At 34.7% G+C, this 144179-nt stretch overlaps 8 protein-coding genes, 1 long non-coding RNA gene, 1 other non-coding gene and 2 pseudogenes across 10 annotated transcripts in view; 4 read left to right on the top strand and 8 right to left on the bottom strand.

Moving 5' to 3' along the window:
* Window positions 1–1555: 1555 nt before the first annotated feature.
* Window positions 1556–4853, bottom strand: LOC142629146 (uncharacterized). The gene is made up of 5 exons (XM_075803128.1): window positions 4599–4853; window positions 3594–4442; window positions 2896–3356; window positions 2004–2350; window positions 1556–1893 (listed from the first exon to the last, which is right to left on the bottom strand). The coding sequence occupies exons 1-5, from the start codon at window positions 4851–4853 to the stop codon at window positions 1556–1558; spliced, it is 2250 nt and encodes a 749-aa protein (XP_075659243.1).
* Window positions 4854–27890: 23037 nt separating this feature from the next.
* LOC142629752 (putative serine/threonine-protein kinase PBL3) lies at window positions 27891–34850 on the bottom strand (annotated as a pseudogene).
* A 31357-nt stretch (window positions 34851–66207) lies between these two features.
* LOC142629148 (TMV resistance protein N-like) lies at window positions 66208–71267 on the top strand (annotated as a pseudogene).
* A 4843-nt stretch (window positions 71268–76110) lies between these two features.
* Window positions 76111–76850, top strand: LOC142629149 (uncharacterized). Its single transcript, XM_075803129.1, has 2 exons — window positions 76111–76115; window positions 76226–76850. The coding sequence occupies exons 1-2, from the start codon at window positions 76111–76113 to the stop codon at window positions 76848–76850; spliced, it is 630 nt and encodes a 209-aa protein (XP_075659244.1).
* Window positions 76851–79177: 2327 nt separating this feature from the next.
* On the top strand, window positions 79178–84295 carry LOC142627763 (UDP-galactose/UDP-glucose transporter 3). Its single transcript, XM_075801638.1, has 7 exons — window positions 79178–79468; window positions 80268–80365; window positions 80464–80594; window positions 81377–81407; window positions 82119–82222; window positions 82388–82509; window positions 83616–84295. The coding sequence occupies exons 1-7, from the start codon at window positions 79365–79367 to the stop codon at window positions 84022–84024; spliced, it is 999 nt and encodes a 332-aa protein (XP_075657753.1). The 5' UTR covers window positions 79178–79364; the 3' UTR covers window positions 84025–84295.
* Window positions 84296–85273: 978 nt separating this feature from the next.
* Window positions 85274–89155, bottom strand: LOC142627764 (uncharacterized). Its single transcript, XR_012842936.1, has 2 exons — window positions 88910–89155; window positions 85274–86460 (listed from the first exon to the last, which is right to left on the bottom strand). It is a non-coding gene; the product is annotated as an uncharacterized LOC142627764 (long non-coding RNA).
* LOC142630119 (U6 spliceosomal RNA) lies at window positions 88951–89053 on the bottom strand. Its single transcript, XR_012843231.1, has one exon. It is a non-coding gene; the product is annotated as a U6 spliceosomal RNA (small nuclear RNA).
* Window positions 89156–99960: 10805 nt separating the features above from the next.
* On the bottom strand, window positions 99961–100785 carry LOC142629150 (uncharacterized). Its single transcript, XM_075803131.1, has 2 exons — window positions 100440–100785; window positions 99961–100364 (listed from the first exon to the last, which is right to left on the bottom strand). The coding sequence occupies exons 1-2, from the start codon at window positions 100783–100785 to the stop codon at window positions 99961–99963; spliced, it is 750 nt and encodes a 249-aa protein (XP_075659246.1).
* Window positions 100786–101323: 538 nt separating this feature from the next.
* LOC142629151 (uncharacterized) lies at window positions 101324–102016 on the bottom strand. Its single transcript, XM_075803132.1, has one exon. The coding sequence runs from the start codon at window positions 102014–102016 to the stop codon at window positions 101324–101326; it is 693 nt and encodes a 230-aa protein (XP_075659247.1).
* Window positions 102017–102212: 196 nt separating this feature from the next.
* On the top strand, window positions 102213–112363 carry LOC142629152 (UDP-galactose/UDP-glucose transporter 3-like). Its single transcript, XM_075803133.1, has 9 exons — window positions 102213–102300; window positions 102909–103175; window positions 106139–106205; window positions 108643–108740; window positions 108839–108969; window positions 109517–109547; window positions 110246–110349; window positions 110723–110862; window positions 111955–112363. Exons 1-9 carry the CDS (start codon window positions 102213–102215, stop codon window positions 112361–112363), a joined length of 1335 nt encoding a protein of 444 aa, XP_075659248.1.
* Window positions 112364–134424: 22061 nt separating this feature from the next.
* Window positions 134425–139268, bottom strand: LOC142629153 (7-deoxyloganetin glucosyltransferase-like). Its single transcript, XM_075803134.1, has 3 exons — window positions 139173–139268; window positions 138766–138875; window positions 134425–135148 (listed from the first exon to the last, which is right to left on the bottom strand). The coding sequence occupies exons 1-3, from the start codon at window positions 139266–139268 to the stop codon at window positions 134425–134427; spliced, it is 930 nt and encodes a 309-aa protein (XP_075659249.1).
* A 3797-nt stretch (window positions 139269–143065) lies between these two features.
* The window catches only part of LOC142627531 (G-type lectin S-receptor-like serine/threonine-protein kinase At4g03230), a 5171-nt gene continuing 4057 nt past the window's right edge, over window positions 143066–144179 (bottom strand). The window contains exons 6-8 of the mRNA XM_075801411.1: window positions 144024–144179; window positions 143734–143884; window positions 143066–143605 (exon numbers count right to left, since the gene is read on the bottom strand). The exon at window positions 144024–144179 is cut by the window's right edge and continues 82 nt beyond it. Of these exons, the coding sequence (XP_075657526.1) occupies window positions 143309–143605; window positions 143734–143884; window positions 144024–144179 (604 nt within the window). The 3' untranslated portion in view covers window positions 143066–143308. The remainder of the gene's footprint in view (window positions 143606–143733; window positions 143885–144023) is intronic.

The raw sequence follows: 144179 nt of genomic DNA on the forward strand, positions 1-144179 counted from the left end.
CATGGCCAAGGTGGTGGCAGGTCTGTTATGGGAAACTGTTGGCGGTTTGGTGCGTTTGAAACAGAGGTTGGTTGTTGAGAGAATAATAAATTTATTTATTTTTAGGTGGCTTGTTTCTTGCCTTTAGATATTTTATTTGACACATGTCTTGCATCCGGATAAAAAATGAAGAGAATGAGAGAATTTTGAATGGGAGGAAAGCTGAACCCTTTTTCATAAATTGAGTTCTACATCTCCAAATTTCTTATCCATATTTTTTATCAGAAAATCAAAGAATTAAAATTGAATATTCTCATTAATTAACCAGTATGACTACAGAACTATATATATACAATTGTATACAAGTGTGAACACAAAATAACTACCTAACAGAACTAATAGCCTACCACACGTGTTTAGCTACAAGACTAACAGAAACTCTCACGTGTTGTCACTTAAGTAAACACCTAACTACACTAAGCTACATGCAGTATAGAAACTACTTCACACTGTCGTTTTGTCTATGCTCTGCTATTGATATGTCTTCCCTGTGATCACTGCTATGACTTCTGATCTTGCTATGTTCTCCTCTGCTCTTGCTACTAATCCGGTTAACTTCATTTAAGCTCTGATACTCCCCCTCAAGAGCAGCTGGTGTATGAATATTAAGCATTTCCAGTTTGCAAGTAAGATTTGAGAATTGATTATAACTTAAACCTTTGGTAAGCAAGTCAGCCAATTGACAATTAGTTCTAACATGATTCAACTTAATTACCTTCTCTAAGACCTTGTCCCTCACCACATGGCAGTCTATCTCTATGTGTTTTGTTCTCTCATGGAAAATTGGATTGGATCCAATGTGAAGTGCAACTTGACTGTCACAAAATAGCAAAGCCTCTTTGTCATGATTCACTCCTATGTCCTTAAGGAAATACAAGATCCACACTATTTCACATGTTGCTACAGCCATGGATCTATACTCAGCCTCTGCTAAAGACCTTGAAACTGTAGATTGCTTCTTGGACTTCCAAGACACCAAAGAATCACCAATAAAGATGTTGTAGCCAATCACAGATCTCCTAGTATCAGGGCATGCAACCCAATCTACATCTGCAAATCCTTTCAAATGTAAATTTGTACTAAAAAAAAACATAAGACCTTTGCCTGGTTCTCCTTTTAGATATTGCAACACCCTGTGTGCTGCATCCAGATGAGGTCTTCTAGGCTTGGCCATGAAGTGACTGAGTCTGTGGACAGCAAAAGTTACATCAGGTCTTGTAATTGTTAAGTACAAAAGTCTGCCCACAAGTCTTTTGTAATGACTATGATCCTTGAGCTCTTCCCCCTTAAACTTGCTTAACTTCAGATTATGCTCCATAGGCGTTTTAGCACACTTACAGCCAAGCAGTCCAACATCATTCAGTAATTCAAGGGTGTACTTCCTTTGACAAAGGGCAATTCCTTTGTCTGACCTGGCAACCTCTAAGCCAAGAAAATATTTCAAGTCAGCTAAGTCCTTAAGCTTAAATTTCTCATCTAACATGACCTTCTACTTCAGCGTTGTCATTGCAAGCTATTAACACATCATCCACATAGACCAAAAGAACCATGAAAAGGTCACCATGTCTTCTAGTAAACAATGAGTAATCAGCCTTGGACTGACAGACACCATTTTAGCTATTGGAGAAAAAGTTTCAAAGTAATCAACACCCTTCATTTGAGTGAAGCCCTTAGCTACCAATTTGGCCTTGTATCTCTTTACTAAACCATCATCTTTATATTTGATTGTGTAGACCCATTCGCAGCCAATTGGCTTCTTGCCAGCAGGCAAAGGGGTCAAAGTCCAGGTATTATTAGCTTCAAGAGCTACTATTTCAGCAGCCATGACAGCTTGCCATTGGGGATCAGACACAACTTGGTAGTAAAATTGAGGTTCAACAAGAGAGGAAATAGCACAACAAAGGTCTTATATGAAGGGGAGAGGTGTTGATAAGAAACATGGGAAGAAAGGGGATGAGAAGTACCTGAATGAGATGAGTGCATAGGCTGATCAGTAGCAACTTGATTGCAATGGAACTCCTGCAGATAAGATGGTCTTTTAACAGACCTAGAAGATCTTCTAAAAGGAAAGGGGTCAGCAATAGGTTCAAGAGGTGCTTCTGGTAGGTCATCAAGAAAGTCATCATCAAGAATGTGATGAACTTGAATGATGGAATCAAAAGAAAGAATAGGGGTAGAATGACTGGGCATAATAGGATCATCATGCAAAGGAGGAATAGAAGGAACACAAGGCAAGGGCAAAGGAATGGCAGGTAGGGAACTATTGGATGAAGAAGCATAAGGAAAGACAAACTCATGAAACACTACATCGCTGGAGATAAAAACAGAATGAGTGTCAAGATCAAAAAGTTTATAACCCTTGACATTACAAGGATAACGAAGAAAAACACATCTTCTTGCCCTTGGTGAGAATTTGGTTCTAGATTGTGCAATAGTAGAAGCAAAACATAGGCAGCCAAAGACTTTGAGATGATCTAATTTGGTGTCTTATGAAACAAGAGTTCAAAAGGTGTTTTATCATTCAACAAGGGAGAGAGAAGTCTATTTATAAGATATGCAGCAGTCAAAACACAATCACCCCAAAACTGAAGGAGTACTTATGATTGAATCTGCAATGCCCTTGCAATGGAAAGAAGGTGTTGGTGTTTTCTCTCCACAACATAATTTTATTGTGGAGTATAAACACTACTGTGCTGATGTATAATACCATGAGAATTAAAGAAATCAGGCATGGCAAACTCTTTGGCATTATCAGTTCTAATGGATTTTATGTTTTGACCAAATTGAGTAACAACCATAATGTAAAAGGACTGAAACAAAAATCTGACATCAAATTTAGATTTCATTAAGAATAACCAAGTTGCTCGGGTTGCATCATCAACAATTGTTAGGAAATATTTGAAACCATCTAAAGTAGGAACAGAATAAGGACCCCACACATCCATATGAACCAAATCAAAAGCACAAGCACTGATGTTATTATTAAAAGGAAAAGGTAATCTCTTACGTTTGGCCATAGGACAAACTTGACAAGTCTTATTACAAGGAGACTGTAAAGAAGGTATATGATGACCTAAAAGTCTAAGCTTGAGATCAGAAGGATGACCTAATCTTGCATGCCAAAGATGAGAAGAAGAAGGACTTGTAGTTGCAGAATTGGCTGCAGAGAAAGGATGAAAAATAGCAGCATGAAATTTGTGATTGATCAAGTAATCAGCAAGTGAAGAAAAAGAGATGTGCTGGAGAGTATCACACTGCAACAAGTACAACCCATCAACAGCCTTGCCCACCCCAATCGTTTTCCAAGATAAAAGGTCCTAGATAAAACAATAAGTGGAGAGGAAAACAAGACAATAAGGTTGAGAAAGTGTAAGAGTATTAATAGATAGCAAGTTAAAGCTAAAGGATGGAACACAAAGAACATTATGGAGAGTAAGTGAAGAAGAAAGAACAACAGTCCCAATGTGAGTAACTTGGGCTAATTCCCCATTAGGTAAGTGAACCAAGGACTACATGGTAGCAGTAATTGAAGTCAACATATCAACTAAACAAACAAAATGGTCAGTAGCTCCAGTATCCAACACCCAAGTCCTTTTGTCATAAGCCCTTCTATTTACTACTTGGGCAAAGAAAACACTATGAGATAAGTCAATACCTGACATACGAACACTAGCAGAGGCAGAAGATGATGCTACATTGGCCATTGGAGTCTCTTTGGGTGAAGTTGAAGCTACTGCAAGAGATGAAGTGGAAGCCCCAAACAAAGCAAGAAGTTGTTGGCATTGCTCAGGAGTAAAAGCAGAATTCTGGTGATGCAATGGTGAAGTAGTGGGCAAAACATCTGAAGAGACTTGATGAGCCATAGGAGGTCTATTCTTGAACTTAAACCCAGGTGGAAAGCCATGCTTCTTATAGCACTTATCCACTGTATGACCAGTTTTGCCACAGAAAGTACAAGTTGGTCTCTCTTTCCCTTTGCCGCCAGAATTACCAAGATTTGGACCAAGATGTTCATTGGACAATTTAACAACTAGAGCAGTGGAATCAACCTTAGCAACAGAGGCATTAGGCACTGATCTTTGTGTCTCTTCTTGAATTAACAAGGAGTACACCATACTAAGAGATGGAATAGGATCCATAAGCAAGACTTGAGATCTAACTTGGGAGAAAGAATCTTTCAATCCCATTAAAAATTTTACCACAGACTCTCTCACTTGCAGATCAGTAAGCCTCTTATTAATATTGCAAATACATTTGCCATAAGTACATGAAGGAAATGGACTAAGGTTTTGTAATTGGTCCCAAAACACCTTCAACTGAGTAAAGAAATTAGTGACAGACATCTCACCTTGGTGAAGCTCTGTAATGTCCTTTTGAAGATTGAAAATTCTAGGTCCATTAGTCTAAGCAAAACGATTCTTCAAGTCATTCCAAATTTCCAAAGCAGTGTCTTCATAAATGATGCTTGCCTGTAGCTTTGGTGAAACTGAATTGGTCAGCCATGTGCCAACCATGTTGTCACACCTTATCTAAGCTTGCACATTCGAAGGAGTAGATACCAATGATGATGAGAGAGTCAAAGTCCCATCAATGAACCCTAATTTGTTCTTGGTGAGCAAAGCTTTTCTCACTGCACGAGCCCAAGCTGCGTAATTTTCTCCACCTATTAAAGGTTGTGTGACAAGAACTAGACTTGGATTTTCTGCATGATGCAAGAACAAAGGGTCGTCCATTAGAGAATCTTGTGTGGAAGGAGATTGAGTCACAGACGTTGAAGCATTTGTAGAACCATTTGCATTTGCAGTGGAAGCCATAATTGGTAAACAAAGAAGAAATTTCTCACAAACACAAAGACATTTCTCAAGAAACACAATTTTCTCAAGAAACAGAGAGAGATTTTCTTGGGAAAATTGGAAAGTAAAACTGAAACTAAAAGGAAAGCAAAACCCTACAGGAATTTGGGAATTTGCTTTGATACCATATCAGAAAATCAGAGAATTAAAACTGAATATTCTCATTAATTAACCAGTATGACTACAGAACTATATATATATATAGAGAGTTCTCACGCTCCGGACGAGGAGTAAGGAACGACTCTTGTATGGCCAACGCGTTCAGCATGTTGTTTGTGCGGTACCAGGTTTGATCCTTACGTCGGTAGCTAGCTCTAAAGGCATTGCTGACGGCGGCCCAAGCGGGGTTTTTTGTAATGATTGTAATGCCGGCGCCTTGAAATACAAGTATGCTCCCCCGTCTAAGTCTTGTTGAGCCTTTTGGTATCAAAGCAGACTTCTTGCTTAAGTTTTTCTTCAAACTTTCTGATCTCTTCTTGGAGGGTTGTACAAGCTAGTTGGTCGTCAACTTTCTTGTATCTAATTTCCTCTTGAAGGTACTTAAGATGTATGGATTTGGCACTAATCAGGTTTAAGGTTTTGGAGACGGTATCAGCTTGGATGGTGCTAATGTTTCTAGACACTAGTCCACTAAGAAACTTAAACTTGATGGTTTGGCCAAAGGGTTGGGTAGTAAGTCCTTTACTATCCACTGTGAAAGGGTAAAGGATGCAAAGGAAAGGATTTCCTAAGATGACCTTGTCTGTCATATTTTTGACAAGAACAAATGTGGTTTTGAAACACATGTTGTCTTGGCAAACATGGGCTTTAGGAAGTTTGAATTCAATCTGCATTTTTCCACCACTTGCAGATGTCAATCGTTCCCTAGACTTTTTAAAGTATTTGGAGGGAATGATTCCTTCTTGGATGTAGTTGAGATCAGCACCTGAATCAATTAAGGCAATGACCTCGAATTCAAAATCTTTGCTAATGACAATCCTGACTTTGGAATGCCATTTATGAAAGTTAATCCTAGTGATAGCATCTAAGAACAATTATTTGCTAGGTTCATAGATGAGATCTACTTTAGGGTCAACTGTGTGATCAACTTCATTATCTGAGGGATCTTCCTCATTGCTTTGATAAGAAGTGTTTTCCAAGGGTTGAGTTTTCTGGAGGGCTGTTAGACTTTGCTTTAAGGTTCTAATTTCACTCCTGGTTTTCTTGGTTTCTCTTTGAAGGTCGTTAATCTTAACTTCCCTCTTGGATTGGGCAATCCTATTGTGTATTTGTACAGGATTATCCTTGGGTTGTTGTTTTCTAGGCTCAGGTTTGCTAGTTTCCTGTACCCAAGGTTGGTGGGTTTGGCTAGGCTCCTGAGGCTCGACAATGGGGTCACCTATTTTTATGTGAGAGGATTTGGTGCTACAATCTTTCTTGAGATGGTCACGCTTGCCGCAACCATAACATTTTCCAGGCTTAAGTGGGACATGTTTTTCAAGCTGCTTGGTTCTTTTGTAAGCTTTGGAAATAGGCCGACGGGCTCTGCTAGCACGTCTTTCAGGTCTTTTCATTCTCAGGCGTTTCCATTTGGCTTCTAAGGGCTCATCATCTGTGTCAGAGGAGGAACTGCTAGAGGTTGTACGAATTTTCAACACCTTAAGCTGACTTGTAGATTTTGGAGAAGGAATGGCTAGTTTCTTCTTTGCTAGTTCATTTAGCTTCTGGGCTACGATTTCTAAGGTTGTTTTGTCTCTAGGGTAACTGTGTGGCTTGGTTGAAAGCTTTTCAAGGGGTGGATGGCTAGACCTAACAACATCCTCGATTGCATTGGGTCCTTCTATGGTCCAAGCCTTGGTGAGAACACAAAACTGCTTGTGCTGGCCAAAATACCTTTCGAAGTATATGAAAAAGGGGACATTACGGGATATTTCCCTCATGAATGCCGTCCATACTTCAAATACTTTTTCTTTTTGATCTCTGGTATAATTGGCTTTGTAGGCTTCTCTTTTAGTCCTGTTTTCCTCAGAACTAAACTCCTTTCCTAATTCTTCTAAGTCAAGGACGAATTCTCTGTTTAGGACCAAGATGTTCAAAGATTCTTCTTGCTGATCTGGAGGCTGTTCCATATCAGTTCCAGATGGGGATGGGGGGGATTGCTCACGATCATCATCCTCGTTGACAATCGAATCCTGTTTGGCTGTGTAGCAAGGTGTGGTAAGTTGGGAATTGGTTCTAACTCCCTGAAGTTGAACACCTAAGTCTCTTCTAGACCTTGGGAATGGTGATCCTAGAGGTCTGGTTGAGCTACACTGAGATACAGGTCTATCTCTAAGGTAGATAGGTGATTGCCTATAGGGCTGATGTAGATCGGTTGGAGATCTAAACCGGGATATGTCCAGAGGTTGTCTACACTCATAGTCTAGAGGAGTGCTAAGCCTAGATCTGTCGAAACTTAACCTAACCATGCCGTCGGCTAGTTGTTGGACATATTCTAGATCTGGATTCTGGGCTGGGTTTTGGATCTGTAGAGTATGGTTCTCATTCTCTAAAGTCCAATTGGTTGGAAAAGTGACTTCTGACCATTTAAGGGTTCTAGGAACCTCAATTTCGGCACTAGGGTCAGTGGTTTGGATGAGGGTTGTCTCACCTTTCTTTCTCCTATCAAGTGCTCTAACATTCATGTTCGTTCTCATGCACTTGTAGTATACTCTGTATATCAAGGCGATCTGACTAGTTCCCTGTGTCATGAGGGTTCCATGTGTCTTGATATTGAGGGTGAGGGCTTTGATAACTGTGCTATCATGGATATGGATAGTAAAATCTGGGAAACAGTTAAAATGGATGGGTCCGTCGCTAAGACTGGTTTCTATGGTTCCTAGGAGGCTGTCGTCGAATCTGATGTGACGAGCATCTCTAAGGGCCATGAGGATTGAGCGGTTCAAACCTCTTCTGGTGAGTGGTTTCACTCCAATTTGGAATAATCCTATGTGTAGGAAGTTATGTCCTTTGTCTTTATGCTTCTGGATAGCTGAAGGGGATAACAAGTAGCACATTTCGTACTCCTTGTTTATTCCATAAACTTGTTCTATGGTCTTAACATGGTAGTCTGTTTTGAACGCTCTGCTCAAAGACCATGAAGACTTATAGAATTGGTTGGTGGCTACTTTTGGGATATTCTAATCTCCTATGTCTAGATCTAGATCGGACAGCTCATACGACTCCGAATTAAGTACTCCTATGTCTGCTGGGATATCTGGAATGGATGTAGGTTGGGAACATCTACTGCTGGTAGAAGATGAACTTCTAAACAATCTATTCATGATTCTGGGGTTACAAGTTTAAATCAACGATTACAATATATATATATATATACACACACAATTGTATACAAGTGTGAACACAAAATAACTACCTAACAGAACTAACAGCTTACCACACGTGTTTAGCTACAAGACTAACAGAAACTCTCACGTGTTGTCACTTAAGTAAACACCTAACTACACTAAGCTACATGTCGTATAGAAACTACTTCACACTGTCGTTTTGTCTATGCTCTGTTATTGATATGTCTTCTCTGTGATCACTGCTATGACTTCTAATGTTGCTATGTTCTCCTCTGCTCTTGCTACTAATCCTGTTAACTTCATTTAAGCTCTGATATTTTTCCTCTCCTCTCATTCTCACCTTTCCTTATCCATTTTGTCCTCTCATTCTCACTTGTAAATAGATTCACCATTGTAATTTTAGTTCAGTTTTATGATTTCCTTTTTCTTGAGCTTTTTGTTTTCCATCAACAAACACTAGCATCCATGCGTGCCATGGATCAATGAATGTCTTGGTGGAAACTTAATGCCTTATTTAATTAGGATCACGCTATTTTTTTTTTTTACCACGTACAAGTACGTTAAAAAAAATAAATATATATTATTTTATCTTAAAGTTTACATGTTAGGCGCTTTTAGTCCCTAGTATCTCAAATGAGTGTTTTAAGTCCCAAAATATTTTAAAATATAATCCCTTCACGTGGTTCTGTTAATTTTCTTATATATGTTGCTAATGATGCAAAGAGGTAGCATATAATGAGTGGCAACTCATTTTTTATTTTTCTTTAAAAAAATTACACACTGGCAATCCCAATCCATACTCATACGATATTGGTACTTGTTAGGTTCTAAGTACTTAGGAACTAATGTATTAGAACTCTAATATGTATTGTTGGCAAACCGTGATCAACATAGGTGTCTAGTTGTGTTTTAGACTTGCTCAAAGTATGTGATTTATGTAAAGTTGGAATTGAGTTAACTGCAGAAGTTACTGTGCATTTCTGCCTGACTCGATCGATCAAGAATTAGACTCGACCGATTGAAAGTCGTACAGATTGTTTCTGTAGATTTTCCAACTCAGGCCTAAGCTCATATGACGTGTAGGGTTTCATGTTTTGCCCTAGGTATAAAAGGCAAACCCTAGTCACATTTTTGAGGTTGCTCATATTGCTGTTTGTGTGAATCTCTTGTGAGATCAGAGAGGTGCTTGCCTTCACACAAGCTTAGGATTATCAAGAAGAAGATTACTTCAAGAACTTGATGATCATTCAGTTGATGATCATTCAGTTTCTGCCATAAGAGCTTAAAGATACACAAGCGGGGGTGCTTGTACTTGCTGGAGAATCCAAGAAAGAAGGAGTTTGTGGTCTCGAAGCTTACACGTGGTTGTGTCAATAAGTTCTACTGGTGGGTAGCAATAGGATGTTAGTGGTCTAAGTTGCTATTGTACAACTTCGATTCTTTCATAGTGGATTCAGGTTTACCTTGAGGATAGCTAGGTTAAATCCTCCCCAAGTTTTTTACCGGTTTGGTTTTCCTGGGTCATCATATCTTTGTGTTTTTATGTTCCGCACTTTACATTGATATGATTATATGATTGTGTTAACCTAGATCTGAAATTTGGACTAAGTAATAACTTGGTTTGTTAATTAGGTTAATCCATTGTGGTTTAAGGGGTCTAAATAAACTCAACAGTACTTTTCTCAATTGAAACCCAAACTCGACTGGTTAAGAGTAAGAGGAATATCTCTAATCAATTGAAATATGGCATACTTTCAAGATTTCTCTTTCTCTTTGCCATCCTCACAAGTACAAGAAGAATAGCCTTTTCAACTATCAAATAATCAAACAATAAATAATTGTATGAGAGAGATAGAATTAGAAACACACAATCTAAAAAATGTAATATGAAATATATGGCTTTTTAAAATAAAAAAAGGGTTAAACACACAATCTTTTTAAATATTGAATTCTATATTTCAAATTCAAATTTATGTATAAAAAATGACATTAATTTATACAGATTAAACATTTCAAATTGAGTAAAAAGAATTGACCCACTTTAACACAAATCCATTTACCCTAAAAATTATCTCACCAAAAAAAAAAAAAAACAAGGAAGCTAAAATAAGAAGTGCACCCTCTAAATTTTACTGAAATTCATTTTAATTCTCTAACTTTATTTTTGTTCAATTGAATCCTTTAAGTTTCAAATTTATTTAATTTAGGTTTTTAGACCAATTCCGTTAAAAATTTGCTTTAATCTATGTAATTAACTAATGAAAAATATTTTTTGAAAAAGCCATTCTTACATAAGTTAATCTATCAAGTATTTTTTTTTTAATTTTATAGAAAATTATTTTTTTTAATGGCAATTTTTTTACAAAATTGGACAGAAGACTTGAATTAAATAAATTTAAAATTTAAAGAATTCAATTAAATGAAAGTAGAGTTAAATGATTAAAATAAATTTCACTCCAACTTATAGAGTGCCATTTGTATTTTAGCTAAAAAAAAATCAAATTGTAATTAAATTGTGCACACAGGTCCTGTCAAACCCCAGTAAATGGTTAGTCATTAATTATATATTTTACCATTTATGATCCAATTCAAAACTCATCCAGCCCATTAACTTGCCACCCATTGGTCAACCATGCATGATTTAACCCCATGACTCTTGGATCTGCCTTAAAGAGCTGGGTCATGGGCCTCATTGGCCCTTTTTCTTGTGAATATATAATAAACGCCATACACTGCTGGCAGCAAAATGGGCCTCATTGGATAGATTTTTCTTTTTTTTTTCTTTAATGTTTTGATTATCGAAGGTGGTAATTAAATTGTAGTCTAAATTATGATTTTTTTTTTTTTGGAAAAATGTTATAGATGTTTGGGTCTCTAAGATTTGGGTCCTTGAATTTGAAATTTTTTATTTTAGTCCTAAAAAAGTTGTACTAACGAGTCTTGTTATCTCTCTTTTTTGTTTTCTTTCTTTTTTTTGCTTGCCTTTCACTTCCTAGGCTAAACTAGGGTTTTCGGAGTCAATAAGAGGATTTTAGGGCTACCTAAGGGTCTAGAGGCTGGCCCCATCAAAGATTGACATGTTGGGGCCCAAAACTGAAATTCTAGGCTGCTGCAAATGAGGGTGCATACACATGGTCATGGGCTGCATATGCAGGTTGGAGCATGCATACACAGGTTCACTTAAAACCCAACTTTCCTTACAGCTTTGATGCCCCAACTTCAAACGGCCATAACTTTAAATCCAAACTACACACACCTTATGTTCAAATTAGAGCCCAAGATGTCTATTATCCAATGGAAAAAAACCTCCTTAAAAATTCTATGTGGTTAAAAAGTTATGATCAAAACAGTGAACAAAAGTCATTTTTAGCATTGTTTTCAAAGCAATTTAGAGCATTTGAGTTTTGATTACTTTCAAACTATCAAGATAACTTTAATAGATTTTGCTAATGTGTACCCTAAGGGCACACAATAATTAATCTTTTTTGGAAAAATGAAATTGAAAAAGTATTGACAACTTCCTTAAAGCACACATTAACCGAACCCAACTTTAATTACCCTTTGTTGACATATCAAGCTTATCATTGGAGTCGGGGACTAAAAGTTATTAATCAGTACAAAATGATGTGTCTATAAGTACCTCAATCAATCTTTTCAACCATTTCTTTTACTGGATGAAACCAAGACAATGACTAATGTATCACAGGAGCTCAAAAAATACAGGCCTAAGAGCGCAAATACATGACACAAACAAACCAACCTGTGGACATCAACCACTCAAGATTCAAGAAAAACCCCTAATCTAGCAAAGAAAACCGAAACAGAAGGAGAATTTCACCTAGCAATAGAAAAATATCCATTAAAGAAGTGAGGAAGGAATCTTACCAAAGAAATGCACTGAAGCTCAAGCTTGAAGAAACACAGATAAGAAATGAAGAGAAAGAGAGAGAAACGACAAGTTTTTTAAGGGAAGAAGCAAAATTCAAGGCGTAGAAAAACCATGAAAGCATGATTGCACGTCCCAACAACTGAAAAATGACACTTGTTCACGAGGAAAATTATTATATACTTGTAGACGACTAATTTTCTTAGTTCGAAATAAATCAAACAAGTAAAATAGTTTCACAAATACGAATTTGTATTGATAAATGTGTGGTACAATTCTCTATAATTACAAAAGAGTGATCATCTGATTCGATCTCCTTGAAAGATTTATTGATTGGAATTGTGGTAATGTGATTTTGATTTGAACATAAGATATTCTTCAATTTGGCTGAGGAATGGATCGAAGATCTTTGAAACGGAATTACAATGAATCTTTAGCTATGAGCTTGTTAGAAATTCTTTGTTCTTCGTGTTCTTCGTGTGTTCTTCATATTCTTCGTGTGTTCTTCGTGTTTGAAGGTTTGTGGTGGAAGTTCTTCGGTGCTTTAGAGGCTTGATTCCGTAGAGCTTCGTTGATTTATGGTTTGTTGAGGTTTTTGGAGGCTTTTGAGCTTGATTCCAGTGAACTTTAAGATTTGGACGAGTAGTTTGGATGATTTTGCTTCGAATGTTGTCTGTATTCGAGGTTGGAGTTCTTGAAATTCTTGAAGGCTTTGGGGTTTAATTCCGGCAGAGCTTCTGAATTTCTGAACTCAAGATATCTTCTTCCTTCTCTGTTTGTGTGTCCTCCTAAATGTCTTAAGAAGGCTTCTATTTATAGGAGTTTAGGGGTAAGTGAGTGACACGTGGCGGAGTCTGATTGGTGACACTTGTCACAACTTGATTGGTCCGCTTATGTCATCGCTTACACGTGCAAGGCTGCTTGTGTCATCGCTTACACGTGCAGGGCTGCTTGTGTCATCGCTTACACATGCTGATGCAGTTTCATGCCTTTATTTCAATGACACTTGGCAAATTTCTATTGGAATCCGAATAGTGATGGCAAAACCTAGCAGCAATACGTGGCGCCTTATAATTGGCTGTATTTTGTGGACTTGGTAGTATAATGTGTCAGCTTGTGATAGATCGGGAATTTTCCCTCTCTACAAATGCCCCCTCGAGACTCGTTCATGCACACAGTTTTAGAGTGTGGTGAATGAATGAGTCTTGAAAGAAAATGGATCTTTTTATACTTGACTCTTCTAGTGAAATAGTTGAAGGTGGTGGAGCTTTTAACAGGATGAAGTAATTGCAGAAGAGTAGACCCACCCATATGAAAGGTTTTGATGAGACTGAGAAGAGGTCTGCCAGTATTTGAATGTGCTCGTGTAACCGAGCTTTCTGAGCAAAGGTTAAGTCAAAGTAATTTCAGAAGAGTATTTTGGATCGTTGGTGGCGATCACAGGGTGTTGAAGATGGAGAAGAGGTAAGGATGTTGGCTGGGTACAACATGTAGAGCTCTGGAGCTAGCCTCTTATTTTTAAGGACTTCTGGTGAAGTTATATCTGAAGGGTATACTTCGGATCACAGAGAGAACATGTGGGAGTGTGGTTGAATGTGCTTGCGTTATCGCATTACTCTGGTTAAGTTGAGGTAATTTCAGAAGGGATTTTGGGCATGTTGTTGTTGATGGTGAAAGAAGATGGTAATGAAGCAAAGTGAATAGGTGAGACATACGACACCATGGCCCTGACCCTGCATGTCGGGGACTCTCTGGCGTAGATGTCTCTGGGAAGTACACCTTCAGATGTGGGACTGGCTGCATGCTGAATGAAGTCCGACGACAAGTCATTGAATGTGCATGTGTGACTGGACCATACTGACGGACATTAAGTTGAAGTAATTTCAGAAGTATATTTTCTAAAATTCTTCAAGCTGATCTTAAGTTGGAGTAATTCCAGAAAGTGTGTTTTGTGGTACCGGCAATGATGACCTTTGGACCCCATGATGGCGAAAACACGGGATGAGGCTTTGGTAACCCTTCACCGACACCAAAGGCTAATTTCTGATGAGCTAGTACCTTGGAGGTCATCACAAGTGTTGGATGGGAGACAATTTGTAGGATACCCCAACACTTCTTACCATCTTCACTTGATGCAACTTAATTGGGAAAGCATAACAAATGAAAGATGGAGCTAACTTGTGATCCTGGTTTTAGAAACCAGCCAAGCTGCTGTTTGTTCCGAACCACCGCTTCCATTGGGAGACCAAACAATTGAAGAGAGACTACGAAAGTCCTGTTTTTAGGAACAGGTGTCTCTTCTGGACTTGGATTTCTTGGCCAACCAATTCCACGAAGGCATGGGAGGTCGATGCAGACCTTGTTATGAATAACTCTATGAACAAATGAGGTCGTTAAGTAGGGAAACAAAATTTGTTTGAATCCTAAAACAGCGATAATGTTGTGAGAAGGGTTTCTACTGAACCATGAGAGGGTTGATTTCAAGCTGATTATGAAGCGATTTTGGTTGCTAGGTGTTGAGAATGATGAGGCCACAGTGAGAAATGGCCGTGAGAAGGAGGATTTGAAAATTTGAAAGAAGCAAATCTTCATTTCATGACTCAGTGTATGTGTTTTTTTTTTTTTCTTGATAGATTTAGCGGATCCGACCCTTCTATTTATAGTGAAGAGATGAAGAATGGTAGCTGGGTGGTTTAAGAATGGCGGATGAGACTTTTTGGTGAGAACGGTGGATGGGAATGGTAGGCGCCGAATGGGAATGTTAGGTTGGAGACTGGTAGGCACCGACGGAAATAATTGGCTGAAGTAGTAACCCAATGTAATTTCAATTTTGAGACATACTTGTGAGAGTTCGTCTATTTTTGAAAGGGGAGCTTTGATCAAGTCTGGAGGATAATTTTGAGGGAATCCAGACCAAATGGATGGATTTCAAATTATGATCTTGAGAGCTTAAATTTTGGACACCGCTAGTACTTTGGAGAAGCGGATGTAGTCTCTAAGTCCAAAACAAATACCTAAATTTCAAAACAAAATCTTTGCGACAACCTGATAGGACAAGTTTTGCTTGAACATCTTAATCTTCGGTCAAAGTTTACATCAAAGCCCATAGTTGTAGAATCACACTATTTTGAGCAATTTTGGATTCTCAAATGAATAAATAGACTCAAAAATTGGAAAGTACACGAAAGATTGAACAAGACAGGTCAATCTTAAAAATTTTGACTTTTGGTCAAAATTTGTGCAAAAGTCAATTTTTTTAGAAATTGGACTGTTGTGCAATTTTTGAGTCTCGGTTGAAGAAACAGACCCCAAAATTGGAAAGTATGTGAAAAATTGAGTGGGACAGGTCCGTTTTGAAAATTTTGACTTTTTGGTCAAAGTTCAAGTTAAATACTTAATTTGCCAAGTTTTTTTTTTTTTTTTTTTTTTTTCAAGCGGTCCGGATCCAGGTCGATTTTCCCGGTTGAACCGGGTCGGGCATGATTACGTCATCCGTGACGTCAGTGACGTGGGGCGCGTGTCACGCGTGGCGCATGCACTCGCGTGAGAAATTCCAGCGCGAGGGAGCGCGTGGAACAGAAGCTGGGATTGCCGGACCTTCTGGCGGCGTGTGGAGGTGCGTGGCTCATCGTTTGGGCTTGAAATTTTCACACTTTCTAGCTATAAGGCCGTAGAAGACTGCTATATGGTCGGTTTTGTGAAATTGTGCACAGATTTGCACAGTTTTGATGGACTACACCGGTGGTCATCGCGAGCTTGTGGCGGCGCGTGGCTCATCATTTGGGCCTAAAAATTTCAAGTTTTGTAGATCGAAGGCTGATAGCTCTAATGGTGGTATTAGTTTTGTAAAATTGTTCTCAAATTTGCACAGATTTGAATGAGAAACCCGCGGGTCACTGAGAATTTGTGGCCATGTGTGGCGGCGCGTGGCCGGGTATCTGGGCCTGAAATTTTCAGGTTTGGTGGATCGAAGGTTGTAGAAGACTCCTGTGAGGTCAGTTTTGTGAAATAAGGTCTGGATTTTCACAAATTGGGCTGAGAAAGTCATGGGTCTTTGTTGAATCTTATGGCATTTTGGTCCAATTTTGTGGTGGCCGCCCTGACAGGATGTAAAAATTCAGACTTGCATTATCTTCTGTCTCTATGGATGAAGATGCTCTTTCATTTCAAAATTCAGCGCAGACTTCTCTGATTTTAAGTGCATTTGAGTTTGCAAAATCTAACTTTGAATTCCAATTGTTTTCACATTTCTGAAATGTGAATATAAGTTTTTTTCATTGGTCGGTTGGTAGAACCATTTTTGCTGACTTTCTTCATTTTTTTTGTCTGCTAGTTTAGCAGAAATTCTCTATATAAGATGTGAGATTGGCTTCGTTCATTTGGGCATTCTTAGCCTTCAGTCTTCTTCTCCAGCTTTTAAGAATTTTTTTTTTCTTTTTCTTTTTCTTTTGTCCTTTGTTTAGACATGCAATGAGATTTTCTTCTGACATTTTTTTTTTGTTGTTGCTTGTTTTTGTTTTGCAGCTCAGTTTCCTTGATTTTTTGGGTTTTGACATCAAACTTCACGCTGACGTTCTCATAGAAGTGTTTGCCTTCATTTGGTGACTTTGTATTTCATTGATAGCAACGTTGCAAGAACGTATGCCTTCATGTTGTTACGTTCTTTTCTTGCATCAACAATCTTTTAGTGATATTCGTCTTTGCAACGACGTTTCCATAAGGATATTCAGCTAGGCAATAATGTTATCGCCCATGAAGCTATGTCAACACTTCATTTGCACAAAAGTCATGCCAACATTCATCTTTGCCATGAAGCTACGTCAACACTTCATTTGCATCGAAGCTGGGCCAACATTTATCTTTGCCATGAAGCTACGTCAACACTTCATTCACATCGAAGCTGGGCCAACATTTATCTTTGCCATGAAGCTACGTCAACACTTCATTTGCACAGAAGCCATGCCAACATTCATCTTTGCCATGAGGTCGTGTCAACACTCCATTTGCACAGAAGCCATGCCAACATTCATCTTTGCCATGAAGCTACGTCAACACTTCATTTGCACAGAAGCCATGCCAACATTCATCTTTGCCCTGAAGCTACATCAACACTTCATTTGCATCGAAGCTGGGCCAACATTTATCTTTGCCATGAAGTCGTGTCAACACTCCATTTGCACAGAAGCCATGCCAACATTCATCTTTGCCCTGAAGCTACGTCAACACTTCATTTGCATCGAAGCCGGGCCAACATTTATCTTTGCCATGAAGTCGTGTCAACACTCCATTTGCACAGAAGCCATGCCAACGTTCATCTTTGCCATGAAGCTACGTCAACATTTCAGTTGTACAGAAGCTGTGCCGACATTCATTTTTGCCATGAAGCTACGTCAACACTTCATTTGCACAGAAGCCATGCCAACATTCATCTTTGCCATGAAGCTACGTCAACACTTCATTTGCACAGAAGTTGCACTAATATTGGCTTTTATAATGAAGCTTGAAGTTTCAAGAAGCTCCCATCAAGACTTTAAGGATGCAAAGAGGTGCCAGTAAAACCTTGAAGATGTGAGAAGAATGCTGCCATGATTTTGACATTGCACGAACACGCCCTTAAAGGAGAGATGATGCAACATCAACTTCAGATGTTGGAGGAAGGTGACGTTGTCCAGATTTTAGAGACATGATGTGAAACAACACCACTCAAAAGGGAGATGATGTGGTTCAAATTTCAGAGTTGTGAAGTGGCACAACCTAGAAGAGAGACAATATATCCTAGACTTGAAAGGTACAAAAAAGATGCCCCTAGGAGATAAGTGATGCAAAGTATACTTCAAAGACGTGGGAATATGTCCACCAAAGATGAGCAATGCCATGCAGACTCCATTCCTTGCAACAGAGGTTGAAGATTTTATTTTACTCCATAACTGAGAATCAACTTATCATTATTTCAAGGAAAGCTAAGTAACACCAATTCTTTGCAGCTATCACTTTCTACCACAATGATCTTTGAACATCATATAGTGAGCAATTGATTGATCTTAAGCGACGCCTTGCCAATCAAAGGGTTCTTGAAAGCATGTTGACGACCTTTGGACAAACTCTTCAAGCTAGACTGGCAGTCCTTCTTCTTTTTATGTGACTGAACTTAGTGAAAAGTACTAAGCTGCCTACGTACCCTGGAGAGGGATCAAGTCATTTACGTAGTTCAACCAAATTTTTTTTTGATGATTTTTTTTTCATGGTTTTGGTGAGCTTTTTTTTTTTTTTTTTTTGTTGATTTTTTTGATTTTTGTTGTTGTTTCTTTTTACAAAAAGAGAGGGCTCATGTGTGTAATTCTCGCCCCACACCCCACGGCATTTCATGGGTACCAATTGTGCAATAGTGGGTATCACCTCTAATCGAACCCGAGACCTTGGCCTCAAGGGTGACATGGGCATCCAACCACTACGCCACACTCACAAATGGTGATATAGAGTGGGATTAATTTCCCCTTATTTGTGCACTTTCAAAGGTAATGGAAAAACATCATGTACCCTTGTAGTGCTGCAGTGGGTAGTTTAAGCTCTTACCGAGGAGCAATTCTTGATTTTCAAGCATAGAAGCGTTTGAGGAACTTCCCATTGATGGGGCCGATCCTTACACCCTCCTGGTCAATCAACTTGTAAGCTCCATTAGTGTAGACTTCTTGTACAACATAAGGTCCATCCCATTTCGAGGTGAACTTACCGCCTGTACGATGAGTCATGATGATAGGTCTTCGAACAGCGAGGACTAAGTCACCAACTTGGAATGATCGTGGTTTAACTCTTTTATTGAATGCGCTTGACAAACGAACTTGATAGCACTCAAGGCGTTGTTGGGCCTCGAGCCTTTTCTCATCCAGTGCCTCCAACTCTTGTAACCTAAGCTTGACATTTTCCTCTTTAGTTAACCCTTCTTGAATGGTGATCCGTAATGATGGGATCTGGCGTTCCAAGGGAAGGATAGCTTCTACTCCATAAACGAGAGAATATGGGGTCGCTTGAGTAGGCGTTCGAAATGTTGTTCAATATGCCCATAATGCTTCTCCAATTCTTTCATGCCAGTCTCGCTTAGTTTTGGCTACCACTTTTTTAACAAACTGCCAAGAGTTTTGTTAAAGGCTTCGGCTAATCCATTCGCTGGGGCATTGTACATAGAAGAATTGTACTGTTTGAATGCAAATTTCTCGCACTACTCTGTCATCAACCTATTCTGAAACGGTTTGCCATTATCGGTTATGATATATCGAGGGACACCATACCAATAGATCAAGTGAGTTCGGATAAAATTGACCACCGTCTCTTTCTTTACTTCCCTAAGAGGCACAGCTTCTGCCCATTTCGAGAAGTAATCAGTTGCAGCCAAGATGTACAAATGGCCGCCAGATGTACAAATGGCCGCCAGATGATTTTGGTAATGGTCCTATTGTGTCAAGCCCCCATGCATTAAAAGGCCAAGAAGCTACAATTGGGTGTAGAGGTTCTGGTGGCTGATGGATGAAGTTTGCATGATATTGACAAGCTTCGCACTTCTTAGCATACTCCATGGAATCTTGCACCATCGTAGGCCAATAGTAACCCATTCGCTTGATCCTGTAGTGTAACTTAGGACCTGATTGGTGTGCACCGCATATTCCAGAATGAGCTTCTTCTAAGGCTTGTTTAGCCTCTTCCTCTCCTAAGCAACGGAGAAACAAACCATCAAATGAACGGCGGAAGAGAGTTTCTTTATAGTAAATGAACCGAGCAGCTCTTCGCCGAACTTCGGTCTTGTGGCGTATATCATCTGGGAGTCTTCCATGTTGAAGGTACTCAATGATTGTTTGTCGCCAATCTTCCTTTTCGACAAGGCATACAGAGATGACGTTGGCTTGCTTTTCTTCTTTTTCTTCTTCAATCACGGAAGGCACCACCCACCTTTGGGAAACAGCAACTTTGGCGGTCTCTTCTTGGAATAATGCTAAGGTGGTAGCCAAATTAGCTAAAGCATCAGCCTGTCTATTCTCCTTTCTCGGTATATGCTCCAATGTAATTGCCTCAAAATTTGTGAGCAACTTCTTCGCATATTTGCAATAAGGGACAAGGTCCTCTTTCTTGACATCATACTGCTCCAAGATTTGGTTGATAATTAATTTGGAATCCTCAAAGATCTCGAGTTGTGATATGCCGATTTCAATGGCCATTTGTAGACCAATGATCAATGCTTGATATTCGGCTACATTGTTAGAGCAAAGTTTGCTTAATGAGAACGAATATAGAAGTATTTGTCGTTGTGGAGAAACAAACACTACACCTGCCCCCGCTCCTTCTTGACGTGCAGCCCCATCGAAAAACATCATCCATAGTGGCATTACTTCAATGTAAAACACATCCTCGTCTGGGAAATCATCAGAGAACTACCAATCAGATGGAACTGGGTGATCAGCTAATAAATCTGCCAATACTTGTCCTTTGATAGCTTTTTGCAGAACATATGCAAGGTCGTATTGTTGCAGCAAGACTGCCCATCGAGCTATGCGACCCGAAACCATTGGCCTGGAGAGGACATATTTAATCGGGTCCACCTTTGCTATCAAACGGACCGTATGTGCTTGCATGTAGTGCTCTAGTTTGTCTACGGCAAAGAAAAGAGCGAGGCACATCTTTTCAATAGGAGAATAATTTAATTCAGCTCCATTGAGAGTCCGACTTAAATAATAAAGGGCTCTTTCTTTCCCTTCTTTATTTTCTTGTGCCATAAGAGCACCTAGAGACCTTTTTTGTGCCGCGATGTACAACACTAAAGGCTTTCCCGGGATAGGAGCACCTAAAACTAGAGGATTAAGCAAGTATCTTTTGATGCGTGCAAAAGCATTGCTACAAGCCTCATCCCATTGAAAGTGTGCATCCTTCTTCATTAATCTATTGAAAGGTTGACATCGACCTGCCAGGTTTGAAATAAATCGTCGTATGTAAGCTAGTTTTCCTTGCAAGCCTCTAAGTTCTCGCAGGTTCTTGGGCTCTGGCATTTTCTGGATAGCTTCAATTTTGGACTGGTCAATTTCAATACCGCGGTGCCTCACAATGAAACCAAGAAATTTCCCAGATGTTACACCGAAAGCACATTTGCGAGGGTTCATTTTAAGCTGATACTTTCTTAAGCGGTTGAACACGGATCGCAAATCTACCAGATGGTCTTCCCTCATTTTTGATTTAACCACCAGATCATCGACATAACACTCCACGTACTTATGAAGTACATTATCAAAGATCTTTTGCATGGCTCGTTGATAAGTAGCACCAGCGTTCTTTAATCCAAAATGCATCACTTTGTAACAGTAAATACCTTTAGGGGTACGAAAAGCTGTGAACTCTTCATCCTTAGGATTCATTCAAATTTGGTTGTAACCAGAAGAGCCATCCATGAAAGATAAGGCTTCATGACCAGTAGTGGCATCAACCATGATCTCAGTGATAGGCAACGGAAAATCATCCTTGGGACATGCATTGTTCAGATCACGGAAGTCAACGCACACCTGGATTTGTCCATTCTTCTTTTTGACAGGGACGATATTAGCGATCCACTCCGGATACTGTACTTCACGGATGAAGCCTGCCTCAATTAGCTTATTGACCTCAGTTTCTATTTAAGGGATAAGCTCCGGCCGAAAGCGTCTTTGAGCTTGTTTTACTGGGTGCACGCCCTTCTTTACTGCCAAATGGTGTAAAGCAATACTTGGATTGAGCCAAGGCATTTCTTTGTAAGTCCAAGCAAACACATCTTTATATTCTACCAGGAGCTGGATGTATCCTTCTTCTTCTGCAGGGGTGAGAAGGGCACTGATGAAAGTTGGTCGAGGTTCTTCAGTAGTTCCTAAATTGATCTCTTTAAGTTCATCAACTGTAGCCTGTACTCCATCTTCCAAGGCTAGGGGAGCTTCATCGACCTCATTCTTTGCGGCTTCATCATCTGACAGTGTATCTTCTTCTACTGTAATGTGAAACGAGGATGATACTTCTTCATTTTGCTCGTTGTGGACGAGTGACTGACTTGTGTGTACAATCGTTCGCCTTTTGACTTTGAGAGCTCCTTCAGTGCTGATATCCAAGACAAAGTTATGCTTCATGCGTGAAAGAATACTACTATGTATCTCATCATTAGTTTTCTCCTCCTTTTGGTCCTCAGGGTTTATTAAACTTTCAGAGCAAGTATCAATGGGCCTTTTTGTTGCCCCCAATCGATTAAAGACTGATCCACACGCAAAAGTGTCCCGACTTTGCGTTAAACAAGCCGTATTCAACCTGTCGAACACTGTAATTCGTGACGATGAAGCCTTAATGTGATCGAATACTGAGATGCGTGATGAAGAGTGATCTTTTCTTTGATTCGGACTTTCATCAACCTCTACTGTTATGTATTGGGAACTTGAAGCATTGCTTCTTTTATTGATCCATATTTGAGCTGGTGGTTCTGGAGTATAACCTATTCCGGTCTTTGGGATAGGAATTTCATGCCCTTCAAGTTGCATTTTCCCTTGCGTTTTACTAAGACCATGCATCTTTTCTCCGGTGGCTTCTGGAATTAGTTTCCCTAGGCTGCTTTGTTTTGAGAAATCATAGTCTGCTTTGGCTAATAGCCTATATGCCTTTGGGTCAAACCATTCTTTCATTCGTTTACTTGGTAGAATACCATGCTCTGTCAGACTTTGTGAAGACTTCACGAACCCATTTAGTGGCTTTGAGGGCAAAGGATTTGTGGATGAAGTTAAAGGCATCATATGATTTTCTTTCAACATGGCTACATCCTTCATTGTAAGCTTTGTAGGAGGTCTTTGCATGTCCATTGTAGATTGAAGGCATTCTGTGAATGGTGATTGTCCATTTTTGTGGCGTGACAATGGTACATAATGGAGGAATGGAGGGTTATTGGAAGGTGTAGAACTTTCATCCGCTCTCTCTGAATTGCTAGTAGACTCACTAGATTATTTATTCCCATATCGTGGATCTTCCTTTGGGGAAGGAATATCCTTTCTAGTGATGAATTTAACATGCTTCTTTTCACCCTGCTTGCTTTTCATGGACGGGACTTCAACTAGGAGAACTTCATTAGGGATATCATCTTCTACATAAAACTTCACGTCAGCAAAGTGAGCTTCAATTTCAGAAAAAGGCTTCAAGTCGGCATCTACTTTCTTTATTCCACCTTGAAGATACTTGAAACATTGGTGCAAAGTTGACGGCACTATTCCGTTCCCATGGATCCATGGACGTCCTAACAACATGTTGTAGGTTGTCTTGGCATCAATGACATGGAACAAAACATTGCTTGTTAATTCTCCAATAATTAACTCCAAGTGTATCATGCCGATGGCGCGTTGTCCTCCTTGGTTAAAACCTTGTATGACCAAGCGACTGTGTGATAATTCCTCCATAGCAAGACCAAGTCGTCTCATTGTCATTTTCGGTAGTATATTAATAGCTGAACCTCCATTAATGAGAATGCGATCAATCTTTTGTTCACGAGCATAACCAGAGACATAAAGTGGACGATTGTGAGGCTTAGGGCCTAACAATAGATCCTCGTCAGTGAAAGTCAAGTCTGGAGAGCACGCGAAACATTCCTGTGTTTGTTGAAGTGTATTGGTACAAGGAGTGTAAATCTTTGGCTCTTCAAGAGCTTGGATGATCCCTTCTTTCGGTGAGGTGGAGGATTGCGAGGGTTCCACTTTATCAACCTGAGATTTGAGTTGTTCTAAAGACGACAAAGTCTCATTCGAACTACCATGGTCGACACCTTTTTGTTTTTCATCAACTTCACAATGAGAGACCGTGTGAACAGCCTCCGCTGACTTGCTTTGAAAGAATTTCATGGGGAAAAATTCTTCCAATGTGACAAGACTTCGAAATTTTTGGGTTTGTGCCGAATCATCACACATTTCCTTTCTTAGTCTTTCTTTCCTTTTATCATTCTTTCTTCTTGACTGCGGCTGAATTTGGTTTTGTGCTCTTCTGGATTCTTGAGTGATCAAATGAAGAGGGAATACTCGTCTCTTCTTCCATCTCTTACGAGTAACCAACGTCCAACCCTCTTCCTCATCCATTGTTGACTTTTTATCATCATTTGAGTTATAATCAGATGCTTTTTGTGAGAGTTGAACTTGAATAGGTTCCAAAGAACCAAATTGGATGAACGTGGTGTTCACCCTCTGCTTAGTAGTTGGAGACATGCAACTAGGCGACCCGCAAGCAAATGTTACAAGGTTTGACTGAGTAACATCACCAACATCTAAGTCAATTTTCCTTTCCTTGGCTAGCTTCATGATGAGCTCTTTAAGAACAAAACATTTTTGGATCGGATGACTTATGATGCGATGATACTTACAATAGTTCGGGTCATCAACCTTTCCTACTTCTTCCGGTCGTTTGCATTCTGGCAATTCAATTAATTTCAAATTGAGCAGTTGTTCTAGCATTTCGGGTATATCAGCGTCAAGGAAGGGATACACCTTCTGTTCCCATTCCTTGAGTGATGAGCGACGCGTCTCGCGTCGTTGGCCTCCCTCAGGCCTCTTCTCGTTAGCCTTTACATTTCCCGTTGAAATTTTGATTGGGGCAGGGTTGACATTCATGGAGTGTTTGACATTACTTTTTGTATTCCTGTCATTTCTCCTTATTTCTCGCCTTTCTTTTTTTTCTTCAGGTACTGGAGGTTTCATATTTTCATGGAAAGAGATACTCAATTTCATGTCATGCGCACGAGTTGCCAATTCTTCGAATGTTCGGGGCTTTACCCCTTGTAGGATGTACAGAAGTCCCCAATGCATGCCTTGGATGCACATTTCTACTGCAGATATTTCAGACAGTCTATCCTTACAATCTAAACTCAAAGAACGCCACCGACTGATGTAGTCAACAACGGGTTCGTCTTTCCACTGCTTAGTATTGGTAAGCTCTATCATGCTTAATGTACGGCGCATGCTGTAAAACCGGTTAAGGAACTCCCTTTCCAACTGATCCCAACTATCAATTGACTCAGGTTCCAAATCTGTATACCAATCAAAGGCATTCCCTTTCAGAGAACGAACAAACTGCTTTACAAATAGGCCTCCTTGAGTCCCTGCGTTCTCACAGGTTTCTACAAAGTGCGCAACGTGTTGCTTAGGGTTTCCCTTGCCATCGAATTGCAAGAACTTGGGGGGTTGATACCCATTTGGCATTCTCATATTGTCAATGCGCTTCGTATAAGGTTTTGAATATATGAGAGAATGTGTAGAAGAACCTCCATATTGTGCTCGTATGGTGTTCGTTATCATGTCCTGCAGTTGTTGGACAGATATCGAGGCCATTGAGGTGGAATGTCCTTGTTGAGAAGTGCCTTCACCTCCTTTTCCCTTATCACCCCTAGCGTTTTCTCCCTTCAAGGTAAAGCCAGGAGGGTGCTCAAGGTCTGGATTTGATTCACCCGAATCTTGGACTTCCAGTTTGTTCATCAGGGTTGCAATTTGGACGTCCTTATCTTCAAGTGCTTTTGTGAGAAGGGTGACCCTTTGTTCCATTTCAGCCATCTTTTCTTCCACAGTAGAGGTGTTGGTCATCATTACTGGCATGACCTCTAGATATGATGGAGAAAACGATGAGACAGGATGAGTCAAAGGCATTTTGTTCCTTAGGCTTCTCATCACGGGTGAAGAGTTGATAGAAAAGGTCTTTGTTGAGGATGATTCATCATTGATCTCAAGATCCTTCGAGACAGATGAATCCTTAACGGTGGCTTTCCTTTTTGCAAGAAAGTCTAGAGAGATGATATTATGAAGCTTGCTTTCTTTGGTTGATTGGGGTTGCGGTTGATCAAGAGCTTTGGATCGACTACGAGTGATTGGGCCGACATAATCATCCGCAACAGAAGCATCCATCACCGATTTTTGAGCATTCTTGTTAGAAGCCATCGAAGCTAGTAGCAGATCGAATTTCTTTTCTTTTGAAAGAGAAAGAGATGAGAGGCAGAGATGTCCCACTGGGCGTGCCAGAATTTGTAGACGACTAATTTTCTTAGTTCGAAATAAATCAAACAAGTAAAATAGTTTCACAAATACGAATTTGTATTGATAAATGTGTGGTACAATTCTCTGTAATTACAAAAGAGTGATCCTCTGATTCGATCTCCTTGAAAGATTTATTGATTGGAATTGTGATAATGTGATTTTGATTTGAACATAAGATATTCTTCAATTTGGCTGAGGAATGGATCGAAGATCTTTGAAACGGAATTACAATGAATCTCTGGCTATGAGCTTGTTAGAAATTCTTTGTTCTTCGTGTTCTTCGTGTGTTCTTCGTGTTTGAAGGTTTATAGTGGAAGTTCTTCGGTGCTTTAGAGGCTTGATTTCGTAGAGCTTCGTTGATTTATGGTTTGTTGAGGTTTCTGGAGGCTTTTGAGCTTGATTCTAGTGAACTTTGAGATTTGGACGAGTAGTTTGGATGATTTTGCTTCGAATGTTGTCTGTATTCGAGGTTGGAGTTCTTGAAATTCTTGAAGGCTTTGGGGTTTGATTCCGGCAGAGCTTCTGGATTTCTGAACTCAAGATATCTTCTTCCTTCTCTGTCTGTGTGTCCTCCTAAATGTCTTAGGAAGACTTCTATTTATAGGAGTTTAGGGGTAGGTGAGCGACATGTGGTGGAGTCTGATTAGTGACACTTGTCACAGCTTGATTGGTCCGCTTATGTCATCGCTTACACGTGCAAGGCTGCTTGTGTCATCGCTTACACGTGCAGGGCTGCTTGTGTCATCGCTTACACATGCTGATGCAGTTTCATGCCTTTATTTCAATGACACTTGGCAAATTTCTATTGGAATCCGAATAGTGATGGCAAAACCTAGCAGCAATACGTGGCGCCTTGTAATTGGCTGTATTTTGTGGACTTGGTAGTATGATGTGTCAGCTTGTGATAGGTCGGGAATTTTCCCTTTCTACAATACTCCCGGAGAATCATAAATGTATACTCCTTCTTTTCACATAAATGATAGGTCCTACTAATTAAATTCATAATAGGATCCATAATTTTTGTGAGAAGAGAAAGTACGCTATTATAATACTCTAAGAATACCTAATAATTTTTTTTTTTACGATCTAACGATCCAAGTCCCATCAAATTAAATGCTGCAAGCAAAGAATCTCAAAAAGCATTGGTGACCCAAAAATGGGACCTTCCATATTCCTTCATTCATTTAAAAAAAAAAAAAAAAAAAAAAAAAACAACAACAACAACAACAACAACAACAACAACAAAAGAATAAAGGTGGCAACTGAATAGGTGAGGTGTAAAGCGTCATCTATTCAATTGGATGATTAAAGCCATATTTAAGAGCAATGATGACTCTTTAGTAACCAATAGACTACAACGGATAAACAACCATTGCAGGATCATAAATGGTCATTAATGTACCCTGAACGCGACTTAGCCATAAAGGCAGAATCATAAAAGGCCTTTAACGGCTAATACAATAAAGACTATATATATAATAGTCTCCCATGACCAAAAGAGGTACACACAACTTTCTACTGTATACATTTTATTACATATTGTTGCGCCTAACTTAAGCATCGAAGTGTCTTTGGCAGACACCATCCCAGTCTTGTTACTCTAGATTTCTCTGTTCATTACAAGGATTCTTCTAGTCTTCCATCCAATCTTGACAAAAAAATTCTATTGAAGATCCTCAGCATCAACAATGTTACAATAACCGATAAAATCCATTTAAATATTGAATTCTCTATTTCAAATTCAAATAACAAAGTGAGTCATTTTGGGGTTTACAAGCTGTTCTAGGGTTGCTAATACCTCTGCCATTTTAGGTCTGAATTTAGCTTCAGTGCTTAGGCACTTCAAGGCAAGGGTAGCAACCGTATAGGCTCCTTTTTGGGGGTACTGGCCCTTCAAGTTTGTGTCCATAATTCGGAACAATTGTTTTTTGTCACCCAAAAATGGCTTTGCCCAGTTTACCAGAATCTGCTCAGTACAAATTTTTTTCCTATCAATAGCACGTAGTCCAGATAATAGTTCTAGCAATACAACTCCAAAACTGTAGACATCATTTTTTGCTGTCAGCCGACCTGTTTAATAAAGAAAACCTCAAAAGCTTTTACCATAATATTTAATAGGAAATTGTTAACGGATGTGCACCTGTTAATTAGACCCTATTTAATATGCAGAATGAATTCATACTTCCATCCAATAGTGTTAAGCATTAACAACATTTCACTTGAACTGAACACTTTTGTTTGAGAACTCGGGCATTATTTTTCGCTCTTTTATCCACAGAGACTATTCTTCTACTTCAACAAAAGGCTGGGGAAAAAAAAAAGTGACAAAAAACTAATAGTTTCCACTTCATATTCTTTATGCTAAGTAATTAGAACTATTAGATTTGGACATTACATTTCTACAATGCAACTTCAAGTGTTGAATTTTGTCTTTTTCCTTTTTGAATTATAAAAAAAAAAAAAACAGAATATTTTTTGTAAGATCAAATTTCTTCTAAAAATAATATATCCAATTCAATGATCATTCTACGTCCACAACATTTTCACAACAAATTATAGGTGGTTAGTTGTTATTGATTTAAATTTGAACATAACACTAAGATTATTTTTTTGCCCCAACAATAATAACCAGTAAGAACCTACCACTTAAAATTTGTTATAAAAAATTGTGAACAAATTATTTTTCTTTTTAAATAGTAACAATAATGCTTAACATGGATATGTTAAGGACCTGTAGCAACAAATTCAGGTGCTATAGATCCATAAAATATATTCTTTGAGCTTAGTAATCAAAAGTATAAGATTTGGACATTGCATTTTTAAAAAGCAACTTCAAGTGTTGAATTTTCTCTCTCTTTTTCCTCCAAAATAAAATGCGGGAAAATTAAAAAAAACAAAAAAACAAAAAAAAAAGATATATATATATATATTTTGTTTTAGGAGAAAATTGATCTTGTATAAATCTTTTTTTAATAGTACCAATAGTGCATAACAATTAACATGGATATTTTACGGACCTGTAGCAACATATTTACGTGCAGCAGCAGCCTTTGAGGGCCCATAATCAGAAATCTTAGCATTGAACTCCTGCATCCACAATGCCCAATTAATTTAAATATATATAATGTTGACACAAATTACATCCAAACAAAGCAAATATTGAGTTTAACGCTTCTGTACACTAGATTCATTGGAATGCGCGCAGAAAATATTCAATACGTCAACATCTTAACGAATTTAGTGCACGACCCAATTTGGTTCCCAAATATATACCATTGTCTTTCTCTTAATTTAGCATACCGCATCTAATAGGATATTAGAAGCCTTGAAGTCAAGATATATGGCGTGTGGTTTGGCCTCATGAAGAAAACAGAGCCCTCTAGCAGCACCGATGGCCACTTTGATCCTTATTTCCCAGGAAAGTGATTGTGGGCCTTGTGGCCCCCCTGTGGTACACAACATAGCATGAAGGATGACAAACAATTTTCATATCCATGAAGTCCTAACCTTACATTTGAGAGCCAAGCTGAGAGTTATATTATACTGCCAGAGAATGCGAAGACGAGTTAGGAAAGAAAAAATATTTAAAACTGCAAGAAATTTGAATTTATAATTTCGCAACAAACAAAAATGAAATAACAGTTTTGATATTTCAAGTTTGCCTGGTAGCGATAAGAATATTGAGCTTAGCGAATAATGACTTAACAGGGTAATCTATTCCAAAATAGAAGATGACAGCATTCTGTGTTGGTCGACAGACATTGACACATGCTAACCCTCTGTATTGATGACATGAAAACTTGGAAGAAATTTGAGATTTTGCTTCTCTACTACTTCGTTAGGAGGAACAAACATCTGAATTAGGCAACATTAAGCAGACTTTTTTTTTTTTTTTTTAATAATCTTTTTTCTCTAAGGAACCAAAGTAGCAAACAGATGAAAGACCTCATGTCTCATTATTATGAATGAGCATAAAAATCCAGTCAGCACATAGTACAAGCACGCTTCCCAATAAAATTACTGGAATGCATAACTTACTTTTAAATAGATGATTCTCTAAGCTCCCTTTAGGCATGAACTCATAGACCAAAAACTGGTTCTCACCCTCCAGACAGTACCCAATTAGCTTAATCAGATTTGGATGAAGTTGGCCAATAGAATTAACTTCAGTCTGGAATATATGAGATAATATCAGTGATTACACCATGTCCAATAAGTAGGGGTGTTAAATGTATGGGTTTGGGTTGGGTATAAATGGGTTGGTACATAAAACTCATTTATCCGTTATAACCCATTTAACAATTTAATTATAACCCAAATCCAACTCAACCCAATTATTATACGTAAAACTCATATACACACACACATATATATATAACAAAAATACCACTAAAATTTCTAAAATGGCCAAAATATCTTTAATTCTAAAAAATTACCAAAATGTCTATAAATTTTCAAAATGACCAAAATTGCCCGAAATACCCTTAGAACCTACAAATGACCAAAATACTCTTAGAACCTAAAAATGACTGAAATAGCCCTAAAAACTTTAAAAAAAATACCCGAAATACCCTTAGAACCTAAAAAATGTCCGAAATGACCCTAAAGCCTAAAAATTGACCAAAATACCGCCAAGACCTCCAAAATAACTAGAATATCCCTAAACCTATAAAATGACTGAAATGACCCTATGTCAGGGACGTTTTGCAACAAGGGCCAAAAATGCAAGATTAACCCAAATCCCCCCTTAGATTCTTTAGAAAAGTTTATTTGTGGAAAATCAAGCCCAAAATTCCAAATGTATAATGAACAAAAGATTAATGGTGCTTAAACAAGAGAGAAATCAAAATGTCATAACTGTAATACAAGAAAATACAGAAAAAGCACACAAGTCTGAAACTTCAACCCACAGTCAGCAAGAAGAAGAAATTGAGAGAAGTTGTGAGGAAGAAATGGAAGATTCCCCTGTACTCATATTTCCACCCCTAAGTTTTAAAATTGTGAGGGTGTTAACTGGCTAAATGGGTTTTTGTTCTAAAGTTTCAGCTCTGTGAGAGAGAATGTGGTTCTTGGTTTTTAGCTGAAGAAAGGCTCTTATATTGAGCTTGGGGTGTTGCTCTTAGAGTCAAATGTGATTGTCTTGTTTTGAATTTGATTGGGACCTTTTTTATTGAGTTTGGGGTGCTCTAAGTGACTGATTTTGGTCAATAGAAGAGGCTTTGAACCCTAAGGTCTCAATCAAAGAGGTTATGGTCAGATTTGCTTTAATTGGGTAAGAGGATTGGCTTTCTTTTTGCATAATTTGGGAAATGGAGTGGCCTAAATTCATGAGCTAATGTTTTCAAGACATGGCAGTACCTTGGAGTCTGCATTTAGTTGTTGCAGCAGACAAGGCCAGCCACTTAGGGTTAGCTATGTGTTTTAGGAAAAAAATGGTAGAGCAGAAAAGATGGTCACAGTCAGCCAGAGCATAAAGGATCTTTTAAGGTGGAAATTTCAGGTACAAGACCTCTTCAATGAGCGAGAGGTACTATTAGTGTCCCTTGCCCACTTGGTAGCACTCATGGGATGGACTCATGCAAAAGGTCCGAAAGGAACCGACCCATACTCTCCAAACCACACTCCCTCAATTTCCCCAATAAGTCGCATGAGCTTGGGCCATTCTTAAAAAAATAAAATATAATACAATACATGAATCAAGTGTTAGGATATGTGTATTTTAATTTCTATTGTATGATACTATGTATGACATTATGTATAATATTATGTTATAATTAATAAAGTTGTTTTGTTATTATTTAAAATAATGGTAACATGAATATTTAGACATTATCATATAGTCCATGAGGTGCATAGTATGTGATTTAGTCACTGAATATAAATTACAAGTTCTTTGTAAACTCAAAATTTTAATTTGTAATCAGTGATGAAATTAGATATTTTATCTAAAAATGACAACCGATCAAATTCGGACCGGGTTTCTTTATACTCAAAATGTTTCTCACAGCACCCAAAATGTTCTCTCTTATGGCCACATTGTTCAAAAGTCATAATAGACAAGAAAGACTTGTCACTGGGTTTAGGTGGATGACAGCGTTGTCGCCATCATTGTCAACAAGATCTTTGGTAGATCCTTGGATAGACAAGTTGGTCCTTATTGGGTTGAACTATTGAAGTCTAAGGAGAGAGTTCAAGAGTGGTCTCGGGGCCACAACGGGGGGGAAAACAAAACCCATACTATCACATTCCGCACAAAATTTCAATCAAAGGCACTATCTTTATTTTTATGGCTGACAAATCAAATTGACCAAAAATGAAAAGTGATTGGCACAAAGATTAGTGAGGGACAACAATGACAATCATAACCATAATGATAAGCTCATAATTAACTTTCCTTCAAGTTCACTTTGCTATTTTTCTAATTAAATAATCTCAAAACTCAAGCAAAATAGCCGATTGATCAAAAAGCTCTAGAGCTATGTAGTGTGGCACAGGTATGGGCGATGTGGTCTTGGGTTGTCGGATCTTTTGCTGGTGTGTTGAGGAACGCCGGAGTTTGAGAGTGATAATGGAGGTGATGGTTATTATGGCTGTGAATTTTTTATTTTATTATTTTTTAAAATGATTAACCTAACAACAAAGCTGCCACAACATTAAAAAATGGACACAAAATAATGCTCTCTTTTAACATTTTCGAACTAAAAACTCTCATTTGAAGTTTAGGCTGCGTTTGGTTGGGTGTAAAATATTTTTTGGATGTAAAACAATTTCAGCTGAAAATATTTTCGGGAAAAGAAAATATTTTTAGGTGTTTGGTAACATTTTAAAAAATACTTTGAAAAATATTTTCAGGTGTTTGGTTGTGATCTTGAAAATATTATAGAAAATGCATTTTCTATTTGTTGCTCACATTTTCTCAACTTCCAAACAAATATCATTTCCTGATCTAGAACAACAAAACCCAAAAAAAAAAAAAAACTCATCAAATTTTCTCAATGAAGCACAACAAAACCCAAAAATAAAAAAAGCTCATCATCAATTTTTCTCAATACAAATCATCAAAAACCAAATCCGGTCAGAGAGAACGAAGACAGAGAGAGAGAGAGAGAGGCGACTGGCGATGGCGAAGGGGGGATTGCGCCGGCGCGGCACGGCGAAGGCGAAGGCGAGATCGCACGGCGCGGCGATGGCGATGGCGATGGCGAAGGCGAGATCGCACCAACGCGACAATGGCGATGGCAAAGGCGCGATCTCGCCGGCGCGGACTGGGTGCTCTCTCTCTCTCTCTCTCTCTTCGTGCTTTGTGTCTTTGTTTCTTCGTGCTCTCTCTCTCTTCATGCTCTGTGTAATAATTTTCTGGAAAATTTCAATTTGAAGGTAAAATAGACATGGAAAACGTTTTACGGGTGGGGAGGGTTTATTTTCCGGTCAATGGGTTTGATTTTCCGTTTGACCAAAATTTCCGGTGTTGCCAAACACCCGCAAATGCTGAAAACATTTTCCGGAATTGCTTTACTGTCGAAACAAACGCACCCTTAAAGAGTAACAGTATTTAATAGGTAAACTTTAGAAACCAAAAAAAAAAAAAAAAAAACCAAAAAAACAAAAAAAGATGAAAACAAGAAGAAGAGACCTACCAACCACTCCTTGTGGCCGTGGAAACTCGTAGATTTAAGCTTCTTGACAGCAACAGCCATTCCTGATCCCGGCTTTGCAGCCAAAAAAGTGTATTCATCAATCCATCCTTTGAAAACATAACCAAATCCTCCCTCACCAAGAAGCCTATCAGGAGAGAAATTTCTGGTGGCGCTCTTTAGCTCATTGAAAGCGATGACTTTCAAATTTGGAGATGATAATATTTCACCTTCAGACCTTGGAGTAGGAAGACTTGAAGCATTGCTTTTCTCACTGAAAGATTGAATGGCCACACTGGAAGGAGCTGATTAACGGTCAGTTTTGATCAAAAATGTTGGGACTCCTGATCCTGTTAAGGGAAAAAAGGGTTCTTTATAGCACAAACAACATACGCAGGCAGTTTCTACTACAACTCAAGAGCCAATCAATCTCAACATTGTACCTATTTTGGACTATTCCTCAAGTAGGGATATTTTAGTTCAAAGTTCAAACTCACTATGCTAGAAACATCTTTTGATAAAATACATTAAAGCGTACAGCTGGTTAGATTTTTTTATTTTCCTTTTTTGAGAAACAGCTAAATTAGATTCTTCAAACAGCTAATTTATGAAAAAACTCGCATGGTCAAGCAATAATGAAATATTTGATAGATCTCATGCCAACCAGTTCCTACCCACAAAAATAAGACTTGCATAAAGATTCGTAAACACCAAGCAAAAAGAGATCAAATTTACTTATAAAAAAACCTCAAATATTCAACCCTGGCCGCCGCCGCCCCCCCCCCCCCCCAAAAAAAAAAAAAAAAAACCCAAAATCAGTAAAACAAACCCAAAAAATCACAATTTTTAAGCTATAAAGATTCCCATAAAGTCAATTATCCTCCAACTTCAAAACCTACCTCGCCAAAAAAACTTGCTCATAAGAAAAAAAAACAATCTTTAATAGAAAATTCAGGCCAAAGCATTAACTACTACCAAAATAGAATTGACTAGTATAAGTTACCAAAAGTGTCATGAGAGCTTTGAGCTGTATCTACTTTAGCTGAAGAATCTAGGCAGTTGCCCATAGGATATTTTCTGTCTCTTACAAGACACAATCTTTGCTTGCTATTCTTAGCAACACATCATGGATTAATCTGAATGCTCGGCAGAAAAGATAAAGTGAAGCAAAAAAATGAATGACCCGCGTCAACCAACCTCCATGTGAAGCTAGTTTTGTTTGTCACAAACTTAGTGGAGATTAATGAAAAATTAAGTGAGAAAAAATGGGTTTTGATTAAGAAAGACAATAAGGAAGAGAAGAGGGAAGAAGAGTGGAGGAAGGAAACTGAAGAGAAAACGCAGAGAAAGAAAATTAAGCTCCGTTGGGATTGCGTTCCATGTTCACGCGTCTGGCATTTTTGGCTTTTTTTTTTTTTTTTTTTTTGACTAGCACCTCTTGTACTATTTATAGGACATTAACAATGCAAGACAAATGAACAATATTGAACAGCAGTGAACAATAACTCATAAATTATTATTTTTTTATTGTTTTTAATTTTCAGCAAAATAAGCGGTATCCAAACACATTCTTATTATATTTGTAATACCAAAAAAAAAAAAAGATTTAAAAGGAGAGGTATTTAAGTAAAAATCTTTGTGGGGCCAATTTTATAATTTATAATTATAAGAAAATTTTAGAAAATAAGGTTGAAATCCTAACTATATATAAGCTTATTAAATCAACGTATATAGGGAGATATTTTGAAAGAGGAGACTACTCAAAAGACTGAAATAGAGAAGGATTGACTATACCTTTGAGGTAAGTACTTAAAAAATCTTATTTTTTTGTCAAATTTAAACTTTATGTGGTGTTAGAATATTTTCTTATGTGAGTATTTTGCCCAACAGTAAGACTTTCTTTAGCCATGGCCGTATGAATCTGCTCTAAGTAATTTTTCTTGAAGGAATTGTATCGGAACACCAACTTCTTTCTAATATATTATTACTTGTTTATTGACTTGGTAGAGGAAAAATAGTGTTTCAATAAAAGCTTGTGGCAGAGCTTAGTTTGTGTGATTTGTCCTCTTGCCAAAAGAAAACTAGAAGATGGTCTAGGGGTGAATGGAGTTAAAAAAAAAAAAAAAAAAAAAAAATTTATATGAGCACACGTATAGAAGATTAGGTGGTACTTTTGACCAAATATGGCTATACCTATGGTGTATCTATAGGCTTTATTCCTAGTACTATTAGTGACAAAAAGTGGAGGAAATATATATATATATATATATATATATATATATATATATGATGAATATGAGAATTTTTAACTATGAGATAATAGTGGGTAATTATTGGATATTTTTAACGGTTTCTTTTTTGGCCGAGTATTCATATAAGTTTTATTTTAAAAATATTGGATTATTGAGTAAATGATACTTGAAAAATTGTTTAGGTGATATCTAAGGATTTTAGAGGAAGTGTTAGAGAGAAGTTCCTTTTGATATGGTTTTTAGAGGTAAGTAACCTTATCCTAATTGGTTTTATTTTGCATATTTTAACTACGAAAATTGTTTACAGTTGTTACAATTTTATTTCTATTGTATTACTGATTTCAAGTAAAGAATTGTCACAAATATATATGAGCATTAAATATAAGATTTATTTTATTTAATTGTTTTTGGGCTATTTTAATTTAAAGTAAAGAATATAAAAATATCCCAAATATATTTAAATACTGAATATATGATTATATATATGTATTTGAATGAGATATATTTTTGGTTTGAATTATGATTTGATATATATGATTATGGACAATCTGATTGTGAATTGATTATCTGATACCCAGCCAATAGGGGTCATTTATTGGTATTCTGATATACAAACCAATGGTGTTTTTCATTGGTACTCTGATACCCAGCCAATGAGGGTTATTCATTGGTACTCTGATACCCAAACCAATGGAGGTTATACATTAGTACGCGGATACCCAGCCAATGGGGGTTATTCATTGGTATTCTAATACCCAAACCAATAGGGGTTATTCATTGGTATTCTGATACCCAGCTAATGAGGGTTATTCATTGGTACTTTGATGCCCAGTCACGGGGATATAGCGTGACCATAGTCATAAGATTGTTAAGTATATGAATTACGTTTGAATATTGAACAGTTTTGAGTCCTTAAAACTACATATGTGATTTTGGAAATGTTGAGTATTTAAACTATTTTGAGTCACTAAAATTGCTTATGTGTTTTTGGAACCTATTGTAAGTTATAGCTTTTGATATATGAAAAACTGACTATTTTCTAAACCATCTATGATATAGGATTAAAGTATGTGATCTATGTACAACTTATTATTTTAAGACTATGAAACTTCTTCAGTTATTTTGAAAATACATAGTATATTATAACTTTTGAAAACACATAGTATATTATAAATTTTGAAAACACATATTACATCTTATACTTTACAGATCTATTGCTTGATGGAACTTATTAGGATTTTGGTTACTTATTGAGTTGTCAACTCACCCCCTTTTTCCCCTCCAGTTTCAGATTGTGAAGAATAACAAATTTTGGGAGTTTTGATGTTGTGTTGTGAGCAGGGAAAGAAGCTTAGTGATTTTGGAATTAGATAGCCTTGTAATAGTCTTATATCTTTTGGCCAATTTGCATTATGAACATGAGGTTTGGATTTTCTTCCTATTAAATTATTGGAGAACTATTCATAGAGAAATTGTTGAGGTATTTTGGATTTATTTGATTTTAGTTCAGGATAAATTTTAGTTGCTAAGAAGGCCTTGACACTTGTAGGGTGTGTACTTTATAAGTGTGTGGCAGTTGTCACGTGCCTATCTTATAATTGGGTTCGGGGCGTGACAGTATTATTTAACAAACTTTTGCAATATTTTCCCCTATTCTACTATAAACTACAAAAAGATGATGAAGGGGACCCAAGAGAGACAACTTTTTGGGTCCAGTTGGGTTTGTGTCTAGTGGCTAATTTCACTGGATGTGTTGAGAAGCAAACACATCCAGTTTTGGACACGTGTCTAGTGGAACTAAGCTTTGGACAGAAGCCTCTCCCTCTATATATACTATAAAACTCAAGTCTCTGGCTTGTATTTGACTCTTTTTTTACTTTCTCAAAACTTGTCACGTAGGATTTGAAATTTTCACAAATTTCTATGTCAGCAATATTAAAAAATAATAAAAAGAACTCTCTTTCTCTCCTAAAAACAAATCCCAATAAAATTCTGAAGTCCTTCTCCCCCAAAAACAAAACCCGATAAAATATCAGCCTAAAATTTCTGATTAAACTCTCTCTCACGTAGTTCAATCTCCTTCTCTTTCTTCTTCTTCAACTCTTTTTCTACATTCATTCCAAGTTTTCTTCCTTCATTCAAACCAATATCCTTTGTAAAGACATGCCAACCACATCAGAATTTTTTTGGCATTTAACATGATTTTGGGAAAATTTTCATTAATTAACAAGTTTTCAAAACTATTTTTTAAACTAGCATCTCGAGCCTCTCAAACTCGAGTTTAGTGAAGAAACTCACGTCTTTGAGAATCGAGTTCCATGTGCTATCAACAGCTAATGTGGAAATTGAATCCATGTGGAAACAAATTAATCTAGCTAGAACTCGAGACTTTTAGACTCAAGATTATCAAAGCAAACTCGAGTTTAATAGGCTTGAGTTTTTAAAAGGGTACGGGATAACACACCAAGCCTTAGACTTCAACCCAACACAAATACTAAACACAAACTTTGAAACTCTCTCCTCTACTCTCTCTTCAAACACAAAAACCTAAACTCTCTTGCATCTCTCTCTGTGTAAGTCTCGTCGATGGCTCCTTTCATCAGAGTCGGCACAAACACTAAAATTCTCTCTTTTCCTCTCTCTGCAAACACAAACACTAAAACTTTCTCTCCTCTCTCTTTGTGAGTCTCGTCAATGGCTCCTATATTAATCTCAGTCTCTCGCACTCCCCAACGCTCGCTCTCGCTCTCTCTCTCTCTCTCTCTCTCTCTCTCTCTCTCTCTCTCTCTCTCTCTCTCTCCACTTTAGAGTATTTGATTTAATTTTAGGGTTTGAGTTGTATGTGTATGTATTTGGTGATTGGGTAGTCTTATGTATTTCTCAATTTCTACCAGACCAAATGATCATTAATCCATTAATCTTCCATTTAGTTTCGTGGCCAATATTTATAATATGCACATTCAAAATATTCTTTTGAACCATGTCCTTAACAATTGTAGAGTTATTGTGTAACTAACCACTTTTAAAGAAAAATAGGTATCTTGGTCAACCTATGTTAGTTCTAAGTTCATGAAACTGTGGTTGGGTGTTTCTAGAATAAAATTTGAAGAAGTTCTACTGCAACAATATTAGAATCTATCATTCTAGCATCTTCTAGTGACCCAAGGGGTATACAAATGTGAGGACCCACATAAATAGTGACCACCCAAAGTCTTTGAAGTTTAGGCTTCATGAATGCCTAGACATACCATTTGCATGACTCATCCACACATTTCACATACAGTTTCACCTTGGTGGACCTAGTGATTATATAATTTTTTTTTTCTTAGCGGCCTAAATTGCTAATGCATGCTTCATTGCCTCTTTATTGGGAAAAATAGACTCTTTACTAAAATTCATCCCCACTTGCCAAGTAGAAGCAAAGGATCAACCATACTTTCTTAAGTATTTGCATAGAATGATGGGGCAGGAGGTGTGTAGGTAGGGGTTGTGTTTGTAACATGTTGGACACCAATATCATCATCCGCATCATTTTCATCACAATCAAATATATCATCAGCATGAAGATTGGCTGCAATTTCATGGTGATCAACATCTTCATCAAAGTCGCCTTGCTCAATCGTCTCCTCATACTCATCGCTATTGTCAAGATCTTCACCATTATTGTCATTATGATCAACATAGTGTAGACACCCTATTTCGTTCCTCAATTATAATGCATATCTTTGCGCATGCGTCTCCCCAATGATGAACTGATTAAATAGTATGTATAACTCCTTAATCTCTCTCTTATTTGGCACATCTTTATTTTATTTTTATTTATTTATTTTTTTTTAAAACTTTTTTTTACTTTTTTTAACTCCTATATTTATTTATTCTTAGTTTTAACTTTCAATTCTTTATTTTAAGTGCATTTGAACCAAGCTTTTTTATTTTATTTTAATTCATGCATGTCTCTCTCTTTTTCCTTTTTTTCACAAAATCCATAATTTTTGAAAGTTATATAAAAAAAATCAAGTTTTGTGTCTCAATCTCCCCCTCTGTTGATTTAACGTTAAAACAATTACATTTTATTTCAAAATATATTGGTATAAACCTAGCTTTAGGGGGAAAAAGAAAAGGACAAAAAACACAACAAAATGGTGGGAGGGTACACAGGACAGACACCTCCCACATAGGTCCGGATACCCTCCTCTGGAATTTTTTTTGTCCTGGCTGTCATACCACTGTTCCAGTGAGAGCAGGTGGTGGATTTTGAAATTTTGAAAAAAAAAAAGAGAGGAGCAGAGGATATAAGGCCGGAAAAAAAAGAAAAGAAGAAAAAAAGGGAGGGGAGGCATCAGAGAGTAAAAAAATAGAGAGGAAAACAAGGAGACTTCGGTTTTCCACCGGATTCTAAAAAAAGGATAGACCCATTTTTTTCCTCATTTTCAAAAACTCATTTTCATCACACCTCTTTGATTCTAATCTTCAAAAAAAGAAGCTTTCAAAAAACAAAAACAAAAAATTGAGAGATTGAGATTCCTTGAGGGAAAATCCGGTCCTGAGGGGGGACAAATCCCACTGTACACGATTTTTTTTCAGCACCTCTCCGTCAACCGTCGCCGGTGAAGCGTCGCGTGGTGGAGGGACCTTCCGTTAGAGAACGCCGCTGCCGTCGCCTTTCGTTTCAGTGGAGTCACCATCAAACTTATTTGAGGGTGTTGGGTATGTCTTCAACCTTCCCACTCTTTATTCTTGCATTTCAGTTGTTTGAAGCTTGTTTGCTTTGCTTTGCTTTGCTGGGTATTTTCTTTTCTGTCTGAATGTCAAAGTTTGAAGCTTGGTTGTAATAAAAGAAAGCTAAAGTGAAAGGGTGGGCTTAAAGTTTGTTTGCTTTGCTAGTTTTTTTTCCTCTTCAGTCTGAAAGTTAAAATTTGAATCTTGGCTGCCTTGAACAAATAGTAGGGATGGGATGTAATAAAAGAAAGCTAAAGTGAAAGGGTGGGCTTAAAGCATGTGATTTCTTAGAAAGGACCATGCATTGATGGCTTGACATAGGTTCTTTTCTTTTTCTTTTTCCTCTCACCGTAGCTCCCCTAGTTGCCTAGACCCATGCTCTTCCCAACAACTCTCACTATTTTCTTTTTCTTTTTTTTCTCTCACCGTAGCTCCCTTTTGCCTAGACCCATGCTCTTCCCAACAAACCCCACTATTTCGGTTTCTACAAACAAAATATAAAAAATATACTTTTGTTTTACTTCAAGTCAAAAAAAACAAATGTTTGACTCCGGATCCCACAAACAAAAAACAAAAAAAATGCATTTTTTTATCAAGTCCATGGTTTCGGTTTTCACAAGAAAAAAAATAAGAATAAAACTTTTTTTTTTTACTTCAAATCAATGCCAAGTCACATGCCAATCTAATTAAGCCCTCACTTTTTTTTCTTTAAAAAGATTACAGTCCTTCTTGTCTCTCAAAATGAAATGTTCTCATATTACTCACATCATATTTTGGAAGAGTTTAAGCTTACACATGCTTCTTTTTTTTTTTAGTAGTTGTTATGTCAATTTCTTAACATGCTTGTTAATTTCTTGGTCGTCATTTTGTTTTGTTATTAATTTGCTGCTCTTTATTTTATCTATCGTTATCTTGTGTTATGATCTAGTTCTAGGCCACCATGCCATAAAATCAACTACTTGCTTGATTTGGTGTAATGAATTTGGTTAATAATATTGTGCCCATTGAACAATTAATTGAATATCAAATAGTCCTTAATTAGTAGAGGCCGGTAGACATATCGGGCATGCGTGGGTGCCTCATACCTTCCCACGGCGTAATTTGACCCCCGAACTTGTCCTTGGTGGATGTAGACCACTTTCCTTATCCATTGAGTCAATCAAATAAAAAAAAAAGGGTTTTTATTTCTTGTTTTGTTTTCCCTTGCAAAAAAATAATAATAAAATAAGTGGCGACTCCTCAATTTTTTTTTAGACTCATGATTTTCTTAGTAGTAAAAAATACAAAAAATCAAACCTTTCTTTTTCTTAAAAAACCTTTCCCGAGAAGCGTCACGTGGCCGTGTCCACACATAGTCTTCATCTTCCTCCTCTAGATGAGTAAAAGATTCATCTCGAGGTGTACAAAATTCATCTCGATATCTATGGCATTCGTTCTCAATCAAGGTTGGTGTCTTTTGACATAGGAGTGTATAGCTTCCCAATGTGGTGCATCGATCATTTGGGAGTATAAACTGTAAATTTGTAGTTGTTTATTGCACTTCCTTGTTGCCAACTTCTGCACACGGCCCCACACTTATGTACAACTCAATAACATTTACGTGGACCATTTTCTCCATCCTGTCAAACATGATATTCACATATTTGTCTTTTTCTGTAGCCATATACCTATAATTAATGCATTGATGGAGGACTTCATGTGGAAAAAAAAAAAAAGTAATTTTGATGTCATACAAAACAGGGCCCACACTTAGGTCTTCCATAATTCTCATTTTCAAATTATTCAAGCTATTCAACCTACTATGTATCTGAATATAGTAGCACTTGATACCCCACCCTTTAAATGGCAATCTCTCATTCTCATCGTCATTGCAAAGATTTCCACTGTAGTATAGATTTATATCAATTACAGTAATTGCTGATAGGCCAAAAATGTATTAATCCCTTGTGATGAATTAACCAATTAATTAGCTAAGTGAATTGATTAAGTTCAATTACATGCAATGAGCGTGGCAGCACAAACAAATCACCAAATAACTAAATATGCAGCAGAAATTAAATGACACGGTGATTTGTTTACGAATGAGGAAAACTTACACGGAAAAAACCCCAACGGGTGATTTTAAGATTACCACTCATGAGAATCTACCATTATCAAAACAAGCAGTTACAAGTAAAGGAATCTCAGTATCTTATACCAACCTACAGTTGAACCCTTACCCCAATACCCAATTAGACTTGTTCTTTAGTGACAATCTCTCCTTGTATTGCACGGCTCCCAGTACATGACTAACCAAAAGATGCGCGGATCCCAGTACGCGACTTGATCACCAACTTGAGAAGGATGTTGGCTGCAAAGTTCTCCTATTCTTCAACCAATGAAGATCATGAAGTTGCTTGGTCACAAAACCCTACAGTGTACAAACACAGCAACTTCTTCAAAAATTAAGGGGCAAATTAGGTTTCCGGTTACATTTGTGGAATTATGCTCTTGTGTAATTGTGCTCTTGGTTGTGCAACCTGATACGGCCCTTAAAATAATCCTTATATATGTTTAGGGTTATGAGAAAAGAAAGCCCAAACACATACTCATGGATTGGATGAAAAACAGTTCTAAAAAACTGAGTTTCATAAACCTCGATAGATAGCCATCTATCGAGCTAGTTGTCGAGCCACGAGCTTTAGCAGTTTTTAAATCTCGATAGATACTAGCTGTCGAGCTTTAATGAACAGCACTTCTTCGCTTGTTTCTTGGACAGACTTGCATCTGAAAAGCTAAGTTTCATAAACCTCGATAGATAGCCATCTATCGAGCTAGTTGTCGAGCCATAAGCTTTAATGAACAACAGTTCTTCACTTATTTCTTGGATAGACTTGCATGGCTTTAACACTATTCCTTGAAGCATTAAACACATCCTAGATCTATCCAAATACAAGTAAAATGCGTTTTGTCAAAGGATTAGCCAATATATAAAATGTTGACATATGTTTCTAACATCCAATCACATATGTCCTAGCAATTGCAAACCTATTAAAGTCAAGTGTAATATGTTAGTAACAAATATAACACTTTCATTCAAAATCAATTACGAAACATTTTATCTAGTCAAAGTACAAATATTACAGTTACAACATATGGTATGGTTATGACATTATGTCTCAACACATCAAGCAAATTTGCATATACTCATCGCATATAAAAACATTCATTATCCATTTCTTGCCCATTACAAATTCCAAATCCTTCTAAGGTCATGACTTTCAAAATCCATTCAAATCTTAAACAAAAATATCTTCAATTAATTATGGTTAAAAACCTAGAAATACTAAATAAATCATTATCCATTTCATCCCCATTCCAAATTCTTCTAAGGTCATGATAAAAACTCATTCATGATAAAAAAATCTAACAATAACAAATAATATTCATAATATTTAGAATAATATCATAAATAAGTTATGATAAAAACCTAGCAAATAAATAATCACAATCTTTACGGCAAGGCGAAAATCACATTTTCGTTCCTATATCTTCACGTGTTTTCCACTTTTAGTCCCTATCTTGGAAAACGCGTCTCGTTTTTGTCCCTATCGTTACATCAGAGACGAAAATTGCACAAGTGGCAAACGGAGTACACTGTTGGCACACTAAAAGCTGACATGACCATTAAAATAATAATAATAAATGTTTTTTGACTTTAAAAAATGCCAGCTCAGTATCTAAATAAAAAAAAAATTAACTAAATAAAAAAATCATAATAGAATTAAAAATCAAAATTCACATGAATTTAAATCTAAAAGTATTTTCAACAAGATCATCAACCTAGATTTAAGAACTCAAAACGAAAAACCATTATCTACAGTATCAACATCTAGTTCTACCACCACTTTAGACACAGCTCCGGGTTTTCTTTTCTTTTTAGATGGTCTAGAGGGTGCAGACATGGTGGAACTTGGACTTTCATATTTCCTTTTCTTTTTAGATGATCCACTACAAATCTCATTGTGCCTTGGGCTAGCAGGAGCAAGGTGCCCATACGCTTCACCTTTCAACCCAAGCCGTGTCATCTCTTCAATTTTAGACGGGTATGGACAACTACTGACTCGATCAGAAGAACTTGCAACATTCTGCAATCGCAAGTTAGCATCTTCAGTCCTTTTGTATTCAGAACCAAAATCTTCATCATCAATATTTTCGCCTCCATCCCCAAGCTTTGAATTCGTAAGCAAAGTTCCTCCTTGCTGGCAACAAAACGCTTCTCAACAACAAAATCCAAAAACTCTTCAACGGATCTGGGTTTTTGAGTTTGATATAATTTTATATTGTTGTGGATCTGTGGGATTGTTTTTGAGCTATTTTTGGATTATGGGTTTTGTTCGGATCTGGGTTCCTCTTCTTTTTTTTTTTTTCTTTTTTTTTTTTTTGGTAATGAATTTATGGGTTTCTCATTGAATGGGGTTTAATGGATTTCTGGAATTTGATTTTGATGAGGGTTGAATTCGTGTAAAGAATTTGAGTGGGATGGAGAAATTGTGCAATATGTGGAGTTTGGTAGAAGTTTTGGTGGGTGTTTGGCAGAGATTTTGTGGCAGTGACAGTGGTTTTTGTGCAATCTGTGGTTTTTGGTTTTCAATTTTGACATCTTTAAGTTTGGGTTGGTGTTCTTGTTTAAGATAGTTTTAGATCTTAATTCATGTGAATTTTGATTTTTTTTTTATTTCGTTAAAATTAATAAATTAATTTTTTTAATTTAGATGCTGACGTGTTATTTTTTAATATCAAATAACATTTATTATTATTATTTTGATGGTCACGTCAACTTTTAGTGTGCCAACAGTGCACTCTGTTTGCCACTTGTGCAATTTCGGTCTTTGATGTAACGACAGGAATAAAAACGAGACGTGTTTTCCAGGATAGAGACTAAAAGCGGTGAAAAAAAAAGTTAGAGACCAAAATGAGAATCACGTAAAAATGTAGGGAGGGAAATGTGGTTTTCGCCTTACATCAACTATTGCAATACGAAATTAAAAACAAAATGTAATTACATCAAATAATTTCCGAGAAAAATTTATCAAATAATATAAGTTTTGGACAAGTTTATGGGACCAAAAATGAATGCCCTTCCAAAATTAACAAAGTTAATTATAAAAACAAATAGTTCAAACAAAAATATAAGGATGATATATATGTACACACACACACACACACATATATATATCTGTTATCTGTTGTGCTTCCGCGTTCTACGCTGTCGTCCTTCCCCCTTTATGATATCTGTTATCTATTGTGCTTCCGCCTTCTGCGCTGTCGTCCTTCCCCCTTTATGGTATCGGAGCCATTCTTTCCTTGGCCGATAGTGTTGTTGTGTCTTTCATATACTGTCCGTGTCTGTCTGACCTTGTGATACTTTGTTGTTGTGTCGATCTTGCCGTCGCTGGCGCCACCGCCATTGTAAAAAGTCCCAGATCCGAACAGTAAGGCCCGTGAAGCCAGGAGAGCGTGAGGGCGTGAGAGGAATAGGGTTGATGAACGGTATGTGTTGCAAAATGCAACGATTGTGAGAAAAATATGATAATTGAGTGTTATAACTAAGTTAGATATTGATAGGATGTGGAGATCCGACTTCTCTGTCAGCTCTAGGACTGGTTGTCCTCCTGATATTGTGAATGAAGAAGACCTCATTGTTGGAGAAAGTGAGTACCCTGATTTCAGAAAATGGAATATCCCTAAGATTTCTACTAAATCTGTTTATGATCTTAATTGGGCTGAAAAAAGTATTTTATTTGAATATAGAGCTAGAACTGTTGAACAAACCTTTCTTATTTCTAAAAATCATGAAAAATGCTGTTTATTTTCCAAGAAAAATATTAATGAGTTTTTATCCAAGAAAAATCTTAAATATTTACACATTGGTTTGGTTCAAGTTGCTGTTAAACCTCTAACAAGAAAAGGTATTGATGCTTCTATGCTTATGTGTTTACGTGATGCTAGATTTAAGAAATTTAATAATAGTATTCTTAGCATGATTACTGCTTCTTTGTATGATGGTCCTGTTTACTTTGATTGTTATCCTGATCTTGCTCTTGCTCTTGATGATCCTAATATTATTAAAGCTTTAACTTTGAATATATTGACATCTGATTATGATATGGATGATGGTAGTAGACCTTTTACTCTTATTCACCGAATTTTTTATAGATTGCTTGATTCCCAGCTAACTCCTCAGTCTAGAGGACGTGATCCTGCTGGAAAAACTATGTTGATTCAATGTTCCACCCCTGATGCTAAGATCCAAGTCCCTAAAATGATTCAATGGCAAGATATTACTCTTCCCAGAGAATGGACTTTGGAATAAGTTGCACCACCTGTTAAACCTATTTTTAATGAACTTGATCTTACTAAAATTGCTCAATATACTGATGGAACTGTTAAAATCTTTTTTGATGATACCAAATGTTTTCCTACTAACAAACCTTTAAGAATCAATGAAGGAAGAAAATCCTTTGCTGGATCTGAAAGTTTTGTTAAAAGAAATTTTGATGTTGATGAATTTTTAAAAAAGAATTTCGAACCATGTGATTTGAAGCTAAAAGGAGTTGCTAGCAACAATTCCCAAGTTAGCAATACCTATTATTCAACTAAACCTGAAAATGATCAAGAAGAAGAAGAAGATGCAAAATCTGATGCTCCTTCCGGATCTGATTTTCTCCCTATTGAAACTCCTCCCCCTTTCAAACATCTGCGTGTAATAAATTTGATGGATATGGATTTTGAAACTCCTGCTTTTCAAATTGATATGGTTGCTTTAAGTAATGAATTCTTTTCTAAAGCAAACCGGGATAAAAGAAAGTATTACCAAAGTACTTTTTCTCAGCCTAAAAAAGATAGAATCAAAAGGAAATGGAGAGAGAAAATGAATTTGTTAAAACAACATATTTTGTTCTTTGATTATCTCGAGAATTATTATGTTTCAAGAAATGAGGTTCATATCAATTACTTGAACGTAATAAAAAAATCTGCTTTTGTTAAACATGATAAAACTGTTGTTAAATCCAGTCATCCACCTCTGGAAATTGTTTTGATTACTTGCAAAAATGATAAAGAAAGCACTAAGGTGAAAGCCTCCCCTTTCAAAATTGCTGATGATAAAACTCCTATTTTTGCCATTATTGAACAAAACAACTTTGCTAATGAGTCTTTGCATATTATTGGTCAACAACTTGACCGTATTGAAGAAAAAATTGTTGAAAAAATTGTTGAAAAAACTGCTATTACAAAACCTGAGAAACCTTTGATTGATTTACCTAGTCAAAGAAAAACTATTGATTTTAAAACTTCTCAGAGTAAGACTTTTGATTTGGTTAACTCCCAAGGATCAACTGTTGAAAAGATTGAAAAATGCTTTCTGATTTAAAAGTTAAAACCGAGCAAACTTCTACTTCTAGAAGCACTGCTTGTGCTATTTCAAGAAATGAGAAAGAAATTGTTTCTAATGCCAACACAAATTCTGACTTATTATCTTCTGATTCTTTAAAAAATGTTTTTGATGATGGTTTAAGCTTACCTGAAATTAAAAGATTTGTTGGAAAACCCAGTCCCACGTCTTTTACAAAAAATTGGTATTCTAAACCTACTCCCCCTGATTTACAGTTTGAGGAAAGATCCTCTCAAACTTAATTTTCTGTTTCTGCTGATAAACTTTATGAATGGAATATTGATGGTTTGTTTGAACAAGAAATTATTAACAAAATGGCTCACATGTCTATGGTTGGTATTGCATACATAAACAATCATGACAATCTTGATCATCTTGATATTGTTGATTTACTTGCATCTGGTTTTACTGGTTCTCTTCGAGGTTGGTGGGATTCACATCTCACAGTAGAATCCAGAGAATCTATTAAACATGCTATTAAAAGAGACACTGATGGTATGCTCATTTTTTATGAAAATATTAATCGTGGTGTTCCTGATGGTGTCAATACTTTGGTTACACCATTCTTAAACATTTTGTTGGTACTCCATCTAATATTTCGTCTCGAATTTCTGATTATTTGAATAATTTGAGATGTCCTACTATGTCTGATTATAGATGGTACCAAGATGTGTTTACTTCCAGAGTCATGCTCAGAAAAGACTCTACGAAGCCTTATTGGAAAGAGGGTTTATTGACGGTCTACCTCCTATTTTTGCTCATAAGGTAAAAAATGAATTAATTGGAAAAAATGATTCTATTGATTTTGATAATTTAACTTATGATGATATTTTTAGCACTATTAAAAAACTTGGAATTAATATGTGCAATGATGAAAAATGGTTAAAACAACAGTTAAAAGATAAAAAGAAAGCTAAATATAAAATGGGTAATTTCTGTGAACAATATGGTTTACCTCATATTGCCCCTTCCAGGCAAAAAGGAAAAAGTAAACATGATAAGGTTTACAAAAGTTATTCCATACAAAGCATAAAAGATACAGAACCCACTTTGTTAAACCCAATGATTTTTATGCTAAAAACAAATTTGCTTTTCGAAAACATGATAAACAAAGATCAGGTAAAGGTAAGTGCTTTAACTGTGGCAAATTTGGTCATTTCAGTAAAGACTGTAACCAACAACCTGGTAAATTGAAAAAGAAGCTGAACATGTTAAACATTGATAATAATGATCAAAATCAACTATTTCAGATCCTTGAATCTGCTGCTTCAACTGATTCATTTGAAGATGATTTTTCCTCCTCATCTGATTCTGATTATCACTCCCGTAGTGATGTTTCTAAATCTCCTAATATTAAACTTGGCTGTAGAGATTCTTGTTGTAATGTAATTAAATCTGTTAAAATGTTAACCAAAAGTAAAGAGAATGATGATTTACTATTAACTATGATAAGTAAAATTGAAGACCCTAATTTACAAAAAGATTATCTTGACAAGTTTTTGAAAAACTTAACAAAAGAAGATAAGGTTAAAAGACCTAATTCTACGATAAGTTTTGACGAAACTCTGAAAAGATTTAATAAGAATAAATCAAAAGAGATAACTGTTAATGATCTTCAATATGAAATAAAAACTATTAAATAAGAAATAATTCAGTTAAAAAATGATATTAAAACTATTAAACATGATAATGATCATCTCAAATAAGAATTGTTAATTCTAAAAATTGATAAAAATATGGATAAACAACAATCTGATGATGATGAGCAAAAAGATGGAGATGAATCCGATCAACAAGCTTCTCCTTCTGGTAATGTTTCTGATCGTGTTTTGATTAATTTGATTGATAATCATTTGTCTCTTGTTAAACATGTGCTGCCCAAATGGTACACTAAAGTCAAAATTGTTGTTGCTCATGATTGATTCCGGTGCTGATGTTAACTGTATTCAAGAAGGACTGATTCCTTCTAAATATTTTGAAAATCTACTGAAAGATTAGTTTCTGCTAATGGAACTAAAATGAAAATCAAGTATGAATTGAACAATGCGCATGTTTGCCATGATAATGTTTGCTTTAAAATTCCCTCTGTACTTGTTGAAAACATGACTGATAATGTGATTCTTGGTTTGCCTTTTATTAACTCTTTGTATCCTTTCCTTACTGAAGGTGATGGAATTACTACTGATCCTTTTGGTAAAAAAGTAAAATTCAAATTTTGTTCAAAATGTGAGATTCATAATACTATAGTGATAAGGAAGTCCTTAGCAAGGTTCAAACTTGTCCGGAACAAGTCTTCTTCCTACCCCAATATTCCCAAAAATGTTCACTGTCATCCTAAAACTTATTGTCTTGCACAACTTAGAAATATTAATATTATACTTTGGCTTTTGAAACATATATTTCAAAAGGATTTCACTAATAAAATTTACTCTCATTTTTCTAAAAAATATCCTATTGTTGAATTATTGACTATGGCCAATTGGCTTAACATCTACTCCCTTACTTGGCAGGAGAAAATAAGATTTAATACTATCATTACTAAGTGGAATATTATGACTTCTTCAGCAGAGAAGAGGAACAAGGGGGAAGCACCTGCACATGACTTTCCTTAAGACGAAAGGTTCCCAACGAGACATCCTTTTGTAATGCATGAAGGCGCATCTTCTGGAGTAAAATCCATTAATGCAACATCCCTTTAGGAATTTGCCCCGGCAGAGGTGACATATTCCAGTGATGATATCATATTAACCCTACAAGAAGTATTAAACAAAGATTTGCAATTCCATAATGGAGTCTATAGTGAATTACCAGATTCCATTAAATTCATTCTTGACAACCTTTAAGCTTCCCATTCTTCAAACCACCACAAGCTATTTGACAAAACCATGAGAGCACTTGAAATTCACCTTGTTAACCTTGCTACCCAAATTGTTGATCCCACTACTGAGAATGGTGCCTTTGCTGACCAACTTTTTAATTACCATGTTAACTCTCAAAACCATCATGATGAATCAAATCTGATTAGTCAACTCTTTGGCAAAGAGGAAATCCATTCAATGGATAGAAAGACTATAATGGGTACTGATTTTGCTAGATTGAGTCTAAAAAACCAATCTTTGCTTAAAAGTGTTGTTGCCAACTTGCCTCCAGAAGTACAATCTTGTATTTCTGAAAGGCTATGACCAAAGATCTTGATCTTTGGCTTCAACATTTCAAAACCCTTGTTTCTATCGCCCCTACCATTGTTGAACCGGATGGTCCCAATAAAAGTTACATGAAAAAGAAATGGGGAAAATACTTTGGGAGTAGTCTCAGAGTACATGAAAAGACCCATCCTTTCCCTGACCTTTTAATTAACTATGAAGACGGTACTGATATTGACCCCTTCTCGCTTTCCCAAATGTTCAAATCTGGTTTTGTCAGACTCATCAAATTAACGAGTCATGATCAAATTAACCAATTTCCTGATATTATTCAAAAGACTGTTGTAGATGTTGTAGTAAACCCTTATGTATCCATTCGATGTTGGAGTACTTTGCCCAAATGGGAAAAGAATAATTGGATGAATGTTCAACCGTCCAAGCATCTTGTTCTTATTAATGGCTATACTCATCAAGGTCAGTGGTAAGAAGGAAATACTTATGTTTCACACAAACATCCTTACGCTCTTGCTGAATGTTGAAGAAGTTACTTTAATAATCGAATTCTTGATGTCTCTGAAGAGTTATGGAATGATTACCATTTCTTTAATTGTACAGACAAAATTTCTGTTTTTGTCAATAAGCCTTATGCTTTTGCGGTCTAACACTTACAATGGACAGAACATGATGACCCAAGAATATTTCTCACAAGAGATCCTGTTTATGAGCCATTAATGTATTGCGGATTCTGCAACAAATATTCAACTTACCATGAACATGAATGCAATAATGATCCACCTTGGGATCCTTGTCCCGAATGGGAACCTGATGAAGGATACTCTACCTAATGGCCATTGATATTCACTCAAAAGTAAAAGTATTTACTACTGCCTTCCATGATGACAATATTGACTGCTTTTGGCACTACCAGCCAAACTACTTTCGGTCTCAAAAGCCATCATGATTCCTTCCGGATATTGCGCTCCTGTTGCCCCTCACGGGTGCTAATATGAATAGTAAAAAAGTCACTGTTCACTTTTCACTGTTCACTGCTTTATTTACTTATTTAAGGGGGGTTGTCCCTTATTGTTAAACTCAGAATCTTTTCAAAGATTTCCCTTAGAACTCTCTCTAGGACTTCCTTAGATCAAGATATCTCACTGATACACAAAGCTTGTAACTAGAACCAGGACTAGCTTTCAAGCCTTATACTATTTATCCCACTGATCCCTTTGGATCTTGTTGCTACTACTACTACTGTAAGTGTTTTGATGTACATTCAATAAACACTTCTGTTTTCAATACTTTGAATTATTTTGATATACAATTGCTTGGCTGGTTCTACCGCCTTACTTTTAATTATCATTTACTTTGAAGATATCCTATATATCTGTTATTTGTTGTGCTTCTGCCTTCTGCGCTGTCGTCCTTCTCCTTTATGGTATATATATATATTAAGTAAACCTCACACTCGCGTGCAAAAGAGGCGAGGTTAATTTTGCCAAATTTATGGCAGCCAAGCTCACTGCCACAATGTCACTACCCATTAAAAAAAAGGGATAAGATATTAAGATGTTAAAGGGTGAATATTATGAAGTGAAATTGTTTCACAACTGCTACCAGCAAAGAAATACAAAAGACTAAAAAAGTAGAAAAGTTACAAACTCTCATTACCCACTACACCTTCTATAAAGTATTGTATACTTTGTTTACCAGATAACCAATAGCTATTCACTTCAGTTGGCGAAATGGGAATCAAGTGAGTTTGGCTGCCCCCATTAAGAGCATTAGTTGGAACTAGTCACTTTCCACTAGGTTGTGTTTGGTTTCAAGTTGATGAAATAAAAATTTCATTGGTTTTGGGTTTTGAATTAACACTGATTTTGCCCATTTTGTTATATGGATGTTTATTATTTACTTATTTATTATTATTACTATTATTATGGTTTATTTTATTTTATTTTATTTTTTTATATATATAAGATAGAATTTCTACTCTAACTTAATCTAAGTGTATATGTGTGTGAAGCTTCCTTCTGGAGACTTGAACCCCAACTCTTGCCCCTCACACCCCACAAGCACTTATACTTATGAAATGACCACTGCACCAAGGGTGCGCGGTGGTTTTATTATGGTTTCTTATTTTGGCATGGTAGGTATTGGGATCTTGTTTTTTGAGTTTTTACTGGTGGGTAATTAGTGTATTAACTATTAAGTATATATAAGAGTGTTGTTTGGGTGAGACCCTTTTGGTGTAAGAGTCCATTAATGTAAGATTGGTTGGTTAAATTGAAGACATAATTTTGTAAGGGGGAAAAATTAATGAGTTTGGATTTTGGATTTTCACTTATTTTTCCTATCTTGTTATGTTGGTGCTTGATTTTTAGTTTTTAGGTTTTTTCTTTGACCTTGCATTGATTGGGATTTTGATTGTGCACTCTTGTTTTGAGCTTGATTAATGAGTAATTAGTGTATTAAGTGTAAGGGGCTTGTTTTGGTGAGACTTTTTCGTGTGGGAGTCCATTGCACTTAGGGTCTGTTTGGGATTTGCTTATTTTGCTGAAAGTGAAAACTTTTTGCTAAAAGTATTGTAAATAAAGGTAAAAGTTAGCTAAAATAGTACAATGAGACCTATAAATAGTACCAAAAAGTGCAGTGTGACGCATAAATAGTAGCAAAAATAAGCTGAATAGTAAAATAAGCTGATTTTTTAAGCTAGAGCCAAACACACACTTAGGTGGAGTTTGGATCCAGCTTATGCGTTTTGCGTCTGCGTTTTGTTTTGTTTTGTTTTGTTTTTTTTTTTTTTTTTTTTTTTTTTTTTTTCTGCTGCGGGGGGACAGGCGCGCAGTGTGCGCGTACTGTGCGTGCACTGTGCACGCACTGTTCATGTACGTTTTTAACAATTTTTTATTAAAAATGGGTCCCGCAGTACTATTTACACATTTAAAAATTATTTTGCTACAGTGTTTTCAGTTTTCAGTTTTCAGCAATAAGTTCTATCCAAACGGGACTTTATATTAGATAATACTCAAATAGGCTTCAATTTGAGGAAGAAGAAAATAGTTCCCACAACTTATAACTTTTTCTTAACTTCTTCCAATATTGTCGTATAAGTTTTTTAATACTCACATTTTGTATGTCATCTTTATAATATATATGTTTTTTTTTTTTTTTTGAGAATTCTAGTAAAATAGTGCCAAACTTCTTTACTGTTTTTTTAGATAAAGTAAGTCTATATAAAACAATTTTTTATCAAATAAAGTTTGTTCAATTTTAAAAAAATTATTCCAATCAAACCATACAAGTTTTTTCTACCAAATCTCTACTTTGACCTTTTATGATAGTGTTATGTCAGTAACGGTACAAGTTTTACTATACAAACTCATACATCAACTTTTAAACACTGGAAAAAAGAAAAAAAAGATATATTGAAAACAAAAGACTTAGAAACTATTAAGCGTTGTATAATTAATATCTAATAATTTTTTCACAATCCATGCGACCCGGATGGGTTGTTGTGACCTATTCGATTTTATTATTATATATTTCATTGTAGCACTATTTTCTGAATTTGGAGCATAGTGAAAACAAGAAATTTGATAATGAGGTTGATCCTTGACTTTTCAATAAGGATAGATCTTGAAGTTTTGGCTCATATGGTAATATAATAGATTAAAGCAACGGGTGAGATATGTAATATGCATTATACATAGAATGTAACTTTGGAGTTGGAGACATAATTTTAATCCTAGAATTTTAGGAAATATAATGTAATAAAAAAAAATTAACTGGCTTGTTTTTAAAATTTAATTATAATTAGAAAAGTAAGTTAGGCATCTTTTGTTTTAATTTTTATATTTATTTTATGACTTTTCAAACTTATTTTTATTTATTTATTTAATATGTTTAATTTTTTTTATACAAGATAGAAATTCTACTTTAGTCTAATTTAAGTGTATATGTGTGTGAAACTCCTCCTCTGGAGACTTGAACCTCGACCGTTACCCCCACATCCCATACAAGCACTTATATTTGTGGAGTGACCACCACACTAAGGGTGTGTAGTAGTAATATATTTAATTTTTATTTAACCATACAATTCAACCAGTGACCTGATGACCCAACTTATCCGAGTTCAATAATTATGACCTAAATATAGCATAATGTTTTGATTGATCGTCACTTTCACATGGACACATAACATTTTCTCTACCACTCATTGTCATGTGGAGAATTATGGTATTTTATGTTGTCTTGAATTTTTTGAAATATATAATTATAAAACTAGTTAATGGCCTATGTGTTGCACGGTTTACTTAAAATGATATATGTAAATAAATCAAAAAATTCAAAACTATATTAGTAATTAGTTATTCATATTATAAAACACATTAATGTTATGACATATAATACATTCATGCATTTATTGAGTCACTTTTTATGAACAAAAAATACAATCAAATTAAATATTAAATTTATTGTAAATTACTTGAAACTTTTGCTAATAGAATTTTAGATGAAGTAGAACTTTAAATTTCTTATAGTTTAGAAAATAGATTGCTATTCATAGTAAATTATTGGTAAAAGAGTTTGATCTACATTAACTATCTACTGTAACTATCTTGATAATTAATGAGAGTGCAAGCTATGACCTATTACCAAAACACTTTAATTTCATTTCTCAAAAAAAAAAAAAAAAACACTTTAATTTTGAAAGGAAAAATTTGAAAAGAAATGGGCATTTTGAGGAGATAAAACGTGGCATTTGAGGCTTATGAGCATTTATTTGACTTTCTTGATGCAAAATGTAAACAAAAAAATAGTAAGTGTTAAACTTATGTATGGAATAAAGTTGCTTGAGATGATTATATATGAGATCTTCACATGCGTTATTAGTTTTTGTAACCAAATCCACCCGCATTCCACAACATACTCTATAACATTATCAACATTTGCCAATGGGTGCCAATAACATTTTTGACTTCATAACTTGTAATGATCAGAAAAGTAAAACCCACCAAAAATTGCAACCAACAAAAAAAAAAAATGCAATCTGACATACAATATATATATATATATATATATATAGAAATCAAAAGCATGCTTACTCTCTCTCTCTCTCTCTCTCTCTCTCTCTATATATATATATATATATATATATATATATAGAAATCAAAAGCATGCTTACTCTCTAGAATTGCAAATGAGTGTTTTTAGTCCCAAAATGTTTTAAAACAAGCTCTATTAGTCCCTTAATGTAGTTCTGTTAATTTTCTTATATATGTTGCTAACTGCGCAATGAGGTAGCATATAATGATGTGGCAACTAATTGTTTATTTTTCTTTAAAAAAATTACACAATGGCAATCCCAATCCATACCCATATGATATTGGTACTTTTCTCAACTGAAATCCAAACTCGAGAATCAAGAGTAAGAGAAATAGCTCTAATCAATTGAAATATGGCAGAAGTTAAAGTTTTCTCTTTCCCTTTGCCATCCTCACAAGTAAAAGAAGGATAGCCTTTTCAACTATCAAATAAATAATTGTACGAGAGAGAGAGAGAGAGAGAGAGAGAGAGAGAGAGAGAGAGAGAGAGAGAGAGAGAGAGAGAGAGAGAGAGAGAGAGAGAGAGAGAGAGAGAGAGAGAGAGAGAGAGAGAGAGAGAGAGAGAGAGAGAGAGAGAGTGTAATATGAAATATATGGGTTTTTTTTATTAAAAAAAAGGTTAAAAGACTTTAAAATTTCAATGAATAATTCATAAATATATTCATTAAAATATTTTTTAAATATTAAATTATACATTTCAAATTCAAATTTATTTATAAAAAAATGACATTAATTTATACAAATTAAACATGTCAAAATGAGTCAACCCGACTTCTCGCAAATAAAAAAAAAGAGTTATTTTGGGTTGATTGAAAATTAAGGTTTAATAGATAATTGATCCACTTATTAATTGTACCAAAAAGAATTGACCGATTTTGACGCAAATCCATTTACCCTAAAAACTATCTCACCAAAAAAAAAAAAAAAAAAGAAACTAAAATACCATGTGTACCCTCTAAGTTTGCTTGAAATTCATTTTAATCCTCTAACTTTACTTTCATTCAATTGAGTCTTTTAAGTTTTAAATTTATTTAATTAAGGCTTTTCGACCAATTCCGTTAAAAAATTGCTTTAAGTTATGCAATTAACTAATGAAAAAGATTCTTCTCAAAAAAAAAAAACCCTAATGAAAAAGATTTATTTTAAAAAAGCATTCTTACATAAATTAATCTATAAAATATTTTTATTAATTTTATAGAAAATTATTTTCTTAATGACAATTTTTTTACAAAATTGAACAGAAAACATGAATTAAATAAACTTGAAATTTAAAAGACTCAATTAAAGGAAAACCAAATAAAATAATTAAAATAAATTTCAGTCAAATTTAGAGAATACACTTTACATTTTAGCCATAAAAAAAAAAATCAAATTGTATCTAAATTGTGCGCACGGATCACATCAAACCCCAATAAATTTTTTGATTTTTGTTTTTATCAAACCCCAGTAAATTATTTATTTAATAAGGCATTAAATGAATAAATGGTTAGTTATTAATCATATATCTTTATGAGCCAATTTAAGGCTTTGTTTGGTTGGGTGTAAAATGTTTTTCAAGTGTAAAATATTTTCAGGTAAAAATATTTTTTGGAAAAGAAAATATTTTTAGGTGTTTGGTGGTATTTTAAAAAATACTTTGAAAAATATTTTTTAGTGTTTGGTTGTGTTCTTGAAAATTCCATAGAAAATACATTTTCTACTTGTTTATCACATTTTCTCAGCATCCAAACAAATATATAACATCATTTCTCAGCTGAGAAACATAAAAGAAACAAAACCCAAAAAAAAATTTCATCAAATCCGATCAAGTTGAGAGAAGAAGGAAGAGAGAGAGGCGAGATCGCGTGATTTTCAGGCGAAGGCGAGATCGCGCGATCTCAGGCGAAGGCAGGCTCTCTCTCTCTTTGACGGTGACTGGCCTCTCTCTCTCTTGGTTTGGTTCTTTTTTTTTTTTTTTTTTTTTTTCTGGAAATGGTTTGAAGGTAAAATAGATCTGTAATTGATTTTCCATTCAATCAAGCTCATTTTACAGTCAACGGAAATGATTTTCCGTTTGAACAAATTTTCCATGCGCAACCAAACACAAGGTAGGGTGTAAATTGTTTTCCCGAATCCATTTTCAGCCAAAACAAACGCAACCTAAAACTCATCCAGCCAATGAACTTGCCACCCATTGGTCAACAATGTATGACTTTTGGATTTGCCTTAAAGAGTTGCATCATTGGGCTTTAATTTTCAAGTAAATGGGCTTCATTGTCCCTTTTCTCGTGAATAATAAAAGCCATACACTGCTGGCAGCTAAGAAGACCTTCAACTTTTCAGTTCCACTGCTCGATTTAATGCAATTATACAGAGATATGTGAGTTTTACTTAGTTTAACTAGTGAAGTCTTTGATAGTCAAATAAGAAATATGGGGTTCAATTACTGTTTACATCAAAAATCGATTGATGTCTTAGTCTAATGATAAAGAGATATTATTAAGAGTAGACGTTATAGGTTGAAACCCTTTCAAAATATATATAGATAGAATTTTTTTTTTTTGAGTTTTAATTATTTTTTTATATATATCTAAGGTGATAATTGTAGTCTCGTTATAGATGATGGACAAAATTTAGGTACAGTACTTAAGTACTTTTTCTTAAGTTTCCCTATTAAAATTCAGCTATGTAGCTTTTTTCTCATGTAATGGAAGTGTACTTTTAGTTAAGTAAAATCACATGGTTGAATCTTAAGAAAGAAACCTAATAAATAACACTTAAGTATTGTACCTAAAGTTTAGTCCCAAAAATGTTGTACTAACAAGTCTTGTTATTTTTATGCATTTTCTTTAGCTCTCTTTTTTCTTTTTTCTTTTTTCTCTTTTGGGTAATTACAATCCAGGTATGGAGAAATGACACTCTACTCCAAACTTAAAAGGAAAAAAATACTCTCTCTTTTTGTTTATATATTAATAATAAAATGTTCTAAATTTTTATAAGAATTTTTTTTACCATTGTTAGTAAAAAAATACTGATAAATTTAGAACAAAAATGCAAATTTTATTAAGTAGTAAGCACCTAAATACTTGCAATGGAAAATCTCTCCATCATCCATTAAGAAAAAAAAAAAATTAAAGAAGCAAAATTTGCACTTTTTAAAATACACTTCAATTAAAAATTTAAAACAATGAATTTTAACTATGAAATAAAATAACTTTGAAAACATGCTCTTAAGCAAAAGGCAAGTTAGTACACAATATTGTTAATATAATTTAACAAAGTTTGGTTAATCTAATGTAATTTGAATTGATGAAGGAGTGTTAAATTGAAGCTTATTTTGATTAGCTTCGAAATACATGTGGAGTAAAGTATATCAACTAGATCAGATCTTCCTCTTATTTCTCCATATTTCTTCATGTTTTGATTTTTGCTATCATTTCCATTCAAATCTCTCATGTTTCTTGGTTTCTCTCAATTCATCAGCAAGCTTTTCTTTCTTTCTTTCTTTCTTTCTTTCTTCTTCTTCTTCTTCTTCTTCTTTTTTTTTTTTTTTTTTTTTTTTCAGGCATCTTTAGAAGTGGACAATGTTGCATATGGAGGGTACACCTTTCCATTATTTGGGAATAAAGAAAAATTAAATGTGATATAATTTGCTGAAGAACATCTTCTTTTTTTTCTAAGTTGAGGATGCTTTTCATGCTTGTTGCTTTGCTTGATAACACTATTAAAGTGAAGAAGTGAAGAAGGGAAAGTTCTTACTTTGTAATAAGTTGGTGTTGTATATTGGATAAAATACAAAAACAAAACTTATTACCTCAATATTATACCCTATATACCCTATATTTCTCCATAACATTACACCTATATAATCATAAAATTTAAGATAAACTTCAATTAACATTTTAAATTCAAGTTTTTCTCTTTTTATTTCTCGCATCCCAATTTTGAATCTCCAATTTACCCTAAAAAAAGAAGTTAACTTTTTGTATATAGAGCAGATTAATATGTTCAGATGCTTGCCAATAAGTTCTAACTCAAATGACACTTCCTTATTTTTTTTATAAGAATAAGATAAATAGATGGAAGGTGAGGTTGCGAGTTTAAGATCCCTTAGTGCATATGTAACTTATTTGTCAAACAGATTATAGCTTTTGGTGCCCATGCATGCATTATTAAATCAAATTGTTTAACAACTGCTAACGGCAAAGAAATACAAAAGACTAAAGTAAAAGAGTTACGAAATATCTTATATTTTGTTTATGAGATAACCTATAGCTATTCACTTCAGTTTGCGAAATGGGAATCAGGTGAGTTTGATGGAACAACTGGTCACTTTCCATTAAGTTGTGATTGGTTTTAAGTTGATGAAATAAAATTTTTATTAGTTTTGGATTTTGAATGAACACTGATTTTGCCCATTTTGTTATATGGACGTTTATTATTTACTTATGAATTGTTATTATTATAATATATATTTTTAATTTTTTGTTTCTTCTTTTGGCATGGCCTGTATTGAGATCTTACTTGTTTTTTGAGTTTTGACCGGTGGGTATGGTGTATTAAGTGTAAGAGTGCGGTTTGCGTGAGACCCACTTGGTGTAAGACTCCATTAATTACACTTGTAAGATTGGTTGGTTAAATTGAAGACTTAATTTAATTTAAGGGGGAAAAATTAATGAGTTTGGATTTTGGATTTTGGATTTTCACTGATTTTTCCTATCTTGCTTCCTTTACTTTTTTTTTTTGGGGTTAACAAGCATGATATTAAACAACAAAAGAAGCTACAAACTGGCCGCAGAGGCCAAAGTAGTGGCTACCCGCCTATAATAGTACAGACCATTACTATCAGATACAAGTAAATTATCTAATTCATTTAAGGGGGAAACATCAAAAATAACAAAATCCTCCCTCATGTAGCATCCTTTCTTGGCCAAAAAAATAGCACACCTGTTTGCCTCTCTAAATACATGAGCTACCCGAACCTGTGTGAGTCTTGCTGTGAGTGATCTGCAGTCAAGAAGCAATGGAGAAATTTTTTTGTTAGAGCTGTTAGCATTATTTAACATCTCCACAATAACCTTGGCATCAAGTTCCACTTCCAAATTTCTAATTCCCAGTTGGATGGCAAGGGATAACCCATCTCTCAATGCCCATAATTCAACCATAACACTTGTAGTATACCCAATTGACCTTGAGTACCCCTTGATCCAAACCCCTTCACTGTTCCTAATTAATCCTCCGCCGCCTGCCTTGCCTGGGTTCCCAAGCGAAGCCCCATCTGTGTTGAGTTTATGCCAACCCGGAAGAGGCTTGTACAATTTAATAGGAATAACAGCCCTATATGCAACCTATTTGACCCTACTTACACAAAAATAGTACTCCTTGGCTTGGCCAAGACACACCTTCTCAAGCATGGGGTTTGAGATAGAATTTTCAAACACAACTTTATTCCTATTTATCCACAAATTCTAGAAAGCAAAAAGGAAGAGAAAGTGTCACGACCCAAACCTGTACTTCAGAATTTAGAGCATGACCGGCATAGTAATATCAAGTTTATCTCAATACTAACACAAACCAACCTAAACTGAAAGTGCTTATCAAGAATTCTTTCCTGTATTCTTGCTTATTTTCTTGCATAAAAGTCATAATATACAAAAATGATGAAAACCTTGAAAATTCATTTCATTTGAACTTTGCAAGATTTCCACTTGGCTGAAACTTAAGGTATTCATGCAAATATTACATAGCTAAACATTTAGCAAAACTCTTATTTACAAACCCAACCTCAAAGACATACAACTGGAGTTCAAACCAAACTAGGAGTACATCTTGATTCCTCCTATACAACAAAAGAGCTAAACTACTATACAAAAAAAAAAAAGAAAAAAAGAAAAAGAAAAAAACTATACAATCTAACAAACGAGAATCACAGAATCCTCGCTACCTTTAATACTCTCGCTACTTCCAGGAAGAACCTGTGCACTGAAATATAATAGGGTGAATTACGAAGCCCAATAAGGTTTTAAGCTCCATGGGCCTTTGATAAGAATGCATGTAAATTAAATATTTTATAGATATGCCAGCTTTGATAAAATAAGCTTCATACTATTCATATTGCTCTTGAACTAACTTATGAGCTCTTAGATGAAAATACTTCATATACTCATAAAAGGAACATAAACATAATTCAGTAACTTTATCTTAAAAAAAAAAAAACTATAAAATGCTTCATCATAAACTTCTTTTCATGAGAGCTTTTAACTTTTCATAATACATTTAAACAAAATCATTCTCTCATGATCAGTAACATAATATAGCTGTTCATAACATATTGGTTAGTCCATATCTAATAAGTCTGTACTTGGTGCATATGCACAATATAGAAGGCCTCATCACATTTGGGTGCCCTCGTGTGTATGAGATTGTCCTCTTTGGGAGGCCTGATGGCACATCCCCTCAAGGTTTTTTTCCTCCCCACCGTTCATACACATTGGGGAGAAGGCCTTGTTCAGATTAGAGTTGCAGGCAGCTCCATTTCCTCCACTTTAAATGGCCATATAGATAACATTTTCCATGGAAAGCCAGTAATTAACCCTTACTGGCTCAGTTCAAGTCACCAGAGGACATAACCGAAAACATTTCATACTTATACACCATACTAAAATTTCTTATTTTGCATGATATTTCATAATAATAGCATATCCACTTCATTCTTAAATATTATGTTCGTGATATAGATAATAGCATCAACATGCTGAATTATCATGTATATAAGATTGAACAACTCATGAACATATATTTTACTTAAATCATGTTTATATGTAATATCTCTAATTAAAAGGTTTTAATGCATAATAGTTTTCTAAACAATTTTTATACTTATCAAACGCACATGTCACATATCTCTTACCTAAAAACAGAAGATGCGAGAGATTTGTACAAGAGAAGCTCAAGTGTCTGTGTTCTTCTTCTCGTCACTTAAATGAAAGACCAAAACTTATTACTAACAACACTTCCTAAATATATAAACTTATACCTCAAACACAACCTAACTCTCAAACTTAATAAAATCTTAATTCCCATCACATAGAGTTTCCCCAAAAACAAGGTACAATCATCAAACACATTATATACCAAAACATAGAGAAATCAAGGCATAAAAATTCATCTATGATCTAAACATACCAAAAGATAAGCATATTAAATTATAGCTCAAAACATTCACCCTAACTTCAAAATTAAATCCACAAAGTTAGACTTATCCTTCACAGTTTACTGCTCATTTCAGCAGCAAATGCCTCATTTGTAAAATACAAATGGGCTATCTAAACATATCCGTCATAGTTTACTGCTCATTTGTAAAATACAAATGGGCTATCTAAACACATCCAAATATCATGAAATTTTACAGAGCTACTTCCCTGTATGTCTAGTATATACCGTATCAATTTTAGAGTCAAAACATAAAACCATGATTTATTAAAAATCGTACAAGGAAACATACTCAAATTTGTCCTGACAGAATTTCCTGCAACTTAGAAATTACACCATTATTTTGTATTGATCCAAATGCTGTGAGACCACTTCCACAACAACCATATGTGTCTTAGGATTCATAAACACTACTCCTAGCATTCTAATTCACAGCAAATGATTTAACACAGAATTTTATTGTGATCAACATCAAATCTGTCACAATGACAGCTTCAGTGCATATTCTTACAAAATCATCAATTAAATGCAATTGGTCTTCATTTCATTTGGGTATTTTTATACCAATACTATAAACATTAAAATAAATTATTAAGCATACAATAGACCATAACACCATCAATCTTTCAACTTACTAAAACAGAATCACAAGTTCAGCCTCTAAAATTGGATTAGAGAATAAAGAAGGGAAAATAAACAAAACAATTATACTATCAACATACCCAAAATGAAATGAAGTTTTGATTACTTACCCACAAATTTTGAAGTTGAAACTTTAGTGTTAGGCTCTTAATTTCTTCTTAGAGAGAGGTATATTTTGTTTTGGTGAGAGAGTGATGCTGCCAGGTAGAGCAAAGGAAAAGAAAAGAAAGAGCAAAAAGAGATGAAGCAAGAAGCTTTTGGTATAGCAAAAGAAAAGATAGGGGAATTGACTTTGGGGTGGGGGCTCGTGTAATGCTAGGGAAAGAAAAGATCACAACTCACTTTTTCAACTTTTGGCATTTATACTTTTCACCCCCTTATAAGCTTATATTTCTAGAAAGGCCCAAAGAACAATATAACTTTGCATATAAACCCTTACCTTTATAATTTCTTTCCACAACATTAAAAGAGCATAATGTTTTATAATATCACAATATCAAAGTTTTTATGCACTTAAAGTAATTAAGATAATAACAAGCATATAAACCCATAAATTAATTATGCCACTAGGTTGGGATGTTACAAATCCATTTCCAATCTCCCAAGTAATCCCTTATTTGAAGATAGGAAAACCCAAACTAATGGCTTTCCAATTGGGAGAAGATGGGAGCTTTTCAGGATCTCTCGACCTAATTCTTAAATGTGAGCAATATTTATTCAAAATTACCTTTGCCCACAATGCATCTTTTTCGTGATACATCCTCCAATTCAACTTGGATAACAAAGCTATGTTCTTAGCTCCTGCCTCTTGTATTCTCAATCCTCCTTTTTCTTTTACTTTCTCATCAATGCATGTATCACACGTTTCTTTTTCCAGGAGTAAATTTTTTAACCATTACTTTTACTTATGCTTTTCACATTCTCATAACACACATTCCAATACTGTAAAAGGAAGCTCTACATAGCTCGAGGAGAAGACAAGACTTTTTTTTTTTTTTTTTGAGAATAGAGAAGACAAGACATTGAAAAAGAAAAAAAGACACTCTCATTAATACTCCACCAACCCCACTTTTTTCAAACTCTCATCCCTCCTTCCATATCTCTTTTTGTTTTAAATGGTGGCTCTTGAAGTCTCTCAAACTCAATATTAGTCTCTCATGTTTCTCAACTCTGCTGCAAATTTCAAAATAAAAAATTTCAAAAAGTTGAAACTGCTAAGGTAATCCATGGTCCAGCTAAAGAAAAATCAAGTATCACATTTTAATTTTTAATTCTTTACCTCATTCTATCTTTCTCTCTCTCCCTTCTTGATGTTTTTACATTTCCACGGTCTTGGATCATCATTTTTATAGTTTTTCACGGTGTGTTTGAGAAAAAAAAAAGCATTTTTTTTGGTCTTTTTGCTACAAAATACATCAGTTTCAGCGTATTCTACAAAACCGGTTCAACCATACCGGTTTTCTTGTCTCTACGCCGGCAGGTTTCTGATTAATTTTGGAATGTTACTATTTTTTGGATTTTAGGTACAACCAGACTGGATCAGTGGCTGGTTCCGAGGTCCGGTTTTTAAAACTATGATAAGTTTCAGCTTTTATGTACAGTTAAAAGCTTTCTTTTTTTTCCCGCATTTTTTTTTTATTTTTTCAAATTTTTAAGGCACAGATATACTTTAACACACAGAAAAAAAAACAAAAAAAAAACAAAAAGCTAAATAAGCTTTTTCTACCTATTTTAACAATTTAATTTTAGTAGGTGTTGTTTCTCAAAAAAAAAAAAAAAAGTAGTTGGGCCAAGAAGATACATGGAAGAGTCTCTTATTGTAGAAGTCTCCTATTGTTGTTCCTACGTATATTCCTCCACTGCGTCTGTATTGTGAATATGCGGTTACAAATAATCCAGCCAAATCAGAAGTCTGTAAATTTCCAATTGCTTCCATGGCCACTCAAACAACCTCCTCCTCTTCTTCCTCTTCTTGGAAATACGACGTCTTCCTTAGTTTTTGCGGTGTTGATACCCGCAAGAATTTTACAGATCATCTCTACACTGCGCTTTGGAACAAAAAAGGTATTCTCACCTTCAAGGATGATAAGAAACTTGAACGAGGAAAGTATATTTCTTCAGAACTCTTGAAAGCAATAGAAGAGTCCAAGAATGCAGTCATCGTTCTCTCAACAAACTACTCTTTTCACGGTGGTGCTTGATTGAACTAGTGAAGATTGTTGAATGCATAAAAGAGACAAAGTTGACAGCTTTGCTGGTCTTTTACCATGTTGATCCTTCTGATGTACGAAATAAGATGGGTACTCTTGCTCAAGCCTTTGAGAAACATGAAAAAGATCCAAAGATTAACAAAGATGATATACAAGTGTGGAAAGCTGCTTTAAAAGAAGTGGACAATATCTCTGGATGACATTTACATGATAGGTAACATTTTTCTTTTGTTCTTTCAATGAGAACATAGATATGTTGGAATCTTGTCCAAATTATTATCAAGATTGTAATTTTCTAAACTAAACTTTGTCAATTTTCCTAAGGATTAACATGACAAGTTTTACAATAATTTTTCTAGTCCTAGAAAATTTGAGTTTGTTCCCTGTATATATTTAGTGTGCGTTTGGGTTAGGATTAAAAATTAAAATTATTTCACTATTCAGTTTATTTTTACTACTATTTATGAATTCTACTACACTTTTTGGCATTATTCATGAGCCCACTATACTATTTCAACTAACCTTTATCTTTATCTACAGTACTTTCAGCAATAATTTTTCAATTCTAGCAAAATAAGCAGTATCCAAACACACCCTTATATTATGAACTTAGGAAATTACTAGCTCAAATTGGACTTAGGTTGAAGAACCTTTGCAAGGTTTGAGGCAAGGTATCCTATTACTGAATTACGAAGGGTAGAGTGTTAGAACTGATACTTTATAATAAATCAAGAATCATGTAAAATGAAGCTGCGATCAAATTTCATCAGAGATATAACCAATTAGAAACGATTTTTGAAAGCTGTAACTTTCAGATTTAAATGGATGTTGCTACGATTTGCAACCTTCCATGACCATGACCACGACACTAATCACTACGACTGATGATGACTACTCTTTTTAGCCTCAATCATTGTTGCACTAATTTACATTTCCGGCAGATTTGCTTCGATGAGCAGGTTAAAATGTCCTGAACGCGTGGTTAGGCTAGAATCAAAATTATACAGTAAATAGTTCAATTGATTTTGTTTTGCTATAACTTTTTTCTTTATTTGAATATGAAGATAAAGAAAAAGGAGTATGACAATAGAAATCCAAGAAACGTTCAAGGAATTAAGGAATTAATAAATTAGGCACACTCTCAATTAATTGAACTGCTATAGTCATAACAGTGCTGTAGTATACAATTTTCGAATCCACCCTTTGCTCTTGAATTAAGCTAAGATTGTGCTTATGCTGAATGTTTTTGTCTTCTGCATGTTGCTATCTTTGTCTCATCAAATTTATTGTTCTGCTATCTTCTTTGCAGGGATGAATCAAAGATTATCCAACAAATTTTTGAAAGAATATTTAATGATTTGAAGAGTAAATTCTCAAGTACTTTTTCCAAGGACCTTGTTGGAATAGACTCTCATGTGAATGAAATGTTGGATTTATATTTGGATGAAGGGTTGGGTGGTGTTCGATTTGTAGGAATTTGTGGAATGGGTAAAACAACTCTTGCACAAGAAATTTACCATCGAAATTCTAATAGCTTTGAAGCTAGTAGCTTTATTGCTAATGTAAGGGAAGAAACTAGAAATCAACATCTAGTTTTTTTACAGAAACAACTTCTTTCTAAGATCCTTATGGAAAGCAAAATAAATATATGGGATTTTCATGAGGGGATCAATGTTCTAGGGAATAGACTACGTAATAAAAAGTTTCTTATTGTTCTTGATGATGTGGACGAAGAACAACAACTAGAAGTATTAGTTGGAAACCATGATTGGTTTGGCTTAGGGAGTAGAATCATAATAACAAGTAGAGATAGCCATTTGTTGAGAAGAAGTGGTGTGAATGATATATATACAGTCAAGGGGTTGAATAACGACGATGCCTTACAACTTTTTAGTTGGAGAACTTTCAAGAAACCCTATCCATAAGAAAATTATGTGGATTTGTCTATGGACTTAGTGAATTATGCCAAAGGTCTTCCTTTGGCTCTTAAAGTTTTAGGTTCTTTGTTGTTTGGAAAAAGAACAGATGAATGGAGAAGTGCCATATATAAACTAAGAGCAGAACCCAATAAAAAATTTTTAGATATACTTCAAATAAGTTTTGATGGACTGACGGATACCCAAAAAGAATTGTTTTTGGATATTGCATGTTTTTTCAAAGGAGAGAACAAATATTGCATAAGAGATGTATTAATAAGTTTTGGTTACTATCTAGACTACAATCTTGGTGTTCTTATGGACAAATCTCTCATAACTATATATTAATGAAAATGGAACTTTGTGGATGCATAATTTGCTACAAGAAATGGGTCAAGAAATTGTTCGTCATGAATCCCCTAAAGTGCCTAGTGGACGTAGTAGGTTGTGGCTTTATGAGGATGTCCTTCATATATTGAAGAATTATATTGTAAGTTGATTATTCTAGGCCTAAACCTAGATAATTATATATTATTAGAAATTATTCCAAGTATTTTCCAATTATTCTGATTTCATTGTTCTTGGTTATCAGGGAATGGAGGTAGTTGAAGGAATAGTGCTTAACACACCTAATCAAAAAGAGGAACACTTGAATTCTAAAGCCTTCTCAAAAATGAAAAAATTGAGATTGCTTAAGATTAATAGTGTGGAACCTCCTAAAGGCCTCCTTGGAGGTAATGTGCAACTTCCACAAGGCCTCAGTCATCTTTCTAATGAGTTACATGTTATAGAATGGCATGGTTATCCTTTAAATTCCCCGCCAACCAGTTTTCAATCAAATAAACTTGTTGAACTTAGAATGCATTGTCGCCTCATCAAACAACTATGAAAAGGAATTATGATAAGGATTTTCACTCTTGCAAATATGTATTTTCTTCTTTTTTATTAAAGCTTGAGTTTATCTAATTATTTATTGGTTTATAACAGAATTTGGATGATTAAAGCTCATTGACCTAAGTGACTCTCAAACCTTGATTGAAATCCCGGACCTTAGTGGAGCTCCAAATCTTAAGAAATTGATTCTTCGATGTTGTACAAGACTATATAAGATTCATGCATATCTTGGAAATATCAAACGACTTATTCAATTGGATTTGAATGGTTGCAAATGTCTTGAAAGCCTTCCTCACAAGATCAACTTGGAAGCTCTTGAAATTTTGGATCTTGGTGGTTGTTCATGACTGAATAAGTTTTCAGAGATTGTAGGAAATATGCCACATTTGTCGAAACTTAATTTGAGTGAGACTGCCATAAAAGATCTATCATTTTTAGTGGAGCATTCAATTGGCCATATAAAATTGGATCTAAGACACGGCAAAAATCTTTCTAGTCTTCTAGATACTACTTGTAGTTTGTTGTCTCTAAAAACTCTCACATTATCTGGCTGCTCAAAACTTCCTGAATTGCCGGAGAACTTGGGAAATATTAAAGGCTTAGAGAAGCTAGATGTGAGTAGAACTGCAATAAGAAGGCTACCTTCCTCCATTGTTCTCTTAAAAAAATCTAAAAAAAACTCTCTTTATCAGGTTGTGAAGGGCTATCATCTAAATCATCGAATAAGCTCCAAAGTTTATTTTTAATGCAACCAAGAAGAAGTCCAGATTCAATGGGCATGTTAGTGCGTACTTTATCAGGCATACGATCTTTGACTAAACTTTATCTAAGTTATTGCAAGATTAGGGAAATCCCTTATGATATTAGTTGTTTGTCCACTTTAAGAGCATTAAATCTAAGGGGAAATAATTTTGATTGCTTTCCTGAAACTATCATTCGACTATCTAATTTGAAATATCTTTTTATGAGTGGTTGCACGAATCTTAGATTGTTGCCAGAGCTTCCATCAAATATTGAGTATATTGATGCTGAAGGTTGTATCTCTTTGGAAACATTACCAGCAAGACCAAAAGATAATTTTCCATATCTCCGTCTTCTCAATTGCGTCAAATTGATTGACAATGAAGGCTACGATAATCTTTTCTTAACAATGCTAAGACATGATTTCTTTAAGGCCTCTGTGTGTGTGTGTGTTCTAATCATCTTGATTTTTTTATGTTTTAGACACCATATAATGCTTTGATTTGTGTCCTTATTCCTGGAAATAATATTCCAAAATGGTTTAGCCATCAAAGTGAGGGGGCTTCACTGAATCTGCAAGGGCCTTCAAATTTTCTCGAAATTGCTGTGTGCGTTGTTTATGTTCTTCACCAACATCCTTCCGAATTTTTAAAACTTCATAGATGGATTACTTGCCACTTCTATTTCAAAGAATATGAACATCCTCCTGTCAGCTTCATTGGTTTTAATGAAGAATTTGGTAAGATTGATTCATATCACCTTTGGCTGGGATATTTTCCCATAAAGGACTTCGGATTGAAACGGGAAAAGAAATTGATTCAAAGTGATGCTGATGTCAGTCAGATTGAGGTTAGATTTGAATCCGAAGGTCCAGGCTTGGAGGTCGTGAAATGCGAGGCTCATTTGGTATACATTGAAGATCTAAACCAAACTATGGCTGGGTGCAGAAATTGCAACATCACTCCATATGAGGCTGATTTTGAAGATTCAGTAAAAGTTACTAAAATGAAGCGAAGTAGTGATAACTATGATGGGGATGAGGCTGGACCTAGCGGAGAAGGTATCCCTAGTGATGTAGACGTACCACACCCAAAAAGGATAGAGCTCCCTAATCTAATTGAAAGATTCATTCCACGTTTGGGAAATTTGATTGGGAATTTAAGCACACAAGTAAAAGGTGACTCTGATTGCAAGGAGGAGGAATCTAGGGAAATTGGTAGCTTTCATGAATGATTTTTTTGTAAGTCACCATCTTTCAAAACTCGTTTTGTAGCTGAAAAAAAAAAATTCATTTATTTATTTATATATACACAATTCCATGGCATATGCTTGCATTTCTTTAGTGTTCATCATTATAAGTTTCTTAGGTTCCAAATTTAACTATGCATTTTTAACAGGCATTGAGAATTAGTAAATATGATGATGACCCAATCAGTACTGAATGCACCCAGGTTGAAATAAAAATGTGTGTTTTGCCAGCCCAAAGGGTAAATACCTTCTTGTTTTTCCATGCATGTGGCCTTCTTCAGATCTAATTTTTCTGTGTTTTTATGACAGGAGAAAGTGCTTGTTACTAATTTCGTTGCAATTCTGAATTTGTTTTTTGGATACCACAACAGAAGGTTTAAGCAGAAAACAGGGGAACCAAATTAAGGCTCCATCTAGTGCATACCAAATAACGAAGCTTGCTTATCCCAATTTTTGACAGTACCCAAGATAATGATTCAGCCCACCATGCCATGTCTTCAATTATCACTGATAAGATGATGTCTCACGCAATGTGCGGACAATTTTACAATTTCTTTTGAAATCATGTTCACATATATTAACATCTACATGTAATATTTATTTTGTTGTATAATATTTATGTTTACCCACAATATTGTTGAATTCATTGAAACTTGATTTTCTTAATATATACTTTATTAAAAAAAATTGTATAATACTATAAGACTATAACATATTATGAATATTATTGTTAAAAGTAGATTTTATTTTTTAAAATTGATTAAATGATTTTTTAAAATCCATAAATAAGAATTTAAAGCACAAAATACTTTTTTATCCTAAAATTACATAAATTTAAGCAATTTCCCAAACTCTTCCTCAACTACTCTATTCTCACAACTAAATATGGAGACCTCAATTGCAAACACACAATTCATTATCTCAATGAAATTAAGGAAATCATTTGTAAGTATCAACATAAAGAGAACATGAATAAACAAAGAGAAATTGGCTTCAAACACAACAATTTATCACTATTTAATTGTCTTTAGTTGGGGTTTTGTATCTTTTTTTTTAAAGCAAAAAAATACTTTGAAATCATCATTGATTTTTATTTTTATCACTATGGCTCACACAATAACACTAAAAAAACCTACAAATTATGAGTTCTAACACAAAATCTTTTTTTTAAAAAATAGCTAACTTTATAAATAATCAAGTCAGATCTCTCATGTTTCTTGGTTTCTCTCAATTCATTTGCATGCTTTTCGTTTTTATTTTGCAGGCATATCTAGAAGTGGACAATGTTGCATATGGAGGCACTCTTTGGCATTATTTGGGAATAAAGAAAAATTAAATGTGATATAATTTGCTAAAGAACCTCTTTTACTGTTTTTTTTAGTTGAGGATTCTTTCCATGTTTGCTGTTTTGCTTGATAACCTTATTAGGGTATGTTTGGTTGGGGTGAATATTTGGTGAATGGAAAATAAAGGAAAGAAAAGTGGGGAGAAAATGGTGGAGTAGCTTTTTGATTGGGAGGGGAAGGGAGAAAGAAAACTAGTGAGGTTTGAATGTTTTCTCCTCGAGCCCACCAAAACTCAGTCTCCCCAATTTGGGGAGATTATAGAGAGAAAACAAGGAGCTTTCCTTGTTGCTTTTGGACAATAAACCCCCAACAAAACAGGATGTTTAGACTTTTTGCCTTTTTGTGTGTGTGTGTGTGTGTTTCTTTTTTTTTTTGTGGGTCTTTTCTGGATGTTTCCAGATTTCTTCTTCTTCTTCTTCTTCTTTTAATACTCTTTGTGGGTGCTCATATATGTTTCTTTTCTCATTAGTTGTGGTAGGGTTTTTAATTTTTTTTTTTATATTTTATAAAAAACAGTTTTGGATTAATTTCTTATGCTTTTTTATTTTATATATATATTTTTTTCATTTCTTATGTTTTCTATCCTTCCACTTTTCCATTCTCTTCCCATTTTCTATTCTCCTATTTTCTATCTGCCCACTTTTTCATTCTCCCAATCAAATGAACCCTTAAAGTGAAGAAGGAAAGGTTCTTACTTTGTAATTAGTTGGTGATGAATATTGGATAAAATACAAAAACAAAACTTATTATCTCAGTATTATACACTATATTTCTCCATAGCATTACACCTATATAATCATAAACTTTAAGATAAACTTCAATTAACATCTTAAATTCAAGTTTTTCTCTTCGTATTTCCGCATCCCAATTTTGAATCTCCAATTTACCCTAAAAAAAGAAGTTAACTTTTTTGTATATAGAACAGATTAATATGTTCGGATGCTTGCCAATAAGCTCTAACTCAAATGACATTTTTTTTTTTTTTTTTGTAAGAATAAGATAAGGGTTGGGTTCAAGTTACATATGATGTAACTTTAAGTAATGCTACACTACTCAATAACTTGTTTATTAAATTCATATTTTGAAAATCTCACCGTTGGATTACATGTTCTATATTTTTTTAACATGCATGCCAATTTTCATACCAATCAGATGTTATTTATTATTCAATCCATAAACTCATCTTTTATGCAATATTTTAAACTACAAAAACTTGAATTTAAACAATTGATTGATGACGTGGCTACTGATCTTTGATCACCTTGAAATTTTGTAAATATAGAGCATATACAAAGATAATGTAATCCAACGGTTGATTTATTAAAATTCGCATCCAATTAAAAAATATTGAGTGGTGTAATATTGCTTAGAGTTATACCTGGTGTAACTTGAACCCAACCTACAAGATAAATAGATGGAAGGTGAGGTTGCAAGTTTAAAATCCCTTAGTGTATATGTAATTTATTTGTCAAACAGATTATAGCTTTGGGTGCCCATGCATTATGAAATCAAATTGTTTAACAACTGCTAACAGCAAAGAAATATAAAAGACTAAAGTAAAAGAGTTACAAAGTATCTAATGTTTTGTTTATGAGATAACCAATAGCTATTCACTTAGTTGGCAAAACGGGAATCAGGTGAGTTTGATGGAACAACTGGTCACTTTCCATTAGGTTGTGATTGGTTTTAAATTGATGAAATAAAAATTTTATTGGTTTTGGATTTTGAATTAACACTGATTTTGCCTATTTTGTTATATGGATGTTTATTATTTACTTATGAATTGTTGTTATTATTAAATTTTTTTAGTTTTTGGTTTCTTCTTTTGGCATGGTATGTATTGGGATCTTGCTTGTTTTTTGAGTTTTGACTGGTGGGTATGGTGTATTACGTGTAAGAGTGCTGTTTGGGTGAGACCCACTTGGTGTAAGACTCCATTAATTGCACTTGTAAGATTGGTTGGTTAAATTCAAGACTTAATTTTGTAAGGGGGAAAAATTAATGAGCTTGGATTTTGGATTTTCACTGATTTTTCCTATCTTGTTACGTTCGTGCTTGATTTTTAGTTTTTTGCGTTTTTTTTTTTTTTTGGTTTTGCATTGATTGGGATTTTGCTTGTGCAGTCTTGTTTTGAGCTTGATTGATGATTAATTAGTGTACTTAGTGCAAGAGGCTTGTTTTGGTGAGACTTTTTGGTTTGGGAGTCCATTGCACTTATTAGATGACACTTAAATAGGCTTCAGTTTGAGGAAGAAGAAAATAGGTCCCACCCCAACTTTTAACTTTTTCTTAAATTCTTCCAATACTGTCATTTAAGTTTTTTAATACTCACATTTTGTGTGTCATCTTCATTATATATATTTTTGAGGATTCTAGTAAAATATTGCTAAACTACTTTACAGTTTTTTTAGATAAAGTAAATCTATATGAAACAATTTTTGATCAAACAAAGTTTGGTCAATTAATTTTTAAAAATTATTCTAATCAAACCAGACAAGTTTTTTCTACCAAATCTCTACTTTGACCATTTATGGTAGAGTTATGCCAGTAACAGTACAAGTTTTACTATACAAACTCATACATCAACTTTTAAACACTGAAAAAAAAAAAGATATATTGAAAATTCCTAATGTTATTGCTAAATACTTTTAATTAAAATCCACCAGTAGTTTTTTCACAATCCATGCAACCCGGATTGGTTGTTGTGACCCATTCGGTTTGTAATTTTGAATAAAATTACCTTCATAGATTCATTGTAGTACTATTTTCTGAATTTGGAGCATAATAAAAACAAGAAATTTGATAATGAGGTTGATGCTTGACTTTTCAATAAAGATAGAGCTTGAAGTTTTGGCTCACATAGTAGTAAAATATATTAAAGCAATGGGTGAGATATGTAATATGTATTATGAATAGAGTGTAACTTTGGAGTTTGAGATATATATATATATATATATATATATATATATATATATATATAATTTTAATCCTAGAATTTTAAGAAATATAATGTAATAAAAAAAATAACTGACTTGTTTTTAAATTTAATTATAATTAGTAATGTAAGTTAGGCATCTTTTGTTTTAATTTTTATATTTATTTTATGACTTTCAAACTTATTTTTTATTTTTTTATTTAATATTTTTTATTTTTATTTAACCATATGGTTCGACTAGTTACCTAATGACCCAACTTATCCGGGTTTAATAATTATGGTCTAAATATAGCATAATGTTATTGATTGACTATTACTTTCTACATGGACCCATAACTTTTTTTTCTCCACTCATAATTTGTTACGTGGAAAGTTATGGTATTTTATGTGGTCTTAAATTTTGTGAAATATATAATAATAATAAAACTAGTTAAAGGCCTGTGCATTACATGGTTTTCTTAAAAAGATATATGTAAATAAATCAAAAGATTCAAAACTATATTAATAATTAGTTATTCTTATTCATATTATAAAACACATTAATGTTATGACGTATAATACATGCATACATATATTGAGTCACTTTTTATGAGCAAAAAACATAATCAAAGTAAATATTAATTTTATTTTAAATTACTTGAAACTTTTGCTAATACATGAAGTCAGGTTGTGCATGGAGGTAGTTTGCAGGAACCGGGTAGGTTGAATGTGCTGGCTAGCAGCTTTTTAGAGGAGTATAAGGAGGCACAATCACAATTAGCGGTCCCTGTTACTATTGGTCACTCACAGTCATGGCTGCCACCTGAAGGTATGATATATAAACTTAATTTTGATGCAGCGGTCTTCATGGATGCTTCAGATTCAGGTGTTGGTGTGATTATTCGGAATGAAAGGGGTGAGGTTATGGCAGCGTTGTCATCGAGGGGCTGTGCAGTGATGGATAGTGAAGAGGCAGAGGTTTTGGCGTGTAGACAAGCTATGGAATTTGCGATAGATGCTGGGTTTTCAGATTTAATTGTGGAGGGAGATAATTCAACTGTGATGAAGTCTATTGTCTCAGCTCAGACAGATTGGTCTCGCTTGGGAAATCTTTATGATGATATCCATTGCTTGGCTGGAAGGATGCGACATGTGGAATTTCGGGGTATTAGACGTAGCGCCAATGGGGTAGCACATTCTTTAGCTCGATTTGCTAGGCATATTAGTGAGGATATTGTTTGGTTGGAGGATTCCCCTCCACCGGCTTTAGAAGCTTTGTATTTGGACTCAATTGCTATTGGTAATTAAATGATATTGGTTTTGCCTTCAAAAAAAAAAAAAAAAAAAAATTCTTATTAGTTTAGAAAATAGATTGCTATTCATAGTAGATTATTGGTAAAAGAGTTTGATCTACATTAATTATCTGCTGTAACTATCTTGATAATTAATGAGAGTGTAAACTATTTTTATGCATTTAGTAGTATGACCTATTACCAAAACACTTTCATTTTGAAAGGAGAAAATTGAAAAGAAATGGGCATTTTGAGGAGATAAAACGTGGCATTTGAGGCTTATGAGCATTATTTTGACTTTCTTGATGCATAACGTAAACAAAAAAAAAAAAAAAAAAAAGTGTTAACCTTATGTATGGCGTAAACTTGCTTGAGATGATTATATATGAGATCTTCACATGTGCTATCAGTTTTTCTTCACATGCGCTATCAATTTTTGTAACCAAATCCATCCACATTCCACAACAAACTCTATAAAATTATCAACATTTTTCCACGCAGAATGGGTTCCAATAATATTTTTGACTCCATAACTTGTAATGATCAAATAAGTATAACCCACCAAAAAATGAAAAAAAAAAAAAAAAAAATGCAATATAACATACAAAATATATTAAAAAAATAGAGAAATCAAAACTCCAAAGCCTGCCTAGCCTTTATGCTCCACATGTTTGGTTTCATAGAACCCTCTTAAAAATAATTTTACAAATTTAAATATTTATGAATCTCAATAAAACAAAAGATGAACTAAATGAATGAAAATAACAAAAAAAAAAAAAAAATAGGACTTGGAATTAACAAACCTCAGTACAGGCTCAGAAGTCTCACAGCTTTTAATATAAACGTACTCATGATTTTAGTTTTTTTTATTTATTTTATTTATTTATTTATTTTTTTTATGGGAGCTCATGGTTTTAGTTTGAAAACTTGAAATAGAATTTTATTTTTTTTAAAAACTTAGCTAATAGAGTTTAATATCAAGCAAACTATCTTCATAAGAGTAAGAGTATTATAAAAAAGTAAAATAAATACTAAACTCAAACTCTTAATTCACAGGAAAAAAACCTGAAATTCTTAAAACTTGAACTTTTTCAAGTGTGTGGAGCGAAAATTTTTAAAGTAGATGAATTAACACTTAAAATAAAATTAATGACAAAAAATGTGTATTGAACAAAAAAAAAAAAAATTGTAGATAATTCATATAGTGACAAAGAAGAAAAAAAATTGATATCAACAATTAATTAAGCTTTTGTACTCATGGTTTTAGTTTTTTTTTTTTTTATGGGAGCTCATGGTTTTAGTTTGAAAACTTGAAATAGAATTTTATTTTTTTTTAAAAAAACTTAGCTAATAGAGTTTAATATCAAGAAAACTATCTTCATAAGAGTAAGAGTATTATAAAAAAGTAAAATAAATACTAAACTCAAACTCTTAATTCACAGGAAAAAACCTGAAATTCTTAAAACTTGAACTTTTTCAAGTGTGTGGAGCGAAAATTTTTTAAGTAGATGAATTAACACTTAAAATAAAATTAATGACAAAAAATGTGTATTGAACAAAAAACAAAAAATTGTAGATAATTCATATAGTGACAAAGAAGAAAAAAAAAATTGATATCAACAATTAATTAAGCTTTTGTGCCTATCCAAAATTAATAAAGCAATAGTTTAAAAGTTGTAAACTTACTCTTGGATTTAGTGGACAGTGTAAAGGGGTTTATTAGAAATTAGACTCTAGCTTGATATAAAATAAAATAAATAAATAAACGAAAATATGGGATATGGGATGAGGTTTAAATATATAAAATTTTTATAATAAACTTTTAATTGTTGTAGAATTTAAATTTCTAAAACTTAGATGATAAAATCTTATCTAAATTAAATTATTATTCTTTTAAATATTATTCCTTAATTTTAGAAAATATATCCTAACAAATAATAATAAATTTTTTTTTGAGAATGCATAAATTAATTTATTAATTAATAATTAATGAGAATAGTTACTTGACGGATATATAACTTTTAAGCCTAACTTTGTTTTTACTATCTATTTATTTATTAAAAACTCACATGCCACATTGTCATGCGTATATTAAATATATTCCTCTATTTTATGGTAAAAAAACATAAAACTAAAGTGACCGTGTTAAAGGGGTTTATTAGACTTTAGCGAGTCTTCGCTCCAGAACCCAAAGAGGAAGCTCCGCGTTTGTTTAGCCAATCAGAAGCGCCGAGTGAAGTCACTAAACCAATGAGAAACCTCCACGTGTAAATTCTACGTAGCTTCGCGCTCCCACATCTCTCTTTCTCTCTCCCCCTTATATATCAACTTCTTCTTCATCTACACTCTCTATTCTTTCTCCACATATATTCCGCATCAAATTCTCTCTCTCTCTCTCTCACTCTTTTACTTCTCTTTCAATCCTCGCTTTTCTCAATCTTCTCAAATTCTCATTCTTGAAAATTATTTGTAAATTCAAAAAAAAAAAAAAAAAAAATCCGCCGGATCTGATTGGTCTCCGGCGACATTAATGGAAGTTCACGGCGACGGACTCCGCCGTGTCTTGGTTTTGGCCTTCTGCGTCACCGGAATTTGGTCCGCTTACATCTACCAAGGTTTTCTTCAAGAAACTCTGTAAGTTTTCTAAATTTTTTGGAAATTTGCTAATTGAATTATCGAACAAAGATTTATTAGCATTGTTATTGATTCGATCTGTTAGAAGCTACTGAAAGTGTGTGTGTTTCAGAATTTTCTAGATCACGAGCTGGTTTTTTTTGTGATTTGTAGGAGTTGAATTTGGTTTGTTTTTTGAATCTTGTAAAAAATTAATCGGAAAGTTAATAAGATGAGCAATGCTCGGATTTTTAGGTTACAGCATTGTCTATAGGCGATCGGAGTGAAAATGTTTTGTTTTTTTAATGGCAGTAATTGATCAATTTGCACTAAATTAAGAGTTTCTATTTGCATCAATTTCTAATTTTGGTTGTTAAAAACTTCTAATTTAGATTTATAATCTTGTTGAAGCTAAGGTCACTTGTTCAAATAAAGCATAAGTAGTGTTATCTTTTTCAAGGACAATTAAATTCAAATGCAGCTGTGTTTGAATTTTCGGTTTCGTAAAGCTCGGATTTTAGTTTATTGCAATAGCAGTGAAAAGCTTAGGCTTATCCATTGTAATGGCAGTAATTCCTCATTTTTTACTGAATGAGGAGTTTCTATAGATAGCAATTGTGTGATTTGCAAAAAGTTTTGAGTTTTTGGACCATATGATTATGAACTTGTGTAAGTCTCCTTAAACGAAAATTTCTGTATTACTTTTAATGGCAGTATTTGCGTGATTCAAAATTTTCTAATTTTGTGTATGCGCGCCCTTATTGCTTGCTACCAATGAAATATGCACCACCTGATCGACTTGTTTTTTCTCATTATATAGGTCGACCAAGAGATTTGGTCCAGATGAGAAGAGGTTCGAACACCTTTCGTTCCTTAACTTGGCACAGAATGTAGTGTGTTTAATCTGGTCATTCATAAGTGAGTTCAACTTCACCCTCTTTCTTGCCTTTTCATCCTCTCCTTTGTGAAGATGATGATGGAGATGTGATTCTGATGTTATTGTGTGTAAAAAACAGTGATAAAGCTTTGGTCCAGTGGTAGTAATGGCGGCGCTCCTTGGTGGACGTACTGGAGTGCTGGCATTACGAATACAATTGGTCCGGCTATGGGAATTGAAGCACTAAAGTATATCAGCTACCCAGCCCAGGCATGTTTCTACTTTCTCATTGTTTGTCAGTTTCTCATATTTGGTGGAAAGTGCAGGGGTGCCAATGAGTTCTAGCTCAAGTGACACCTTTCCGTTGTAAAAATAAAATAAATGGGTTGTATATTCAAAATGCATTGAGTGCGGATTTAGAGTCTGTTTGGATACTGCTTATTTTGTTGAAAACTAAAAACACTGTTACAAAATAATTTTAAAACGCGGGTCCCTATACGGACATGACATGGCATGACAAGACAAATTGCACCGAAAATAATTATGAAGTATTACTTCATGACATGACACGCAAAATGCATAGCCACTGTGCGGTTGTCTTCATTTAAAACGCCTTTATCTTCATTTATGTGCACAGGGCAGTGGGTCCCACCATTCAAACGTCGTGCAATCCAAACGCATTCTTAATTTACTCTGAGAGAGAGAGAGAGAGTATGGTGATTGGTAGTCTATTCTTTAGATAAGTTTCTCTCTTTGGGTTCTATGAATCTACCAGGTTTTTTTTTTTTTTAATTCCTCAATAATAGTATAAATTGGTAGACTTTTTCTGCTTCCATATGTTTTTTGATTGGTAAGATACACGACACATGGTCTTGCACCCAAGACAACAGTCTCCATCTCATGATTGTGGCAAAGGAAGTGCCATTTGAGCTACAAATCATTGGCTTTGTATTACATAGCAGTGGCAATATTTCTTGATTAGTGTGATCTTGAAGTACATATGAAAATAACTTGATTGCCGTAAATATTGATGTTGTTTTTACTGATTTCAGGTACTGGCAAAATCCTCAAAAATGATTCCAGGTGAGATATTTATGAGTTTATATGTATAAACCTGAACAAGCATGCTGCGTGTTAATTCTTACTGTAAAATGCATGCTTTTTATTGCTGAAACTGCATTCATATGGCCCTCAAGCATGTGTCCGGCTGACTCAGTTGTAGTCTATAGCCTAGGTGTTGGTTTGAGCGCACCAACCAAACCTTTTTAAAGGCCTTGAATTGTCAAAAGTAGTTCATATAAACCATTCTGTATATTATGGTGCTGAATTCTATGGAATTTCATTACTTATTTAGAAAGATGCAGTCCCCTTCATCAAAACCACTGACCTTAGTTTATATGATTGTTTAGTTTGCTCTTCCTTTTCCATTTCATATAAATTAGCAAGAAAAGAAGTTTGTAATGAATTTTGTGCATCTGTTTTTTTAATAGTTTTCCAAAACTGAATGACTGAATGTTGCTGTTCTAAGTCTTGCCTAATTTTTTTCCTGACCCTTCCTTCTCCTTGGGGATGATATCAATCACACTATTTCAATGAAAAACTGTCATAGTCAGTATCCAGGCAAGTTGGATAATTGTATATATAAGGTGGTTCCTATTTATTTTGACATATAGAAGTTATTCGAGCTCTGTGTATTTGTTCCAGTGAGGATGGATTTATATGTAGAAATAGGTCAACATTTCTGTGGCAAGTTTTATGAATAACTTACTAATGAGTTATCTTACTTTCATGCAGTAATGCTGATGGGTGCTTTAGTTTATGGTATAAGATACACTGTTCCAGAGTATCTTTGCACTTTCCTTGTTGCTGGAGGGGTATCTACATTTGCCCTCTTAAAGGTGATGACTATATCTATATTAACAACTTTTTTTCTTTTCATTTTGATCCCCGTTTTATATTTTTAAGACAGGTTTTTATTTTATTTTTTATAAATAAATGATTTCTTCTGGCAATTTCCATTTCTGATTTTATGTTTGTCTCATCCATAATCCGGTTGATTTCAGACTAGCTCGAAGACTATTGGCAAGCTGGCACAGCCAAATGCACCTCTTGGATATTTGCTATGTTTTCTGAACCTTACATTTGATGGATTTACAAATGCTACTCAGGATTCAATAACCACAAGGTATGTTAACAAGAAACATTTTCCTTTTACATTCTGTGTTTTTTTTTACGGGTTAAAATGCATACTGAATTTTTTTTTTCCCGCATTTTCTGGTGCTTGTTATGGTGAAAAATACAAGTTAACGGAAAATGTTTTCTATAGTCATTGGAAAACAAGCCCAATAGAGTGGAAAACATTTGATTGGTGTTGACCGACTATTGACTCTTCTTTTTTTTTTTTTCAAATGCCATTTTTTTGGCTCAAACCAATTGTTTTCCTGCTTAATTTTTCTTGTAGATTCCCAATTTGGAGTTTTTTTTTTTCCCCCCATTTTAGGCTCCCAAATGCCCCCCGCCCCCCAAAAAAAAAGAAGGAAAATATTTTGCTATTTGAGGTTTTTTTTTTTTTTTTTTCACTAATGAAAGTTTTTGTTCATAGATTTATTTGAAATTACAAGAAATATTAATGATATTTTGTGCAAGGCAAGCAACAGAAAATGTTTTTTTTGGAAATTTTTCTTTCATAGAAAAAAACATTATTTAACTGAAGAAGCAATTTGTTGTTAATTTACCTTACTGCCAAGGAAGATGTGTTGAATTTGTTGAAAAGACCATAATTTTTCTCTAGAAAAGTTAGCAGAATGCCTAAAGAGCTACATACATGTCCATTATTTTTCCTTTTACTTGTAAGAAACAAAATTTATGTGGGAGCAAGTCAAGCAAAAGCACAATAACATAAACCAATTTCAAAAGAAATTACATACATAAAATAGTTCCAGAATATTCATTCTAAGTTTACCAGTTGGCCAAGAAGTTATCTTTCATCCCTCTTGTAAACGATTGCTCTTCTCATGTTCACCTTTAACAGTCACTTGTTGAGTGTGGGACACTGATATTTGGCATATGAAACAAATCAAGATCGAGTACATTTGAGACTCATTAACTTGAAGAGCTTGTGTGTACTTTAATATGTTTTAAAATGTCCGTGGCAGCCCTTGCTATTCAAGCTTAAATTAGTTGTGTTTAAGAATGATTGATGGCTTGAATCACACAGGCTCTCTCGTTTTCGTACCAAACCATCTTGAATTGCATTTGTAGTACTCAAACATAATGGTTTCTCTGGCATAGGTACCCGAAAACAAGTGCCTGGGATATAATGCTAGGAATGAACTTATGGGGTACCATTTACAACATGATCTACATGTTTGGCTGGCCGCACGCTAGCGGATTTGAGGCGGTCCAATTTTGCAAGCAGCATCCAGAGGCAGCATGGGACATATTTCTCTACTGCCTTTGTGGGGCAGTGGGCCAGAATTTCATCTTTCTAACCATAAGTAGATTTGGCTCCCTCGCTGATACCACCATCACCACGACCCGTAAGTTTGTCAGCATTGTGGTTTCTTCACTGCTGAGTGGCAATCCCCTGTCAACAAAGCAATGGGGGTGTGTTGCCATGGTCTTCTCTGGGTTGTCATACCAAATCTACCTCAAGTGGAGGAAATTGCAGAGAGCTCCAAAGAAGAGACAGCCCATGTGAAGAGGGAGTGTGTAACAATTTTGAACTTTTAACATTCATCCTTTTTCGTTTTCACCATTTTATCCCTTTTATATCATTTATAGTAACTTTAGGGCTCAGTGGATCTAGGTTATACCCATGAAAATCGTGAATGTAATTGTAGATTCCTTATTGAGAAACACTATTTTAAATAGTCTCATGCCGTACTATCCTATGCTTAGCATAAATGTTCCATATGTTGTAGTGAATAGTGGAAATAACAAAAAACCAAATGAATTAGCAAAAGAGAGAATTTTTCTTTAAAATAAATTTGGAGAATCTCTTCCGATCCATTTATGTGACATCTTATAAAACTATCAGGCTTATTCATTAAGATATACAATTAATATGCATCTCTTTAAACATAAAACAAAGATGCATGAATACAAAATAAAAAGAATCTCCTAGAAATTATAAAAAAAACCATGCCTGTTCTATATTACAAAATGAGTATCCTACCTTATTACCACTTATAGACAAATGTCTAACAATATTACAAAAAGTTTTATCTAACTCTTTAACTATATATACTTTCCTAGCAATAGCTTTGAACAAAGCTACAAAAAATATTTACATGCTCGGCACTTATTGATTACAATCATATAACTCATTAAATAGGTCATATGAGTAAAAGTACAAGACGTTACTATGGCAGCATCTTACCTATTTGGTCCAAACTTGCTTTTAGCCTCACGAGGGTACTAATGGACATTGAGTCGAGGTGGGGGCAGGGTGATTTCTCAAGCACTTTCTCGTTGCCGGATTCAAATTTTCAAACTTGGGATCTCCACCTCCCAAAACACTTGGAAGTAAGCCCAATTCAAAAGCTCGAACTTGAGATCTCTAACCCCAGCCACTTGGAAGTAAGCCCAATGTATGCAAATCAAAGAATTTCAAAGGTACAAAGGTACAAAGTTTAGTCTATTTAATGTACACAATTTTCTAGGAATGTACGCAATTATATATATTCAAAGTACACAATTTCAAATAATTTACACAATTTTGTATAGTAAAGGTACATAATTTTTCAAATAACATACAAAATTTTGTATATTCAATGTACATAATTTTTTAAAGAATTTACAAAATTTTGTATTTTCGAGTTATACAATTTCTAAGAAAGTAAACAATTATATATATTCAAGGTACATAATTTTCTAAGAATTTACACAATATTAAATGAACAAAATTTCAAAGAATGAATATAATTCTGTATATTCAATGTACACAATTTTTCAAAGAATGTACATAATTTTGTAAATTCAATATACTCTATTTTTCTAACAACGTACAAAATTCTATATATTCCAGTTACAGAATTTCTCAAAGAATATACACATTTTTGTATATTGAATGAACACAATTGTAATAAATGTACACAATTCTATATTTTCAATATATATCTATATATATATGACACAACCTTGTTATATATAAACTCTTTGTACTACACTATTTTGTGAATACTATACTTTCTTGTTTCAGTACATACTAGCCAAGTTTACCAACGAGGGGGATGCTTGCTGCCCTGTTTGTGAGATGGAGCAGGAATCAGTGCATCACCTTTTCCAGTTCTTTGAGATAGCTAAAGCCGTGGGGTTTGGTAGCAGATGCATTATAAGAATTCAGTTCCTGAGGGCAAACAATGTGGAGCAGCTGATAAAATTCATTTCAACCCTCCTAGCAACTTCTTGTTTGACCAAGAAGAGAGGAAAAGCTTTATTCTATACAGCGCTTCAATCATGGAGTTTATCTTGAAATGGAGAAACCATGATGTGTTTTGAAAGGAAAAGCATTTTCCATGAAGGCCTTCAAGGAGGCTTCAGTAGGATCTTCTCGGAGCATTGGTCTGTGTTGAAGAGCTCTCATCAAAGCAATAGAAGTAGGGCTAATAGTCAATGGTGCATGACTGCTTCAGGTCAGTTTAAACTGAATTGTGATGCAGCTGTACATTCCAAACATTCAGTCATAGTTGTGGTTGCTAGAGACTGGAGAGGGAACTTGGTGCTTGCCCACACAAAGAAGGTATCCACCAATATCCCAGTCCAAGCTGAAGCAGAAGCATTAAGATGGTCCATGTGTTTGGCATCTAACCAGAATCTGCAGAATGTTGTGATTAGAAGGTGATTCCCAAGCGTGCATAAAGGTTATTAATAATGCAGACCCCAAACCCCCATGGAAAATCCAAGGCCTCTTGCATGATGTGAAGACCTATGCAAGCGACCTCCCTCATATTGCCTTCAACTGGGTATTCAAAGAAGCCAATGCAGCAGCTCACTCACTTGCAACCCGGTCATTTAAGAATGCATTTGTGGGTTTTTTGATTCCTCATTTGGTCCTCCCATTTTTGCTGATGTAAATTGGAAGGAAGCTGTCTCTTCTTCCCTTCTGTAATTGCTTTTTTGCAATCAAATTTTTCTATTCATAGAAAAATTCATATCAGCATTGAAGGCACAATATTAGGAACTCCAAATGATTTAAGAAATCACAAATTAAGGACTTCTTCAATTGAGTCAGTATAACTTGAGCATTAGTTAAACATAACTGATAGAGCAAGTATACTCGCACTCAGTTGCACATTAAAATATACTCACACTCAGTTGCACACTACTTTGTGCAAAATTACAAAGTTATTATATTTTATTTTATTTCAAAATTTAAATTGTAGGCAACAAAATCTGTATGCTAAATTTTATTTTCTATTGATTCTTTTCTTTGGATTCAACGATTGAAATCTGTATAAATTAGGCTTGATTTTTTAGGGCCACAACGGCTTAAGTTCAAACCAAGACTATTAATGGGGTAAGACTATGAGGTGAGGTTTTTGGACCACATGGATAATCCTGAGGAGAATCAACCTGTAATTTTAGCCAGGAAAAGCATGTGTAAACACAGGAAGTTTTCGTTTGTTTATTATTTCACCATTCTAATCACATCTCATTAGGTTTTAAAATAACAGTTGCAAGTGGGCAATAATAAATTTTATCAAGGTACTCCACTTCTTTACATTAAGAAGAAAACCATGTGAAACACAACAATGCAATCGAAAATCAAACAAGCCACCTCCATGGCTCTTGCTTCTTGCAGTGCTTTCCCTGCCATTCCTCTTTGTGCCAATGTCATCTGTAGGTTATCATTCTAAACTTATATCTTTCTTTAAACCTCACAAGTAAATCCTATCTACATTTAAGAAAAGCTTACTAGTTACAACTTACAACTAAAACTAATTTTCCTTCACATACCAACTCGAGAATGCAGACTTTAAATCTCCTCCAACCAATAGGATTGCAAACATCACCACTCAATTCTTCTTCCAGAACAAATCCAATACCATCCCGGTTAAAAACTCTCTCAAATTGATATGATACTTGACTCAGTAGGATTTTATATGGGAACTTGATATGATATTTAAAAATGAGTTTGATCTGGGCAGCCATGGTTGTTGATAACATAAGAGCAGATTGACTGTTTATTTAAAAGTAAACTAGCAACAGAATAAGAGCAAAAAATTTAGAAGAAAAATACAATTGGCTAACAATCGATACTGTAATAATAATAAGACAGATTATTACTTATCAAAAAAATAAGACACAGATAAATCACTAATCTGCAGGATGGAAAACCCAGCAACAAAACCAATAAACTAAAGCAGCTTCTTAAAGTTAAAGTATGATAATCAGAACTAGCATTCAGATCGTATCTAAGAAACTTCTAGGCTAATAGGAATTGATTTAATAATTAATACTCAAAAACTTTTCCCAATGGAGCTCACGCGCGAAAACTGTGTACTACTAGTGTCACCAAGACTTTTCTGGAGCTTAAATTGACTATCTGAAGCATGAAAACACCAAACTAGAACTTCCCAAAACAGACTTTTAGAAAACAAAAAATGTTATTTGTTCCCTTAACTGACACTTAATACTAAATTTTGCCATTTCAATTGCAGGAAACTTGCCAGTGAACACTGGATGTGAGGCAGGACTGGAATTTCTCAAAATCTCTCGCGAGTGCGTCTCAATGAAGAGCCAAATCAAACTCAACCTCAACTCTAGCAATTGTCTGTCATTAAATATATCAACTCCAAACACGTACTCAGTTCCTGAAGGTACCCTCTCCAGAATACTAATCACGGCGACCTCCACAAAGGGTTTCTATTAATGACTTGTATTTAGGAAACTTCAGTGTGTGGACTCAAGCAAGGACAAGTCAGAATTTTCAACAGCACAATGGCTTAGACCATAATCACTCTATGAGTCTATGACCTTCATGGTGGACTCAAGTGTAACTCAAATCAGTTTGATTAGCTTCAATGAGAGCCAAAGAAGTGATCATGCGTATTATATGCCGGTGATCCATATTGCCATCATTTGCCCTTATTTCTGGACTGAGGCCAAGCTGCAAATTGGGGTTTTGCTCTTTAAACTTTTCAAAGTTAAATTGGCATTTTAACTTAACCTTAAAACAGCAAAAAAAGGATATTGCAGCTTTGAAATGACTGGAATTCACCTGAGGAAGTTGTATATTTCAGTCTAAGAGCAATTCACAGGTTCCACATGATGGAGGTCCTACTCCTAGTGTACTTTAATATTGTACTAATACCCAAAAGCCAATTCAAAAACTAAATGTGGGAATGCCTCCTAAGCTCAACAGTTTTTTAAGGAAACGGAAAAAAAAAAAAATCAAGCTTTAGTTTCAAAGTAAAACAAAAGAACAATACAATTCAATTTGCAGATTACAAGAAAAAAAAAAATTAAAAATTATACGAATTGTTAACAAAGATATCATCTTTGACGAAATAAGAAGGTGAACCCAGTTGCATAATGTAAAAGATTCAATCAAATTTCAAGAGGGTTTGAGTAATTCTTACCTGTTGAGCAAGAGGGGGGCGATTGGATTTTAAAAAAGAAAAAAAATTTGGACCATTTCTCGATTTATGCGTGTCATCCTTGCGCAGGGGCCATGCTAATCTTCTCTGTATCGTTCCAATTTTATCGGATGTCCCCGAAGGGACAAGCTTAGCTGCCTCCTTCATTCTAATAAAGACTTAAAGATTTGTGTAACTAGACGATGTGGGATTCGCTGGTTCTCAACTAGAAAGCTCTATTTAGTTAGCTTTTGGGCTTTGGCTTTCCACGCGTCAGTGTCGTAACAATTTCACTCTTTTGTCCTTCTCGCGGATGTTCTGTTCTACGTCGGATAATTTTAATTTTCTTCTATTTTAAAAAGCATCATGAGCAATGAAAAACAAGTAATCATGTTAAAGAACCTATAGCCACTAAAACTTGGGCCGAATTTCATCTAATTCATTAATGTGACTATTTATATGTCTATTTATGTGTATCATTTAAATAAATTACTTGATTCATTATAAAAATCATTTTACTAAAACTGCATATATTTTCAATTGCCACCTTGTAAGTTGGTATTTTCATTATTCAAACTAGTTTAGAGCTAAACTTTTTTCCTTTCAATCTCTTTCGTGTATTTACCTCATTTTAATCCGTTACTATACAAATGAAACAATAACTCTAGGGGTATGCACAATTTCACATGTAAAAGTGGTCAATTGTGAGTTGTAAACACTTTCTACCTACTTCTATTTATATGAACTTATCACTTTTTGTGAATCACTTCTAGTCCACCATATCAACATCAACATCTATATAATAATATCTAAAAACTGAAATATAGTATTTATTATTGCTAAGCTGTTGAGTCATATCAGTATAACATTTCGGTCTATTTCGATCCACTTTGATCCATTCGGTACATTTCAGTCCACTTTAGTCCATTCAATTTGGTCCAATTCAATCCATTTGGCCCACTTTAGTGTCATTCGGTCCATTTCAATCCATTCAGTGATACTTTGGGAGAGAGATTTGTATAGAAATACGAGTTTTTCATTGAAAGTTATGTCACACTCTCAATGTAATTTTAGTACATTTTTTTATAAAATTACATTTTTCTTATGTTATTAAAGCATTGTAATTTTTTTTTTTAATATAAGTGATGAATTTACTTATATTTGTTCTCTTTAAGTCATTTAAGATGTATAGAGGATGAACCATTTGTAAGGAGTATTAGAAAAAAAAAAAAAATCTAATCACAAAGTTATTTATTTACAAAATATCTCACATTATATAATAATTGAGTGTAAAATACATTACGTTTCCTTGGGAAAAAAACTTACAAAATTTAAAACACTTTCAAATAACAAATAAGATAAAGTTTAGCTACAAAATTGATTGTAGCTACAAAATTGATTGTAGCCTTAAGGTTACAACCTTATTCAATATCTATTTATTGGAGGTGAATTTCGACAAATTCATTATTAGATTATATCTTCTTCTTATATCCTTCATGCTTGTTAAAATTCTAAAAAATTAAAGATCAATAGTTATGTCATCAATAAATTGTTTAAATTGCAAGTTTTTTTAATTTAAAATTATGCATAAAATATAAACTTATAGATCATATAGTAAATTATATCTGATTGACACAAAATTTGACATGTGTATTAATAGCGTAAAGAATATGCAATTCAACAATTAGATTTTCAAAATATGTGGTCATGTTTATTTTATTGAGTAAGGTTATAGTCTTAGGCTACAATTAATTTTGTAGCTAAATTTTGTCCTATCAAATATTGATAGCTTAATTTAGAAAATCTAATATATTGTATCAGCTATATTTTGTTAGAAAAGAATCAATTCATTTTAAGAAGAGTTTGAGATTAACACTTATAAGTTTTATCTACTATTTCCATTTTCACTTAACAAAAATAGATCATCAAATTTCTTCACGCATCACATGGGTCTGTAACTTGTGATATTGTAAAATTGGATCAAAAATTAAGTTTTTTTTTTTGGGTAATATTATTGCAAATGAAAAGATAATTACATGAGAATTGGGTGAAATTTTATGGGTTTATATTCCTTACTAGATAGGTTATTTTTAACTTTTATGGGTCAAGTAGTTGCACCATGTGTTAACTTGAAGTTATTGACGTAGGGGTTGCATGTGTAGTAGTTTAAAAACTTAGTGGTGAGCATCTCTAACATACTCTCTATATTTTTTGTCTTGTTTGGAGAGTAAACAATGACTTTTACCCTTTTTCTATCTTATTTGAAATAATCATTTCCATTCTTTTACCTTTTATTTACTTGCTTTTTCAAATGCATTTTCCAATAAACTCTTTACCCTTTCTCTATCTCATTTAAAATAATCATTTCCATTCTTTTTTATGTATTAGTTTTAACAGTTTTTTTACCCGGCGAGAGAGAGTGAGAAGTATTATGGGGTTGATTTTTTTATTCCATTAAATTATTTTGCTAATAAACAATAACATTCTAGACCAAGAGAACGAATTTTCATTACTAAAACACTTTTTTGAGCTTTGGAGAGACTGTTAGAACTGTGTTTTTAAGTTTTACTCTCTAAACTAGAGAGGATTTTGGTTTCAGCTCATTTATTGGAGATGCTCCCTCCTAACTAATAATTATCTCATACGGACTATATAAACAATATGTCTCCATCATGTGGGCTCCTAAATTCACAATTATATGAAATCCATATATTGTGTAAGACATGTTGCATATGTCACAACAGATCCCTTCTTTCCCTTAGCAGCTCATCAATCATAACTTTCATCATATTCTAGATTTTTTCCCCCAGCATGGGGTCTCCTAGTCTTTCCTTTTCACCCACTATGACTCACATTTATTGGGTTGCTCTTTTTTGTGTGTGTGTGTGGTAATAGGGAATATATAACAGAAGCAAAACCACATAGTTGTAGGTCCAGTATTATTGGGTTGCTTTTTACTAGCATATATTAAAAGTTAATACTAACGGTGGCTCTTGAGATTATCTGGGATCCTCAGCTTGGGGTGGTCTATTCATGATTGTTACAATAATTAATTGCAAACTTACACGATACGTGAGAAAATATAATATAATTATTTTATAATAATGTAATATAAATAGTGTATGTGTTGTTTAATAAGAAGTATTTTCTATTTTATAAGTTTTATGTAATGGAACATATAATGTATTTTGCATTCAATAACAATACATAGTAGTTTGTATGAAAAACGTAATTTTATAAAAAGATTTAAATTACTTAGTCATAATATTGTTTTATATAACTGGAGAAAATGTTATTTAAATGATTTTTTTAAATACCATAATAAAATGACTAATTTTGAACATGTAAGGACGTGAGTTGGATCCTAAGTCCAAAAGGTGGCAGGATTAAGGCCCAACACAATGAATTTGTAGAAAGTGGGTTGGAAACTAAGCTTTAATGGATTGGACAACAACTATAGTGGATCCAGATGACAAGAAAAACCAAGATAAACAAGTTTTATGCAAAGTAGCTCTTCCCCGGCAAAATCCGAGGAGAATAACTCGTGTATATATCTCTCTTAAACTTAGTTACAATTTCAGTTCTTGTTACTACAGTATTTTCTCTCTAGATTTCAAATGATCCCCTTCTCCTAGAGGATTTCTTCCATTATATAGCATCTTTCAGCTGATCTTGGTCCTCCATTTGTTGATCATGTAGGCCACTACTCGAGTGTTTGTCCCATCAGACACTTTCCCAAATCTTCTGTGAGTTGTGGCAGCCAAGATAGTACTATTCAATGGTCTTCTCTACATAAATGTGGCCAAAAGGTTTGGTGGGGTGCAATAAATGTGGTGGCAGCTACCATTATTTCAAACACACTAGGACCAATCCGCTCTTTGAAGCCCTTCCTCCAATGTGCAACCTCCTCTGGTAATGTGCCATCGACGTGACCAAAGCTCGCGCTCCTGACCTTAACCATCTGAGGGTATGGTCTTCTCGGAACTGCATCGGCCTCCTCGGCCTCGAATATGACACGTGTCACTATTACCTTATTAAATTCCTGTGTCCCACAATAACCCCTCAAAACTCCAGTTTTTCCCTCCTATCTGAGGAGAAAAAATGGGTTTTGACCATAGGTGGCAGTCCCCACATGCTTCTTTGATTTTCTCACGTGAGAACGTCACTTCGTATGCCCTGTAAGCACTCCTGACACTTTGGAGTTTGCAACGCATCATTGAATGCGCAATATGGCACCTTGTTCCCCACGTCCTACGGTGAGATGAAGATCTTATGGCTGGTGTTTTTCCTCGAAATTTGGGCAGAGTAACTCCCGCCCAACTTTTCCTCCTATATAAGGTGCTTGGGGGATTCATTTCTCTCATTTTACAAATCTTCAAACTTCCAAGAAGCTCTTGAGGTGACTCTAGTCATTATTTTCGTAAGTTCCTTGTCTACCCCAATATTATTCTTAGGCTCTTTTCACCTCGACCAGTCTCCTCGGCCTTCTGTTTTCTGTTTCTTTCTTCGAAAAAGTTCTTTCCCTTAACCTTAGCTTGCTTAGATGGGTAGGTTTGCTCACCTAGTAGATACCCCTGCAGGTATGGAGGGGTTTAGGGCCCTGTATCATATTCCCCAGGGTGTCTCCTTGCAGTACCGCCCTCTGGGTGGGTGGCACGACCTCAAAAGGGAGGGGGAGGTCGTTATTCCAATGATTTCTTTCATACAAAGGGGAATGAGGCTTCCCATAGGTAGGGTGACCTCGGATTATTTGATCGCCTATAGGATCTGCCTTTATCAATGCGCGCCCAACCTGTTTAGAGTCTTAGGTAGTGTAGACGCTCTTAAAGAGCAAATGGGGTTAGGCATCACTTGACATGACGTTGCTTGGATGTATGAGTGTCAACTGCTTGCAGACTTTGACTACTATCTTAAGTCTAGGTCTTCCGAAGTTAGGCTTATCTCATGTCTCCCCAAATCAAACAAGCGCATGAAAGATGACTTTTGAATCGTCTTGGGTGAATGGCATGACGGTCTTCACTGCCCAACTCAGTAGGGAGCACCAGGTGGGGTACCCTAGGTTTAGGTCCTTTAGTACGGGAATCATCTTTATAGTTTGGTTCTTTCTTCATTTCATTAGTAATTGGTTTCCTTCTGACTGATGACTTGCCTCTCTAACTGTGGTTTTATTTCTTGGCTTTTTTTTTATTTTTATTTTTTATAGATAAAAGATATGTGGCTCCTAATCTCAACTTTGTCAACGTTCCAGATCTCAGCAGGGTGCTAAGATCCGAGGTGTTCGTGAGTGAGGACAGACAACTGAGAGCTATTCACTTTATCCTTGACTTCAAGCTCTTGTTCAATGTGTTTCAGGACGTGGGCAACGCGATCAGAGCAAGTGATCCTCGGCTGGCTCAGATTGACATCTTAGCGCCTGGATTCCTAGCCTGAGAAGGTACTAGCAAGTCGAGCTGCCTTCCCATTGTTCTCCCCGTAAAGTAGCAATTTCGAGAGAAGATACAGCTTCCTCGCGCTTGTCACTCTAGGAGGAGATAGACTAGTTTCAATTTGAGGAAGTGAGGGAGGAGTAGAGGGAGCCTATAATTCAGGTCTCAGACTCGGAAGACGAACTTGACAGACCCTCAAGCATTCTATCCTCCGGATTTGTCGTCGCGCACATAACCAGCAGTTTGGAAGGAGCAGAAGAAGAAATGCCAATGGAGAGGATCTGAGCTTCCTACTTTTCCTCCTCCTCCTCCTTCTTTAGCTAACCCCTTCATGCCTGCCAATATGAAGAAGAGAAATAAGGACAAGGAGGTGGCCAAGGAGGGGGAGTTGGTCCTGCACAATGAGGGGGTTCCTCCAAAGATGCCCAAGACAGCCAAGAGCAAGGGAAGGGCTTCCTCGACCGAGGGTAAGAATGTTAAGCACGTGGCCAAGGTGCACCCTTTGAACCTAACGTGGAGCCCTTGGCTAGAGCTAGATGGCGCAACGATACCCTAGAACTCCTCCATCAGGGAGTTCTAGAGAGGGAATGCCCACTATGTTGCCGACGCTCTAGAGCAGCCCCTTTTGTTGCCGAAGGATATGGCTGCTCTAAAAAACGTGAAGCAGCAAGATCTGTTTCCGTCCCTGAAAAGGGACTTGGCCTTGGCCTTGGTAAGTTTTTCGACGCGGCTTGCTAACCTCATGATAGGACATCTTTTTCTTATTTGATAGGGTGTCCCTTGTCATTGTGCAGGAAATCCAAGAGGTTTTCACGGCCAAAGAGTGGGTGAAGATGCTCAGTCCGAGGCTAGGGTCGCGAACAATCTTCGCGTAGAGACCAGCAAAGCTTTGGCCACCACCGATCAAAAGAATAAGAAGCTGGCTCTGAAGCTGGCTACTGCGGACAGGGATCGAAATAGCGTTGAGGCTAGCCTTAAGACCGCTGAGGTGTAGGCTGAGGAACAGCGTAAGAAGCTTCATTACGCTAAGATAAAGCTGGCCACGGCCAAACAGTAGGTCATGGATTTGAAGGCAAAGCTGGAGCAGGCTAAGGAGGCTACTCGGGTGGCTCAGGCATCTGCGGATGCTTTGGATCAAAAGTTCTATGATCTTAGAATGTAGGAGACTGAGGCCCGCCTAACTGATGAGTTGGCTGGGGTCTGTAGGAACTACTGCCTCGAGGTATGGAACGAGGCATTGAACCTGGCTGGAGTTCCTGCTACCTCGGAGTGGAGGAGGGTTGAAAATGTGTACCATCCACAAGACCTCCGAGAAGCTCCTGAAGAAGCCTCGGGCCTTGAGATGGATACTGCCCCTACTACAACAGCACTAGCGTAGCCTCCCAGCACCCAGGCCCCTCTCCCCCCCCCCCTTGAGACTTCCAAAGGGCTTGGTAAGGTTGGTGACCTAGGCCAAGGGACAAAAGTGGCCAAGGGCATGGAGACTACCCAAGGTAGAACTAAGCCAAAGGTTAAGGGCAAAGGTAAGGTAGCTAAAACTTTGCAAGAGACCAAGGGCCCAGAGGATGATCAAGGCAAGGATACTGCTCCCAAGACTAAGGAGTCCAAGCCAGTCAAGCCTTAAGCCGTAGCCCAGGAGAAGAAGGCCACCTTGGGTAAGGCCGCTGATCCTACTGTCTTCCAGCCAGCTAGCAAAGAAGACCCTCCTCCTCCAGCCTAGACTGAGCTTAGGATTTTTCTTTTCTTTTTGTGTAGCTTTCCTTTTGTTGTGGCAGTTTGCCATGGTTTATGTTGTATCTTTCCTTTTGATTAATGAAAAGACATTAACTTTTGCTTTGCGACAAGTGCACTTTTATTTTTCTTGCAGTATTTACCTCTAATTGGATGTAGTAACTGTTCTGTCTACTGTTGAGAGGTTAGATTAATGATGCTTCTAAGGGTGAAAACCCATACTTTAAAAAAAAGCTAACAGTATTGAATTGTTGTTAATTCGAGTAAACTAATCCCATGTAAATAGTGAGAAAATAACTGTGTTAGTACTAAAAATTGTTTAATCAATAGGAATGTTTAAGTCCTTAGAGACAAAACGGAACACTTAGTAGAAAAATGGGTGTTTGAGGTCTCTCATTCTAAGAGTACCTTATGAATGTACCTTCGGAATCCTTTAATCAAAACCCAGAGTGAGTCCTTGCTTTCTCATGATGACGCATATGATGAGGTCTCATCCTTGGTGAAGCTGTGAGGCGTTATTTTAGTCAAGGCCTGTGGTCCGAGGGACCAGACATGGTCGAGAATCTGCTTAACCCTTAGAGAATTTATTGAGGCATTAATTTACCCAAGGTATGTGGTCTGAGAAACCAGACATGACCAAGATTATGTTTAACCCTTAAAGAATTTATTGAGGCGTTAATTTATCCAAAGTATGTAGTCCAAAGAACCAAGCATGTCCAAGGTTCTTTTTAACCTTTAGAGAATTTATTGAAGCGTTAATTTATCCAAGGTATGCGGTCTGAGGAACCAGGAATGGCCAAAGTTCTGTTTAACATTCAAACCAGTAATCTAGAATATTAATTTACCCATGGTATGTGGTCCGAGGAACCAGACATGACCAATGTTTTGTTTAATATTCACACAAGTAATCAAGAATATTAATTTACCCAAGGTATGTGGTCTAAGGAACCAAGCATGACCAAAGTTCTGTTTAATATTCAAACAAGTAATCAAGAATGACACATAACGTCGCAAATAAAAGCATGGCAGAACTGCCTTTTATTAATAATAATACATTCGTAGGTTATTTACATTCTAGGGGCGCAACACAATATTTTCGTTTAGATCTTTTAGGAAATATGCACCTATACCAGCTACCGAGGTGATACGGTATGACTCTTTCCAATTGAGTCCTAACTTTTCCCATGCTGTGTTTTTTTTGCAATTCCCACCACCTTCCTTAACACCAAGTCTCCAAGGGTTAACGGTCTTAACTTCACACTTGAGTCATAACCCTGTTTGAGTTTCTGTTGATAATATGCTAATTGAACCATGACATTTTCTCTCTATTCTTCAATTAAATCGGCTCTTTTCTAGTAGGTTGTCATTGTTGTCTGGAGTGAATTAGCTTGTCCTCAGTGTTAGGAATCCGGTCTCTAAAGGAATCACAGCCTCAGCCCCATAAGTCATTGAAAAAGGGTGTTTCCCCTGTGGACCTAGGAGGGATAGTCTAATATGTCCAAAGAACATGTGGCAGCTCTTCCACCTGTTTACCCTTTGCATCTTCCAATCTCTTCTTGAGTCCATTCACTATGACTTTATTAATTACCTCAGCCTGGCCATTTCCTTGTGGATAAGCAGGAGTTGAGTACCTATTCTTGATCCCCAATTCACAACAGTACCTTTTGAAAGCTTTGCTATCTAACTAAAGTCCATTGTCTGAGATAAGGGTATAAGGAATCCCAAATCAAGTGACAATATTTTTCCACACAAATCTCTTGGCATCCACGTCCCTAATATTTTTTAGTGGCTCCGCTTCAACCGACTTGGTGAAGTAATTAGTGCCAACCAAAAGCCATCTCCTATTTTTTGTTGCTTTAGGGAAGGGCCCCATAATATCCAAGCTTCATTGAACAAAAGGCCACGAACTAGACAGAAGGTTAAGCACACCCCCTAGCTGATGAATGTTTGGAGCAAATCTCTAGCATTGGTCACACTTTTTCATGTATTCTTGTGCTCCCTTTTGCATATTTGACCACCAATATCCCTGAGTGAGAGCCTTGTGAGACAATGATCTGCCTCCCATATGACTCCCACAAATCCCCTCATGTAGCTCTTCTAGGAGTGGCTCTACTACTTCAGGATGAATGCACAGCAAACAAGGTCCAAAGAAAGAGCGTTTGTACAACTTTTGATCCTCGGACAACCAAAACTAAGGAGCTTTTCTTCGCACCTTATCGGCCTCCCCCTTCTTCTTGGGCAAGATGTCATCCTTAAGGAATAGCACAATAGGATCCATCCAACTAGGCCTTGCCCTAACTTGATGAATCTAAGTCTTCTCCCTCTTCATCTCAATGGGCTTACACAAATCCTCAACTAGGATAACCCAAGGTAGGCCCTACGTTCAGGAGGTTGTGAGAGTGGCAAGAGAATCTGCATGCGTGGTTTTGCTTTTAAGGATTTGCTGTAAGGTGAAAAACTTGGACTCTAATTACAAGTGCAAAACTTGACTCAAATATCCTTGCATCCTCAAATCCCTGGCTTCCAATTCTCCATTCACCTGGCCAACAACTAACCTTAAATCTGAAAACACCTCTACTATTCTTTCTCCCATTTTCTGAACTATATCCATCCTTACCAGCAAAACCTCATATTCAGGCTTATTGTTTGTGACTGAGAAGCCCAACGTCAAGGATTTCTCAGGAGATACCACAACTACCCCTACTCCAGATCCCCTTTGATTAGCTACACCATAACATATACCCTCCAAGTTAAAGGTTCTTGCAAGGACATTATCCCAACTGATTTTCCATCTATGTTCCGCTTTTCTCCTTCCTCTTTTAGTGGAGATTCAGCAAACTCAACCACTAAATCTGCGAGGACCTGACCTTTAACAGAGGTAAAAGGCATATACTTGATATCAAAAGTCCCTAGGATCGTACCCCTTTTGGCAATCCTTCCCGTGTAATCAGCTTTCCGAAGTAGGGATTGAAAAGGAAGTTGGGTTAAAACTACAACTATGTGAGCTTGGAAGTAATGAGGGAGCTTACGTATAACATGAACCATTGCTAAAATGGCTTTCTCTAGTGGTAGGTAACGAACCTCTACTTCATGTAATGACTTGCTCACATAATAAATTGATCTCTGCACACCATTGTCGACTCGTATTAGTACTAAGCTCACTGCATGGGAGGCTACAACAACATAAGCAAACAGAACCTCCTCCTCATCGGGCCTGAACATAATAGGTGGCCGAGAAAGTTATTCCTTTAGCTGCTGGAAGGCCAGGGCACACTCTTCGGTACATTCAAATCCCTTCCACTTATGCAACAACTAGAAGAAAGGCCTACACCTGCCTGCCGACCGAGAGATGAATTGGTTTAGAGTAGCAGTCATCCCTGTCAACTTCTGGACCTCTTTGGGATTTCGAGGAGGCTGCAAATTGTTAATTGCCTTAATTTGATCGGGGTTGACTTCAATTCTACGATAAGTGACCATGTAGCCCAAAAATTTATTTGAGCCAATGCCAAAAGAACAATTGGAAGCATTGAGGCACAATTTGTGCCTCCTCAATTTTTTAAAAATGGTCTCGAGGTAATCCACGTGCTCGAACACTACCTTACTTTTTACCACCATATCATTTATATAAACCTCAATATTTTTGCCTAGTTGTGGCTCGAACATTCTGGTCATCATCCTCTAGTAAGTAGACCCTGTATTCTTTAATCTAAAGGGCATCACCTTGTAGTGGTAGTTTCTAGTAAGCGTAATAAAAACAGTCTTCTCCTGATCATCCAAAAATTATGGTATTTGGTGGTACCCTTGAAAGGCATCTAAAAAGCTCATATGAGGATGACTCACAGTTGCATCCACTAATTGGTCTATTTGAGGCATGGGGAAGGGGTTCTTTGGACATGCCTAATTTAAATCCGTGAAGTTCACACATACTTGCCACTTCCAGCTTTTCTTCTTCACCACCACTGTATTGGCCAACCACTCAGGGTAAAATACCTCTTCAATAGCCCTTGCCCGCTTGAGCTTGGTCACTTCCTCCCTGACAGAATCAGAATGCTCCTTAGATAAGAGCTGAGGTGGTTGCTTTTTAGGGATGGCAGATGGATTGATGTTTAAGTGATGGAAAATGAAGTTTGGATCCACCCCAAGAGCTCCATAAGTATTCCACACAAACACATCGATGTTTCTCCTAAGAAACACTACCAACTCCTCCTTCTCCTGAAGAGGCAACTGAACTCCAACCTGGAAGAACTTACTCTTATCATCACCAATAACAACTTTCTCTAGCTCCTCACATCTTACCTCTCCTACCACCACGTCCGCGGACCACACTGGCACCTTTGATTGCTATAAACCCTGCTCAGCAGCTGCCGATGACTCACCTCCGACCTGGTATCTGATTGTAGCCACTAAGTATTGCTTGGCTATAGACTGGCTTCCAACCAGCTCCTCGACTCGATCCCCTAACGGATACTTCACCTTCAAGTGTAGGGTGGAAGGCACAGCCTCCATGGCGTGGAGCCAAGATCTTGCTATAATAGCAGTATAAAGGGAGTATGCGCCTACCACGATGAAGTTCACTTCCACAACTTCTGACTCTGTCTGAACAAGTAGCCTGATTTGGCCCTTTAGAAAGAAAATCTTCCCATCAAACCCTATCAGAGGGGAGTCATAATAGACCAGGTCCTCGGGCCTCAGCTTTAGCCCCTTATATAGCTCGGGGTACATGATCTCTGCACCGCTACTTTGATCTATCAACACCCTCTTTACGTCATACGCTCCAATTTTGAGAGTAACTACCAGGGCATCATCATGTGGCCGCAAGGTTCCAACTTTATTCTCATCGGAAAAGTTCAAAGCCGGTCAAGCCTCCAATCTAACCCTTTTCGAGTTAGGGGGCAAGTCCTCTGTAGATGGTCGAGCTATAGACAGTCCTTCCTAGAGTAGCAAGAATGACATTGATTGTACCTAAAGGTGGTCTTTTAGAAGCACCTCCCTGAGTTCCCGACCCTGTCTAACTACCTTGTTTGTTGGGTTGGTACAAGAATTGCTTTAACTTTCCACTTCAGACCAGTTTCTCCTAGTGACTCCACAAAGTCCTACAATCTTCTGTGGTATGTCCTCGCTCTTGGTGGTACTAGCAATGAAGACTTTGGTTGCGCTTTATGGGGTCTCCTCCCATCTTATTTGACCATTTAAAGTATAGCTCATTCTTAATTTTTTTTTTCTAGAATTTGATGCACTGGCTCTCGAAATACTGTGTTAATCACTTGAGCAGCAATAGATCCAGATTGCCTAGCAAAATCTCTCCGAGGATGGTTATTGTTGTATCTGTCTGACCTAAAATCCCTTCTATCTTGAGGGACCACCTTAGACTTCCCTTTCCCTTATTGTTGATTCTTTTCGACCCGCTTATACTCTCATCAATACGATCCATGAGTTGACGCACACTCCTAACAGGTTTCCTGGTCAACGACTTTCTCAAATCATGCTCGGCAGGTAGGCCGACCCTGAAAGTCCTTTTATCCACATCATCAAAGTTTTTATCTATCTCATTAAACATCTCCCAATATCTGTCAAAATACGTCTTTAGGGTTTCCCCTTCTCGCATAGTCATAGACAGCGGGGAGTCTAAAGGTCGAGGAACTCTACTACAAATTATAAAACGAGAACCAAAGACCCTTGTAAGCTCTTTAAAGGAGTTAATAGAGCCTTCCTTTAGACCATCGAACCATCTCATTGCCACAGGCCCCAAACTGGATGGGAACACCTTGCACATCAAGGTCTCATTCTTCAAGTGGACAACCATTCTCTGGTTGAAGTAGCTAACATGCTCCATAGGGTCTGTTCTGCCATTATGCATGGTAAATTTTGGCTGAGTAAACCATCGAGAAAGTCTTCCTCCCTCAATTCTACGGGTAAAAGGTGACTTAGAAATCTGATTCAGAGCCTTACTCATATCATCGTTGCCCAGGCCTTTATGAAATAGACTCTTCCTTCTTTGCCTATCATGGCGCTCCTCATCACATGAAAAAGACTCACTGGGAGGAGTCCTTGACCTAGGTTCAGTAGCTATTATCACTATCGTCTCCAGAAGAATGGTTAGAACTTGAAGGGGTTCCTCTACATCACTTGCAACACAACCTCCTTCGCAAATGGTTTATCTCCAGTTGCAGGCTTCTGGTATTTTCCTCATGAGAAATGTGACTCCCACCTTAAGATTGACTCCTACTAGTGTGTGTGGTATGCAAACTAACCTCGTGGTCCCTTCTTCGTTCCAGATTGAGAAAGTGATCTTAACGTTAGGAACCAACGGATTCTCCTCAGTTAGGCCCTAAACCTACCATAGCTGAATGTTGATCTCACTAAATCTCAAGCTTTCCCACAGACGGCGCCACTTGTAAGGACGCGAATTGGATCCTAAGCCTAATACAATGAATTTGTAGAGAGTGGGTTATAAACTAGGCTTTAATGGATTGGACAACAACTATAGTGGATCCAGATGACAAGAAAAACCAAGATAAATAGGTTTTATGCGAAGTAGCTCTTCCCCGGAAAGATCCGAGGAGAATAACTCGTGTATATATCTCTCTTAAACTTAGTTACAATTTCAGTTCTTGTTGCTACAGTGTTTTCTCTCCAGATTTCAGATGATCCCCTTATCTCTTCCCCAGAAAAATCCGAGGAGAATAACTCGTGTATATCTCTCTCTTAAACTTAGTTACAATTTCAGTTTTTGTTGCTACAGTGTTTTCTCTCCAGATTTCAGATGATCCCCTTCTCCTAGAGGATTTCTTCCATTATATAGTCTCTTTTGGATAATCTTGGCCCTCCATTTGTTGATCATGTAGGCCACTACTCAAGTGCTTGTCCCATTAGACATCTTCCCAAATCTTCTGCGAGTTGCAGCAACCAAGACAGCACTGTTCAGGAGTCTTCTCCACATAAATGTAGTCAAAGGGTTTGGTGGAGTGCAGTAAATGTGGTGGTAGTTACCATCCCTTCAGACACGCCAGGACCAATCCGCTCTCTGAAGCCCTTCCTTCACAATGCGACCTCCTCTTGTAATGTGCCATTGATGTGGCCAAGGCTCGCCTCCCTGGCCTTACCATATGAGGGTATGGTCTCCTTGGAACTGCATCGGCCTCCTCGGCCTCGGATATGACACTTGTCACTATTATCTTATTAAATTCTTGTGTCCCACATAACATATTTAAGAATTTTTTTATAAAAAATGTACACTTCCATTCCATGGAATACATGTTACATGTTACATTAAGTTTAAAACTATTATATAAGTTTAAAATTCTAGCATATTTTTTTTCTTTTCAAATATAAGTATAATACCGATATTATTGAAACGTGAATTTAAGGTAACATTTTGAATATATATATATATATATATATATATATATATATATATATATATATATATCGTTTTATTGCTTTTTTAGCCCATGTCTCTAATTTCAAATGCCTATTTTGTTTATATTTTTAGCCCAAAACTAAAGAGTTAACCCAAAAAGAATACAACTTTAAACCATTCAACCCAAAAATTAAGCGGGGTGGGCGGTAAATTTGAGCCCAAAATACAAAGGCGACCTACAAAAGGAATCAATTTAAAGCCTAATTAGTCCAAAATGGTTCAAATGAATTGAAGTGGACCAAATGGGCCAAAGCGAACCAAATTGATCGAAGTAAATCAAATTGGATTAAGGTAAATTGAAATACTATGCTAATGTGGTTCAAAAGGAGTATAACAAAAATAAATATTTTGATTTAGCTTGTAGATATTTTATAATTATGGCATTGATCTATTTATTCACAAAACCTTTACTACAGTATCGTCATCGCAATAAAGTTGATTTAGTTATTCATGTAATTTTGTTTGATAAAATACTATATGGTCCAATGCCATTCCTAAACTTGATTCCTAATTGGTAAGAGTAGTATTCAATTAACATGTTGGTTGCAAAAAGGAGAAACATTCTCAATGTATATGTAAACCTTTATTTTGAACAAAATGAGTTATCTTCATTCAATTGCAAGTCATAGTACCCTCAATAAAATAAAATATTTTAATTTTTAATTTTATATTTGTTTAGCTTAGATAAAATATTGATAATAATTTTAATGTCAAAAATATTGAGTCAATTTCAAAGGTGGGATTTTGTTTTTTGTTTTTTTTTTTTTTTTGGTATTACCATTACTAGGTTGTAAAGTAATGGTCTTAAGTCTTTTTGAGTTTAAGGTCAAATTTCTTAATTTTCAAAATTCTAGTGTTTAATTTGTTACTTTTGAAACCATATGTTTTAATTTGGACTACCGCTAAGCTATAGGTTTAAAGTGAAATTTCCCCATTTGTTTTTTCGAATAAATTAATTGATTTAGTAAGTGTTAGGGATGAGTGCTCTAATGCATTCGTAGAGCATTGGGTGTGTGTGTGTATATAATTAAAAAAATGTGATCTTAAAATAAAATTAGTTTTATTCTACCAAATTTGTGAATAAGACCAATGCTAAGGATAGCACCATAAATGGCTGCTACATTTATGGTATTGCAATGGTATTCTTCACCCATTCTCTTTGATTTGCCAACGTTTTGGTCAAGATACACCTAAACACTAGAAAAGATAATTGAACCAAATTAAGAATTATTTACATTAAAATAAAATACTAATTATATATTTCATATATAATATAATGAAAACACATTAATCATTCAACGAAAAAATCGTGACACTTGTGGGATTCAGCTAGCTTAACTGGTAAAGTCTCTGATGCTTGAATAAGAGATCTGGAGTTCAATTCCCGCTTACACCAAAAATTAATTGGTATCTTGGTCTGATGATAAAGAGTTATCATCAAGAGCGGATGCCATAGGTTGAAACTCTCTCTAAAAAAAAAAAATCATGACACTTAATTGCACATGCACCAATTTGAATTTCATTGGCATAAATAAAGTATAAATTTTGAAACACTAACATCATAATCCTACTTCTTTGATTTTTGATTTTTTTTTTACTTACACGTTGAAATTTAGAAAAATATGTACACTCTTATTCCATTTGATTTTGTTTTTTGGTTTCTAAGTAGTTTTTTTTTATTTGCACACTAGATTTCAAAAAATATTTTGTTGCTCAATTTTTGGTTATGGCTATAAAAATCTCGACATTTTCTTTGTATGAAATAAATATGCACACATGGAATGAGAGAAAAATTATTTAATTTATTAAATAAAGTTATGTTTAACAACATGTTTATGTTTAGGTATAGGAAAATGTTTATAGAGGATAAGTAGCTCTAAAGGTACACTCACTTAAGACCCTTCCCAACCACTCAACTGATAACACAAGTGTTATGCCTCTAGGCTCTAGATACTATTCACTTGAAAATACATGCCAAGAACAAATTCATTAAAGTTTTGCAAATAAATAATTGTAAACTGATGTTTTTAAAGTTTTTTGAATAATCTAATTTTATAATTCTATGTTACTTATAAAAATTTAATTAATTTTGTTCACAAAAATTCAAACAAACCTAAATTATCCAAAAGATCATTTCCATGAGAATTAAATTGGCAAAAGCTTCTATATACACCTTTGAATAGAACATTGTCATGTTAGGTTTTTGCAAATTTGATTCATGCACTATTTTATGCATTGCACTATTCTTCTTTTTTTTTTTTTTTTTTCCTGTAGCTTCTCTGCGGATTGCTTTTCCAGATATATTGTAGATGTATATATGAATAAAAATATGTCCCACTATGTTAACGCAGAGTTCAGCAACAGTTGGCCGCTATAATTTAAAGGATAGATTTAATAAACTATCTTTTATTTTATTTTCTATTATAAAAACAGTAATTCCAATTTTAACATATATTTTAAAAATATATATTATATCATATATTTGTGAAAAATAGGTGTTACCTAATGCAACTATTTTTATCAACCAACAATTGAATTCCGAGTCAAATTGCTGATGTGCATGAAATATATACAATAAAGTACTCACATATCTACATATTTAGCCTTACTTTTATGTTATTTTGTTACTGATTATATAATATCTTTATGTTGCAGGTAACAAGAGCTTTACATGCAAAGTGGGGCTAAGCCAATTGAATCAAGCCAACTTTCATCCAGCCAGGCATGAATTCAAGAGAAGACCAACCCAATTAAATTCAAGTCCAAGTGGAGCAAGGAATCAAAGGAAATTTGCACTAAATCCAAGTCCAATTCGGATTAGGATTCTAGCCAATAGTATTTTTGGCATAACTTTCGGCTCAAATATCCAATCGAGATGATTCAAGTTGGGCTGAAAAGTTAACTTAAAGGGCTACATCTTTGTAGTATACCAAAAGTCCAAATTCTGACGTTAAATGGGCCAAAATCGTTGGTTAAATGAAGCCTAAAAATTTGTGATTTTTTCTAGACGGGAATAGGATTCCTTGACCTATTTAAAGGCTCTCTAGGGAGAAAAAAAAAAAAAAAAAAAAAAAAAAAAAAAAAAAAAAAAAAAAAAAAAAAAACTGGATAGGAAAAGAGGGCGCTGCATAGAAGAACTTGTTTTGGGAGTCATTATAAAGAGGAGGGTCTGCGGACAAAGGTGAGAGCTTCATGTTGATCAACTAATTTAGATGAAAAACATAAGTTTTATTTGTTTTCTTTTCAATTTTATTATGAACTAAATTTATTTTCTAGAGCATTCATGTAGTTTAGCAATGAACACACAATTTATATTTTGAGTTATTTTATTTTAATATTTCCATGATTGAGTGTTTAATTCTTATTATTAATGCTTACTATTTTTTTTATAAATTATTGTTTGATCAATTGAATTACAATGAGACCGAGAGATGATTTGTTATTTTAGTTCTAGAATTAAACATCTTTAGTTGAGTGAAAGTAGAGATGCTTTACCGCGATTAGTGTGATTTTTTTTTCTTCAGAAAATTCAAAGTACGTAATGAGTCTCCAATTAATTAAATTCACATAGAGACATGAAATTGTTAATTTAAGATATTTTTGATATTATTCGAGAGAAGATATTGAATACTTAAGGAATTTTTAATCATCAACGGGAGATTATTAGAATTTAATAATTAGGAAGAATAAATTGTGTGAGATTTGTTAGGTGGAATCAACTGCTCTAGATCCATTCTTATCATGTTTTTACACTTTTAGAATTTTGTATTTTGTTAATCTTTTATTCGTAGATTTATTTTTATTAAATAGTTCAATTTAATTCAGATAGTAGAACTTTCCATTTATTTTCGATTTTCCAAATAGTAATTAATTTAGTGAATTTCGGTATTCAATAACATAGTTAATCCCTGTGGGTTTGACATTTATTTTCTAAAAAAACTTTACTACTTGTTACGATTCTATGCGCTTGCAAATTATTTTACGCGAACAATTGCCATGGAAAAAAATGTTTTAATATTTTATTTTAGTCATTCTATCATTCATATTATGTTTTATTTGGGTGATAACATGCTTCAATGAAAGTTGTCAAAGAAGATCCTATAAGAAGTTCGCACGATAGATGATACCTAAGATATAAGTTGTAAACTTGTAATACACATGGTAATTATTCCATTTAAACCCAAAACAATATGAATATTTATATAAAAAACATAACAGTTAATTGCACATAAACCAATTGGTATTTGCGCAAATAAAATATGAATTTTGAAACACTAATATCATTATCATGTTGCTTTGATTTTTTTTATTTGTTTTTACTTAAATGTTGGAATCATAAAAAAATATGTATCCCCTTATCCTCTTTTATTTTCTTTTATCTTTTCTAAGAACTTTTACTTTGAATGAATGTAAAAAAATATTTTCACAATAACGTTTATGTTTAACAACATGGTTAGGTTTAGGTTTAGGTTTAGGCTTAAGAAAATATATATTAAGGATAAGTCGCTATAAAGGTACACTTATTTAAGTGTCCCCCCTTACAAGTTATAATATAAGGGTTATAACTCTAGATACTCTTTACTTGAAATGACATGCCTTTTACAAAATCAATAAAAATTTGTAAATAATTAATTACAAGTTGATATATTTATAGTTTTTTAATAATATAATTTTATAGTTTAGTGTTACATGTAAAAGTTTAATTAATTTTGTTCACATAAAAATCAAGCAAACCTAAATTTATCTAAATTTCTATATAAAATTTTTGAGTTGAGGAGAATTACACCACTTAATAACAAAAACGACAATGTTGTGACATTAGGTATAATTTTTCCCCCCTTTTTTTAAAAAAAAAATATTATTAATGCTGAACGTTTCATATGTTAACTTATTCATTGTAATGGCAGTAATTCCTCAATCTGTACCAAATGAGGGGTTTCTATAGATAGCACTTCTGTGATTTGCAAAAAGTTCTGAGTTTTTGGTCCATATATGATTATGAACTTGTCTAAGTCTCCTTAAACAAAAATTTCTGTATTACTCTTAATGGCAGTATTTGCCTGATTCAAAATTTTCTAATTTTGTGTATGCGCACGCATATTGCTTGCCACCAATAAAATATGCACCAACTGATCGACTTGTTTTTTCTCATTATATAGGTCGACCAAGAGATTCGGTCCAGATGAGAAGAGGTTCGAACACCTTTCGTTCCTTAACTTGGCACAGAATGTAGTGTGTTTAATCTGGTCTTTCATAAGTGAGTTCAACTTCACCCTCTTTCTTGCCTTTTCATCCTCTCCTTTGTGAAGATGATGATGGAGATGTGATTCTGATGTTATTGTGTGTAATAAACAGTGATAAAGCTTTGGTCCAGTGGTAGTAATGGCGGCGCTCCTTGGTGGACATACTGGAGTGCTGGCATTACGAACACGATTGGTCCAGCTATGGGAATTGAAGCACTAAAGTATATCAGCTACCCAGCTCAGGTATGTTTCTACTTTCTCATTGTTTGTCAGTTTCTCATATTTGGTGGAAGGTGCAGGGGGGCCAATGAGTTCTAGCTCAAGTGACACCTTTCCGTTGTAAAAATAAAATAAACAGGTTGTATGTTCAAAATGCATTGAGTGCGGATTTAGTTTACTAATTGAGAGAGAGAGAGAGAGAGAGAGAGAGTATGGTGATTGGTAGTCTATTCCTTAGATAAGTTTCTCTCTTTGGGTTCTATGAATCTACCCGGTTTTATTTTTTATTTTTATTTTTTAATTCCTCAATAATAGTGTAAAGTGGTAGACTTTTTCTGCTTCCATATGTTTTTTGATTGGTAAGATACACGACACATGCACACATGGGTCTTGCACCCAAGACAACAGTCTCCATCTCATGATTGCGGTGAAGGAAGTGCCATTTTGAGCTACAGACCATTGGCTTTGTATTACTTAGCCATGGCAATATTTCTTGATTAGTGTGGTCTTGAAGTACATATGGAAATAACTTGATTGCCGCAAATATTGATGTTGTTTTTGCTGATTGCAGGTACTGGAAAAATCCTCAAAAATGATTCCAGGTGAGATATTTACGAGTTTATACGAATAAACCTGAACAAGCATGCTGCGTGTTAATGCTAACTGTAAAATGCGTGCTTTTTATTGCTGAAAATGCATTCATATGGCCCTCAAGCATGTGCTTGGCTGACTCAATTGTAGTCTATAGTCTAGGTGTTTGTTTGAACACTCCAACCTAATGCTTTTAAAGGCCTTGAATTGTCAAAAGTAGTTCATATAAAGATTATGGTGCTGAATTCTATGATATTTCATTACTTATTTAGAAAGATGCAATCCCCTTCATCAAAACCACTGACCTTAGTTTTGTATGTTTGTTTAGTGTGCTCTTCCATTTCACATAAATTAGCAAGAAATTAAAGCAGTTTGTAATGAATTTTGTGCATCTGTTTTCTAATAGTTTTTCAAAACTGAATGACTGAATGATACTGTTCTAAGTCTTGCCTAATTTTATTCCTGACCCTCCCTTCACCTTGGGGATGATATCAATCACACTATTTCAATGAAAAACTGTCGTATTCAGTATCCAGGCAAGTTGGATAATTGTATTTATAAGGTGGTTCCTGTTTATTTTGACATATAGAATTTATTCTAGCTCTGTTTATTTTTTCCAGTGAGGATGGATTTATATGTAGAAATAGGTCAACATTTGCATGCAAGTTTTATGAATAACTTACTAATAAGTAATCTTACTTTCATGCAGTAATGCTGATGGGTGCTTTAGTTTCTGGTATAAGATACACTGTTCCAGAGTATTTTTGCACTTTCCTTGTTGCTGGAGGGGTATCTACATTTGCCCTCTTAAAGGTGATGATTATATCTATATTAACAACTTTTTTTGTTTTCATTTTGATCCCCGTTTTATATTTTTAAGACAATTTTTTATTATAAATAAATAATTTCTTCTGGCAATTTCCGTTTCTGATTTTATGTTTGTCTCATCCATAATCTGGTTGATTTTAGACTAGCTAGCTCAAAGGAGTCCAAATCTTCTGTCTCACTTTTCTTGCACCACTCTATACTCCACCAATAAAAAATTGCCACGTGTTCACCTAATTAATTAAATATTACTATTAATTAATAACGGTAGCATTAATAAGTCAATAATTATAGTATTTAATTAATTAGGTAAACACGTGGTAAATTTTTATTGGTGGAGTATAGAGTAGAGCAGGAAAAGTGGGACAGAAGATTTGGACTCAGCTCAAAGACTATTGGCAAGCTGGCACAGTCAAATGCACCTCTTGGATATTTGCTATGTTTTCTGAACCTTACATTTGATGGATTTACAAATGCCACTCAGGATTCAATAACCACAAGGTATGTTATTTTCCTATTACAGTCTCTCTTTTTTTCCAGGTTAAAATGCATACTGATTTTTTTTTTCCACATTTTCTGGTGTTTGCATGGTATGGTGAAAAATACAAGTTAACGGAAAACGTTTTCTATCGTCATTGGAAAACAAACCCAATAGAGTGGAAAACATTTGATCAGTGTTGACCAACTATTTACTCCTCTTTTTTTCTTTTTTTTTTCAAATGCCATTTTTTTTGCTCAAACCAATTGTTTTCCTTTTTAATTTTTCTTGTAGATTTCCAATTTGGTGTCTGCTTTCCCATTTCCGGGCTCCCAAATGCCCCCCCCCCCCTCCAAAAAAAAAGAAGGAAAATGTTTTCCTATTTGAGGTTTTTTTTTTTTCACTAATGAAAGTTTTTGTTCATAGATTTATTTGAAATTACAAGAAATATTAATGATATTTTGTGCAAGGCAAGCAACGGAAAATGTTTTTTGGGAAAAAAAAAATTTTCATCGAAAAAAAAAAGTATTTAACTGAAGAAGCAATTTGTTGTTAATTTACCTTACTGCCAAGGAAGATGTGTTGAATTTGTTGAAAAGACCATAATTTTTCTCTAGAAAAGTTAGCAGAATGCCTAAAGAGCTACTTACATGTCCGTTATTTTTCCTTTTACCTGTAAGAAACAAAATTTATGTGGGAGCAAGTCAAGCAAAAGCACAATAACATAAACCAATTTCAAAAGAAATTACATGCATAAAATAGTTCCAGAATATTCATTCTAAGTTCACCAGTTGGCCAAGGAGTTATCTTTCATCCCCTCTTGTAAACGATTGCTCTTCTCATGTTCACCTTTAACAGTCACTTGTTGAGTGGGACACTGATATTTTGGCATATGAAACAAATCAAGATTGAGTACATTTGAGGCTCATTAACTTGAAGAGCTTGTGTACTTTAATATGTTTAAAAATGTCTCTGACAGCCCTTGCTATTCGAGCTTAAATTATTTGTCTTTAAGAATGATTGATGACTTGAATCACACAGGCTCTCTCGTTTTCATACCAAACCATCTTGAATTGCATATGTAGTACTCAAACATAATGGTTTCTCTGGCATAGGTACCCGAAAACAAGTGCCTGGGATATTATGCTAGGAATGAACTTATGGGGTACCATTTACAACATGATCTATATGTTCGGCTGGCCACACGCAAGCGGATTTGAGGCAGTTCAATTTTGCAAGCAGCATCCAGAGGCAGCATGGGACATATTTCTCTACTGCCTTTGTGAGGCAATGGGCCAGAATTTCATCTTTCTAACCATAAGTAGATTTGGATCCCTCGCTAATACCACCATCACCAAGACCCGTAAGTTTGTCAGCATTGTGGTTTCTTCACTGCTGAATGGCAATCCCCTGTCAACAAAGCAATGGGGGTGTGTTGCCATGGTCTTCTCTGGGTTGTCATACCAAATCTACCTCAAGTGGAGGAAATTGCAGAGAGCCCCAAAGAAGAGACAGCCTATGTGAAGAGGGAGCATGTAACAATTTTGAACTTTTAACATTCATCCTTTTTCGTTTTCACCATTTTATCCCTTTTATATCATTTATAGTAAGTTTAGGGCTCGGTGGATCTAGGTTATACCCATGAAAATCGTGAATGTAATTGTAGATTCCTTATTGAGAAACACTATTTTAAATCTCATGCCGTTCTATCCTATGCTTAGCATAAATGTTCCATATGTTGTAGTGAATAGTGGAAATAACAAAAAACCAAATGAGTTAGCAAAAGAGAGAATTTTTCTTTAAAAGAAATTTGGAGAATCTCTTCCGATCCATTGTGTGACATCTTATAAAACTATCAAGCTTATTCCGATCCATTATGTGACATCTTATAAAGGCTTATTCGTTGAGATATACAATTGGTATGCATCTCTTTAAACATAAAACAAAGATGCATGGATACAGAATAATAAGAATCTCCTAGAAACTAATAAAAACCATGCCTGTCTTATATTACAAATGAGTATCTACCTTATTACCACTTATAGACAAATGTCTAACAATCTTACAAAAAGTTTTATCTAACTTTTTAACTATGTATACTTTCCTAGCAATAGCTTTGGACAAAGTTACAAAAAATATTTACATGGCACTTGTTGATTACAATCGTATAACTTATTAAATATGTCATATGAGTACAAGACGTTACTATAGTAACATCTTACCTATTAGGTCTAGACTTGCTTTTAGCCCCACAGGGGTACTAATGGACATTGAGTCGAGGTGGGGGCAAATCTCAAGTGCTTTCCTGTTGTTGGATTCAAATTTTCAAACTTGAGATCTCACCCCCTAAACCACTTGGAAGTAAGCCCAATTCAAAAGTTCAAACTTGGGATCTCTACCCCCAAACCACTTGGAAGTAAGTCTAGTCCACTAGACAATCACCCTTAGTGGCCCAAATCAAAGAATTTCAAAGAATGTTTAAATTTTTATATATTCAAAGATACAAAATTTGATATATTTAAACTTACACAATTTTTCCAAGAATGTACGCAATTATATATATTCAAAGCACACAATTTTGTATATTTAAGATACATAATTTTTTAAATAACATACAAAATTTTGTATATTCAATGTACATAATTTTTTTTTAAAGAATTTACAAAATTCTGTATATTCAAGGTATACAATTTCTAAGAAAGTAAACAATTATATATATTCAAGGTACATAATTTTCAAAGAATTTACACAATTATGTATATTAAATGAACAAAATTTCAAAGAATGAATATAATTCTGTATATTCATTGTACACAATTTTTCAAAGAATGTACATAACTTTATATATTCAATGTACTCTACTTTTCTAAGAATGTACAAAATTCTACATATTTCAATTACACAATTTCTAAAAAAATATACACAATTTTGTATATTGAATGAACACAATTGTAAAAAATGTACATAATTCTATATTTTCAATACATACATACATACATATATATATATATATATATATATAAATACATGACACAACCTTGTTATATATAAATTCTTTGTACTACACTATTTTGTGAATACTATACTTTCTTGTTTCAGTATATACTAGCCAAGTTTACCAATGAGGGGGACGCTTGCTGCCCTGTGTGTGAGATGGAGCAGGAATCAGTGCATCACCTTTTCCAGTTCTTTGAGATAACTAAAACCGTGTGGTTTGGTAGCAGATACATTATAAGAATTCAGTTCCTGAGGGCAAACAACGCGGAGCAGCTGATGAAATTCATTATCAACCCTCCAAGCAACTTCTTGTTTGACCAAGAAGAGGAAAAGCTTTATTCTATACAGCGCTTCAATCATGGAGTTCATCTTGAAATGGAGAAACCATGATGCCTTTGAAAGGAAAAGCATTTCCCATGAAGGCCTTCAAGGAGGCTTAAGTAGGATCTTCTTGGAGCATTGGTCTGTGTTGAAGAGCTATCATCAAAGTGAGAGAAGCAGGGCCAATAGTCAATGGTGCATGCCTGCTTCAGGTCAGTTTTAACTGAATTGTGATGCAGCTGTACATTCCAAACATTCAGTCATAGTTGTGGTTGCTGGAGATTGGAGAGGGAACTTGGTGCTCGCCCACACAACGAAGGTATCACCAAAATCCCGGTCCAAGCTGAAGCAAAAGCATTAAGATGATCCGTGTGTCTGGCATCTAACCAGAATCTGTAGAATGTTGTGATTAGAAGGTGATTCCCAAGCGTGCATAACGGCTATTAATAATGCAGACCCCAAACCGACATGGAGAATCCAAGGCCTCTTGCATGATGTGAAGACCTATCCGAGTGACCTCCCTCATATTGCCTTCATCCGGGTACACAAAGAAGCCAATGCAGCAGCTCACTCACTTGCAACCTGGTCATTTAAGAATGCCTTTGTGGGTTTTTCGATTCCTCATTTGGTCCTCCCATTTTTGCTGATGTAAATTGGAAGGAAGCTGTCTCTTCTTCCCTTCTATAATCGCCCTTCTGCAATCAAACTTTTCTACTCGTAGAAAATTTCATATCAGCATTGAAGGCACAATATTAGGAACTCCAAATGATTTAATAAATCACAAATTAAGGGCCTCTTCCATTGAGTCAGTATAACTTGAGCATTAGTTAAACATAACTGGTAGAGCAAGTATACTCGCACACAGTTGCACACTAAAATATACTCACACTCAGTTGCACACTACTTTGTGCAAAATTACAAATTTATTATATTTTATTTTATTTCAAAATTTAAATTGTAGGCAACCACAATCTGTATGCTAAATTTTATTTTCTATTGATTCTTGTCTTTGGGTTCAACAATTGAAATCTTTATCAATTAGGCTTAGCTTTTTAGGGCCACAATGGCTCAAGTTCAAACCAAGACTATTAATGGGGTAAGATTATGAGGTGAGATTTTTGGACCACATGGATAATCCTGAGGAGAATCAACCTGTAAGATTAGCCAGGCAAATTATGTGTAAACGCAAGAATTTTTCTTGTGTTTATTATGTCGCAATTCTAATCACATCTCATTAGGTTTTAAAATAACAGTTGCAAGTGGGCAATAATAAATTTTACGAAGGTACGCCACTTCTTTACATTAAGAAGAAAACCATGTGAAACACAAATATGCAATCAAAAATCAAACAAGCCACCTCCATGGCTCTTGCCTCTTGCAATGCTTTCCCTGCCATTCCTCTTTGTGCAAATGTCATCTGTAGGTTATCATTCTAAACTTGTGAGGTTTAAAGAAAGATACAAGTTTAGAATGATAACCTACAGATGACATTGGCACAAAGAGGAATGGCAGGGAAAGCATTGCAAGAGGCAAGACAACTTACAACTAAAACTAATTTTCCTTCACATACCAACTCGAGAATGCAGACTTTAAATCTCCTCCAACCAATAGGATTGCAAACATCACCACTCAATTCTTCTTCAGGAACAAATCCAATACCATCCCGGTTAAAAGCTCTCTCAAATTGATATGATACTTGACTCAGTAGGATTTTATATGAGAACTTGATATGATATTTAAAAATGAGTTTGATCTGGGCAGCCATGGTTGTTGACAACATAAGAGCAGATTGACTGTTTATTTAAAAGTAAACTAGCAACAAAATAAGAACAAAAAATTTAGAAGAAAAACACAATTAGCTAACAGTCGATACTGGAATAATAATAAGACAGATAAATTACTTATCAAAAAAATAAGACAGATAAATCACTAATCTGCAGGATGGAAAACCCAGCAACAAAACCAATAAACTAAAGCAGCTTCTTAATGTATGATAATTAGAACTAGCATTCAGATCATACCTAATAAACTTCTAGCCTAATAGGAATTGATTTAATCCTTAAAAACTTTGCCCAAATGGAGCTTACATGCTAAAAATCTGTGTATTACTGGTGTCACCAAGACTTGTCTAGAGCTTAAATTGACTATCTGAAGTATAAAAACACCAATCTAGAACTTCCAAAACAGATGTTTAGAATTTTTCAGTGCATTTAATTTAGTTGGTGATTTGTTTGTGCTACTACACTCATTGCATGTAATTAAATCTAATTAATTTACTTGGATAATTAATTGATCAAGTTACCAAAGAGGTTAATACATTATTGGCCTATCAAATGGTATCAGAGTGGGCACACTCTGATTAGGGTTAATCTTTGTTGTGCGATCCATTAACCCCTGTTTGTCATGGATAGAAGACAATTTTCAATTATTACTCATTTATTTGAAGGCACTAATTATGCATAATAGAAAGTACGCACGAGAATTTTCTTGCGGTCTTTAGATGAGAAGGTGTGGCAAGCTATGGAGATAGGCTAGACCAAGCCAAAGGAAGCGTCGGCTGATTGGGATGATGCCAAGATCAAAGCGGCAAACTTCAACAGCAAAGCATTAAAATGCTTTATTCAGTGCGGTCACCAATGAGGAGTTCAAGAAGATATCCTCTACTGAAATTGCTAAGGAAGCATGGACTATCCCCTAGAAAACCTATGAAGGGACTAAGGCTGTTAAGGATTCAAAATTTTAAACGCTTACTTCAAGCTTTGAAGAGATTAAGATGGAGAAGGATGAGTCGTTTGATGAGTTTTATACTAAGCTAAAGGACATAGTTAACTCCACCTTTAATCTTGGGAAAACTATTCCCGAACCCAAGGTTGTAAGAAAGGTGCTCAGATCTCTACCAGAGAGATTCCATGCCAAGATCACCATCATTGAGGAATCAAAGGACATTGACAAAATTCCTTTGACAGGCAACTTCCAAACCTATGAATTGGGTTTGATTAGGATCGGGAAATCGAGCAAGAGCATAGCACTGAAGGCCAAAAGCAGTGATACAGATGAGTCCTCTGATGATGATGATTCCAAGATGAAATCCTACATCACCAGATAATTCAAGAAGTTTATAAAGAATGCAAATGCAAAAGGATTCAACAAGGACCGAAAACAATCCAGTTCTTCACAATTTAAAAGCCAAGATAGAGGGAAGAAGGATGCTAAGGATGGTGGTCAGTACACTGTTCCCTTCAGACCAAAGTGTTTCGGTTGTCAAGGTTTTGGACATATGAAACAAGAATGTCCAACATATTTCAATACTACTGGGAAAAGCAAGGCCCTTGCTGCTACCTTGAGTGACACCGAGCCTAAGGATGATTTAGATGACAATGATGACCAGAGAATCTTGAATGCCTTCACTGCCACAGTAAATCTTACTAAGGGGATTGTTAAAGAGGTAGATGAATAAGAGGACTTGGTAGGATCTAAGTTTGAGAAGATGGATGAGTAGAATGACATCCATACAACCTATGCAAAGTTGTACAAGGTCTTTAAATAGCATGAGAAATTGTATAGGCTGGCTACCAAGAAGTTGAGTGAAGTGGAACTTGATCAAGAAAAGCTTTCCACAAAGTTTGATGAATCTAATTAGACCATTGGAGTATTGAGGTTTGAGAACAATTTCTTGGTTGAAAGGACCAAGAAGCTTGAAGCAGAGCTGTTTCAAGTTAGAGCTCAATTGGAGAGGACTTCCAGTACAAAACTTGATGAGATGATTAGCTTTTAGAAATCTGCTTCCGATAGAACCGGTTTGGGGTATGATTTCTTTTCTCCTAATATTGCTACTTCTAATACCACTATGTTTGTCTCACCTGCTAATAATGTTAATTTTGAGAACAATGAATGCAAAACTGATGTAGCTAGTGAGATCTATTTTAGGTGCACTCCCTAAGCTTGAAAAGAAAGAGACTAGAAACCCTAGGACTAAGAAGGTTAACAACAAAAAGTCTCAACGGAAGAAGCTGTATCTTTGTCATCACTGTGGAGCTTCAAGGCATACTCGTCCAAATTGCTACAATCAATTTCCATCCTCTTTTGCTCCTCTTGGAGATCTTCTTAAGGCCCTCGTGTTCTTTTCGAACTTAAACAGTTTCAACTCTTTTCCTTCCCCACCGAATCAAAGGTTTGCTCAAAGGAAATGTTTTTCCAATGTGTGGAAGGAAAAATGCTCAAAGTGATTTAGTCACTTTTTCTCTCTCTCCCTTCTTTTGTTTATGCATTACTTATGTGTTTTGCTTTCTTATTTTTGAGTTAGTCTAGTTTTTATGCTTTACTTTGTTTAACATGTTTTTGTTTGTTTTTGTTTGTTTGTTTTTTTTTTTTTTTTTCCTAGTGTTTCTTAATTGTGTTTTTCATAAAATTAAAAAAAAAATTGAAAAATCCGAAAAAATACAAAAACAATGTGTGTTTTTGATGAACTAGGTCCACAATATCAAACAAACAGGCATAAAAAATTAGAGCTAAGCTAAATTAGCAGTCAACTGAAATTCTAGTTGAAGGATCTTAGTTTAAATAATAAATTAATAATAATAATAAATCCTTCCAATTTATGTTCGTCCTGAATTGACAGATACAGAAAAACAAGATTAAAAAACTAGAAGTTAGCCGTCTTTGAAGTATATTAGCTAAGCACAATGGATTAGAAACCAAAAAAGGGTAATATCTCTTGAAGAAGTCCATAATGTTGGTGTCACGAGTATAGTTAAAGAGAGAAATACTATTAATCTGCAGTTTGAGTGGTGGTTTCTTGGAATAATAAAATAGCAGCAAGTAAAAGTCCCTTTTTACTTTCTTTAAAAAAAAAAAAAAAAAAAGTAAAGGCAACTTTAATAGCAAGCAGCTGGCAATACATCAAAGGTCTTCACCAGTCATCTAAATCACGATCACGTTTCCTTTTTAATTTTTTATGCTGGCGAACTCTTGTATCGTTTTGTTTTAATTTTTTATGCTGGCGAACTCTTGTATCGTTTTGTTTTATATAATATTTTGAAAAAAGTTTAAGTGATTTAAATAGCGATGTTTCAATAATGCGCTATGCTAGTAACAATAAGGAGCCAATGATACATGCGATTTTTCTACCCCAAAAAAAAAAAAATGATACATGCGATTTTATCCCTACAGTCATGTAGTTTAGGGCCATGAACACCCATTTTTTAAAAGTGGTCTTGGCTGCTACGTCCACTTCATCTCCTTCCGAGAATGAGCGTGTACATAATTTCGTAATTACTTCTTTGACCTTCCATATGATAGAAGGATACCAGCCACTCATATTTTCCACACGGGATGAATAGAGTTTAGGGGCAAAAAAATAGTCAAATACCACCTGTTTGAGAAATATTAAGCAATTTAAAACTTTTTTTAAATTTAAATTTGTAAAATTTGAGTTTGACAAAAAAATTTATATCCAACTCGAATTTATGAAACTCCAGTTCGATGTAATATAAATCCCCTTTGCTTCAAACACTTTCACTCATCACTGCCTTTTTCACTATCTTTTCACAATTCCCATCCCACGTGACCCTGATAAAAGAAAGAAAAAAGAGAAACCCACACCTGAAAACCAATGAGAAAACTAGGAGAATAAAAAACAAAACTGGAAGCCAATGAGAAAAAAAAAAATTAGATAGAAGTTGAAAAAATAAAAAAATTAAATGAGATAGAAAGGCGTGCAATTGTGAGAGATAAGTCAACGATTGTGGCTGTGTGAGTGCTATTGTTGATTGTGTGAGTGCTGTGGGAATTCGCTTACATGGCACTCGAGTGCATTAAACCCATGCAACACATTGCAACTTCCACGTAATTGAGTTACGTGAGGCATTTTTTATGAAACTCGATTTTTTTAAACTTAAATTTCATGTGTCAAACTCGAGTTTTTAAAAGAGATAAATTATTAAATATTTCTCAAAAAGTGATAAAATATTAATAATTTCTAAAAAATAGTGATATTTTGCTATTTTTACCATAGTTTAGGACTATGCGCCCCCTAATTAACCTGAAATTTGCATCTTGGTTCCCTATAACAAGGTTTTCAAGTTCAAAAAATTATTAGGCGATGAAAAGTTTAACTTTTAGTTTTTGTTTCAGCTTTTCTCTTCTTTTTTTTTTTTTAAAAAAAATAATCTAATTTCTAGCTTTTTAAAAGTAAACTAGCTTTTAGCTTTTTGTAACATATTTAACATAAAACTTACTAAAAATTATATATTTTCATAAATATTATGCAAATAAGCTATCAAAATTAAATAATTCACAGATGAAGAATCACTCTATATCCTCACCTAAGATCATCCCTATGTGAGGGATTGTTGTATATTATTATTCTCATTACACCAAATACCAATTTGTCCCATGGTATATTTCAGAGAGTATGTATCCCAAGAGCTTACCACAACATGCATGGTCTCAATTGGTGTGACATGAGTAAGAGAGACTTACATAGTTTCATGGGTTGTAATTAACAAAAGTTGAAGAACATTAACATTGTTTTGCCCGATGTTTAATATGTTGATATGTTAATATTTATGTAGCTAGGCCTAAAGCGTTGTAATTCAATTAATACATTTTAATACTTTCAATGAAGACATCTAAAATTCAAATCCCCCCCAAAGGCCCCCAACTATCCTTGGAGAGAGAGAGAGAGAGAGAGAGAGAGAGAGAGAGCATTTATAATGGGTTCTCTAAAATAGGACAATAGCACTATATGAAAAAAAAAAAAAAAAAACCCCACATTTGCTTCCCTAAACATTAGCCAAAATACATTTTGCTATATAGTGCCCTTGTTCATTTGCTGAGAGAATATAAGAAAAATAAAGAAAGGAGGATGGAAATAATAATAAATATTTAAATAAATTGAATAGAGAATAGAGAATCATGTGTATATTTAGGAAAAAAAACACTACTTTTTCTCCACCCACATACAATTTTTTTGTCAAATGCTATTTTAGCATAACATTTAACAATACACCCTATATCTCAACTTCTATTTCATCATTATGACACATTAAAATATATTTAAAAAAAAATACCTGCTAGTATTAAAAAAAAAAATACAAAACCCAACCACCACCCACAACCCACCAGTACTACAAAATGCAAACCCATCACCACCAATTGCCACCAAAATCAACCAATCATCACCCAAAGTTAACCTGATCACCACTGGCTACTATAAAAACAACCCAGAATCAACCAATCTCCATTGGTCCAAAAACCCAAAATTAGATCAACCCAAAATCACCAAAATCAACTCAAAATCCAAAGAGTGAGGTCAATAGAATTGGCAACATGGCGAGAGGTAGAGAGTGAGAGAGAGATAGAGGCAAAGCAAATAGATAGATAGGTTAAAAAAATTTTAAAGAGAGAGAGAGAGAGAGAGAAGTGGAGAATTGACGATGAGAAAGAAGAGAGAAATATAATTAAAAACTAAGTAAAAAAATAGCATGGTGCTACAATACCCTTCTACTAGGATTAAGATGGAGATAGATTATCTCAACAAAAAAAAACAAAAAAAAAAAAAGAAAGATGGAGAGATAGAAAGAACGATTTTTGTGTGTGTGTGTGTGGGGGGGGGGGGGGGTGTTTGTTCTTAGAGATAAATAGTCTCTCTTTTGGCAAATTTCAAGAAGTAAAAGTTATACTTAATGAATTTGCCTAGTATTAATTTAGATTTTGCCAAATTTCAATAAATGAGTAAATGAATTTGTCTACTATTAATTTAGATTTTAATTTTGTTAGGTGTGTTTTGTTTAATTTTAAGTTTGTCTTTTCACCTTCATCTTCAAGAAAAGGGCTTTATTATTATTATTATTATTATTATTATTATTATTATTATTATTATTATTTAGGTAAAGGCCTAAAGAAGCCTTAATTTATCTTTAAAAAAAAGCTTTAATTAAAATGTACACATACATTTATATTATATTATAGTACTAGTTGTTACCTCATGCGATACATAGGATAGTTATATAAAAATTGAAAGCATTTATTTTGCTTAAAAATCTATGACTTGACTTAAAAAAATGAATAACTTGAAAATGAATATAAATAAGTGATTTTTTTTTTCAATATAATGATTTATAAAAATAAAAAAATTCTTTCATATCATTAGTTCCACATAACACATCCCGGCGTGGGATATTCTCTGGTGATAACTTCACACAACACTCAATTGCAATTAAATCTACCATCCACCACCAATCTAATCTATGTTATCTTGATAGTAAATCTACAAATTGTATTCTCATATCTTCCATTATTTAGAAGGTAACTGAAGTAATGATTGTATGTAATGCATATAACACATCCCGGCGTGGGATATTCTCTGGTGATAACTTCACACAACACTCAATTGCAATTAAATCTACCATCCACCACCAATCTAATCTATGTTATCTTGATAGTAAATCTACAAATTGTATTCTCATATCTTCCATTATTTAGAAGGTAACTAAAGTAATGATTGTATATGTAATGCATAAATCTTAGCCTTTTACAATATAAAATAATTAAAATAAAATATAACGTTCTGGAAATTTTTTGAAATAGAATTTTAAATATCTTAAAACTTAGTTAATAGAGTTTCTATTTTACATAAAAGTGAACTATCACAATTAATGAGAATTTAACCATTTTTTTCTAAATAGAAGATAATCATAGGCCTAGTTTTTATTTTATAGCATAGGATGTTACAGATAGATCCTGGAAGGAAAACTGGTTTTGCATCTCATACAAAACACACAGCGGAAGCAACAAATAAGGATCTATTTTATTTATAATTGATAACGTGCACTATGTAAATTTCAAAATTTAAGAATAAGATAGCATACCTTGGTGTAAAAAAATTCAAAACAAAGATTAGAAGCACTTGAGAACACTTTTAATATTCACTCCAATTCCACTTTACGTCCAAGATGTGTGGTCTCTCAATCAGTTTTCAAGGGAGAATGAAAGTGTGTCTCACACTCTCTCACACACCGTTTCTTATTTTCCTAATAAAAATTCTGTATGTTTTTCCCTTTATAACTAACTGATTATCTAATTGGGCTGACCTATTGGGCCTTTCCAATTGGGCTTTAGTGTGTGGCTTGAAGTGGGACCAAAAGGGACTAATAAGACACTAGCTCTAATGGGCCTTGGGCTTTTCCGTCAACTCTTGACAAGTCCAAAGTTTCCATTAATTATATTTAATACCACTATATAAATATAATTGCACTCTAGATCTTATTAATAAATTATATCCCAAGACTTTATTATATATGCAACCCCTTCATAAAATATTCGTAGTAACAGAAAGTCATAAATGTAGACTGCCACTTTGTAAATTACTACATCTTATCCTTAAGTACCCAGTTTAATCCTTTAAAGTTATTCATTATATATTTATGAAATCCAATTTCATAAATATATACTTTAGTAATTTTTTACTAAAGTGGTGGCCTAACTCTCTGAATAACTGAACCCATTAAACTTATCTCAAGGGAATATTTTATATCTCCATTAAGAGATTATGAATTCCATCTTGAGAATATATGTTCTATCAACACTAAATGTGGCTACCCAACATACTGAGGTTTTGACCGTCACTTAAGATCTCACTCCTGATATATCAAAGTAACCTACACCTCATGATCATGTCTATTATTCTATCAGGATTAAGAGTTTATGCAAATAGAAGTCGTGAGATTTATTATTCATTTGACAGTCGTTAAGAGAATAATAAATCTCATAGCGGTCATGTTCAATATGTTTTAACTCTTAAAACATATCAACATATCAACATATCAACTAGAAGTCTCCACTTCCATGATCAAGACAAATCATCTTAGTTAATACGTTATAGTCTTCGCAGATGAAATGCCCAATTTCATCACTGACTACGAACTATAAATTCTGAGTTTACAAAGAACTTGTGATTTACATCTTCTGTGACTTTTCACATAAATCACATACAATGCATCTCATGGACTATATGATAATCTCTCATATTCATATTACCATTATTTTAGATAATAACAAAATAACTTTATCAATCACAATATTAAGTCATACATTATGTTATACATAAAGTCATACATAATATCATACATAGCATCATACAATAGGATTTAAGGGCATTAATCCTAACAATCTTCCACTTGCCCTAAAGACTATTGTGCACTAATCTAACTCTCATTGCTTCCAAATGTGACTCGAAAGTCCTTTGAGGCAAGGTTTTGGTAAAAGCATCTGCTAGATTATTTGCATTTTTAATCTTTGCTACCACAACATCTCCACGAGTAACAATGTCTCGAATGATGTGGTACTTCCTCTCAATGTGCTTTCCTTTCTTGTGATTCCTTGGATCTTTGGATTGTGCAACCGCTCCACTATTGTCGCAAAACAATGTGATGAGAACTTGCTCCATTCTTATAACACCAAGATCAAAAAGGAATTTCTTAAGCCAAACAGCCTCCTTTGCTACTTCACAAGCAGCAACGTACTCGGCTTCCATGGTGGAGTCTGCAATACAAGATTGCTTAACACTCCTCCAACTTATGGCTCCACCTCCCAAGGTAAAAACACATCCTGAAGTGGATTTTCTGAAATCTAGATCCAATTGAAAATCTGAATCTGTATAGCCAATGGGAATCAAATCCTCACTATGGTAAACAAGCATATAATCTCTCGTTCTTCTAAGATACTTGAGAATATGCTTTACAGCTTGCCAATGTTTTGGTCCTAGATTTGATTGATATCGGCTGACCATGCCAACTAAATAACAAATATCTGGTCTAGTACAAAGCATAGCATACATGAGACTTCCCACTGCAAAAGCATAAGGAACTTGTTTCATCATATTTTCTTCCTCTTGAGTCTTAGGCATTTGGTCATCAGACAAAGGAACTCCATGTCTAAAAGGAAGCAATCCTTTCTTGGAGTTTTGCATGCTAAACCGTTCTAAAATCTTATCTATATATCCAGCTTGTGATAAGCCTAACATCTTATTCTTGCGATCTCACCAAAGCTTGATCCCTAGAATAAAGTTAGTCTCACCCAAGTCCTTCATATCAAATTGGCTTGACAATCAAACTTTAATAGATGACATTACCCCTACATCATTCCCAATGAGTAGAATATCATTAACATAAAGCACTAGGAACATTACTACTTTGTCTCGATGTCTTTTGTACACACATGGTTCAACAAGATTTTTTTCAAAACCAAATGACTTGATTGCTTGATCAAATTTGATGTTGCATGACCTAGATGCTTGTTTAAGTCCATAAATGGACCTATTCAACTTGCATACCATATGCTCTTGGTTCTTTGCTATGAAATTTTCCGGTTGCAACATGTTATTTCTTCTTCAAGATTGCCATTAAGAAATGCAGTCTTGACATTCATTTGCCAAATTTCATAATCATAATAAGCAGTAATAGATAAGAGAATTCTGATAGATTTAAGCATGGCTACTGGCGAAAAAGTTTCATCGTAATCAATACCTTCTTTTTGTTTATACCCTTTTGCCACTAGTCTTGCTTTAAAAGTTTCAACCTTTCCATCTATCCCTCTCTTCCTCTTGTAAACCCATTTGCAACCAACAGGTTTAATGCCGTTAGGCGTCTCTACAAGATCTCATACATGATTGGAATACATAGAATCCAATTCAGATTTCATAACTTGGACCTAATGATGTGTGTCTACATCATTTATTGCTTCATCATAAGTGTAAGGATCCGATTCAGCCTCTTCTGAGATAGCCTCATAAGTTTCTCCCAAACTTATGAATCTTATAGGAGGCCGAACAATTCTCCCACTACGACGAGGCACCTGTGTACTAGACATCTCATGAGTAGTATCTTGTGGTGTATCTGATACAGCCACATCATCCCTAGTTTCATCCATTGGTTGTTCAACTACAGGTTCATTCATTTCAGCCAAGACAACTCTACTTCTAGAAGTAAAATTATTCATATAATTTTCCAAGAATTTGGCATTTGTGCTAACAAACACTTTATTATCCTTATAACCATAATATAAACCTCCAACTGTTCCTTTTGGATACTTTATAAAAAATACCAATTCTGTTTTAGACTGTAACTTGTCAGACTTTCCTTTCAACACATGTGCTGGACAACCCCAAATGTGGAGATGTCTCATACTTGGCTTACGCCCATTCCACAACTCTACAGGTGTTTTAGAAATAAACTTCGAAGGTACTAAATTTAGAAGATACATTGCAGTATTTAAGGCATATCTTAAAAAGAAATTGGTAGAGTCGAATAACTCAACATGGATCTAACCATATCTAAAAGAGTCCTATTTCTTCTTTCTGCTACACCATTTTGTTGTGGAGTTCCAGGTGCATTCAACTGGGATATAATCCCATTTTCAGTCAAGTAATCCTTGAAATCACCAAAAAGGTATTCGCCACCTCGATCAGATCGAATGGCCTTTATGTGTTTACCCAATTGATTTACAACTTCAACCCTAAACTCTTTAAACTTTTCAAAGGTTTCGGACTTCCGTTTCATTAGGTACACATAACCAAATCTAGAGTAATCATCAGTGAAAGTAATGAAATACTCATAGCCACCTCTTGCTTGGATTGACATAGGATCACATACATCTGAATGTACTAGTTCTAGCAAATCTTGGGCTCTTCTACCCTTTGCATTAAAAGGTCTTTTGGTCATCTTACCTTCCAAACAAGATTCGCAAACTGAAAAACCATCAAAGTCCATGGGCTGTAAAAGTCCATATTTGATTAGTCTTTGAATCCTACTTGAATTAATATGACCTAAACGCAAGTGCCATAAATATGCATCACTAGTAGAAGGAAACTTTCTCTTTAATGATTTTACATGAGAGCTACTATCTAATTCAGAATTGTATAATTCATGCTTATCAAGAGTTAAAATATAAAGACCATCCACAATATTTCCAGAACAGATAAACACTTTATCCTTCTTTATTACAACATTGTCTTTCAGGATAACACAATATCCATGTTTACCTAAGTAAGGTGCAGAAATTAAATTCCTACGAACATTATGTACATACAAACAGTCTTCCAATATTAAAACTCTAGACTTAAAACATAAATTAAACACTCCAACAGTTACAACCGGAATCTTGCTCTCATCAGCCAAAGTAAGAAATAGTTCTCCCTCATTCAACTTTCTGGTTTCTTGGAACCCCTGCAAAGAATTGCAGCTATGATTAGTACAACCTGAATCCACACACCAGGAATCCGTTGGATTCTGTACCAAACATATTTCAAAAAGAAATGAACTTTTCATACCCTTATTCTTGGCAGCCTTGAATGTTGGATAATTCATCTTCCAATGTCATTTCTCACCACAATGGAAACACTTTCCTTTGGTTTTCTTTCCTTTGTTGGCAACCCCTTACCATCTTTCTTAGTGAAGTCCTTCTTCTTCTTCTTCTTCTTCTTCTTACACTTGCCTTTCGACTTAGGTTGAGAAGTAGAAGCTTCACCAACATTGGTTTCAACACTAGAAGTACCAAGGATGCCTTCCGCCGCCACTAACTCATTCATTAATTCAGACAAAGAATAAATCTTTTTGTTCATATTATAATTGAGTCTGAATTCCTTGAATGATTCTAGTAGTGACTGGAGTATCATATCCACTTGGGATTCTCCATCAATATTGGCACCTAAAACTTCTAATGTGTTCAGATTAGCAATCATCCTAAGACAATGCTCCCTCACTGAACTTCCTGCAGCCATTTTGGTATTATAAATTTGCCTCATGGTTTCTTGCCTTGTAGAACGGCCTTGCTCACCAAACATCTCCTTCAGACTATGCATTATGCCCAAAGCAAGTTATGCATCTTGCATTTGATGCTGTAGAACATTTGAGATAGATGCTAGGATATAGCACTTGTTCATCTCATTAGATTTCTGCCAACGATCATATCGCTGTTTTTCCTCAAGAGGAGCATCTAATGAAGGAAAGGTAGGGCACGGTTGAGTAAGCACATATTTGTGCTCTTCAGCAGTAAGAACAATGTCCAAATTTCTTTTCCAATCAACATAGTTGGATCCAGTCAGTTTGTTTTAGTTAAGAATAGAAACAAGTGGGCTAAATGATGCCATGATAAAATCTGAAAATAATAAACATGAATATAATAAGTAAACTGGACATTATCAATTTAGCATATAAGCATATAATATGAAATTTTAATAAAACCATAGAATAATATATGCAACGACAATCCAATCTCATATTCAATATCCCTCAGCATAGAGTGAACATAAAATACTATGATTGATTGAGAACTATTCTTATTATTAGTGCTATCATGATAACTCTTATCAAACACTAATAATATGTCGTTTTACTTTTAGCTTCTAAGTAATAATAGTAAGAGCTTAGCATAGAGGATACTATAATATTTAGTCTAGTATATACCATTATCTAGAATCATGTGTAATCACATTTCATCCCTTTAACAGGCTTATTTTGTAGTACCATGATAAAACACCCTTCACATGGAATGCAAAACTCGAAACTAAAACAAGGTGTTTATTAAACCACTATAAACCAGGAAATTCAATCTTGTAGGATCATGAAATAAATACTCTCCACGTGGAATGCTAAGCTCGAGGTAAAGACAAAGTATATATTTCACACTACTATGAACCAACAATGGAGGTCGTGAGATCCAACCCTTGTATCTCTCTCCCACTAGATATTTTAAATTTAAGGTTTTTAAGATGAAGAACCATAATAATGCTGGACACTTTGAAAATATAATCCTAATCTCATTAGGAATAAATTTCATTAAACTAGTATTAACATATATAAATATATATAATGTAATAAAAACCCTTATTATATATAAAAATTTATATTATATTATATATAATATAATATACATATTAATATATGTAATATATAATTATTATATTTTATATATATATATATATATATATATATATATATATATAATATAGTAATGGCCACAGATTCAACTTTTCTAAGGCATGTAAAATGGCCAAGCCGTGCAAATAATCCAAGCCATGCAAAGCCATATTGAAACCATGCAATCCATACCAATTGGAGGTATATATGCGGATTCAATATATGCAATCCGTACCAATTGGAACAATATCTTTAAAACCGCTATTCAAAATATATAATCCGTACCAATTGGAAGACACATCACAATATTCAATATCACTTGCAATATATATATATATATATATATATATATATATATATATATATATATATATATATATATATATATTACAAACTAAGATTTTCATTCCATCCGTACACTCTTGATGTCATGCAAAACAATATATTGCATTTATTGATCAATGCACACAAGGTTTATGGAATATTATCTTTATGCAGAAAATTTGAAAACACAAAGATAACGGTTTTCTTAAATTCTAAAATTCAATCACACGCTATACAATCATGATATAAAAACCTGGCTCTGATACCAATTGGAGGAAAAACTGGTTTTGCATCTCATACAAAACACACAGTGGAAGTAACAAACAAGGATCTATTTCATTCATTATTGATAACGTGCAGTATGTAAATTTCAGAATTTATGAACAAGATAGCGTACCTTAGTGTAGAGAAATTCAAAACAAAGATTAGAAGCACTTGAGAACACTTTTAATCTTCACTCCAATTCCACTTTACGCCCAAGATGTGTGGTCTCTCAATCAGTTTTTAAGGGAGAATGAAAGTGTGTCTCACGCTCTCTCACACACCGTTTCTTATTTTCCTAATAAAAATTCTGTATGTTTCTCTCTTTATAACTAACTGATTATTTAATTAGGCTGGCCTATTGGGCATTTCCAATTGGGCTTTAGTGTGTGGCTTGAAGTGGGACCAAAAGGGACCAATAAGACACTAGCTCTAATGGGCCTTGGGTTTTTCCGTCAACTCTTGACAAGTCCAAAGTTTCCGTTAATTATATTTAATACCACTATATAAATATAATTGCACTATAGGCCTTATTAATAAATTATATCCCAAGACTTTATTATACATGCAATCCCTTCATAAAATATTCGTAGTAACACAAAGTCATAAATATAGACTGCCACTTTATAAATTACTACATCTTATCCTTGAGTACCCGGTTTAATCCTTTGAAGTTATTCATTATATATTCATGAAATCCAATTTCATAAATATATACTTTAGTAATTTCTTACTAAATTGGTTAGGCCTAATTCTCTGAATAACTGAATCAATTAAACTTATCTCAAGAGGATATTTTATATCTCCATCAAGAGACTATGAACTCCATCAAGAGACTATGAATTCCATCTTGAGAATATATGTTTCATTAACACTAAATGTGGCTAACCAACATACTGAGGTTTTGACCATCACTTTAGATCTCACTCTTGATATATCAAAGCAACCTACACCTCATGATCAGGTCCATTATTCTCTCAGGATTAAGAGTTCATGCAAATAGAAGTTATGAGATTTATTATTCATTTGACAGTCGTTAGGAGAATAATAAATCTCACAGCGGTCTTGTTCAATATGTCTTAACTCTTAAAACATATCAACATATCAACTAGAAGTCTCCACTTCCATGATCAAGACAAATCATCTTAGTTAATACGTTATAGTCTTCACAGATGAAATGCCCAATTTCATCACTGACTACGAATTATAAATTCTGAGTTTACAAAGAACTTGTGATTTACATCTTCTGTGACTTTTCACATAAATCACATACAATGCATCTCATGGACTATATGATAATGTCCCATATTCATGTTACCATTATTTTAGATAATAACAAAATAACTTTATCAATCACAATATTAAGTCATACATTATGTCATACATAATATCATACATAGCATCATACAATAGGATTTAAGGGCACTAATCCTAACAGATCCGTACCATGTGTAATACGTTAGTTCATTATGATAGTTCTAAATAATATCCTAATACCTATCTATATGAGTTTTCTTTTTAATGATGCCATAAAGGATGGAGTTTAATAGAAGTCATTTAATATCCAATGTATCCAATAATTTTTTTTTAAATGTAATTTCAAAATAAAATTTAAAAAATGTAAATTTTTTAAATTATAAAATAGACTCTACCTAAATTTTAAAGGAAAGAATTCGGAATGATCACATCTTTGATACCATATCATGATAGTTGCAAATAGCAATATTATTATTCATGATTAATAGATGAACAATTAAACTGTGAATTAACAATTTAACAATTCAAATACTAAGTTTAAACTACAAACAACACATATACAAAAGACTCCAAATATTGGAACATACTTCTTCTGCCATTTTCATTATTCAATCAAAACCACAGTTTCAAAGATAATTCCAATTCAATTAAACTCAATACATACATACACATGAACGTAAAGAATTCCAAAAATAAAAACACAATATCTTTCATATATTTTAACATTAAAACTAATTAGAAAACTTTACATACCTTTTGTTTTGAAGGCACTCCAAGAACCAAAATCAATACAAGAGACTGTATAGCAGAGTGGTGTTGGAAGAATAACCCCAAAAGAAAACTATTTAAAATATAACATAGGAATGAAAAACTGAGTTGAAAATGTAACAAATAATCCCTAAAAAAACTATTTATAATATAATATAGGGTTATGGATTCCTAATTAAATTTGGTTATATAATTTTTTTAAGGATGAATATGTTGGTAGAGTCCATTTGATATAAAATTTAAATCCTATTGAAATTAAAAATGATATATAGTTTTTGAATCTCATTTGATTTAATTATAGAGTTTAAATCCTATTGAAATTAAAAATGATATATATTTGTTGAGTCTCATTTGATTTAATTATAGAGTTTAAATCCTATTGAAATTATAATTTCTAATCAATGTTTATATAAAAAAAAATGAAAAAAAGAAGAGAAACAAAACGTGTTTAATAGATATAAGGAAATATGATAGAATTTTTATTTATTTTTTAAATGTCATCAACGTAGAAATTCTGAAATTAAAGGAGATATATTCCGTTTTTTGGGATAGATTTGTATTAATGAAGTTATTATATAGCACTACAAGAAAACTGGGCTACTGCGGTGGGCCAAAACAGCCGCTAAAGCCCCAAAAACTGCCGCTATAGGTACATTTCACCTATTGCGGCGGGGGCTATTGCGGCGGTTCTACCCGCCAGGCTTGTCACATCACAGTATCTCTATTGCGGCGGTACAAAAACCCGCCGCTATAGATACGCTTTTTAGCGGCGGTTTTAGTCTATTGCGGCGGGCATAAAACCGCCGCTATACAACGTTCGAATTTGTTTCAAATGACTTTTAGCAGCGAGTCGTGCCCGCCTCTATTGTGTTCACCTTTAGCGGCGAGCACAAAGCGCCGCTATAAGCTTGTAAGTAAAACCTTGTAATTGCACTTTTAGCGGCGCTTATAGCCCGCCGCTATAGGTTCAAACATATAGTGGCGGTCAAAAAGCGCCGCAATAGGGTTTCGTTTTATAGATAAAATGTGAACCTATTGCGGCGCTTTTTGACCACCGCGATAGGTCCTTTTTTTTTTTTTTTTTTTTTTCCAGTGGGCTTTGAAACTACTGTTTACATCAAATACAAGAGACAACCTGTTTCAAAGAACCTGTTTTGCATCAAATATATTGTTCAAACCTGTTACAAAGAACCTATAGTAGTTTTAGCTCTACTAACACAATACCACAAATATAATTAATTAACACCACCACAAATGTCTCCAAACTAACATAATATTTGTATTGAAATATATTCTCAAATACATAACATTGTCTATAACCACCATCATAAAATTAACAAAAAAAGATGTGGTCTTTTGAGTAAAATAACCGTTCAAATTAAGCTAATACAATAATCAAAGTTCCAAAGTGTTTAACAAATATCCTTCAACACTTGCAAAAAATGCTTCCTCATTCTTCCATAGTTCTTTGTTCACAAAAAAGTCGTCGAACACCAAGATAAAACTTATAAGCTGCTTGGTTGATAGGATGCGGCTGACGATTTTGGCAGACTAGGAGAATGTTCGGCCAAAGGAACATCCTACATACAAAGTATGGTTACTCAATTAGTACGTATAAATAGAATAGAATGACAAGAAAATATTACCAAGGCAAAAAATGTCTATTACATTTCTCTATTACATCCTAAACTTGTGTATATATATGATATGGCATTGAGAAAAAAAAAATGTTGTGACTGTGTGGATCCATAATATGTTTCTACCTGCAACCAACTCAATAAATGCTTGCGCGGAAAATTCTAACAAGTGGTGGAAAATGAAGTAAGGAACAAGGACACTAGTTATATTGATAAATTGTGTACCATATATGTAGATAGTTATATTGATAAATATTTGTATCCTTCATACAAGGTATGGTTTCTCAATAAATGCATATAAATGGAATAGAATGACAAGAAAATGGATAACATTTTTCTGGATAACATTTTTCCTCAATCTTGATAACATTTTTCAACCACATAAGAAATCATAAAATTCTCCCCCTATCAAGACAAGGTTATTCTACGGGAGATGCTATGGAACTAACCATTAAAACAAAAATAGAAAAATAAAGATAAACAAGAGAAACCAAAGATTTTTTTCCCAACACAGAACCACCTCCATATGCTAAGATAGCATTGTGCAATGTTCAGTTGTTCATGCCACTGCACACCTTATTACAACTTAAAATTCCAAATACAGTCAAAACCTTTGGGCAGATCTGTTTGCCTAAAGAAAAAAAAAATCTTTAATTCCAAAGAAGGCACAAAATAGAAAACAAAGGCAAGCCATTAAATTTGACATTAAATAAGTACTTAGTGTGCAAATACGTGAAGGGCAATAAAGTGGGGCTGCTTAAAGACAATTTTTTAGAAAGGCAGAACTGTAGGAAGAAGATTCATTAGCAAAGCGGTGCAGTAAGGATAGATAGATTTAGAAAGATGCTAATTTTTAATTGTTTAACACATTTTTGCAAATATGTACAACATTTGCCACTTTTTGTGTGTTAATATAATGTAAATTTATATTACAAGTACATTGTAAACATATAAAAGTCCTTTATTTATATACACAACAGCACTTAATAGAACATTAAATTTATTGCGACAAAATGGGAATAAATTTTGAATAAATATTTAAAATTATTTTATTTATATTGGGAGTACAAGTGCATAGAAAAGTAGAAAGTCTTGCTTGTTTGGTTTAAACATTTCTAGCTACAAGAACTTCAGCAATCAACTTATCCAAGTTTTGGTATGAAGAACCACCAGGCTTGGTGGAATCCTTTGCTTTTGTTTTCCATTCCATTACATTCTTCTTAATTTCTTTACCTTTTTCACCATCAATTAACTCTCTCACTAACTTCTCCACTTCATCTCTTTGAACATTATTATCTACCTCCATCACAATGCCCCATTCAACATCAATTGATGGGTGCTTTAGGATTTGTTCTTGAGGGCACCAACTTGCTAACATGCCTCTATTTTTAGTTTCGGTAACAAATTCAGGAGGAATAATAGCTGAATCACCTCTAACAAGATCAGGCCTTATAATCCACAAGAAGTGTTTTTCACTATTTGCTAACCCCCAAGCAAACTCAATGAGTTGTCGAGGTGTCATGATAGTTATACTACCATAATTTACATACACTATAGAGTTGGGTTCTTTTGAATTTAGCCATTCCACACACCCTGGTTCTTGTTTCCATAGATTGGAACCTATTGATTCCAAGTTATTGTCCTTAATTTGGTCCACAAATGACACGAGTGGTCCAATGGTGTATAAACAAGGAAGCATGTTGGATAAAGCATCCAACACGTCCTTTTCAAAGAGGTCAAATGTGTTCAAAATGACAGCTGAAGCTCTAGAAACACTCTCGGTTTCACGGATGAAAAAGTTGAACATGAAGTCATTTTCATCTGTTGTTCTAACAAAACTTGGAATATCCAATTATTTATTTTAGTTCAAAATAACTTTAAAGAGTAATAACTTTAAAGAGTAAAATGTTATGAAGCGACGACAGTGTAGTAAAAAAAGCTCAACAAATTTTACGATTAGGGGTTTTCTAGCTCTGTTGTTGTGGGTATATAAAATAGTTATTTGTATTATTTTAATGAGATATATTGCAAAATAAAGAGTAAAATGTTGGGTGTATTGTAAAACTTGTTACGTAACTTGGATTGCATTTTTTTTTTTTAAATGTAAAATCAAGTGAGAATCAAGGTTGTAAACGAGCCAAGTTTTGTCAAGTAATGAATGCTCAAACTCAGCTCAACAATAAAAGTAAAATATTTAACCTTGGCTTAAGTTTGACTCAAGCTTACAAATAATGTTCAAACTTGAACTTATCAAAAAATCTAATAGTTTGAGCTTGACTTGATTAATTAGTTAAATCAAGACTAGAACAGTCGATGCTATTATTCCAGCTATTACAATGGCTAGAATTTACCCAAGAGTGAATGGTGCTGTCATATTAATTATTTTGATGTAGTCAATAGTTTTCACACCCTTGTGCATACATTCTGGAAAATAAATAAAACTAAAAAAAATAATTGACCAAGATAAGAACTATTAGTATTTTTTACATAAATTGATTAACATGATCATGATCTCATATACAAATATACAGTGCTTCAGGGCCATTAGTTAAACATGGTTGTGGGGAATTGTTTTAAACAATCATCGAGTCCCTGTGTCCCACAATTTTAATCATCATTTTTTTGCTTATGTTGAAGTCACAACTCCCAATGAATAGGATACGAGAACTCCTATCAATATACACTACATTGTGAGACAAAGTGCAAACATGGCCTCAAAGGGAATCAAACATTGAATTCATATCAGATCTGCTACTTCAAATTCTAACAAGGAATCTTGGATCTCAAACATATATCATAAACTAGTATACAATAAGTTCATCACAAATTATCATAATGCCACACATAAATAAACCCCCCAAAAAACCCAGATCTGAAAATCATAAACCCTAACTCATATCAAACAACCAAGGTCAAAATCATCAAATAAATAAATAAACTCACACAATCAAATCAACACCAAAAAACCCATATGAAAAATGATAAGAAATCAAATATGTGTAAAAAATTATTATTCATCCAAGATAAAACCTGAGACTTTGAGTTGTTTTTCCAGCAAGGAGTAGAAATCAAACCTAAGAAAAACCAGAGAAGGGTTAGAGATGAAGAAAAACGAAAAGAAAATGAGAAATCTAATCTAAAAAGGCAAAAAAGTACTTGGTTTTGCCGGCTATGGGCAGCGCTGGCAGAAGCTGGAGTTGGCCGGTGGTGCCTTGGACCTTGGAGCTGGAGATTGGCGGGAGAGGGATCGAAGTTGACTGGGTGTTTTTGGAGAGAAATCTGAGAGGCTGGCTGGATTCTGCTGCTATGCTAATAATAGGCAGAAGAAAAGCTTCAAAAGAAAACTCAAACAGATACAGAGTAAGATGCATCTAGAGTTCAAAGAATACAAAATTTCTTGATTGCCTGCTGCTGATCCTATTATAGAAATAGCCGATTTTCTTGATGCAATTTTTTTCTAACCTCATAATCTAACTTTTAGTCAAGAGATTACATTCAAATATTCAAGGAAAGTTTTTTTTTCCCCCTCCTGCCCTGTCCTAGAGTTAATTCTTGACTTTTTTATTGGGCCAGTGGAGCTAGAAATAATTATTTCAACTACTGATTAAAGATCTGCTACCTCAATCCTATTATTTAACAAATGTGAATGAAATGGGTTTAGAATCAAAACGTTTGAAACAAGAAGAGAGAGTGCCTACCTCCGGACCCTCTAATTGGACAGAAATATGATAACTCGCATCATGTACGAGAACTTCCTGTTTGAACCACTTCAGGAGTGCCCTTGAACCCCTTCCTCTATACAAAACATTTAAAAACCATTGTCAACAATTAAATAGTATAACGCACATACACCATTCTCCATATATAGCTTAAAACTAAAAATCTTCAAAACACACATTTCTACTCAGTCCATTATCCAACTCACACCTTTCCAGACAATCCAATCAACCATAAAATATAGGGTCAGTCAACATCAGTTTACCCCTGATTTTTCGAATATTACACTTACCTTGCACTAAATTGACTCATTAATTTATCCATTCTTATTGACCCAAAATAGACGTGAAATTAAGTATTGATTTCAATTTTCAAAATTCTTCCATCATTATTTTTTTTTTGATAAGCTCAAAATTCATTGCTCATAGGACTTTGAAACATCTCTCAGGGTTCATTTGTTTCAGTTTCTAGCTCATTCTATCTATTTACTTGGACTTTGAAATACGGGGTTCATACACATTAGTCACCGCAAGAGTTGACATAAATGATCCCCTCTAAACAATGTCATACTGTAAAAAACATAGACAACCCAGTCATTACTAAATTGCAGAAAAAAAAAATTGAAAACCAAAAGAACTAGACAACCACCAAACTGTGCAATCACAAAGGGCACTAACGAGTGTTGTTTGGTTCCCCAAAAACTGCAGGAAAAAATTTAAAAAAATATTTGAAGTTTGAAACTTTTGTTTTTTCATATTATTTGAGACCCATTAAAACTAAAACTGAGCCTAATAAAATCACTTTACCAAGTACAGTTGAATCTTTCAAGCTGATTTCTTTTGATACCAAACCAGCTAAAAAACATAATACCCACCAAATTCTAGGATTCTACTTTCTTAGCAAACAAATGAATCAATAAGGAAAAACCCAGATAAAGAATTACATTAAAATAAATAAACAAAAAAGAAAAAGAAAAAACAGTTGAGCTTGAGAGAGAAAGAGAGAGAGAACCAACTTGCAATTGCTATGAGCTAAAATAATGGTGACCCAAGAAAGAGAAAAGCAGATAGTAGTTAGGGACGCACTGGAATCACAGCAAGAAGATTAGAAGCAGAAGAAAAGGGTCTCCTCTCCATGATCATCACATCAGTAATGAGCAATGGTGGTGGCATTTTGGTTTGGGAAATGAATGAAGAACAAATGGAAGATTATACTACACATACAGTTCAACCTATACATTCCCTACGGTTCATCCCGTTCTTACTTCTTATCCTAGACCCGAACCGGCCCACCTCATTGACCCAATGCCACTAAAATGACTGAACCATGCACTGATGCAAATTTAATTGAGGCCCAAAAAAGTAATAATAAATAAATAAATTGGAGGAAAAAATATATTAAAAAAAAAATCAATCATCACTATTCTCTACCACAACAATCAACTAATTTGCAGAAGTCATCAATCATCAACTGTTTAGGTCACATTGCTAGATTTCCATATTCAAATCTTGTGAAAATAACGAAACAAAGGACCCTCAAGTCATGAGTTATTCATTTCCATCAGTGCCTCACAACAAGAGGTGTAGATAAACTATAGTCTCTAAGATTACAACTATAGGTGTAGACAGACTAGAGTCTCTAAGAATATATCTAGAGGTTAGTCAAGTGGCAATAGCATTCAACGTCATTTAAAATGATAGTCATATATGAGAAACAAGATTTGACATACAAATCGGCTTGTCCTACACGATCTTGCTTGTCTGCCTTCGCAAAGACATTTAAGGCAAAACCCTCCAGATGCAATCGGTCTTCAGGCCCCAACTTCAGTGACTTCTTGTCCTGTAAAGGACAAATGGCAATAGACATCAATATGGTGAGAGATATTGAGATTAAACAAACTTAATAAATTTATATAGATCTTCAAGAGACAAGTTTTTTATACTCTCTGTATACTTGGGCGACTCAATTTTTTTATATCAATGAAATTTTCCATTATTACTCAAAAAAAAAAAAAAAAAAAAGTTCTTCCTACATAATGCTTGAAGTTTTGAGGACTTTGTTTTATTGGATGTCAGATTGGGGTTCTTTTTCCATGTATTCATTACTTTTTTTTTTTTTGATCATCTCATTGATAACTTGACCATCAAAATAACCTCTCACAGAAGATGTCTGATCCCCATCAAACCACCACTTGATTGGCCAATACATGAAGCATTCGATCATAGTCCGCATTTCTAAGCAACCAATGATCTCAATACTTATTCGCCAATTTAAACTATTATGTATAGCAACTTATAGCTTAAACTATTCATTTTTCACAAAGAAAAATCATTTAATTAAAATAACCAGCATCTACAGGAAAAAAAAAATCATATTTGAAGTCTTTTTCTTTTTTCAAAAGGTTAAAAAGATAAAAAGAGAAATCATTGGGAAAAACTTTTGTACAATTCACATGCACACAGATTGCATACTGTGTGAAAATAAGTAACTTCTTAAGAACCAAGATTAAAAAAAAAAACCAAAAAACTGAAAAACAAATATGTGTGCATATATACTAGTGGTTATCATTTGGTAGCTTCTATAAAAACTTCAAGGCAATGCTATCGAACTTAACGCGATCCAACACAGAATCTCACATTGACTGACAAAGCTTAGTGCTATATATCATTCAAAGATTCAACTTTTTTCCAGCCTAAAAAATCAGACAGGAGAAAAGGAATAAAATAGTTACAGTTGTCAATTACCAAACACCTCTGGATTCTTGCCTTAAATTACATGAATCCAAAGAATCCTATACCTCATATTCCTAATCCAAAAAATTAAAATCCAAGCTCAGAAGCTTCAATAAATCTCGTTAATCCAATTTCCGAATCAGAGCCCTAGATCGAGCCGAAAACGACAACGAAAAGAGAGATATTGCTTTAGTTGTTGTCTACCTTATAAGACTTTTAATAAGACATATCATCTACCTGTAATAAGACTTTTATTGAAAAGAATTGAACATCTACCTTATAATGCCTTAGTTGTTGTCTTTCTCTACCTTTATTGGTTTCCTTAACTCGAATAAACTCACTCGTTCTCACTGGTGCATTAATCTCTCTCATGACCAAACCATCTTAAGTGACTCTCAACACTCTCATTTTAATTACACTCATTTTGTGAATGTTGTTTCTTAACAACCCAACATTCAGTACCATATCCATCACTAATGCAAAGAGATTTGGACTTAGTGCTGATTCTTGATGCAAACCTATAATGCCTTCACTCGTTCTCAAGACAGATACATAAGTTCATTATCTATTGCATTTCACAAATCAACCCTAAAGGTCTTCTATCACTATTGCTTAATTAATTTTACTTTAAAAAATAAAAAACACATTTTTTCCTAGTGAAATTAGCGGTTCCATAGATAAATGTCATCCAAATACCCCCAACAACCCACATGGTTAGGTAGGACGAAATATAAGCAAAACAAGCTTTCTATATGAAAAATGAAACAAAAAGGAAAAGGGCCCACTTAAACAATTGTCAACAAATGACCAAATCAATACCTGATATAATCCTAGTCAATATAGTGGATATAAACCTAAGAATACTTCAATCCTATATTCAAATTTGAACAATGAGAGATTTTTAGATTCAAACTTTGAACTAATGAGTCAAAAAATCAACCACCCCGAAAGTAAAAAAGCAAAACACAGACCAGGACAAATGCGTACAGCAACAATATATATTAAACTAAAGCCAGACAAATTCAAAGATTAGGTGGATATCTATGTTTTATAAAATAAAATTAAAGGAAAAAAAAAACACTGTTTTCTTTAAATTTAAATCATCCATTTACAGCTCAAAAAACCCAAAAAACAAAACCTCCCACCATCTTCAACGAATCAATTAATGATCTCATTATCATTTCCATCTTTCTCAGCAACCAAACAGAGGGAAAATATGAACCACTAATGCCCATTATCCACAAACACAAACAAAATCTAAAAAAAGAAACAAATTTTCGATTTTCAGGAACTGGGGTGCAGTAATAACATCAAATGAAATAGAAAAAACAAAAAAACCATAGATGAAGAACAACTCTTTACCTTAAACCCCAATATTCACCGTCAGTGGTTCATTTCTTAACACCACCGATTCGCTCGAAGCGGCGAACCGCCAGATCGAGACACGCCCTCTCTTGCTCGTCCCTCTCTCTCTCTCATCGATTTCCCATGGGTGCGAGTCACAGTGCTTCGGCGGTCATTGTGGGTCACTTGGTCACGGTGGGTCTGGGTCGTGGTTCACAGTTTGGTGGTGGGTGAAATTTTGTGATGGCTGGATTTGGTGGTGGTTGTTTTGTGATTTGGGGATTTCGTGGCTGGGTTTTTGCTTTGTAATTGGTGATTTGTGATGGATGGGTTTTGTGATTTGGTCCTTGTTTTGTAGTGGTGGTGGCTAGTGGTGGGTTGATTTTGGGTTGGGGTTTACGGTGGTGGAAGGTGGGTGGGTGATGGTGGCTAGTGGGTGTGGGTAGTGGTAGATATGAGAGTGGAGATTTCTTCAGAGAGAGAGAGAGAGTGTGTGTGTGTGTGTGTGTAAAAACCATAAGGCGCTAAATGAAAAGGGAAAAGAAAAACCCGAGGGAAAAAATTTAGGGCTAGGGGCAATTTAAGGCCTATTGCGGCGGGTCATTGGCCCGCCGCTATATCTAAGTTCGAAGCCGCTATAGGTCCCTTATTACGGCGGGTCATTAGCCCGCCGCTGTAGTTCGCCGCAATATACTAGAACTATTGCGGCGGGCCATTGGCCCGCCGCAATAGTTCGTAATAGTTTTGGTCTATTGCGGCGGGCCAAAAACGCGCCGCAATACGCGACTTATAGCGGCTTTTTTAGTACCCGCCGCAATAGGCCCACCACAATAGCCCAGTTTTCTTGTAGTGTAGTTTGTTAGGATTGTCTAAAAATTCTTTGATTAGGTGATAATTTAGGTCTCTTTTAAGTATAGTGGTTGTATGGCACCAAACAACTAATTTTTTTTATAAAGAAATTTAATAAATTTCCTGCAATTTGGTGATGTAAAATCGAAAGAATTAAATAGAATTAAATCATATTAAAAAATATAAATAAAAAAATACTGATGTGAAAAATTATGGAGAAGTCAACAAAAAGTCAAAAGGCTTAGGTTTATATATATATATATATATATATATATATATATATATATATATATATATATTAGTTAAAAAAAAAGGGGATCTTCTATTATTTGGGGCCCTTAGACCATTGCCGTTGCTTATATGCTCTAGTTGGTCTTGCTTGGATTTCATGAGCAAAATAGAAAGTGTCAACCAGTTGAACTATTATTGTAGACCTTTTTAAATTTTAATTACTTTATTAAAAAAAAAATTATGCAATAAACTGTTGTTGATAGAGTATAGCATGAATGAATTTTATTCAGCAGCGAAGCTGATGCAGAGCTTACAAGGGCAAGTAGTTGGGTTTCAAATTCAAGTGCAAGCACTTATGTCACAGCATAAATCCCTAATTAGATACGGCTAGGTTGTTGGAAGCTTCTAGAGGTAATTTGGAAATTAGGAAGATAACTGACGCACATGCTGTTAGTTACAGTACTGCCCATGTTACCAAACAGCCCTCTTATTGTTGTTTCAACTGAGTCCCGTACAAGTATAGATTGATATTTTAAGACAGTTAATAAACAATATTGTAGCACTTAACAGCCAACTAGTGACAATTATGCAGTAACAGTTGTATAAATAGGCATATAGACTTCATTTTTATGCTTGATTGATTTTGATTAGTGAATTGATTGGCCTAAGTGCTATTTTGAGAACCTTCAGTTCTTTGCAGAGGTGTTATCCACCTGTTTGTTGTTCTAAGCAACCCAAGTCATTTTCCTAAGTTCTGAACCACTAATACAGTCCCTACACAATTCCCTGCACTAGAAGCAGGGACGGGGATCTTTGGGTAGATACGGTAATGAATTTAATAGAAAATATAAATACAAAAATTATGTTAATTCATGTCTTCTAAAACATACAAGAAGTTCTTTAAAATAGCAATAGTCCAACCACAATTTAAGACATTTCAAAACTTATCCATTCAAATTCGAAACACCACTGCAACAAACATGGGAAAGGATTTATAGTTACCTGAAGTATCCAGAAACGGAATTAATTTAGGAAAAATATTTGCATTATCTCCTTGTAGATTGCAACAGGAATTATAAAGAGAATAACAAGATTCATGAGAACCGTAACCATGCATCATCGTCCTTCAAGACTATTCGTTAATTCATTATTTGATTCTGGTCTACTTGAAGAAGTTGAGTTGGTTTGGTCTCTCCTTATGGAAAAGGCTGGTTGTTTGGGAGTTGGAAGGTTCACAGTTTCACCATCAAGCATCTTGATAATAATTGACATGGTGGGGCGATCACTTGGGTCATGTTGTACACATAAGAGACCAATATTTAGGCACTTCACAAACTGATCTGCAATGCAAGTATCTCGTAGGGTCTCGTCCATTAAATCCAACAGCTTGTCATCGGTCCACAATCTCCATGCCTATGACAGTAAACAAACATTGGTATGAAGTAAAAAATTACCAAAGCATACGTCATACACCTGCATAACCTATAATGAAACAAAAAATAATGAGAATGAAGATGGTTATGAAGATTCAACACACTTACATAACTTAGAAGACTCATTGCTTGTCTGGACTGATAAAAACCTGTGTTCTTCTTTCCACTTATAATCTCAAGTAAAACTACACCAAAACTAAAAATATCGGATTTGATTGAGAAGATTCCATCTAATGCATATTCCGGAGACATATAGCCACTACATTGCAACAATTGTATAAATTATAATATTAGACACTTCTTTGTGCATATTATCTAAACAAAGTTAGTAGAATGAAGATTTGCCATAATACATAAACAATCAGCTACAACAATCATATTGTGCATAGGAAACATACTAAGTTCCAGCTACTTTTGTTGTGTTTGCCTCAGTTTGCTTGTCACCAACAATCCTCGCCAACCCAAAGTCAGATATTTTGGGGTTCATTTCATGGTCTAGAAGAACATTACTAGTTTTCAAATCTCTATGAATGATCCTTAATCTAGAGTCTTGG

Source organism: Castanea sativa, chromosome 3 (genome assembly GCF_040712315.1).
Source record: "Castanea sativa cultivar Marrone di Chiusa Pesio chromosome 3, ASM4071231v1".
Lineage (NCBI taxonomy): Eukaryota > Viridiplantae > Streptophyta > Magnoliopsida > Fagales > Fagaceae > Castanea > Castanea sativa.

Excerpts from the sequence above, each read along its gene's own strand:
- LOC142629146 (XM_075803128.1), bottom strand. The coding sequence starts at position 4,853 with ATGGCTTCCACTGCAAATGCAAATGGTTCTACAAATGCTTCAACGTCT. Across the intron at positions 4,443-4,598 it reads TGACTCTCTCATCATCATTG|ACTAATGGACCTAGAATTTT; the intron begins GTATCTACTCCT and ends CGTTTTGCTTAG. Across the intron at positions 1,894-2,003 it reads TATGCACTCATCTCATTCAG|TTGTGTCTGATCCCCAATGG; the intron begins GTACTTCTCATC and ends TTTACTACCAAG.
- LOC142627763 (XM_075801638.1), top strand. The coding sequence starts at position 79,365 with ATGGAAGTTCACGGCGACGGACTCCGCCGTGTCTTGGTTTTGGCCTTC. Across the intron at positions 79,469-80,267 it reads GGTTTTCTTCAAGAAACTCT|GTCGACCAAGAGATTTGGTC; the intron begins GTAAGTTTTCTA and ends CTCATTATATAG. Across the intron at positions 82,223-82,387 it reads CTACATTTGCCCTCTTAAAG|ACTAGCTCGAAGACTATTGG; the intron begins GTGATGACTATA and ends GGTTGATTTCAG.
- LOC142629150 (XM_075803131.1), bottom strand. The coding sequence starts at position 100,785 with ATGTACCCCGAGCTATATAAGGGGCTAAAGCTGAGGCCCGAGGACCTG. Across the intron at positions 100,365-100,439 it reads AATCAGATACCAGGTCGGAG|GAGAGGTAAGATGTGAGGAG; the intron begins GTGAGTCATCGG and ends ACGTGGTGGTAG.
- LOC142629151 (XM_075803132.1), bottom strand. The coding sequence starts at position 102,016 with ATGAGTAAGGCTCTGAATCAGATTTCTAAGTCACCTTTTACCCGTAGA.
- LOC142629152 (XM_075803133.1), top strand. The coding sequence starts at position 102,213 with ATGGTTTATCTCCAGTTGCAGGCTTCTGGTATTTTCCTCATGAGAAAT. Across the intron at positions 102,301-102,908 it reads GACTCCTACTAGTGTGTGTG|GCCACTACTCAAGTGCTTGT; the intron begins GTATGCAAACTA and ends TTGATCATGTAG. Across the intron at positions 108,741-108,838 it reads TTTAATCTGGTCTTTCATAA|TGATAAAGCTTTGGTCCAGT; the intron begins GTGAGTTCAACT and ends TGTAATAAACAG.
- LOC142629153 (XM_075803134.1), bottom strand. The coding sequence starts at position 139,268 with ATGCGGACTATGATCGAATGCTTCATGTATTGGCCAATCAAGTGGTGG. Across the intron at positions 138,876-139,172 it reads GAGGTTATTTTGATGGTCAA|GACAAGAAGTCACTGAAGTT; the intron begins GTTATCAATGAG and ends TGTCCTTTACAG. Across the intron at positions 135,149-138,765 it reads CGTGTAGGACAAGCCGATTT|AACAACAGATGAAAATGACT; the intron begins GTATGTCAAATC and ends AAGTTTTGTTAG.